The sequence below is a fragment of the Panicum virgatum genome, chromosome 2K, assembly GCF_016808335.1.
Source record: "Panicum virgatum strain AP13 chromosome 2K, P.virgatum_v5, whole genome shotgun sequence".
Lineage (NCBI taxonomy): Eukaryota > Viridiplantae > Streptophyta > Magnoliopsida > Poales > Poaceae > Panicum > Panicum virgatum.
The window spans coordinates 37,789,182-37,925,996 of NC_053137.1; the positions used below are offsets into that span (position 1 = coordinate 37,789,182).

General features: G+C 45.4%; 8 protein-coding genes, 1 long non-coding RNA gene, 1 other non-coding gene and 1 pseudogene across 13 annotated transcripts; 6 read left to right on the forward strand and 5 right to left on the reverse strand.

Annotated features, from left to right (window-relative positions):
- Window positions 1-15,438: 15,438 nt before the first annotated feature.
- On the forward strand, window positions 15,439-15,545 carry LOC120696305. The gene has a single exon (XR_005684083.1). It is a non-coding gene; the product is annotated as a small nucleolar RNA R71 (small nucleolar RNA).
- Window positions 15,546-18,148: 2,603 nt separating this feature from the next.
- Window positions 18,149-21,842, forward strand: LOC120695263 (formin-like protein 5). The gene is made up of 3 exons (XM_039978554.1): window positions 18,149-18,227; window positions 18,509-18,661; window positions 21,262-21,842. The coding sequence occupies exons 1-3, from the start codon at window positions 18,149-18,151 to the stop codon at window positions 21,840-21,842; spliced, it is 813 nt and encodes a 270-aa protein (XP_039834488.1).
- A 25,429-nt stretch (window positions 21,843-47,271) lies between these two features.
- On the forward strand, window positions 47,272-49,227 carry LOC120674828 (cytochrome P450 99A2-like). Its single transcript, XM_039955941.1, has 2 exons — window positions 47,272-48,224; window positions 48,306-49,227. The coding sequence occupies exons 1-2, from the start codon at window positions 47,337-47,339 to the stop codon at window positions 48,933-48,935; spliced, it is 1,518 nt and encodes a 505-aa protein (XP_039811875.1). The 5' UTR covers window positions 47,272-47,336; the 3' UTR covers window positions 48,936-49,227.
- Window positions 49,228-51,338: 2,111 nt separating this feature from the next.
- Window positions 51,339-63,465, reverse strand: LOC120695264 (annotated as a pseudogene).
- Window positions 63,466-64,380: 915 nt separating this feature from the next.
- On the forward strand, window positions 64,381-64,919 carry LOC120696019. Its single transcript, XR_005683989.1, has 2 exons — window positions 64,381-64,468; window positions 64,551-64,919. It is a non-coding gene; the product is annotated as an uncharacterized LOC120696019 (long non-coding RNA).
- A 4,287-nt stretch (window positions 64,920-69,206) lies between these two features.
- On the forward strand, window positions 69,207-74,921 carry LOC120674839 (pyrophosphate--fructose 6-phosphate 1-phosphotransferase subunit alpha-like). Its single transcript, XM_039955951.1, has 19 exons — window positions 69,207-69,542; window positions 70,416-70,588; window positions 70,702-70,814; window positions 71,165-71,239; window positions 71,329-71,442; window positions 71,890-71,957; window positions 72,036-72,119; window positions 72,218-72,271; window positions 72,398-72,478; window positions 72,556-72,649; window positions 72,770-72,843; window positions 72,929-73,039; window positions 73,136-73,180; window positions 73,250-73,306; window positions 73,403-73,507; window positions 73,606-73,722; window positions 73,819-73,922; window positions 74,234-74,399; window positions 74,501-74,921. The coding sequence occupies exons 1-19, from the start codon at window positions 69,453-69,455 to the stop codon at window positions 74,636-74,638; spliced, it is 1,863 nt and encodes a 620-aa protein (XP_039811885.1). The 5' UTR covers window positions 69,207-69,452; the 3' UTR covers window positions 74,639-74,921.
- Window positions 74,922-77,946: 3,025 nt separating this feature from the next.
- LOC120674848 (glucose-1-phosphate adenylyltransferase small subunit 1, chloroplastic/amyloplastic) lies at window positions 77,947-82,786 on the reverse strand. The gene is made up of 10 exons (XM_039955958.1): window positions 82,401-82,786; window positions 81,491-81,787; window positions 80,627-80,896; window positions 80,331-80,510; window positions 79,887-79,990; window positions 79,680-79,791; window positions 79,415-79,513; window positions 79,214-79,333; window positions 78,752-78,893; window positions 77,947-78,306 (listed from the first exon to the last, which is right to left on the reverse strand). Exons 1-9 carry the CDS (start codon window positions 82,632-82,634, stop codon window positions 78,777-78,779), a joined length of 1,533 nt encoding a protein of 510 aa, XP_039811892.1. The 5' UTR covers window positions 82,635-82,786; the 3' UTR covers window positions 77,947-78,306; window positions 78,752-78,776.
- An 8,996-nt stretch (window positions 82,787-91,782) lies between these two features.
- Window positions 91,783-98,648, forward strand: LOC120674869 (THO complex subunit 3-like). The gene is made up of 11 exons (XM_039955975.1): window positions 91,783-91,941; window positions 92,750-92,845; window positions 93,290-93,419; window positions 95,071-95,159; window positions 95,730-95,798; window positions 95,976-96,033; window positions 96,188-96,287; window positions 97,388-97,474; window positions 97,887-97,965; window positions 98,064-98,193; window positions 98,387-98,648. The coding sequence occupies exons 1-11, from the start codon at window positions 91,822-91,824 to the stop codon at window positions 98,422-98,424; spliced, it is 996 nt and encodes a 331-aa protein (XP_039811909.1). The 5' UTR covers window positions 91,783-91,821; the 3' UTR covers window positions 98,425-98,648.
- A 336-nt stretch (window positions 98,649-98,984) lies between these two features.
- On the reverse strand, window positions 98,985-103,859 carry LOC120674858 (E3 ubiquitin-protein ligase WAV3-like). Its single transcript, XM_039955965.1, has 3 exons — window positions 103,597-103,859; window positions 102,139-102,231; window positions 98,985-100,749 (listed from the first exon to the last, which is right to left on the reverse strand). Exons 1-3 carry the CDS (start codon window positions 103,738-103,740, stop codon window positions 99,397-99,399), a joined length of 1,590 nt encoding a protein of 529 aa, XP_039811899.1. The 5' UTR covers window positions 103,741-103,859; the 3' UTR covers window positions 98,985-99,396.
- A 2,420-nt stretch (window positions 103,860-106,279) lies between these two features.
- Window positions 106,280-120,458, reverse strand: LOC120674879 (flowering time control protein FPA-like). 4 transcript variants are annotated; one of them, XR_005675205.1, is made up of 6 exons: window positions 120,340-120,458; window positions 119,862-120,236; window positions 115,239-116,452; window positions 113,564-115,002; window positions 113,241-113,477; window positions 107,420-107,789 (listed from the first exon to the last, which is right to left on the reverse strand). XR_005675205.1 is itself a non-coding variant. In XM_039955991.1 (5 exons), the coding sequence occupies exons 1-4, from the start codon at window positions 120,340-120,342 to the stop codon at window positions 113,571-113,573; spliced, it is 3,024 nt and encodes a 1,007-aa protein (XP_039811925.1). In that variant the 5' UTR covers window positions 120,343-120,458; the 3' UTR covers window positions 106,280-107,253; window positions 113,564-113,570. The 4 variants fall into 4 exon arrangements, 3 of the variants coding, with proteins under 3 accessions (XP_039811925.1, XP_039811919.1, XP_039811931.1); XM_039955991.1 differs by lacking the exons at window positions 107,420-107,789; window positions 113,241-113,477 and adding an exon at window positions 106,280-107,253; XM_039955985.1 differs by lacking the exon at window positions 113,241-113,477.
- A 5,248-nt stretch (window positions 120,459-125,706) lies between these two features.
- Window positions 125,707-126,702, reverse strand: LOC120695265 (putative disease resistance protein At3g14460). The gene has a single exon (XM_039978555.1). The coding sequence runs from the start codon at window positions 126,700-126,702 to the stop codon at window positions 125,707-125,709; it is 996 nt and encodes a 331-aa protein (XP_039834489.1).
- Between the last annotated feature and the right edge of the window lie 10,113 nt (window positions 126,703-136,815).

A 136,815-nucleotide genomic window follows, 5' to 3' on the forward strand; every position in this document is an offset into this window, starting at 1 on the left:
AGAATTGTTACCGCTTGAATCAGTAGCTATTTAGAATCGAGTGCATGTAATCGGATTCATGAAACTTGGGATATTAGACCTATTTATGAAACTTGGAATATTTTGTTGATCTCATATTCATTGTTCTATGGGTCTCAAAAATATTTTTCCATTAATATATGGGTCTCGAAAATATTTTGGATATGATTTGCTATTTTTTCTGGACAGAACTCATTTTCTGGTGAATTTTTTAAAATATTAAAATACATTAATAGAGGCGGGTGACATCACCACCCGTCCCTACAAACCATTTTCAGGGGTGGTTGGTCCTGTAACCCGCCCCTACAAACTATTTCCAGGGGCGGGTGACTTCACCACCCGCCCCTACAAACCATTTTCAGGGGCGGGTCGTGATGTCACCCGCCCCTAAAAATGCTCCTACTATATAAACCTGTGGGCTTTCGACTTGGTCATTTTTCACGGACCACGAAAGACGACGCCGCTAGGCTGCCGAAACGCGCCGCCATCCTCCTCCGCCCGCGCAGCCGCCCTGCCCCTCCGCCCGCGCCGCCATCCTCCTCCGCCCGCACCACCTCCGTCTTCCTCGCCTGTGGCACCCGCGCAGATCTATGGCGCCGTCCTCCTCCAGTACTCTGGCACCGACGTCCTCCTCCACTCCGGCGCCCACCTCTACGGCCGGAGTTAGCTTCCTCACGCCACCCTGAAGCTCCTAGGCCCGGCCACGCCCCGAACCCAACACCAGAGTGCCGCCGCAGCCAAGAACTATCGCTGCCGCCCACTCTTCCTCGCCGGCGAGCCGCCTCCGGCCATCTCCACCCCAACCGAAGCCTCTCTGAGGTAACTTGCGACTTCCGCTTGCTCTCCCACCCCGATTCCCCCGCCGCCGGCGACTACACCCGCCGGATTTCGGCTGGCGCGCCTCCCCTGCTCCAAGTTTGGCCAGGGACTGCATTGCAAGACCCCAAATCTTTCCAGGGGCCTCTGTGCAATGTTTTGTTTCTTTTTTTCAAAACAGTGAACTTCAAAAATCCATAACAAATGGTAGAAAATTCAGAAAATACAAACTCAATTGTTCTGAGTTCATTGTAACTAGATCCACACATTTTGTTACATAAACTTTTCATTTGACAAGTAGTTTTTGCTCTAGTATAAGCTGTTTTGGTTCATGATATTTAAGGAGGAATTTAGTTAATTTATGATTTAGTTGATATTGTAATATAAAAAATTAGGCATAAGATAATTTTTTTACTATTAGGCATGATATTTACTATATAACAAATTTATTGATCAACAAGTATTTGTTGATTTACATGTAGATTGACCACCGCCGTGCCGCCGTCCCAAGGTGACCAACCGATGGGGGATTTCTATCGTGAACACTTAACACTCATTGACGAACTAGAGGTCGGGTACAATATCTGGTGTTTTTTCGGCCGCGCGGTACTTGTCACCCCGGCTCCATCTCCAGAAGCTCCTCTACCTACCCCCGGCCAGATCCATCGCAGTGCGCTACGTGATGTAGTGTGACAGAACACTAGGGTAGAGCTTCCGCTAGAGAGTGTCTCATGTTACATGACAGGTTACTTGCTGCTATGCCCTTCACCCGAGGAGGCCAATCGCATCTTGCCGGCTGTTGGCATTTCTTAGCGCAATCACTAGGAATGGTTAGTTCCCAGCAACAGCGCCAAGAAACGCTGGGATGTCCGCCCCATAGCATTGACGCCATGGATGGTGTGTGCTATGTCTTAACGATTACAGAAGGATCCGCAAGCGCACGGATATACCGTTGTAGCATTTCACCCAAAAGTATTCAGGGTATCGTTATTTATATTTTCCCAAGGGATGGCTATGGTGTGTAAATATGTTTACTAGATACATAACCATAACAATTATAAGATAAGGTGTAAATTGCTGATCATACAGGGGTAAGTGGTAATAAAGATAATTGAGGGTAATGTGACACGCATAAGATCAGCCAACTCTCATGAATAAAGAATAAACAAATACACCTAAGGTTAGTGGGAGCATAAGCAAACAAGATCCTAGTATACTATTCATGTCAGCAGAGAAGCTATGTTAGTCACATGCTTAGACTGCAGGTGCCGGGAAATTAGGGACATCGGGGAGAATGACCCGTTCTGGAGAACGTCTAGACCGTTTCATCTTTACATGAACTCCTATACGAATACCCGAACGTCGGGAGTACGCTAACTGAGAAGCAGCTTCCCGGCGGACCGACAGGGCTGTCACCACCTGCGATCTACCACAGTCACACCGTGGAGCACCATCATATCCGAAGGATCCCGCGTACCCGAGCCCCATGCCCACATACGAGATCACTACCCTAGCGCCCCCGGGTCCCCCACCCTTTGGATGGACAGGTAAGACGCTAAGCCAAGCCCGAAAGCACAATGAACAGATATCCTTACCCAGATAATCTGGTCTAAGCAGGCAACTAATACAACTTGAATAATAACAGAACTTGGCTACACAGGCTAAGAACATAGCAAGTAAACCAAGACCGAACTCTTTATGAATAGCATAACGATAGTCGGAATACAAAGCCATACCAGAGGCCGAGGATTGCTCGCCGACCCTAAGACGACTGGATTCGCTAAGGAAATGAAGTACTAGCCAAGCTCCACTACCCTAAAGAGTACAAGTCACAATGAGAGAGAGAGAAAGAGGCTTCTCCAAGTGGTGTGTGTGGAGAGAGTGGTGGGAGGCCCCTCTTATAGTGTTTGAGGTCGGTTCCCGCCATCCCTTTACATGGAAACATCTATAACCGACTTCTAGAAGATAAGATCCAATCTCCCGCTAAAATGCATCTGGACGGGATGCCGAGGTGGTTGGGCCCCTTTGCCGCCTCTGGCCACCGTCTTTCTCTGGGTCACTGCTTGGTGGGTCCTCTTGTCAAGTAGCCGTTGCCGGGGCTTGGTTGGTCGGTTTGGTCTGTCTGGTGGGCCTCTTTTGCATGTGTTACGTAGGACATGATATTCTGTGACTTCATCTGCGTTTTCTTTGTGTTTTCTTCTTATTCCAAACTTGTGCTCCTGAAATCAATAATTCTCCAAAACAACTATGGAGCTAGGTTAGGGATACAAATATGTTAGTAAGAGGCATAGTTTTTCTTCTCTTGTGAGTATAGTTGACGGTTATATTTTGCACTTAACGACCGTCAACAACACCCCCAAGCTATCCTTTTGCTTGTCCTGAGCAAAACATGGCTGAAGTTTGTTGATCAGGAGTTGCTGCGATGTTGCATTTCCAACTTATACTTTAGGCACAACTGAATGCTTCTTACCTTGATTTTGAATAAGTTGGCCTTTTGTCCTTACCTCTTACCTTTACTCATGTGGGGCTTTTAGCTTCACCTCATCTTTGGCGGTTGAGAGTCAGAACGACATCATGGAGTGCTTATATTTCTCCCCTTAGTTCAACCGTCAATTTGGAGTTTTTGTTAAGTTTTTCAAAAGAATTTTATAAAGTTCCTCGGATGATCTCTCGGATCGCTTGATGTGTATAATTCCTTTCCAAGGCTTTTTATTGAGCCTTTCTTCCTCACTCTATCTCTAATGGTTGTTTTTGCTGGAGCTGTAGGTATGCAGGATTTGAAGGCATACTTGCTTCTCTTATTTTGCTAAGTCAAAGGTCGGATCCAAAGGAGAAACAAGTCATAAACCTTGATCAAGATGTGCAAGTGTGTGTATATTTTTGGTGGATGGTGTATGAACTCCTTAGTATGAACCATCTCTCTTTCTTTCTTTTGGATAGGGGCTATCTCTTTTCTTTCTTTTTTTTGTGACATGCCGAAGCATGTGGCATACCTTCTTTGGGTATGCTTCTTTCATTCTCTCTTCCTTTTTTTTGACATGCCGAGGCATGTGGCATACCTTCTTTGGGTATGCATCTTTTATTTCTTTTTTTCTTTTTGTATAGCCCCATATCCTTGATGCAATTTTCAGAGATAGGTGTCATACATAAGCATGGAGTTTTTATTTTGTGGATGCATGGGTGGAGTGCTTGCTCCTAGTGTAGTAGCATAGCATATGGTGTGAACATGTACGTAATCTTGATCATGGGAGTATGAAATGAATCCCACTAAGGGTCACAACAATTTGACAAAGCTCAATGAGATAGCAAGTTGCATATGTGGATGGTTTGCAATGAGATCAACATATGGCTTTGGATAGGAATTTCAAATCATAAAGGAACTTTATTATATTTTTGTGTTTTCGAAATGAAATACTCCAGATATCAAGCATCACATAGGAAAGATCATAGCAACTCTATTTAACCATATCATAGTTTACAACAACTTAGATTTGGATCATGCTTTTGCTACCCACAAGTTTCAAGATTTAAGGTTTGAACTTAAAGCCAACGAACCCAAAACTAGGCAGAGCACAAAGTTGTAACTAAGCATATAAAGGAAATTAACAGAGCAACTATTCATCATTTTAACAAGGAAAACTCACACCATGCTTACTACACATATTAAAGCAAGGAAAATATTTTTGGTTTTTCTAAGTTTTGCAGATTTTTTTTGTTTGATTTTAGTTATGCAAATTTTTATTTGGTTTCATGCAAGATTTTGAAAGCGGTAAAGTATAGAGTTTGATACAAGTTACCTCTCGTGGGGGTCCTCCCCCAGCTTCAGGCTCACTGTTGTTGGTTGGGGTTGAATCCCGCCCAACGGTAGTAGACCCTCCACTCCTCTTGGGTCTGCTGCTATTGTCGCTCCAAGTTGTGGATCCTCTCTCCTGTGTATCACTACCAGTTCTGAGTTAACTCAATGTGCTGGCCCAGCGACTCATTGATGTTGGTGGTGCGCACGTTCAGCTCGCCCATCTGTCGAGTCCGAGTGGCGAAACCTCTGGACGAGGCTGAACGTCCAGCGGAGATTGGGGGTCCACTGGAGCTAGAACTAGTGGGTCGGCGCCCTTGGGCCTGCCGTGCCCACTCTTATGAACTTGCGCTCCGCCATGATGAACCACCCGCCTCATGGTGGTATGAGGTTTGAGTATGCTGAGGCGGTGTTGGTATTTCTTCCCTTCTGATCCTGCTCCTTGTCATCCTGCCAGGTAAACCAAAAACACTATGCCTACGGCCCCCTTCTCGTTGAACGAGAGGGATGGTTAGCGAACAGCGATTATACAAATGGAAGTCGGCATTGGGCAGCGAAATCTCATTTGTATAGCCCGTGAAGAGGAAAATCAAAGAGTCATTCGGGCCTTTCTTGAGTGTGTGACCTTGAATCAAATAAGACTCGCCGATATACGCGTGGTCACCCTCAATGAAGGGAATGGAATTCCCCTCTAAGGCACCGACATGTGTAGCGATATGAGTAATCAAAGAAGAACACTCAATAGGACCCGTCATCTTGAAATTCGAAAGCCATTGCTTAACCAAAGCTTGTGCAGGGGAGATTTTGATCTTATTGACCATGGCATATAGAATGAGCAACTCATCATTGCGCACGGGTCGGACATCATCTCTTGGAAAGAGAGTGATGGCTAACCACTTGTGCATCAAGAGAAGAGTTGGATAATGAATGTTATTGCACCGGGGTGCAAATTTACCATGGACAACTTGACCCGAAATCTGTCCCCAAAACTCATGGCGATTAAAACTACAGCAAGCTTGCTCAAGAGAAATCGGCCAGCGTTTGTTGAAATCGAGGTGGCTTGCAAAAGATTTCCAAGAAAGCAAATAATCCTTCTCGAAAAGTCGAAAATAAACCCCATTTTCCACCTCCCGAAGAGTGCAAAGAAATTGGATGGTGAGGAGCCGAGAACCATACTCAACGGGAGCGAAGTTGCTCCATCCAATTGCGTGCCAAACATTAGCGAAGTCTTCGTACATACCAGTTTTGATGAGGAGTTCCGGATCGAAGGCTCGGGTGTGGATGAAGCTTCGGTCCTTGATGATAGCGTAGGCTTGTCACTCACGAGCGATGCTGTTGACTGTCACTAACGACCCATTTTGTCCGTCAACTATCATGCAAAAGTCGAGCATCAGAAGGAATAAGTGTTAGCATAGGATGATTATTTGATGAATTCCACAGATGCTGGTCTGAGAATGTGTGCAGGTGAATTTGGGCCAAAACTGCATGTAACACGCATATTATCCAAGGCATAAATTCTTGGGCCAAGCACAAACAAGCCCAAATGCCAAAAGGGCCCACTTGGCAGCTGCACATGAGAGGAAGACGCAGCCCACAAGCAAGGTGACACGTCATCGATCCGAGGCAACACCTTCTCGATGAATCAAATGCGTTCACGAGGATCCACAGGCCCACCAGAGCTATCAAACCGCCTTAAGACAGGCCCTTACCCACATACATGAAATGGGGGCCCACCTAGCAGCCTCCCAGTGAAGTTTGAGGCGGTTTGGCCGGGTTTTCCGGTCGGCCGACCAACCAGGTCGGCCGAGCTAAGGTTGGTTCACCTGGTGCCCATCCTCCACATGTCATGCCCTCGTTTGATGCCCAGGTCAGTTCCAGGAGGCTCCGGGCTGAACTCACAGCAGAAGAACCCATGGCTCCCTCCTATATATATGCGGGCAGGAGGTGAGAATTGAACACACACACTCACTCACCACCAAGTGAAGAGCCTCTTAGCTTGTGTTAGTGTAGGAAAAGAGGATAGAGGTACTCAGGAGGGGCGCCGGCAATGGCGCTCTTTTCCAAATTGTACCTCTACAAGAGAGTGAGGAGGATTCGGGGGATGTGCCGGGCTTGTCGGCGCTTCTCTCCGCTTGTACCACGACAGATTCTTATTCGGTTGTAAGTGTTCGAGACTTTCTTATTTAGAATTAGAGTTTAGATCGCAAGTTATCATCTCTGCCTTATATTAGTTGATGTGTATGCTTAGCGAGTAGCATTTGACTCTAGAGTTGGGTTCCGGATAGAAAAGGATAACCTTGATCGCCCCTAGAGTTAGTAGGGAAAGGCGTAGACGTGGTGTCTAGGCTGGACTATACCACTCAGTTGTCTGATAGTCCCATGGTTTGTAGAGGTAGCCGGCAGGTGGTGACAGCCCTATTCGAGCCCTAGTAATCCACCATGTTCGGATATCGGATAGAGCACTATTATTGGAGTTATCGGCTTATTTGAGCCGGTCGATACCTTTAGCTCAAAGTATGACGGTGACGTGATCTCTTCTTCTAAACATAGATTCTAAATCTTAGTCCTCTCTATCATATCCTTCCTACACCAGTGTGTGTGTCCTTGGACTGTCTGAACCTGTAGATAGTGTACTCACATTCGCCAGTGGATACGATACCCTGGAATACTCTTGGGTGAAAGCTACAGCGGTATCCGTGCACTTGCGGATTTTATTCGTGACATTACAAAGTACCAACAAGCTTTCTGGCACCGTTGCTGGGGAACGGCAGCTACATTATCTTCAGACTCAGTCGTCCTCGTATCTTTTTCATTTTCTTTCCTTCTACCTCCACCCCCACTACCCATGGAGCAGCCATCCTTTCCACAGCTCTCCACCCTGAGGGGTGAGTTCTCTGAGCCATTATCATCTTCCTCATCTAACCATGAACTCGACCCAGGCTTCATAGCCATGGTTCAGAAGAGACCCTTCTCGGGAGAAATTCATGAAGATCCCTATGAGCATTTGCAAGAATTCGAGGAACTGTGTTGGGTCTAGTAATCCTAGGCATGACACAGGAAGTCTTGTGGTGGAAATTGTTCCCCTTCTCTCTTATAGAGACGGCGGAGCAATGGTACACCCACACGATAGGAAATATGAGCGGTGATTGGGAGGAGCTTCGAGACGACTTTTGTTGCTCGTTCTCCCTCACCGAACGCATAGACTCCCTACCGACCGACATCCTCGATTTTGAGCAATTAGAGGAGTCCATATGAGCCGCATGGCCTAGATTCTCACGCCTTTTAGCATCTATCCTAGACATGTCTATACCCGATGAAGTATCATTGAATGTTTTCTACTTGGGTTTAGACATGGAAACTGCCCTAGAGCTTGACGTCGCCAGCGGAGGATGGTTCGCACACACAACTCTGGAAAAAGGAAGAGACATCCTAGATAGTTTCCTACAATTCTCCTTCTTCGCTACCAACCATAGTGAACCACGTCGGGTGGAATCCGCATCGAGCCATGAGAGTCTCTCAATACCTAAATCTGAGCCTTCATCCTCCACATCCCAATATTCGTTTGTTGAGCCCTCTCCTGAACCACGAACACCGAAAGAAGAAGAAATTCAACCTTTGGAGTTCTCTTCCCGATTCAAGGATGATCCGTCAGAAAACATCCGAAACACCTCGAATCTTAGGCACGAGAAGTCTACGGAATCGTTGTGTCCTTATGAGACACTCGATAAAATTTTCCGCCATACACCCACAATGGATTGGTCAAAGGAGGCAAAGCATGCTTCCGAAGCAATTCGGATTAGCCCAACCTCTACAACCATCCCTTATTCTATGAAAGGAAATATCGTAGAAGCTCTTCATGACCCTTTTGCTAAGATTTGCATCATACCCGAGTGCCTTTTGGACACTCTCGTGGGTAACAAGCCTCTAACCCCAACAGACAAGTACTTTAAAAGTCCATCCGGACTATACTTTGAATGTCGGGGGATTGCAAGGGACGTGCCTATCATCATAGATAAAATCGAGGTGCATTTAGATTTTTACATCTATGATATCCTCGAGTTTGATCTTCTCCTAGGCCTCCCGCTAGAAAAACTTTTGGCATCTCATGGGAGCCTAGATGAAAAGCTTAGGGAGACCGGCTCTGCCACTGCTACTCCTTGTTTAGAAAATTTTCTTGCAAAGCCTCTTCCCGAGCAAAACACGCTCGAGGAGATGATGCATACATCTCCGTTCATATCATCCGAGCCCGTTCTCTTGGAAGACGTAGAATCTTTTGAAGAGTACGACTCGAAAGATAGCCTTCACTTTTGTGAAGATGAATATTCATCGTCCCCCTCGATTGAGTGTGAGCCTTTTCCCGCTGGCCCTGAATACATTGTTCTCGATCTTTATCGAGTTACAACTATGAGCTTCCACGATAAATCTCTTGAGATGGAGAAATCATGGGCCAAGGAATTTTGTGAGGCGCTGACTCTAGAGTCCAATGAAAAGGATTCCTCACATGAGCATGGGAACTTCACTCTGGATATACCGCATAAACCATGCTCATTCAATACAACTCCAGAGTCAGGCATGCTTAGTGCCCCGTGCACACACGAGGACTACAACCACCTTATAGTCCTCTTCTGCAAAATCTTCAGAAGGTTGGTTGTAGATGTATATGTTTATCGTAAACATTACAGATTTCGTGGGTGCACCGTGGCACTAACCTTGTAGCTAGCTGCAACAATTGGTGGGGAAACAATGTCCCATCACCAATGATGGTTGCAAGAGTTATCATGGTCGAGCTTATGACCAGAAACAAAGCACTACTGGGAGATAGCCCGGACTATCATTTATTTATATATCTACTTATTCATTTCCCTTTCAATAAAAAGCAAGAGCATGTTCTAGGACAAAGTTTTTCTTCGGATATTTTTGGTGACTAACCATTCCAGGGGAAGATCAAAGAGAACGGCGGACAGACAACGCCTACGAACATGTGAGCTACACCGACTACAAATCCTCGATATGACTTGGTGGAGGAACAACTACTGAAGTAGACTTGAACTCCATACACTTGAAGTTCTGCAAACTCCAAGTGTGGGGGAGGTATGTGAGTACCCCGAAGTAAGTTATCTTCTCAATTCATATCTTGTTTTTGAATTGGTGCTAGTCCTTGCATCTGCTCTATAAAAAAATGAAATGAAAAAAAATGAGAGGAGTTGCCATGGCAACATTATTGTCTCCATCAACAAAAACGCAGTGGTAAGTACTCTCAAATGTCCTGCTTTTGACATTAAACAAAGCCCTGCCGGGAGGTCGCCCAGGTACAAACTCATACCTATCTCTCTTCGAATAATGCTCAATCTTGCTTCGTGCTTCCTTTATCAGACCTTGTATGCTTTGGTTTGAATGTGTGTGGTGCACAACACATTCATAGGCATTTTAAATCAAGCATGGTGTTTGGGTTAAAATGTCCTCTTCAGTCAAACTAGACCTTGTGTCAAGTTTGACTGATGTTCTAAAGTTAATACTTGTATAGATATTGGTTGCATATATAGACTAACCCCTGCAGGAAAATCAGATCCAATTGGGCGAGTCACTGAGCTGAATTCAAATAGGAAGGTAAGCCAAGGTTTTGGATTAATGTTGCACAACATGCTCATGTTGATGCAATCATAATTCAGCCTTGCTTGAGTAAGTGCTTTGGTGAGATTAAATTTTATTTTCAATAAATTTTAGGAGCTCCCTGGTTCTTAAAACCAGTAGGGCCATTAGTTTGTTTCTGTATTTTTGTTTTTGAATAAGCACCAGGTACAAGAACAAGTGTGGGGGAGATCTCTCGGAACTCTCATGCATCTACACTCGAGATCTCCCACAACACGTGCACAACACCGAACGAACCAGCATGCAAAAGGCAAAGACGAACAAGTGCTAGCAAGGTTTGTCCAACCGATACTAACACCATTCGTTCTACATCGCGACGGTTTGTGCACTCTACCCTTCACTCTCCCCAACCTATGAGTTTAAATGAAATCTTCGCTTAATCATCAAAATCAAACTCAAGGTGTCCTCTGGTTCTGTGCTTCTCAATGATTGGCTTGCATACCTTTTATTCTTTGCTAAGCCTGAGTTTGTGAATCATATCTTAGGGAACCCATAATTGTTAAGTTGTTGACTAGTGAGATATGGTTTGATGGAAGAATCCTTGCTTTATTTGCTTATGTGTCTAGGAAATTTTATCAAAAATAAAACCACCATAGCTTTACAACTCCACATGTTTGTCCTACCAAAGCCATATGTCGATCTTCATGATACAAATCTTACACATATGTGCCTTGTTGTTGCATTGAGCTTCTTCAAACTTTGTGACCCTAGTGAGATGCCTTTCATACTTGTTTGATCAAGATCATGTGCACTCCACCAGCTAAACTTCTACACTGGAAGCTAGCTATGACATTCCATTCATCCACAAAATAAAACTCCATGTTTAATGATCTCTCTCTCTAGTATCCTTCAAATGAGGCATGGGCTATCAAAAAAATGGCATGCCCAAGATGAATGAGCCAAAAAAATGGACACATCAATGTCCATGAAAAAAAAGGAAGAAGAGAAAGAGAGAATATATATATATATATAGCCATGTCCTCATGTTATCCAAATAAAGGAGAGTGAGAGAATCATAAGGGGAGTATTCCATTTCCACCCTCCACCTTCCACACATGTGCACAATCTTGATCAACTTGTGTGATTTGTCATCTCCATGGATCCGTTGTTTGATTTTGCAATATATGTGACACAAGTGCATGCTTCCATTTCTCCTACCTTGAGCCACATATAAGCCATCTTTAGAAATAGGGTGAAAAGAAGCAAAGCCTTGGTGAGAATATATACACAGTGAGCGACATGAGAGATCCTATGGAGAAGTAAAGCTATGGTTGGTCTTTGCAAAAATATTTTCAAAACCCCAGTCATATGGCAGGAAAGTGGAGGAGACCGAAGTCAGCACCGTTCCACTCTTCAACTTCCCAAACAATTCATGGTAGTCACATCAAAATTCATAGGCAAAGGTAAAGCCTAGAATAATTTGTATGTAGGTGTCATATCATATGAAGTCAGGGTCCACCTTAGTTCTTGCCTTTACTCGAGGACGAGCAAAGAACTAAGTGTGGGGGACCTTGTGGACGGTCACTAACGACCCATTTTGACCGTCAACTATAGTGCAAAAGTCGAGCATCAGAAGGAATAAGTGTTAGTATAGGACGATTATTTGACGAATTCCACAGATGTTGGTCTGAGAATGTGTGCAGGTGAATTTGGGCCAAAACTGCATGTAACGCGCATATTATCCAAGGCATAAATTCCTGGGCCAAGCACAAGCAAGCCCAAATGCCAAAAGGGGCCACTTGGTAGCTGCACATGAGAGAAAGACGCAACCCACAAGCAAGGTGACACATCATCGATCCGAGGCAACACCTTCTCGATGAATCAGACGCGTTCATGAGGATCCACGGGCCCACCAGAGCTGTGAAACCACCGTAAGATAGGCCCTTACCCACATACATGAAATGGGGGCCCACCTAGCAGCCTCCCAGTGAAGTTTGAGGCGGTTTGGCCGGGTTTTCCGGTCGGCCGACCAACCAGGCCGAGCTATGGTCGGTTCGCCTGGTGCCCATCCTCCACGTGTCACACTCTCATTTGATGCCAAGGTCGGTTCCAGGAGGCTCCGGGCTGAACACACGGCAGAAGAACCCATGGCTCCCTCCTATATATATGAGGGGAGGGGTGAGAATTGAACACACACACTCACTCACCACCAAGTGAAGAGCCTCTTAGCTTGTGTTATTGTAGGAAGAGAGGGTAGAGGTACTTAGGAGGGGCGCCGGCAATGTCGCTCTTCTCCAAATTGTACCTCTATAAGAGAGTGAGGAGGAGTCGGGGGATGTGCCGGGCTTGTCGGCGCTCTTCTCCGCTTGTACATCGACGGATGCTTATTCGGTTGTAAGTGTTCGAGACTTTCTTATTTAGAATTAGAGTTTAGATCACAAGTTATCATCTCTGCCTTATATTAGTTGATGTGTATGCCTAGCGAGTAGCATTTGACTCTAGAGTTGGGTTCCGGATTGAAAAGGATAACCTTGATCACCTCTAGAGTTAGTAGGGAAAGGCATAGACGTGGTGTCTAGGCTAGACTATACCACTCAGTTGTCCGATAGTCCCACAGTTTGGAGAGGTAGCCATCAGGTGGTAACAGCCCTGTTTGAGCCCTAGTAATCCTCCATGTTCAGATATCGGATAGAGCACTATTATTGGAGCTATCGGCTTATTTAAGCCGGTCGATACCTTTAGCTCGAAGTATAACGGCGACGTGATCTCTTCTTCTAAACATAGATTCTATATCTTAGTCCTCTCTATCCTATCCTTCCTACAACAGTGTGTGTGTCCTTGGACTGTCTGAACTCATAGATAGTCGAGGTAGGGAGCATCATCTTCATCAATTTCCATGGCCTCGGCTTGTGGTTCGGCTTGCACCTCTTTGTAATGTTCTTCTTGTTCGTCTTGTTCGTAGTCCATCATGGTCGGTGTTGGGGTAGGTTCGGGGGAATGACAAAAGCTTGACTCACCCCGCAAACGGGACGAGCCTAACCTCTTCATCCTCTTGATAGCTCCAGATATCTTCTGACCTGCACCCTTCATGCTTGCAACAAGAGCGAACAAGAACGAATGAGAACAACTCTATTTGGGTTACGTTAGTGAAATGAAAATGAAACTCTTACCCGAATGTTGTTCCTCCAAGTGTATAGACAATCTTGCAGCAAAGAAATGAGAGAGAGAGAGAGAGAGTTTTCATGCGATCAAACTTGAGCCAAAATCCAATGGAAACCCGAGATCAAAGTGTGAGAGCTCAACACCCACCCCTCGGCCTCTATTTAAAGAGAGAATGGCCGGGCACCGTTGGGAGGAGCTGGGCACAACGGCTAGTAGCCGTTGGAGAAAGCTGACAGCGAGCCATTGGAAGGTGGCGTCGGCCGACCCAGGGGTTCAGCCAGCCCCCCTGTGGGCTCTCTGGCTGACAGCCAGGGCCCAGGTGCTCCCCAACGGTAATAAACTTTGAACACTTGGGTGCCGGGCCAAACTTCGCCTCGAAAGATTTTCAAATAAATATTTTTCAAAGGATTTCAATGCTCAGAAAATATTTTTGGATTTTTGTAAAAATAGAAAAGGTGCTAGAAAAGATTCTAGCATGCAATGGTGTTTTGAAAATTCAAATATCCAGTGGGAAAGTTTTCAAAAGTTAAGAAAAACAAATTTGGTGGAGAATATGAGATATGTACCGATTTATCTTCGGTAAGGGCTCGTCGTTTTGAGTCTGACGAGCGGGACCTTTCTCCTGCATTGACTTACCATTGTTCAGCTCGTCTAGAGAAGTGGACAAGGACGAACTCTCAACCTTACGCCACACTTTCCTTGGTCGTCTTCTTTTGGATTGGGTGGTCGTAGGTACTTCAGGCTGGGGTTCGGGTGAACCCCAGAGCGCTTGCCCTTCACTGTCTTGTTGTATCATGAAGCGTTGCTCTTCCCTATGCTTGAACTTAATAAATATGTCCTCCTTTTCGACACGGAAACGGATTTCTCCCCTTTCGACGTCGATCCTTGCCTTGGCGGACCTTAGGAAAGGTCGACCAAGTACGAGGTCGACCCCAAGCTCGCCTTCCATATCCATTACCACAAAATTGGCAATGATGAAGGAGTCTCGTATTCGTACGAAGACGTGTTCAGCTATCCCTTCGGGATATCGAACTGTCGAATCTGCAAGCTGTACGAGCATAGTTGTGGGGGAAAGAGCAGGATAATCGAGGTTTCGTATATTACCTTGGGCATTATATTCATGCTTGCCCCCAGATCGCATAGACATTGCTCGAAGTGTTTGACGTAGATTGAGCAGCTGATCATGGAGATCCCTGGATCTCCACTTAGCTTCGCTGTCAATCCTCCCCACGCATTCATCCTTGGTGGGGTGTACCTACCTGCATGGTTAGTACGTGGGGCCCGCCGGGGAAGGTTGCCCCACCCGGTAGACACCATATTTGCAGTTTCAATGGGAGATTCAGGTTGCCCCGAGATCTTCCCAGACTCAGCAGGAGGAACGGCATCAGCAATTTGAGCCAACTGTGTTTCTATCATTTTGTTGAAACTTAACTGATTTTTCAAGGAAGAAGAAAGAGTTTCAACTTTTGTATTTATATTTTCTAAAACTTTATCATTGGCAGCAAGCTTTTTATTTAAAGATTCATTAATTTTAGCTTGGCCAAAGACAAGATCTCTCAAGGAGGGTTGGTTCAAATTAACGTTGGAGTTGAAATTGTTACCTCCTCCTTGGAATGGTGGGTGTGCTTGTCCCCACCCTTAGCTTCCTTGTGGACGGAACCCATTGTTGTTGTTGTTGATGTAAGTCGCATCTTCACGGGTCTTGGGGCAGTCATTCCCCGAGTGTCCACCATTATCACAAACCTCACACGTTAAGTATGAGTTCATGGCTTGGGCGTAGTTGTTCCTGTGCTCTTTGAATTCCGTCCTTTCTTGTAGATGTTTGAGTAGGAGGTCCATCTTGGCGACAAGCATATCCGTCTCCTTGACAGTATGCATTCCTCCCTTGGTTCAGGGCTGGGAACGCTCCTCGTTCCAGCCCTAGTTGGCGACCATTTTCTCGATCAAGGCTTTGGCATTGGCAATAGTGAGATCGAGATAGGCCCCTCCAACAGCAGCGTCCAAGTGGGCTCTTGATGTTGTCGTTAGCCTGTTGTACAAGCTTTGGATCCACTCGTCCATTCCATGATGAGGACAGGCGAGTATGTACTCTTGGAGTGTCTCCCAAGCTTCCGAGATGGATTCCATCCCTGTCTGCTGGAAACTTGAAATTCTTCCTCGCAAGGCATTTGTTTTGCCCAGCGGGAAGAACTTGGTGAGGAACGCCGCGGAACATTTGTCCCACGTGTTGACAGCTTCTATATTCTGATAAAACCATTGTTTCGCTTTCCCCAGGAGGGAGAAAGGAAACAAGCGAAGCCTGATGATGTCCGCCGTAACGCCTCGTATGGTTACAGTCTTGCAAAGCTCCAGAAAGTTCTGGAGGTGGACGTTGGCGTCCTCATTTGGCTTGCCACAGAATGGGCTAGCGTGCACCATATTTATGAGGCTGGACTTCAGCTCGAAGATTACGTCCCCAACATCAGTGTTGGGTCCAGTCACCACATTGGCGGCTGAGGGGACGGAAAAGTCACGGACAGTCTTCTCAGCCATGGGTTCGGTTGTTGTTGCTGGTGCCTGAAAAGCTGGCTCGTTTGTCGACAACAAGAGCTGAGGAGGGATGACGCGAGATCGGGCCCTTCTCATGAGCTTCTCGGGATTTTCAACAAAGTTTGTCGGCAAGGAGAAACCAGTCATACACTACCCTGTTTTCATCCAATCAGGAGAAAACAAAAGATGATGTTAGCCTGTATAAGCAGTAGCTACCTCTTATTCACAATGCCATGTTTATGCATTAGTAAAAATCTTTTTTACACCTAGTGCCATCCTCGGTAACAGCACTAGAAATGCTTGTGGGCATTTCTTAGCGCAACCACTAGGAATGGTTAGTTCCCAGCAACGGCGCCAAGAAACGCCGGGACGTCCGCCCCATAGCCTTGACGCCATGGGACGGCGTGCGGTATGTTTTAACGATTACAGAAGGATCCGCAAGCACACGGATATACCGTTGTAGCATTTCACCCAGAAGTATTCAGGGTATCGTTATTTATATTTTCCCAAGGGATGGCTATGGTGTATAAAGATGTTTACTAGATATATAACAATAACAATTATGAGATAAGGTGTAAACTGCTGATCATACAGGGGTAAGTGATAATAAAGATATTTGAGGGTAATGTGACACACACAAGATCAGCCAACTCTCATGAATAAAGAATAAACAAATACACCTAAGGTTAGTGGGAGCATAGGCAAACAAGATCCTAGCATACTATTCATGTCAGCAGAGAAGCTATGTTAGTTACATGCTTAGAGCTGCAGGTGCCGGGAAATTAGGGACATCGGGGAGAATGACCCATTCTGGAGAATGTCCAAACCGTTTCATCTTTGCATGAACTCCTATACGAATACCCAAACATCGGGGAGTACGCTAACCGAGAAGCAGCTTCCTGGCAGACCGACAGGGCTGTCACCACCTGCGGTCTACCCCAGTCACACCGTGGAGCACCGTCATATCCGAAGGATCCCACGTACCCAAGCCCCATGCCTGCATACGAGGTCACTACCCTAGCGCCCCCGAGTCCCCCACCGTTCGGATGGACAGGTAAGACGCTAAGGCAAGGCCGAAAGCACAACAAACTGATATCCTTACCCAGATCATCGGGTCTAAGCAGGCAACTAATACAACTTGAATAAGAATAGAACTTGGCTACACAGGCTAAGAACATAGCAAGATAACCAAGAACGAACTCTTTATGAATAGCGTAACGATAGTCGGAATACAAAGCCATACCAGAGGCCGAGGATTGCTCGCCGACCCCGAGACGACTGGATTCGCTAAGGAAATGAAGTACTAGCCTAGCTCCACTACCCTAAAGAGTACAAGTCACAATGAGAGAGAGAGAGAGGCTTCTCCAAGTGGTGTGTGTGGAGAGAGTGGTGGGAGGCCCCTCTTATAGTGTTTGAGGTCGGTTCCCACCATCCCTTTACATGGAAACATCTATAACCGACTTCTATAAGATAAGATCCAATCTCCCGCCAAAATGCATTTGGACGGGATGCCGGGGTGGTTCGGCCGAACCCCTATTTCAGCCGACCCCCCTTTGCCGCCTCTGGCCACCGTCTTTCTCTGGGTCACTACTTGGTGGGTCCTCTTGTCAGGTAGTCGGTGCCGGGGCTTGGTTGGTCGGTTTGGTCTGTCTGGTGGGCCTCTTTTGCTTGTGTTACGCAGGACGCGATATTCTGTGACTTCATCTGCGTTTTCTTCGTGTTTTCTTCTTATTCCGGACTTGTGCTCCTGAAATCAATAATTCTCCAAAATAGCTATGGAGCTAGGTTAGGGATACAAATATGTTAGTAAGAGGCATGGTTTTCCTTCTCTTGTGAGTATAGTTGTCGGTTATATTTTGCACTTAACGACCGTCAACATCGGGACTATTCATCCGTATTGGGGAACATGTCCTTGCCCTCGCACCCTGGACGCCCGGTTTTGGTGCCACTGAAATACCCTGTGATGAGCAACTACCACAACAACCCCTAACACCAGCTAGACGCCCACGATCACCACAAAATCGCATATGACTGCACCTAGTCATATCTGGATTGCCACTGCATCTATTTGCGCAGTTGCAATTGGTATTACCTAGAATCTTAGTAAACATATGCCAGCTCATCGACGTTGAGAGGGATACAAGTGATTACTCACTCAGGGCGAACACATTTGCAGAATTGGAATCTATACCTAGACTCGTATATGTAGGCATCCGGAAAGTTGGACAAAGTGGTCCCTACATGCAGCTGTGGGCAGTTTGTATTCAACCATTTCATCTGCCACCGACGGACCCACAGGCAGTCGAGCAACACGAGAATGGTAACTGCAGTAATAACAGAACCTTGCTTAGTTTATGTTACACTATTCCTTCTAACAATTGTCGCCCTTATTGCAGATATGAGAGAAGTTCAAATCCGATTATGTCTTTACCCTAAACCCACCCCTTGCCAGGGTGCGGGGGCTTCTGGACAAGGAGGTGCACAAGGACAACAATGTGTGCAATTGTGTATGGTTCAACTAGTCAATACATCGTCCTAATTACATACTTGAGCACCCAAACAATCCATAAACTGCCCTACCTCATGTGGATTCTCATGCAGGTCTGATTGAGAAATATGAAGGCAGCCCCTCTCCATGTGAACATGGAAGTGGATCCACCATTGTGGAGGAGACACCACCGGACTCACCATTGGAGGGCACCGAACTAGATCTCAAAGCATATGGCGACGTCGAAGATACCGGCAACTACGAAGGTCCCACCCAAATGGTCTCCACACAAGGGTACATTTAGTTGAGCTTCAATCCTTATGTATACAACTATCCAACTAAAACAGAAGACCTTGTCTAGTCGTCTATTTGCTAACACAACTCCTTTACAGTGACAAAGAATAATAATTTGAAAGATGAGGAGACACTGGAAGCGGCAATCACTCAAGAAAACTGCGCTAGATTCCAAGAGCACGTGTCCTCAGGTTTGCCCACGGAGTACCAGTCTGTTCAGCCCACCGGAGCAATGTCGTCGTCGTGAAATACTCGTTGCGCTATGTGTGCTTGTATCATTTCCCTTAGTTTCTCTATGGACCTGTGGTAATATGGACTACTAGCTAGTTTATGGATTGCGTCTAATATTTAATGTAATGTATGAACTCGTATCATTTCCTTTGCGTTGTATTTCCCTTGCGTTCTGTTTGGCATTGCATTTTGAATGATGGAATGATTGTAACGTTTATTGCGATGAATATTTGATGGAGTTTCATATCGTTCTTTCTTGTCACAGCCACGCCACCTCCTAATTTTCCCTTGTTCTATGGGTCTCCATAATGGTAGGGTTAAATTTTCAAATTTTTGGGATATGATTTGCCATTTTTTAGGATATAACTCATTTTAAGGAGACTTTTAAGAATATTAATTTTAAAAAATAGGAAACCTAAAATATATTCCAGTTTGCACACTATAAAATAGAAAACACACTAAAATATAGTTCTCCTAATTTTCCCTTGTTCTATGGGTCTCCATAAAGGTAGGATTAAATTTTCAAATTTTTTGGATAAGATTTGCCATTTTTTTATATAACTCATTTTCAAAAGACTTTTAAAAATATTAATTCTAAAAAATAGAGAACCTAAAATATATTCCGGTTTGCACACTATAAAATAGAAAACACAATGAAATATAGTTCTCCTAATTTTTCCTTGTTCTATGGGTCTCCACAATGGTAGGGTTAAATTTTCAAATTTTTTGGATAAGATTTGCCATTTTTTTAGGATATAACTTATTTTCAAAAGACTTTTAAATATATTAATTCTAAAAAATAGGGACGGGCAGTGATGTCACCCGCCCTCTACTAACGTTTTTCAATTAACTTCAGAAATTCAATTAATTGATAAAAAATAGGAAAGGACCCCAAAAAAGCCAAAATTTAACCCTGAACCTATTTTGACCCATATAATAAAGCTATAATTTGAAAATTAGATTTCTTTGTATATTTTCCTTGATGTTGTGGAAATCTACAAGTACAGGGTAATGAGATAGTAGTGAGAGACTATATAATGGAGTTTGCACACTATCAAATATAAAACACACTAAAATATAGTTCTCCTGTTTTTTCAATTTTTTTAATATGATTTGCTTTTTTTACATAATAAAATTTTTAGAATATTTTGAAAAATATTACTAGGGCCGAGTCATAATATAAACCACCCCTACAAAAGCATTTTTAGGGGCGGGTTAAAACATAAATCGCCCCTACAAAAGCATTTTTAGGGGCGGCTGGTACTCCACCCGCCCCTGTTAATAATTTCCAATTACCTTCTGAAATTCAATTAAGTAGAAGAACTTAAAAAAAGGTAAAACTTTACACCTGCCATTATTGTGACACATATAACAAGGAAAAATATGAAAACCAAAAATCGTTGTATATTTGCCTTGAGGATGTGAAAATCTAAAATCATATATTTATGTGATATAGTAGTGATAGGTTTATAATGTGATTTACACACAATGAAATGTAATACATCCTGAAAACTTAATTCTATTATTTTTTTCCTTGTTTAATGGCTCTCAACAATACTAGGGTCAAATTTTGAGTTTTTTATATGATTTGCTATTTTTTTAGATATAAAACAAGTTTTAGGATATTTTGAAATATTTATAGGGGCGGGTGACATCACCACCGCCCTTGCAAAATCAATACTAGGGGCGGGATACATCACCACCCACCCCTGAAAATGTATTAATAGGGACGGGTGACATCACGACCCGCCCCTGCAAACTATTTTTCAACTAACTTCAGATACTCAATTAATTGATAAAAAGCCAAAATTTAACCCTGAACCTATTTTGACCAATATAGTAAAGCTAAAATTTGAAAACTACATTTCTTTATATATTTGCCTTGAGGGTGAGGAAATGTACAAGTTTAGGGTAATGTTATAGTAGTGAGAGACTATATATTGTGGTTTACACACTATAAAATACAAAACACACTAAAATATACTTCTCATATTTTTCCGCTGTTGCATGAGTCCCAACAATAGTAGGCTAAAATTTTCAATTTTTTTGGATATGATTTGCTATTTTTTATATAACTCATTTTAGGTGAGTTTTAAAAATATTAATAGGGGCGGGTGACATCACCACCCGCCCCTGAAAACACATTAATAGGGGCGGGTGACATGATGACCAGCCCCTAAAAATGGTTTGTAGGGGCGGGTCGTGATGTCACCCGCCCCTACAAATTATTTTCAGGGGCGGGTCGTGATGTCACCCGCCCCTGAAAATCCCTCTCCTATAAATATCTAGGCGAGTTCGGGATTTAGCCATTTCTCGCACTTTGCTGCATCGACGCCGCCAGGCTGCCGGATCTCGCCGCCGCCGCCGTCCTCCTGTGCCTCTTTCGTCCTCTCCTCCGCCCACACTCGCGCCACCGCGTCCTCCGCCGTCCGCTCAAACGCGCCAGCGCTAGCGCCGCCGCACTCCTCTCCTCCGCCCTCGCCTACGCCGCCGCATCCTCCTCCGCCCGCCCAAGCGCCGCCGCAGTCCACGCCGGCCGTGCTCCGGTACATCCTCGGCGTCCTCTCCGCCGCCCGCGAAGGATCCGCTGCCCTCCTCTCCTCCGCCCTCGCCTACGCCGCCGCGTCCTCCTCCACCCGTCCAGGCGCCGCCGCAGTCCACACCGGCCGTGCTCCAGTACATCCTCGCCATCCTCTCCACCGCACGCGCAGGATCCGCGTCATCCTCTCTGCTGCCACGCCCCGGCTGATCCGCGCCGTCGGTGCCCTAGCGCAGCCGCCCCCAGTCGATCCGCGCCACCGGGACCGAGGCCAGCGCCGAGCTCCTCCGACCCGCCCCTCCTCTGGGCAAGAGCGGCTCCCGCGGGCCGTCACCTCCTCCCCGCCCGCCCACCTCCTCCGGCCGGCCGCCACGAAGACATAGGTTTTTTTCTTTTTTCTGGTGGGCCAACTGACCAGTGGGCTCCGCTGGTCAGCCCCTGTAAATTTGTTATTTTTTTAAGCAGTTAACTTGTAAATTTGTTTAAATAATTAAAAATTGCAGAAAAATTCAAACCAAAATGGCTAGATGAAAAAGCAATGAACTTGGTTTGAATGTGATTGAAACAATGGAAACTAGATGAAAAATTCATACCAAATTTGTAATTTCCTAGGTTAAATAAATTTCATAAATGTTTTTCATTTATGGAGTAGTTTTATTGAATGTGTGGAACTAGTTTTATTTAGAACAATGAAAAATATTAAAAAATGTATTATTATTGTTATATGAATTATTAGGCAGAAGATATTTTTTTTGTTAGATGTAGATGTCAAAATTGATTACATGTGTCTTGTTTTATTAAAGATAAAATATGATGTGTCCTCGATTTGATTATAAGTAGGAATCAGCAATGTCTCCATTATTTCTCTCTCTCATTCCCGAGAGACAAATACAGAGACACATTTATAGGGAGAAACATAGAGAGAGTCATAATATAGAGAGAAACAAAGTTCAAGGATATGGAAGTAACTGTAAATCTGTAAACAAACTTAACAGAGTGAAAAATAATAAAGGAAATGTCGCATCTACATTTATGCTTATGTTTTCAGAAGTCGTAAATGTCTCATCCATCGTCTCCATCCCCACAAGGGGAAAATGCGATGACGCAAGATGAGGAAATCGAGCAAATTGCATCCCAGATGGACTGGAATGATCATGGCGATGCTCAAGATGAATCTGGGGATGATGAAGGTCCGCAGATAGGATGAGGGGCTTACGTAGGCGGAGTGTGGCAGGATCCTCTTGATCCACATCCATTCCCTGAAAGAGAAAGACATTCAAGGTCCGAGTTTGATCCGGATTACGTTCCGAGTCCAATTCGGGTAAAGACTTACTAGTGAGCATTTATTATACATTTTCAACGACTGCGCGTACTAAGTCGCCGAATTGTATGGTCCATGTAGGAGCCTCCAACAGGAAGAGGTGATCGCCAACGCCAACCTGCAAACGCAATAGAGGAAGAACTTGAAGGTAATGAAAGCTCTGGTCCAGAACCTCAATCGACCTCCTCTAGCAGCCAAAATAAATGGAAACGTGGTTAGCGTGGAAGAAACAAATACCACAAAGGCAATGGACGGTCAATGTAGTTAGTCTAGCAGGCGAGCCTATAGAGCCTCTTGATGTAAGTGCAAAGTTTCAGAACGCAATCGGTTCTATAATAAGAACAAAGATGGTTTTGGATCCAACGATCCCCGATTGGCCAACAGTTCCTGAGGGTAGGAAGGAGGCGATGTGGCAACTATTGACCCGAACCTTTATTTTGCCAAGAGGAACTCAAGATAAAGTGAAGCATTATGCTAACAAGATGTTGGGTGAAACTTTCTGCCGGTGGAAGAGTGAACTAAATACCAAGTATGTGCAGAAGGCCCTAACACCTTTTGCAGATTATGGGGACATCACACCACAACAATGGGAAGAGTTTGTTCGGCAAAAGAACTCTGAGGAATCTCTAGCTCTGGGCAAGAGAAATAGAGATCTAGCATTGAGCAACTTACATAAAGTCCATCTTGGCCCGGGGGGTACCAAAGGAAGGCTGATCAGTGGCGGCGTGAAAGAGAAGCTATAATAGCCGCAGGGCTACCTGACCCTTTTCAAGGCCTTACTGATCGTGGCTGGTTCTGGCTTGAAGCAAGGAAGTTTAAGATAGTGGATGGCAAGCCACATTTTGACGAACCACAGACCAAAGCCGTCGCACAAAAATGTATGAACTTACTGACCTTCAAAGTCAAGGAAAGTTCAAAACCAAGAGGAACAAGGATGTGCTTAGTACAGCCCTTGGGTCCAAAGAGCATGGAGGTCGCGTCAGAGGCGTGTCCTCTAAGTTGTCATTTAAGGATGGGTTCCAAGAGGACCGGTCAACCTACAAGAGGCATGACCGCTACAAGGAAGAGATGATACAAGCAGCAGAGCAAGCAGCAGAATCAAAATTTAGGGAAATGTTTGCACAAATTGTAGAGCAGCAGTCCGGCCAGCTTGTGACAATGTCCACTCTGGTATTAGCCCAATCGAATTCGACATGTGCTCGTGCAGTGTTGCATCAACGATAGCACAACCATACCTGGTGGATTCTGTAACAAGTACTACTCCATGCATGCTGCTCTATCCGATCGGTAGGGTTGGGAAGACGAAAGAAGTTGCCAAGGCCCACATGGATCCTGCTGGGGCTTTATTTGAGGGAAAACCAATCCGCCCCTATATGCACGTGTGCGAGTGCAGGAGCTCCTGAAATAATGCTATGAAGACAATGAGATAGACATCCCCACTGCAGATGGGAAGACCATGCTTGGACAATGCATTGGCATCACCATACTGTGGCACAAGCGAGATATTATACTGCTTGTTTCACTAGATCTTACCTCGCCATCACCACAACAGTCTATACCAGCTCTACCATATGTACCGGCCCCGCCAACATCACCGCAAGCTCCAGCATCTCCACCAGCTCCACCATCACCACCAACTCCGCTCCACCTTCGCCACCAGCTCCTCAAGCTCCATCTTCGCCACCAGCTCCTCCAGCTCCACCTTCGCCACCAGCTCCTCAAGCTCCATCTTTGCCACCAGCTCCACCTTCGCCACCAGCTCCTGCTTCCGGACCAGCTCGTCTACCAGTTCAAGCATCATCAGCACCTAGGCAAGAATCACCACGAGCACACACAGGCTCGACTCCACCACCACAACTTGGCCAGTATGTACCACGAGTGATACGGTCTTATGAGAAGGAAGACTCAGAGATTGTAAATGGATGGCATGCAGCAAACACCAAGCAGAGCTCAAAGGATAAGTCCAAGGATAAATCAAAGGATGTTTCGGATTCTAGTGTCACCAGACGATCGGGCTTTTCCTTGCCCCGCACTGACTACGACTTCCATCATTATGTTGGGGTCGATGACATTGTAGATTTACCAGAATGTCTGCCAAAATTTGAATATGGTAAGCCATTTCTACCTGACTCTTTGATGGAAGGGGTTCCTCCTTTTAGGAACAGGATGCATACTTGGTACATGAGAGCATGTAGACTTGGACTCAAAACCATTTGGGCTCGGTATGATCCTGATATTTTTGGAGCCAAAACTGAGGGTATCAATGATATCATGTTCGATTTTGAAGATATCCATGACATGTTCCGCCTCAAACAACTCAACATAGAAATGGTCAGACTCTGGTGCATGTAAGTGTTGCATCCAAACTGATACCTTATATGAAATGACCTATAATTATATATGCATACATATCTAATTAGTTGGGACATTTCATTCTACAAGATACAAGAACGACAAGCGGATGCTATAAATCATAAGGTTGTGTTCCTTGACCCGTTCGCTATTTGTGAGGCAAGGCATTACGGGCCAATGTTGTGGAAGGACGACCACGATGAGCTGAACAAGTGTTCAACGCGCAAATCAAAAGCTGAAAAGTGAAAGAGTTACACAAAGATATCGTAAGGAAAGTTGGTGCATACATATCGCTTCAGATGCAACAGTGGCAGGACAGGGATGTCATATGGGTACCATACCACTTCCGGTATGTGTAATTTCAATCATTTGATATAATATGCACTTGCTTCGACTAAATGCATATATTATATTTTTGCAGAAACCACTGGATTGCAATTATGTTACAGCCGAAGCTCGGAAAAATGCTTGTATATGACTCTGCTGATTTTGAGAAAAAAACATATGCATAATTCCTATCCATCCTAAAAATGTTAGCAAAATTGTTATCCTCTACATTTATTTTTACATATATCGTATTGGCATCATACAAAATCTTCCATATATAAACAACTTCTTATTTATTTTTTCCATAAAATAACAGGGCTTACAAGCACTACATTTTCAAAGGAGGAATTCATCCCCCAGATAGGGAAGAAGAAATGGTGATACGCACACACTTTTCATGCCACAAGCAACCTGCAGGTTTGTGTACTGTGGATACTACATGTGCGAGCACATGAGGGAGCTCGATAGATACACAACAGATCCCCAACGTGTAAGGGTCTACATTTTGCTAGGAATAGAAACATAATTGCATATTATTCTGCTTGCATCTAATGGATGTTTTATTTGCAGGCTTCACGGGAAAAACACAAAGGTCCACTCCATGAGCGACAACTTCTCAATGTAGTTGATGATTTATGACGTTTCATATTGCATGAAGTGGTCCATATAGATGGATATTTTGTTCACCCAGAGCATGAACTACCAACTAACTCAAAATATAGAAGCCTCCGTTAATGGGACAATCAGCAACTCCGAGCCGGCTATAGTAGCATTAGTCAGAAGAAATAGGACAAAACTATGCAATTAATTCTATGTGCAATTTCATGATGAATATATGTACTCTAATGATACACTGTACTGATACTTTCTTTATAATTTTGTTTCGAATTTGTAATTAGTTATATTTAAGCATCATCGATCAGAAAATCCTCAATTGCGCGCTAGCTTGATATGTGAAAATTCACGCGAACTAGAAGTGAGAAACAGATTTGGTAAAAATTGGCGGGAAACAAATTTATAAAAATTGGCCGGAAACAAATTTGAAAATCGGGTGGGGCGGGAACAAATTTCCAGGGGTGGGTTGCGCCACAAGCCGCCCCTGGAAAAGGATTTTCAGGGGCGGCTAAAGGTACAAGCCGCCCCTGCAAAACTCATTTTCAGGGGCGGGTCAGGGCATTACCCGCCCTTGAAAATCCTTTTGCAGGGGCGGCTGATGCCTTGACTCGCCCTTGAAAACTCGTTTACAGGGGTGGGCCCTTTACCCGGCCCTAGAAATCTCGATTTGTAGCAGCGAGAGACAGGGGCGGGTATCACGCCCGCCCCTAAAAATGATATTCTACTTGCCCCTACAAACCATTTCTGTAGTAGTGACTAGACCGGCCTGGCCGGCCGACCACAATGGTCCAACCGGTTTGCACCAAGGTGTTGACGACTGAATTTGGTAGGGACCGGTCTGACCGGTACCTCTAAACGGTCTAACCGGTCGAGGTTCCTGTAACCAATCTGGCACGACCGATCGGTCTGACCGGTGGATCTGACCGGTCTAACCGATACAAGCAGAGTCTGAGTACAACTAGGAATTTTATAGATTTAGATCTGTAAACAGGATTTCTTGCAGGATAAGTCCACCCCACCCTATAATATAAAGGGTCACGGCCGATTGAGGACATCCAATCGATCAAAAACACATCAATACATTACTTTTCTTTATGTTTATTGCTTTTACTTTTATCTCCAAACCCTAGCTCCTTCCAACCCTTTTTTGCTGTTCTTCCTTCATCTCCGTGACTTCTGAAGGCGTTCTAGGTGGCCTGCCGATCCTAGAACAACCCTACGTGCGCCTACCCTGACAGGGTCCCTCCCGGGCGAGCGTTCGTTGGACTTCGCCGTTCTTCGCCGGCGAACCAGTCTGACCAGTCCCCCTGACCGGTCTGACCGCCCTGAGCATCGGAGCCGCATCTGTGCCGTCACTCGCTGTGCAATCATGCGCATTCATGTGTGTTGGCCCTAAATTTGCGCCAATACAATTTTGGCGACTCCGCTGGGGAAGAAAGATCTTGGTTGTAAAGCCGATCTAATCTACTCCATCTACTACCATGGTGAAGTTGTCGAATCCTGGTGAGATCGATCCCGATAACATCAGCAGACCATCTGTTGATGAGTTGGCGCCCGAAGATTGTCAAGCTTATGAAGCCTTCATAAAGGAGTGTGAAGAGGAGAGCAAACGGCGTAAGGAAAAAGAACTTGAAGAAAAGTGTCAGTGGTTCTTGTCTCACTTCTCCAAGAATCGGAAGGGTGACATCTCCAAGGACAAGGAGGTGGTCATTCTTTCAGATGAAGAGGAGCAAGCCAAATCAAGTGCTACTGTAAGTGCTACAACATCGCCTACTTTGGAGCAAATTACTCAATTGGTGGTTAGTGGTCAGAAAAAGATACTTGCTACTATTCAAAATATGATTGATAAATCATTAGGAAAGCAACCTTTGATTGATGATGGTAGTGCTCCTAATTTTAATGTTGATAGTACTTTTCAGTATAATACCATGCCTCCTGAATCATCGGCAGCATTTATGCCTCATTATGGTATGCCAATGAATTTTTATAATGGTCAGAAAAGTCCATATCAGTACTGAGCGCATGGAGCGGTCGGACCGGTCACTCCGACCGGTCATGGAGGACCGGTGCCAACCGGTCCAACCGGTTCTGGAGCTTTAGTTGCATATTCTTCTTCTCCAGAACCAATTACTAGTTTACCTCGTGTTTCGGCTGGCTTTAGCCGAATGAATAATTCATATACTATGCCTCCTCAGGGTTCAGGTTATTCATATAGTACAATGCCAAATAATGGACATTTGCAGCAAATACCATATACACAACCGAACCATGCACCGCATGCGCTGAATAATTCTAGTATTAATATGCAAAAGCCAAATGATTCTTATTTTAATCAAATACTTGAGAAACATAAGAAAATTTTGGTTATTATGTTTAAAGAAACTTTCGGCGTAGAATTTAAGGACAAAACTCTTGTTTGTCAAAAGCCTTATCCTGAGAGTTTTGATTCTATTCCATATCCTCAGAATTTTAGAGTGCCAGAATTTATTAAATTCACTGGGAAGGATAGTAGAACTACATGGGAGCATGTTAGTCAGTTTAATGCACAAATGGGAATTTATGGGAGTCTTGAACATTTGAAAATTAAAATGTTCCCTTTGTCACTATCTGGTACTGCTTTCTCATGTTTTTCGGCATTAGCTCCTAATTTTGTGCAAACATGGTCCCAATTAGAGCGTAAATTTCATGATTATTTTTATAATGGTGAAAATGAGTTGAGACTATGTCATTTAACATCGGTTAAGCAAAAGCATGATGAATCTGTTGCTAAATTTATTAGAAGATTTAGAGATACAAAAAACCGATGTTATAGCTTGGTTATTTCTGAAAAGGATCTTGCCGAATTAGCTCTTAATGGTTTGAGGTCTCATATTAAAGAAAAATTAGAAGGATATGAGTTCTTAACCATTAATCAAGTGTTACAAAGGGCTTTGGCTCAAGAAAGCCGAAGTAAAGAGTCCAAGTTTAAATCTGATCGTCTTGGTATGCATATGCTACATGGTGATTCTTTGGATGATGAGAATAGTGAGGTTTATGCTGCTGAATTTGTATGGTCATCTAGTGATAAACCTAGCACTTGTGCGTCTTTAAAGCTGATTCCCAAAAATCGGCATGAGGAAATTAAATATGCTTTCAATGTGCTAAGTGTGATAGGATTTTTGGTGAGTTAGCAAAGCTTGAAAAGATTAAGTTCTCTCACACTATTCCATCGGTAGATGAGTTGAAGATTCGTGCTTATTGTAAATTGCATAATACCTTCTCTCATGCCACAAATGATTGCAATGTTCTTCGTAGACAAATACAATCGGCCATAAATGAAGGACAATTGGTTATTTATGGAATGCAAGTTGATCAAAATCCTTTTCCAATGCATACGCATGTGCTTGAGTTGAAAAATCCTAAGGTTTTAATTCGGCCGAATCAAGCCGAATCAACAAAAGGAAAAAATGTGATCATTGGAGAAGAGAGGCCTGATAAGAAGATGCTGCAGAACAAAATTTCTCGAGATGCTTCAATGCTCGGGGGCAAGACAAAAGGAAGGCCGGCAGCAAGTCGACCGGTTTGACCGGTTCCAGAGGCGGTCCGACCGGTCTGATTGGTACGAAGACCGGTCTGACCGGTGCGTTCAGAGAATCTGGGAGTTCCTCAAGAAGCAAGACAAAGCCGAGTTTTAAGGAACTCTTGGCTAAATATGAGGAGCAAGGAGTTATTCAGAAGAAGGAGAAGCGATCAGGTGAAGCCAAGGATGTGAGTTCATCATCAAAACTTCAAGAGCAATCGGTTTGTTGTTCACATCAAAGTAATTGTTATGGGCCGTTTACTCCCTGGTTTCATCCTTATTTTTATACGTCTATGGATTATAGTAGGATGCATATGCAATCATATTACATTCATTATCCTCCTATGTATCCAAATTATGCTTCACCACAAAGACCGATGGTTGTTAGCAATGATCTGGTCAAAAAAGACTTTGGTTGCAGCAAAGAGGGCATGAAGCAAGATTCAAGGTATTTACAGCCGAGGTGGTGTCCCCCAGGCTTGTCTCATCCCCCAAAAACGAAGACCGCAACGTTTGCGCATGCAAGAATCGATGGAGCAACAAGTGGAGGTCAAGCCAATAAAGTCAGTAATCACAAAGATGGTGTGGAGGCCGAAGCGAGTTGTTTCAACTTGAAGAAAAACAAGTCATGGCCGATAATTTTTATCGCCCTTGGTAAAAAAATAGCCGATGTATTATTGATCATCGTCCTTAGACAAATTTAGTCCAGATGAATGTTCTTTGACATGCAAGCTTTGCCAAAAAAAACAGGAGGACATATGTTGACGACTGAATTTGGTAGGGACCGGTCTGACCGGTACCTCTAAACGGTCTGACCGGTCGAGGTTCCTGTAACCAATCTGGCACGACCGATCGGTCTAACCGGTGGATCTGACCGGTCTAACCGGTCCAAGCAGAGTCCGAGTACAACTAGGAATTTTATAGATTTAGATCTGTAAATAGGATTTCTTGCAGGATAAGTCCACCCCACCTTATAAATATAAAGGGTCACGGCCGATTGAGGACATCCAGTCGATCAAAAACACATCAATACATTAATTTTCTTTATGTTTATTGCCTTTACTTTTATCTCCAAACCCTAGCTCCTTCCAACCCTTTTCTGCTGTTCTTCCTTTATCTCCGTGACGTCTGAAGTCATTCTAGGTTGCCTACCGATCCTAGAACAACCCTACATGCGCCTGCCCTGACGGGGTCCCTCCCGAGTGAGCGTTCGTCGGACTTTGCCGTTCTTCGCCGGCAAACCGGTCTGACCGGTCTCCCTATCCGGTCTGACCGCCTTGAGCATCGGAGCCGCATCTGTGCCGTCGCTCGCTGCGCAATCGTGTGTGTTGGCCCTAAATTTGCGCCAACACAAGGCTCTGCAAAGGTGCACTGCTACGTGCTGCATGTTCGGTGCTCGGTATTCGGCGCGTGCGTGTTACATTTTCACATCAACGCTCTGCATACAATTATACTTGTCTATTGCAAGTATACTTGCAAATGGTCCAGCGTGTTCCATCAAACGGTCAGTGACACGAATCGTGTTCAGCCAGTTCTGCATTCCTCCGATCTAGCCATGTTTTTTTGACTGTTTGTCTGCTCTGATCTTGTAATGTGGAAGTTTGAAGGTTCTGTAGTTTTTCTAATCTGGACCATAATCTATCTCGTATTCTCGTGTGCAAGTCCGGCTTGCGAATTGATATCGGAAGAGCAGTTAATAAAAAGCTGCTTGCCGTTCAGAAGACTAATTCAGAGTAGTATGAGCTTCTCCAATCAATTTACAGTCTAGAGCATAGTCACAGGATTCGGGGTCGATGCCTCGTCCCTCGACCCGGGAACGTCGTTCCGATTCGAGGGTCGGGGTCGAAGAGGGTCAGTGTCCCATTCAAGATTGGATCGTGTCCCGGTTTGAAAGGGGTCGCAGCCCTATTGCTAGCAGATTTAATTGGGATAAGGAGGTTAAGGACAGTGGATTGGTGTGGTTTTTGTTAGACAATGAGCTGAGTACGTATAGCATGGTCTAAATGTACTCTTTTATATGTTTCTTATATGCTTGTGCAGATTAGTTTCTTCATTAGTAGCATATATATAGTTTTTGTCTTTATCGACCCGAAGATATCGACCCCGATGAATCAGGGTCGCGTCCCACATAATAATTTATTGTTCCATAGATGTATACCTCCTTCGTACCATAATTTTATAAAGTGACGACTCTCGACCCTCGACCCTGTTCCTCGACCCGGTCAACCCAGCAATTTTGTGACTATGGTCTAGAGCGTGATATGGACTATCTAGAACTTCGTGACTTCTACTCTCTGAAAGTCTTTCCTGCCTTAAATTTCTTCAGGATGCCGCATGTCATCATTAGAGCTAGCACTGTCAGTTTGATTAGTTATGCATGGTGCGCATTGAAAAGTCTCTTATACCTGTGTGTTCTCGGTCCATTGCACTGTAGGACCGAGAAATGCGACCAGAGGGGGGGTGAATGGGAGCCTTCGAAAATTATCGCGATCAAAAACTTCGGCTCACAATTCAAGAGTGCACTCCAACCCCAGAGTTCTAGGCGATGTGCAGAGTAGCTACAAGGGAGCTACATAAACACAAAACAAGCCTAGGAACCTAAGCGATCAAGCGCGGAAGCAATTGCACGAAAGCAGTGCAAGAACCAAGCAAGGTATATATCATCGGTTGATCTGACGCACACGTTTGAACGCCGTCGGTTAAACCGGTGATACAGAGCCTGCAGCAAACAACCAGTGAGCACCGGTTGAACCGACGCTGGGTTTTGAACCTCGTCGGTTAAACCGGTGATCGAACGTCGGTTAAACCGACAAAATCGCAAACTCACGTCGGTGCAGTTGTCCAGAGGATCAACAAAAAGCACCAAACCAAGCAATGAACACCGGTTAAACCGATGCTCCCAAAAACTCCATCACCGGTGCAGTTGTCCCGAGGGTTCACAGATCGAAGCAAATGAACGCCGGATGAACCGACGTTGACAAAACCCTATACACCGGTCGAACGCCCTCAACAGCAAAACCAAATTAGTAACGCCGGTTAAACCGACGTTGGGGAAATCAAAGCACCGGTGCAATCACACAAAACCCCAAAAACCCTAACCCGTGACAAAAGCACTCACCGGTTGATCCGATGCATGCGAAGGCTAGCGTCGGTTCAACCGGCGTTAAGGAAAAATCTGCCCGAGCAGAGCAGAGTTTTTCCAGCCCGCGACCTGAGAGAGATTTGACGTTTGAAAGCCCAAATCAAGTCGAAATCTAACCAAATTTCACAGGCACGCTCACAAAGACCTTGTGAACCTACCCACCAAAGGAATCGACGATCCACTCCATGGATTGTGAGGAATCGACGAAGAATGAGGCAAGAATGGGGTTTTCAGAATTTTCCTAAAACTGAGTTCTTGAAGGCTCGCGATCTAGATGAATTCTAGCACTTGGTTAGGATGATTCTAGTCGCCAAGAAAAACCTTAAGAACCACAGCAACAAGTAGTAGAAACACCAGAACAAGGAAATCAAGAACTAGAATGATTCATGCATGTAGAGCTCAGATGAACATGAAACGAACCTTGATTTCAAAGCCCCGAGGGCACAAGGAGGGATGGGCCTCCTTTCCCACAAGATCTCCTTACAAGTTCTTCAAAAATCCATTGCTAGAATCCTAGAGATGGAAGGGGAGAAGAAGAACAGGGAGGAGGTGGCGCCTGGCTTGCAGCTCTTTTTCTTTCTCTATCCAGCGCGCACTCAACCCAGGGAGGGGCGCCTTCCTTTTCACTAGCCAGGCCAGCTGCCCTCCCACTTTTCCTTTCTCTCCAAGCCATCCTCTAATGACTAGACTACCCCTAAGTGCTGAAATTAAACTACAAGGCCCTTAGGGGCAAAACTGGAAAAGATACATTGAAGATCATCCGACGGCTGCGACGACTTGGAGTAGTTTGCTTCGACTCGACGCAATCTTCCCGATGTCGCCACGCGTCCTTCTGGAATCTTCGCGGGGGCAGTTTTGGGAAAACTGCCGAAACCGAGTTCGGGTGCGGTTTTGGAGGAACCGCGAAACCTTCCCGCGCGATGTTTCCGGGCACACCCGCCAAGCCCGATGACGCCACGTGTTCGACCTCCCGCCGAAACCTCTTCGACTTGGCCGACGTCGACGCATCCCGCCGTTGGTTTTTCCCAAGGTACCAACAAACTCCACGCCGTCCCGCCTTGGCGCCAGGAGTGGATCGCCTCGCGGCCCAGCAGTGGCCCAAGCATCTGGGCCGCCCTTCTCCACCGCACGGTCGTCCGGTTGGGCCTCCAACGCTACCGCAAGGTCTCCCGCCTCCGCATGGTCGTCGAGCTCCCACCACCGCAACGCCGCCGCATGGTACATCGGCACGCGCCACGCTCTTGTCAAAACCGACTCGCTGCAACTGCGCCATCCGTGTACCTGCACACCACAGACCAAGAACTGGCGCAATCTCCACAGAGTCGCGACTACACACAGTTAGTCCACTCCATGTGTTGGCAATCACTCATCACACCAAGGAGCAGGCCTCCACTGCCTCTCAATCTCCCCCTTGATGAGTGCATTGTCAACACCATACCCCTCACGGGCACTGATGAAAGAAAAGGGTAACCAAAAAGAAATAGAAAACAAAGAGAGTTAACTCAAGTGATCAAAAGCGAATGAAAGCCAGAAAAGATCACTTGAAGATAGCAAAGCCAAAAGAGTCAGCCCCTAAGACAAGGGCAACGGCTCGACGCACTGACTCCAAAACATGCTTGACCCCTCAAGAAAGAGGCAAGGCTCAACGCAAATCTGGTTCCTCCAGAAAGAGGCTAAGCTCAACGCAACCAGCAAAGAGCGTGAAAAAGCTCAAAAACTCCCCCTGAAATGCAGCTCCCCCTCACTATGCAACTCTCCCCCGATGTGTGCACACTCAAAGTCTGAATCTCTCCCTGAGATCAAACAAACAAACTCTCCCCCTTTGGACAAGGATCAAGAAATTTCACCCTAACCCCTAAGGTGAGACAAAAAAACAACATTCTCTCCCCCTTGTTGACAAGGCACACGTCAAGGAAACTCCCTCTGCCTAGATGCTCCCCCTGGAAATATGCCATGAAGTGCATGCGTGCCTAAAAGCTTCCAGGTACAGAACAAGAGCATTTGCAAGGGTCAAATCAGCACAGCATATGAGGGTGCATATACAAAGACAATGCATGAAGAAGCTCATAAGAATATATCTATACAGATCATGAGCAAGCATTTGTCATTTGTAAAGGAAAAGCATCACCATAAAGGACCTAGCATACTAGAAGGCAAGCAAGCATGCTAGAGCTAGCAAGAACATACAGGTGAGCTACCCAACCCATATCACAGCAACTGCCACTCAAGCAGCCTTGATACCAATTGAAAACTTTCAAATTTCGGCGCCAGGGGTTGAAAGCTTGCAGGCGCTTAACTTAACGAATGTGCCAAGCCTAGGTCAAGGACCATCAGAAGCTTAAGACACCACTCTCAGTCATCCACAGCCTTGTCCAAGTTCTCCAGAGGAGCAGTCTCGATACAAGAACAGTGGTGCAAGCAATCCCACCTGGATCTTTTCACTCAAAGCAACCCAAGAAAAACCAAATTGTTGGACTTTTTGAAATTAGATACCAATTAAACTATTCCAACAGAAAAGAGGGCATCTTGTTGCATGTGAGAGCAGGGGACCTAGCCACTAAGCATGATCAAGATAGCATAAGCATACAAACCTACACATGCTAGTAGCAGATCCAGAAGGTGACCATGTTTTATGATTTTCAAAGAATAAAATAGCTAAGCTCAGAGCCAAAATACAACATATTCAAAGGAGCTAGCTACTCATGGTCAAAGCATATATACAACTCATAGCATAGCACAAGGCACAAGCAAATGCAGATATCATACATGAGAAGCTTAGTGCAAGTGTAATGCATATGAGCAAATGCAATGCAAGATGGTATGTACACAAATGCAAGAAAAAGCAAAAAGAAGGAAAAACAAAACCTAAACTACAAAAACAACTACCCAACTCAAAATGGGTAGCACACGCCAAGCTCTCCCCGCAAGCGAGCATAGGTGGCTTGTTCTAGGGGCTTGGTCAAGATGTCGGCTACTTGATTTTCAGTGGACACATGGGTCAGCTCGACATCACCCTTCTCATAGTGATCTCTCAGAAAGTGGAACCTCACGTCTATATGCTTGGAGCGAGAGTGTAGGACAGGGTTCTTGGCTAAGCTAATGGCTGAGGTGCTGTCAATGAAAATGGGAACTCTGCCATAGGTTAGGCCATAATCACTGAGAGTGTGTCTCATCCAAAGGATCTGGGAGCAACAACTAGCAGCAGCTATGTATTCGGCTTCTGTGGTGGAAAGGGCTACACTAGTTTGCTTGCGGGCAGACCAAGACACAAGAGAAGTTCCAAGAAACTGGCAAGTGCCTGAAGTCGACTTGCGATCAATCCGACACCCACCATGATCAGCATCAGAGAAGCCAACCAACGCAAGAGAAGAGGAAGAAGAGTACCATAAGCCAAACTCAGGAGTGTATCGAAGGTACCTAAAAATCCTCTTCACAGCGTTCCTGTGAGAAGTGCGCGGAGAAGCCTGGAACCTAGCGCAGAGACAGACCGCGAACTGGATGTCGGGTCTGGTGGCCGTCAAGTACAGGAGCGAGCCGATCATGCTCCTATACTCCTTCTGGTCCACAGCAACACCTTCAGTGTCCTCATCCAGCGCCGTAGAAGTGCTCATGGGAGTCGGCATGGGACTGAGTTCCCCGAAGTCGAACTTCTTGAGCATGTCCTTGGTGTACTTGGCCTGGTGGACGAAGGTGCCATCCCGGGTTTGCTTGATGTGCAACCCGAGGAAGAACTGAAGCTCACCCATCATAGACATCTCAAACTCCCTGCTCATGTCATCAGAAAAACTAGAAACAAGAGAGTGAGAGGAGCCACCAAAGATAATGTCATCCACGTAAATCCGAACCAACAGAAAATCAGCACCACGCCTGAGGAGAAACAAAGTCTTATCTACTGATCCCATGACAAACCCCTGTTTAAGCAAAAAGGCTCTCAATCTCGCATACCAGGCTCTAGGGGCTTGCTTCAGACCATACAAAGCCTTTTGAAGCTTGAAGACTCGGTCTGGAAACTTGGGACACTCAAAGCCAGGAGGTTGCTTCACATAGACCTCCTCCTCTATAAACCCGTTCAAAAAGGCACTCTTAACATCCATCTGATACAGCTTGAACCCCTTCGAAGCTGCAAAGGCTAAAAAGATCCTGATGGCCTCTAAACGAGCTACAGGTGCAAAGGTCTCCTCATAATCTATCCCCTCCTGCTGGCTGTAACCCTGAGCTACTAACCTAGCCTTGTTCCTCACAACCATCCCATCCTCACCCTGTTTGTTCTTGAAAACCCATTTGGTACCTATAGGGTGGCAATCTGGTGGAGGCTCTACAAGGACCCAGACTTGGTTTCGCTCAAAGTTTTCTAGCTCCTCATGCATGGCATTGACCCAGTTAGAATCAGATAAAGCATGTCCAATATCTTTGGGCTCAAAGGAGGCAACAAACGCTGAATGAGCAAAGCCAGCGATACTTGTTACCTTGGACCTCGTGGTTCGTTCATTGAGGTCACCTAACATTTGTTGAGGTGGATGACGACGCTGAATGTGTCGTGGTGCTTCTCTTGACGAAGTCGCTTCGCCACCGCCCTCAACATGGGTCCCGGAAGAAGAACCTTGAGCTGGACGTGGATCGGCCGTAGTCGAAGCTGTGGGGAGCGGGCCGCCATCGTCGTCAGAACTCGAATCTCCACGAAGTGGGCCTGCAGCCGGCGCAGGGACACCACCATCACCCTCAAAGGCCTCAGGCTCATCCTCATCCTCGAAGATGTCCTGGCCAAACTCATCATCACCTGCACACTCCAAAGAAGCAGACAAAGAAGGAGTGGACTCGTCGAAGGTTACATTACAAGTTTCGACGATCCGGTTAGTCTCAAGAATAAGAACACGATAGCCTCTGGATTGAAGAGCATAGCCAAGAAGAATGCCATCAGAGCTCCTAGACTCGAACTTATCAAGATTTCCCTCCTTCAGAACAAAGCATCTGCAACCAAATGCACGCAGGTGGGACACTCTGGGCTGTCGACCAAACCGCAACTCATACGAAGTCTTTTTCATGAATGAGCGAAGGAAGATGCGGTTGGCAACATAGCATGCGGTGTTGATCGCTTCGGCCCAAAAACGCCTAGGAGTCCTATGCTCATCGAGCATCGTCCTGGCCATTTCCACTAAGGTCCGATTTTTGCATTCAACCACGCCATTCTGTGGAGGAACATAAGGAGAGGAGTATTGGTGATCAAGACCAAAGTCACGACAGAAGTCATCAAAACGAGCGTTCTTAAATTCAGTTCCATTATCACTGCGGATAGCCCTCATGGCATGTGGAACATCCTCGCCATCCTCTCCACCGCACGCGCAGGATCCACGTCATCCTCTCTGCTGCCACGCCCCGGCTGATCCGCGCCGTCGGTGCCCTAGCGCAGCCGCCCCCAGTCGATCCGCGCCACCGGGACCGAGGCCAGCGCCGAGCTCCTCCGACCCGCCCCTCCTCTGGGCAAGAGCAGCTCCCGCGGGCCGTCACCTCCTCCCCGCCCGCCCACCTCCTCCGGCCGGCCGCCACGAAGACATAGGTTTTTTTCTTTTTTCTGGTGGGCCAACTGACCAGTGGGCTCCGCTGGTCAGCCCCTGTAAATTTGTTATTTTTTTAAGCAGTTAACTTGTAAATTTGTTTAAATAATTAAAAATTGCAGAAAAAATTCAAACCAAAATGGCTAGATGAAAAAGCAATGAACTTGGTTTGAATGTGATTGAAACAATGGAAACTAGATGAAAAATTCATACCAAATTTGTAATTTCCTAGGTTAAATAAATTTCATAAATGTTTTTCATTTATGGAGTAGTTTTATTGAATGTGTGGAACTAGTTTTATTTAGAACAATGAAAAATATTGAAAAATGTATTATTATTGTTATATGAATTATTAGGCAGAAGATATTTTTTTTTGTTAGATGTAGATGTCAAAATTGATTACATGTGTCTTGTTTTATTAAAGATAAAATATGATGTGTCCTCGATTTGATTATAAGTAGGAATCAGCAATGTCTCCATTATTTCTCTCTCTCATTCCCAAGAGACAAATACAGAGACACATTTATAGGGAGAAACATAGAGAGAGTCATAATATAGAGAGAAACAAAGTTCAAGGATATGGAAGTAACTGTAAATCTGTAAACAAACTTAACAGAGTGAAAAATAATAAAGGAAATGTCGCATCTACATTTATGCTTATGTTTTCAGAAGTCGTAAATGTCTCATCCATCGTCTCCATCCCCACAAGGGGAAAATGCGATGACGCAAGATGAGGAAATCGAGCAAATTGCATCCCAGATGGACTGGAATGATCATGGCGATGCTCAAGATGAATCTGGGGATGATGAAGGTCCGCAGATAGGATGAGGGGCTTACGTAGGCGGAGTGTGGCAGGATCCTCTTGATCCACATCCGTTCCCTGAAAGAGAAAGACATTCAAGGTCCGAGTTTGATCCGGATTACGTTCCGAGTCCAATTCGGGTAAAGACTTACTAGTGAGCATTTATTATACATTTTCAATGACTGCGCGTACTAAGTCGCCGAATTGTATGGTCCATGTAGGAGCCTCCAACAGGAAGAGGTGATCGCCAACGCCAACCTGCAAACGCAATAGAGGAAGAACTTGAAGGTAATGAAAGCTCTGGTCCAGAACCTCAATCGACCTCCGCCTCAAACAACTCAACATAGAAATGGTCAGACTCTGGTGCATGTAAGTGTTGCATCCAAACTGATACCTTATATGAAATGACCTATAATTATATATGCATACATATCTAATTAGTTGGGACATTTCATTCTACAAGATACAAGAACGACAAGCGGATGCTATAAATCATAAGGTTGTGTTCCTTGACCCGTTCGCTATTTGTGAGGCAAGGCATTACGGGCCAATGTTGTGGAAGGACGACCACGATGAGCTGAACAAGTGTTCAACGCGCAAATCAAAAGCTGAAAAGTGAAAGAGTTACACAAAGATATCGTAAGGAAAGTTGGTGCATACATATCGCTTCAGATGCAACAGTGGCAGGACAGGGATGTCATATGGGTACCATACCACTTCCGGTATGTGTAATTTCAATCATTTGATATAATATGCACTTGCTTCGACTAAATGCATATATTATATTTTTGCAGAAACCACTGGATTGCAATTATGTTACAGCCGAAGCTCGGAAAAATGCTTGTATATGACTCTGCTGATTTTGAGAAAAAAACATATGCATAATTCCTATCCATCCTAAAAATGTTAGCAAAATTGTTATCCTCTACATTTATTTTTACATATATCGTATTGGCATCATACAAAATCTTCCATATATAAACAACTTCTTATTTATTTTTTCCATAAAATAACAGGGCTTACAAGCACTACATTTTCAAAGGAGGAATTCATCCCCCAGATAGGGAAGAAGAAATGGTGATACGCACACACTTTTCATGCCACAAGCAACCTGCAGGTTTGTGTACTGTGGATACTACATGTGCGAGCACATGAGGGAGCTCGATAGATACACAACAGATCCCCAACGTGTAAGGGTCTACATTTTGCTAGGAATAGAAACATAATTGCATATTATTCTGCTTGCATCTAATGGATGTTTTATTTGCAGGCTTCACGGGAAAAACACAAAGGTCCACTCCATGAGCGACAACTTCTCAATGTAGTTGATGATTTATGACGTTTCATATTGCATGAAGTGGTCCATATAGATGGATATTTTGTTCACCCAGAGCATGAACTACCAACTAACTCAAAATATAGAAGCCTCCGTTAATGGGACAATCAGCAACTCCGAGCCGGCTATAGTAGCATTAGTCAGAAGAAATAGGACAAAACTATGCAATTAATTCTATGTGCAATTTCATGATGAATATATGTACTCTAATGATACACTGTACTGATACTTTCTTTATAATTTTGTTTCGAATTTGTAATTAGTTATATTTAAGCATCATCGATCAGAAAATCCTCAATTGCGCGCTAGCTTGATATGTGAAAATTCACGCGAACTAGAAGTGAGAAACAGATTTGGTAAAAATTGGCGGGAAACAAATTTATAAAAATTGGCCGGAAACAAATTTGAAAATCGGGTGGGGCGGGAACAAATTTCCAGGGGTGGGTTGCGCCACAAGCCGCCCCTGGAAAAGGATTTTCAGGGGCGGCTAAAGGTACAAGCCGCCCCTGCAAAACTCATTTTCAGGGGCGGGTCAGGGCATTACCCGCCCTTGAAAATCCTTTTGCAGGGGCGGCTGATGCCTTGACTCGCCCTTGAAAACTCGTTTACAGGGGTGGGCCCTTTACCCGGCCCTAGAAATCTCGATTTGTAGCAGCGAGAGACAGGGGCGGGTATCACGCCCGCCCCTAAAAATGATATTCTACTTGCCCCTACAAACCATTTCTGTAGTAGTGACTAGACCGGCCTGGCCGGCCGACCACAATGGTCCAACCGGTTTGCACCAAGGTGTTGACGACTGAATTTGGTAGGGACCGGTCTGACCGGTACCTCTAAACGGTCTAACCGGTCGAGGTTCCTGTAACCAATCTGGCACGACCGATCGGTCTGACCGGTGGATCTGACCGGTCTAACCGATACAAGCAGAGTCTGAGTACAACTAGGAATTTTATAGATTTAGATCTGTAAACAGGATTTCTTGCAGGATAAGTCCACCCCACCCTATAATATAAAGGGTCACGGCCGATTGAGGACATCCAATCGATCAAAAACACATCAATACATTACTTTTCTTTATGTTTATTGCTTTTACTTTTATCTCCAAACCCTAGCTCCTTCCAACCCTTTTTTGCTGTTCTTCCTTCATCTCCGTGACTTCTGAAGGCGTTCTAGGTGGCCTGCCGATCCTAGAACAACCCTACGTGCGCCTACCCTGACAGGGTCCCTCCCGGGCGAGCGTTCGTTGGACTTCGCCGTTCTTCACCGGCGAACCAGTCTGACCGGTCCCCCTGACCGGTCTGACCGCCCTGAGCATCGGAGCCGCATCTGTGCCGTCACTCGCTGTGCAATCATGCGCATTCATGTGTGTTGGCCCTAAATTTGCGCCAATACAATTTTGGCGACTCCGCTGGGGAAGAAAGATCTTGGTTGTAAAGCCGATCTAATCTACTCCATCTACTACCATGGTGAAGTTGTCGAATCCTGGTGAGATCGATCCCGATAACATCAGCAGACCATCTGTTGATGAGTTGGCGCCCGAAGATTGTCAAGCTTATGAAGCCTTCATAAAGGAGTGTGAAGAGGAGAGCAAACGGCGTAAGGAAAAAGAACTTGAAGAAAAGTGTCAGTGGTTCTTGTCTCACTTCTCCAAGAATCGAAAGGGTGACATCTCCAAGGACAAGGAGGTGGTCATTCTTTCAGATGAAGAGGAGCAAGCCAAATCAAGTGCTACTGTAAGTGCTACAACATCGCCTACTTTGGAGCAAATTACTCAATTGGTGGTTAGTGGTCAGAAAAAGATACTTGCTACTATTCAAAATATGATTGATAAATCATTAGGAAAGCAACCTTTGATTGATGATGGTAGTGCTCCTAATTTTAATGTTGATAGTACTTTTCAGTATAATACCATGCCTCCTGAATCATCGGCAGCATTTATGCCTCATTATGGTATGCCAATGAATTTTTATAATGGTCAGAAAAGTCCATATCAGTACTGAGCGCATGGAGCGGTCGGACCGGTCACTCCGACCGGTCATGGAGGACCGGTGCCAACCGGTCCAACCGGTTCTGGAGCTTTAGTTGCATATTCTTCTTCTCCAGAACCAATTACTAGTTTACCTCGTGTTTCGGCTGGCTTTAGCCGAATGAATAATTCATATACTATGCCTCCTCAGGGTTCAGGTTATTCATATAGTACAATGCCAAATAATGGACATTTGCAGCAAATACCATATACACAACCGAACCATGCACCGCATGCGCTGAATAATTCTAGTATTAATATGCAAAAGCCAAATGATTCTTATTTTAATCAAATACTTGAGAAACATAAGAAAATTTTGGTTATTATGTTTAAAGAAACTTTCGGCGTAGAATTTAAGGACAAAACTCTTGTTTGTCAAAAGCCTTATCCTGAGAGTTTTGATTCTATTCCATATCCTCAGAATTTTAGAGTGCCAGAATTTATTAAATTCACTGGGAAGGATAGTAGAACTACATGGGAGCATGTTAGTCAGTTTAATGCACAAATGGGAATTTATGGGAGTCTTGAACATTTGAAAATTAAAATGTTCCCTTTGTCACTATCTGGTACTGCTTTCTCATGTTTTTCGGCATTAGCTCCTAATTTTGTGCAAACATGGTCCCAATTAGAGCGTAAATTTCATGATTATTTTTATAATGGTGAAAATGAGTTGAGACTATGTCATTTAACATCGGTTAAGCAAAAGCATGATGAATCTGTTGCTAAATTTATTAGAAGATTTAGAGATACAAAAAACCGATGTTATAGCTTGGTTATTTCTGAAAAGGATCTTGCCGAATTAGCTCTTAATGGTTTGAGGTCTCATATTAAAGAAAAATTAGAAGGATATGAGTTCTTAACCATTAATCAAGTGTTACAAAGGGCTTTGGCTCAAGAAAGCCGAAGTAAAGAGTCCAAGTTTAAATCTGATCGTCTTGGTATGCATATGCTACATGGTGATTCTTTGGATGATGAGAATAGTGAGGTTTATGCTGCTGAATTTGTATGGTCATCTAGTGATAAACCTAGCACTTGTGCGTCTTTAAAGCTGATTCCCAAAAATCGGCATGAGGAAATTAAATATGCTTTCAATGTGCTAAGTGTGATAGGATTTTTGGTGAGTTAGCAAAGCTTGAAAAGATTAAGTTCTCTCACACTATTCCATCGGTAGATGAGTTGAAGATTCGTGCTTATTGTAAATTGCATAATACCTTCTCTCATGCCACAAATGATTGCAATGTTCTTCGTAGACAAATACAATCGGCCATAAATGAAGGACAATTGGTTATTTATGGAATGCAAGTTGATCAAAATCCTTTTCCAATGCATACGCATGTGCTTGAGTTGAAAAATCCTAAGGTTTTAATTCGGCCGAATCAAGCCGAATCAACAAAAGGAAAAAATGTGATCATTGGAGAAGAGAGGCCTGATAAGAAGATGCTGCAGAACAAAATTTCTCGAGATGCTTCAATGCTCGGGGGCAAGACAAAAGGAAGGCCGGCAGCAAGTCGACCGGTTTGACCGGTTCCAGAGGCGGTCCGACCGGTCTGATTGGTACGAAGACCGGTCTGACCGGTGCGTTCAGAGAATCTGGGAGTTCCTCAAGAAGCAAGACAAAGCCGAGTTTTAAGGAACTCTTGGCTAAATATGAGGAGCAAGGAGTTATTCAGAAGAAGGAGAAGCGATCAGGTGAAGCCAAGGATGTGAGTTCATCATCAAAACTTCAAGAGCAATCGGTTTGTTGTTCACATCAAAGTAATTGTTATGGGCCGTTTACTCCCTGGTTTCATCCTTATTTTTATACGTCTATGGATTATAGTAGGATGCATATGCAATCATATTACATTCATTATCCTCCTATGTATCCAAATTATGCTTCACCACAAAGACCGATGGTTGTTAGCAATGATCTGGTCAAAAAAGACTTTGGTTGCAGCAAAGAGGGCATGAAGCAAGATTCAAGGTATTTACAGCCGAGGTGGTGTCCCCCAGGCTTGTCTCATCCCCCAAAAACGAAGACCGCAACGTTTGCGCATGCAAGAATCGATGGAGCAACAAGTGGAGGTCAAGCCAATAAAGTCAGTAATCACAAAGATGGTGTGGAGGCCGAAGCGAGTTGTTTCAACTTGAAGAAAAACAAGTCATGGCCGATAATTTTTATCGCCCTTGGTAAAAAAATAGCCGATGTATTATTGATCATCGTCCTTAGACAAATTTAGTCCAGATGAATGTTCTTTGACATGCAAGCTTTGCCAAAAAAAACAGGAGGACATATGTTGACGACTGAATTTGGTAGGGACCGGTCTGACCGGTACCTCTAAACGGTCTGACCGGTCGAGGTTCCTGTAACCAATCTGGCACGACCGATCGGTCTAACCGGTGGATCTGACCGGTCTAACCGGTCCAAGCAGAGTCCGAGTACAACTAGGAATTTTATAGATTTAGATCTGTAAATAGGATTTCTTGCAGGATAAGTCCACCCCACCTTATAAATATAAAGGGTCACGGCCGATTGAGGACATCCAGTCGATCAAAAACACATCAATACATTAATTTTCTTTATGTTTATTGCCTTTACTTTTATCTCCAAACCCTAGCTCCTTCCAACTCTTTTCTGCTGTTCTTCCTTTATCTCCGTGACGTCTGAAGTCATTCTAGGTTGCCTACCGATCCTAGAACAACCCTACATGCGCCTGCCCTGACGGGGTCCCTCCCGAGTGAGCGTTCGTCGGACTTTGCCGTTCTTCGCCGGCAAACCGGTCTGACCGGTCTCCCTATCCGGTCTGACCGCCTTGAGCATCGGAGCCGCATCTGTGCCGTCGCTCGCTGCGCAATCGTGTGTGTTGGCCCTAAATTTGCGCCAACACAAGGCTCTGCAAAGGTGCACTGCTACGTGCTGCATGTTCGGTGCTCGGTATTCGGCGCGTGCGTGTTACATTTTCACATCAACGCTCTGCATACAATTATACTTGTCTATTGCAAGTATACTTGCAAATGGTCCAGCGTGTTCCATCAAACGGTCAGTGACACGAATCGTGTTCAGCCAGTTCTGCATTCCTCCGATCTAGCCATGTTTTTTTGACTGTTTGTCTGCTCTGATCTTGTAATGTGGAAGTTTGAAGGTTCTGTAGTTTTTCTAATCTGGACCATAATCTATCTCGTATTCTCGTGTGCAAGTCCGGCTTGCGAATTGATATCGGAAGAGCAGTTAATAAAAAGCTGCTTGCCGTTCAGAAGACTAATTCAGAGTAGTATGAGCTTCTCCAATCAATTTACAGTCTAGAGCATAGTCACAGGATTCGGGGTCGATGCCTCGTCCCTCGACCCGGGAACGTCGTTCCGATTCGAGGGTCGGGGTCGAAGAGGGTCAGTGTCCCATTCAAGATTGGATCGTGTCCCGATTTGAAAGGGGTCGCAGCCCTATTGCTAGCAGATTTAATTGGGATAAGGAGGTTAAGGACAGTGGATTGGTGTGGTTTTTGTTAGACAATGAGCTGAGTACGTATAGCATGGTCTAAATGTACTCTTTTATATGTTTCTTATATGCTTGTGCAGATTAGTTTCTTCATTAGTAGCATATATATAGTTTTTGTCTTTATCGACCCGAAGATATCGACCCCGATGAATCAGGGTCGCGTCCCACATAATAATTTATTGTTCCATAGATGTATACCTCCTTCGTACCATAATTTTATAAAGTGACGACTCTCGACCCTCGACCCTGTTCCTCGATCCGGTCAACCCAGCAATTTTGTGACTATGGTCTAGAGCGTGATATGGACTATCTAGAACTTCGTGACTTCTACTCTCTGAAAGTCTTTCCTGCCTTAAATTTCTTCAGGATGCCGCATGTCATCATTAGAGCTAGCACTGTCAGTTTGATTAGTTATGCATGGTGCGCATTGAAAAGTCTCTTATACCTGTGTGTTCTCGGTCCATTGCACGCCATTATACCGTTGTCAGTTGTGAGTCTGCTTGCGAATTGTGCAGTCTTGTTCCATCAAACGGGCGGAGGACACGAAAAGTATTCAGCCAGTTCTGCATTCTTCCAGTCATGTGTTTTTGACTTTCTGTCTTGTAATCTGAAAGCTTAATGTCTTTGAATTTTTCTCAACCGGAACATCTGCCTCGTAAACAAAATGCAGCTTGCGAACTGATATCGCAAGAGCAGTTAAAAAACTGCTTGGCATTGAGAAAAGTAATTCAGAGTATGAGCTAGTTCAAAATTGGTAACACTGGGAAACAAATAAAGCTCACAGGATAGAGCGAGATATGGATTGAAAATTAGAATTTTTGACTTCTAATGGAAGTTCTTCCTAGTTCCTACTTACAAATATCAGGATATGTCGCTCAGGACCCCCAAAAAATAGAGGCCCTCAAAAAATAGAGGAAACCCATGGCTCATAGCAGTTTCAGATTTAGATTTTGAGTATCTAGCCAAGATGTCCCGCACTTAGCAGTTTAGATTTTGAGTATCTAGCCTAGATGTCCCGCACTCATGAGTGGTACAAGAAAACAGGGAATGGTCGGATCACATGTCTTCAAAGTTGTGGACGGACCCGTTGCGTCATTGTCAAATTTACATGAACTTCTTGTCGAGTTTATTTCCTGGCACGTTTCTTTGACTTTTGGTTTCCCATTTTCGCCGCCACTGCACCCGCCAGATATGACTATTGTAACGAGGAAGTTGCTGAATAAAATAACGAGCTCAGTTCGCAGCCGTCTGAGTCCGACACATGCTACATGGCATGGCCCGGTGAAGTCTTATAAAAGGCCCTTGATCCTCTCGGTTCATTCCCAAGCAAAACTGCAAAGTAAAAAGATTCGACAAGCTAAGCCACCCCCATAATGGACATGGAGCTAAGTCCAGCAACGCTCCTCTTCGTCTTCCTCCTTTCCCTGCCAATTCTTGTGACCTTGCTGCGCCGCAAATCAACTCCGACCTCCAACAAGAGGCGGCCTCCAGGCCCGTGGAACTTCCCCTTGATTGGAAGCCTCTACCACTTCATCAAGTCGCATCCGCCGGTCGTCCTCCGGGAGCTGGCCAAGAAGTATGGCCCTGTGATGTTCCTCCGGATGGGCCAGATCGACACTGTCGTGATATCCTCGCCGGCGGCGGCGCAGGAGGTTCTCCGCGAGAAGGATGTCATCTTCGCTTCGAGGCCGAGCATCGTGGCTTCGGAGGTCTTCACCTACGGAAACCTCGATGTCGGCTTCTCGCCATATGGCGCCTATTGGCGGACGCTGCGCAAGCTCTGCACGGTGGAGCTCCTCAGCGCAAAGATGGTGCGGCAGTTCGCACCCATCAGGGATAACGAGACGTTGTCCCTCATCAGAAATATCCAAGCTGCTGGCCGAGGTGGTGAGCCGGTGACCAATCTCGCGAGTCTGCTGCTAGCCTGCTCGAACTCGATCACGGCAAAGGCGGCCTTCGGCCAGGTTTGCAGCAAGGAGCTCCGGGACAAGTTCTTGAGGTCAATTGCTGTCGCAATGAGCTTCAGCGGAGGCTTCACCGTCGGGGATGTCTTTCCATCCCTGCGCTTCATTGATGTCGTCACTGGGCTGAGGCGAAGCATGTGGCGAGCACGCCATCAGCTGGACGACGTCTTTGACAAGATCATTGCTGGATGTGAGGCGCAGCGAGGTGATGACCTGTTGAGCGTCCTCCTCCGGATCAGGGACAAGGGGGAGCTGGAATTCCCCATCGGCACAACAAACGTCAAGGCAATTTTATTGGTAATTTACTCGTGAAGAATCGCACTAATTGCAGTTTTTTAGCTAATTTCGTTATTGCTCACGTAGTCTTGAATCTTTTAGGATATGTTCATTGGAGGGACGGAGACGACGTCGTCAGCTGCAGAGTGGATCATGACAGAACTCATGAGAAACCCAGATGTGATGGCCAAGGCACAGGCCGAGGTGCGACGAGTATTCGATAAAGTGAGCCCACAAGACCATGAAGCCAAGATGGACGAGCTGCACTACATTAAAATGGTGATCAAGGAGAGCATGAGGCTGAACCCAGTGGTGCCATTGCTGGTTCCCCATTTCTGTCAGGAGACTTGCGAGGTAGGTGGGTTCCAAGTCACGAAGGGCACTAGGGTCATGGTCAACGCGTGGGCTATGGCAAGGAGCCCTGAGTATTGGCATGACGCAGAGAAGTTTAGGCCGGAGAGGTTTGAGGATGGCATGCTTGACTTCAAAGGCTCTCGCTTTGAGTACTTGCCATTTGGGGCAGGGAGGAGAAGGTGCCCTGGTGATACTTTCGGGTTGGCTGTGTTAGAGCTCATTGTTGCACGCCTTCTCTACTACATCGACTGGAGCCTCCCAGCAGGAATGCAGCCCGATGACATTGACATGGAAATGATCGTTGCTGCAACAACTAGGAGAAAGAATCCGCTGCAAATGGTGGTATCACCATATAAGGTGGTTCCCATGAAATCCTGATTCATGGGATAATTAGTATATGCATGCTGGCCAACATCTACAGTTGTGCCTCCGGACCTCATAAGGTCCCTATCTTGTTTTTTTTTATTAAGGTCCCTATCTTGTTTGTCTACTGGGAATGTACGAATAAATATAAAAAAACTATGTACTGTGGCCAATGGCCTGAGTACTACGTTGAAGGTACAAGCTAGTAGTACGTTATAGGAAGTCAGCATAATATCGCACGTCGATCATATTGTACTAAAAATTTCTCCAAAGATGATTATGCATATGTTATGAAGGTAAGTTCCAAGAGAGAGTCTAGACATTACTCAGTTGATATTTGTGGTATCCATCAATCACTGATTTTAACGTTTGGATGGCTGACAAAAGCGTGTTGTGCTGGACAAAAGCGTGTTGGTGCGGGGTACGTACCCAATCCTTGCTGACGCGAGGCCCGCCATGGTCCAACCGTCGCTGCCGGTCACACTCCAGCTCCAGGCTCCAGTCGTCCTCGGGAAGCTTGCCGAGCCTCACGAGCGCCACCCGCCTCCGTATCCATAGTCTCCCGTGCCTCGCGCGCAGCTTGAGCCTTCTCTGCCCCCGCTGCGGCCTGGAGCTACGCCTCAGCCACGCACGCCGCGGCTCCCTCCGTGGCTGCCGCGCGCACTGCCTAAGCCAGAGTCTCCTCCAAGACCGGCCTCAACATCATGTCGAGCCGAGCACGCCGTACACGCGTTCCCTATGCCACTGTGCTGCTACTCCCGCGGCCTCTTCTGTCGTGTCCTCACGTCGCCGGGCTGTTGCAGCCTCCGCAGCCGCCCGCTCGGTCTCCTACTAGGCCTCCCATACGCGCGTTGCTTCCACAACAACCACCGAGGCCTCTACCTGCACGACCCCAGCAGCCGCACGCAACGCCTGCACAGCAGGAGACCAAGGTGAAGAGTGCCCTGAACAAACCGAAGAATGCGCTTCAGCGTGGCCAGATGGGGCTCCCGAGGGTCGTGTATATGCAAGCAGACCTGCAGAATAGTGTAGGCAACATCCAGCCTGATGAAGGTCAGGTACTGCAAGGTGCCAGCCAGACTGCGGAAGTCGGTAGCATGGCATCAGCACAGGAGCACCATCAGCGGCGGTCTTGGGGTTGCTATCAACCGGAGTGGAGCACACAACTTGCATTCCGCCATACCAGCGCGATCTAGGATATCCATCATATATTGTCGGTGCGAGAGGAGCAAACCATCACCCATAGCGTTGAAAATGCACACCGAGGAAGTGATGCAGTTCGCCCAGGTCCTTCATGGCGAATTCTTGATGGTGAGCCTAAATGATCCGTCGGAGGAGGGGCGGAGAGAGGATGAGGTGAGAATGATGTCATCCACATAGAGCAGCAAATAAGCAGCAACTGTACCATGCTGGTAGACAAACAGCGACATGTTGGTCTTGGCTTCAACAAACCCCACCGAGAGCAGAAAGGTGGCGAACCGGCTGTACCAAGCACAAGGAGCCTGCTTGAGATCATATAGGGACTTGTTCAGGCGACAAACAAAGTCTGGACGGGCAGGATCCTCAAAGCCAGTCAGCTGGGCACAGTAGACGGTCTCAGACAAGATGCCATGCAGGAAGGCATTCTTCACGTCTAGCTGGTGGATGGGTCAGTGTAGGGAGAGTGCCAGCAAGAGAACAGCCCGTACAGTGGCAGGCTTGACGAATGGACTGAAAGTCTCGGCGAAGTCCACTCTGAGGCGTTGGGTGCATCCTCGAAGGACCCAGCGTGCCTTGTAGCGCTCTAGAGTCCCGTTGGCCAGGAACTTATGCTTGAAGATCCACTTCCGGGAGACAACGTTGACGTGCGGAGGGCGCGACACAAAGTCCCAGGTGTGATTCTTCAGTAGAGCGTCATGTTCCTCCACCATAGTGGCTCACCAATTGGGGTCGGCCAGAGCGCTACGGTAGGTCCTCGAGATAGCAGAGAGCGGCGCGGCATGGTAGAGAGCGGGCATGTGAAAGCCACTCTTGGCTCCCATGCCCATCGCGTGATGGTTGGACACCGGCGGAACCGCGGCACCCTAGGGCAGCGGCAGGTCCTCGGTTGGGGCGGCTGGAATGGCTAGGGCAGTCAGTGGTGGTCGTGGCAAGGGTCCCCTTTGAGCAATCACCCTCCAATGTTACACCTGTCTTCAGTAACATGTATATATAAATTCAGTAACATGTAAGCATCTGTTAAATCAAATATACCAAAATGTGTGATAGCCGAAGATTATCCAACATGAATTAGTTGGATACGATTATAAATAAGTAGAATAAACACCTTATGCTAGCAGAGATACATAGGGCAATGTAATACACACAATAAGATGCAAAGACATTCAATTTGGAAACCAAATCAACATGAGAAAATCTTCACATATGTTACATGCCGTCTAAGTTGCAATACCATTTAAAATTCAACCTCATACTCCAAATAAGTTCCAAGAAACACAAACACGGTAGGCCATTTGTGCATAGTAACAATTATCTTTTTCTTACTTGCCAAGCTTTTCCTTTTCGTTTCATATTTATCAGTACAGAGTAAGCGATATAGAATTGCTCCTATATATTTTAAATGTTAATTCGGTGTAACCAAATTTGTTTGTTCTTCTCCACCTAGTTCTACATTTGAATCAGATATCTCCCCAACATACTACTAATAGTCAGTTTACTTTCAACAGTTTAGCAGTGTTAAAAAGATCCCACCCTTCAAGTATCTCCTTTGAATGAGCAGGATAATTCAGTACCTACGAAGGGGAATACCCCTTGGCATCACCATGATGATATACCAACCCAGTTTGATTAGCCTTTCCAAATGCCAGAACAACAGAAATGATAACAATTGAATGAAGATGTGCAAGCTAGACTAGTGAAGGAGCACTACATGACCATAATTTAGTTTGCAAATACATATTTATGGTCAGTTTCCAAGAAGCATAAAGATTTAGGACATCATTCCACATGTTCAGCATACCTTGCGAGTTCAGCAATTGAAAAATTGATACCAACAGTATCAGGAGAGAGATGTCACCTTCACGAAACTCAGACCATTCATGCTTGCGCATATGGTGTGGCGCATCGAGTGAAGGAAGCAATCCCTGCCAGAAATAGCACACAGTGTAATTAGCACCAGCAGAAATCATCATTCATCAAATGCCAATAGAACAACATTGCCTGACATCTCACCACAAACTTCAGGTTCTTGTGCATTGGGAAAAGGCGCCGGCGTCGGTACTGTGGAGTCGCCGGATACTCCAATATCCGAACAAGGAAATGTGCGCTGCTCTCTTTACCGTCACCCATGCTGCCATTCTCTGAAACGGGAGTGCTGTCAAAGCCGACGATCTCATCTATGCGGAAGACGGTTGCCGCACGCGATCTGACCGGCTAGCTGAAATAGGAGAGATGCCCTTTTAAGCTTTCGTGCTGCAAGAATCGTAATCACTGGTCCACCATAATAGGTAAGGGGTACATACCATGGTCGCGAGCTCAAGGGACTGGGCGTTGTCGATGATGGAGCCGACAAGAGCGATGCTCACAGTCGGCTTCAGCCTCTTTGTCTTCTCCCCCTCACCTCCATTCTTCCTCTGCTTCTGCTTCTCATGTGGTGCGCCTTCCTCACTTGTTGCAGCGCTGCAGTTGTCCTCAGTAGCATCCTTGCACTTCTTCCTTTTCTGCTTCTTGTCCTTGTGCCATGCCTTCTCGGCAACGGCTGCCTTAATATCGGCAGGGTTCACGGCAGTGGATAGGGAGGAATATGGATAGGCCTGTTTGGAATAGCTTTTTTGGACTCGCTTTTCTAAAAGGAAAAGTCTAACCGCCGACCCGTCGCGGTATAATACGACTGCACGACCCGCATGGCCTGTTAAAAGCATTACGGCCTCGGTATAATACGACTGTGCGACTCGCATGACCTGTTAAAAGCATTACGGCCTGATTACAGCCTACATCCATCCTCCTAATAGGACCACTATCTGCATGTTCTCCATTGTAATACAGTAGGCTCCAGAGCCTATTAAACATAAAAGATTCTAGGCTAAAAAATATTTTATCTCCTCCATACAATCTCTGTTTCAATAACCGATTGCACCGTTGTGTTCTAGACGACAAGACAAACAAAACTAGACCACACTTGTATATATTATGATGATGTTTTGTACTAATAGCAACTTATGTGTAAATTTAAACTTAAAGATTATTGAAGAAGTTGCTACAATATACATATATAAGTTGCTAGGATGTGTACAGTGACAACTTATGTGCATCACCACGCCCAGTGCCTCCATACAACCTCACATGGCCCTCAACCTCCCTCCAATGACCCTTCATTCCTTATGGCCTTCCACTTTGAGATCAATCTCATATCTACAAGTGATCTTGATTTGACCCGAACTCACTCTTGTGGCCCGTACTTATATATGCATCGACTTGCTGTGCTGATAACTTTATGTGTAGAACAACTTTTATTTTGTGTCAACTTTATGTGTATGAGTGTATGCTAGATTTTACTTATAGTAACTTAAAACTTATATGTGTAGCAACTCATGTATATAACAGATTATCCTTTGTGATAATTTTCTTCTATAATAATTTATAAATATTTCTTACGGCAATTTATATGTGATACCATTTGTTTTTGTGGCAACTTATGTGTGTAACAAATAGCAACTTGCTACCAGTGCAAAACGTCTTTATAATATATGTAAGTGGGATCTAGTTTTGTTCGTCTCATCACGTAGAACACAACGGTGCAATCGATATTTAAAACAAATATCTTATGAAAGAGATAAAATCTTTTTTGAATAAGCTGCATATTAAAAAATGGAATCTGGATGGTTCCCTCTCATACAAGTATTGTTGCTTGAAAGCGACATTTATTAGTACAAGTAGAAGACATGCGCTAAATCTAAAAGGGAGGGGAGGGGTCGCGCACTGCCCTATCGCGCGATACGTCGCGCGTTATCCCTGTCCTTTCTAAAAAGTAACTGTCTGGAGATCCTGAATGTAAATTGACCTGTATGCCCTGAACCTAAAAGAAAGACATCATCCATTAGGTGCAAACTGATGAACCATTGTTATGAGCAAATCACTATAAAATCAAAAGATCAAAGCTACTACAATCTTATTCATCCAAATTACATAAGGCAGGGCAAGGACACTAAATTTTTTTCTCGAACACGCAGGAGAGCTGTGTAACATTGTATTGATAGAAGAAGAAAGGAGTCATACATAGACCCAAACACACCCAACACACCCCCTTAGCCCTTCGCTACTAATCACCTGTTAAAGATAGACACTACGACCGACCCATACTTCTAGACCTCACCCCGGATATCAAGCAAGGTAAGGCCCCTAGCTCCTGCCAAGCTCCACAAGTGCGCTTCCTCAGAGGCCAAAGAAATGGCAGTGGCGACACTTGGGCTGGCCCCATTAAAAATACAATTGTTTCAGGGTCTCCAAAGGCACCAGGCACCAAGGATGACTAGAGAATTCAGACCCTTCCTTAGATCCCCCACGACCGAAGCTTCCGCTTTTTCCCACCAATCATCAAAGATATTTGTCAAAATATTTTTGTCAGCATGTGTTCCATTGGCGGAGCTAATGAATCCACAAGACTAGGGCCATATCTAAGAACCCAAATCACCCGCACCAAGTCACATACAACCACATAAATGCATAATTCATATGATATTTTAAGTCCACGCTTAATCATATGATAAATTTGGTGAGAACATAAAACTGATAAAAAAACTAATGGCATTGCCTTGTCTTCCTGACTGTGTAACATCCATTTACCCTCCCTCTATCCCTCCCTCCCACCATCGCCAGTGGCGGACCCAGGATTTAAACCTAGGGTATGCCTAGCCAAAAGTTCCAATAAGCAATATGGTATAGCGTGTGCACAATCTGGTAACAGAAATGCAAAGTTTCACCAACAATTTGGTACATACAAGTACAAAATAACTAAATGTACAATAATATATTTAAAAGGTCGTGTAATACCTTAAAAAAATAAATAAGTTCGAAACTTGCGTACTTTATACAATATAAAAAGTTTGAACATAGATAAGGTCATACATAAATAGAAGAATGCCATCTAGAACTCTCGGTTTACAGCAAGGCCCTGATTTCAATTTCTAGGACAGGCTAAGCAACCCCTAACCTAACAACTGAAACACATGACAATGGCCTATGGACACACCAATTAATTACTGAATCAGTGAATCTACACTCAGTGGCGGATCTAGGATTGGAACTTAGGGTATGCCATGGCAAAATTTCAACAAACAATTCCGCATTTGGTACAATCTAAAAAAAATCGGTATACAACAAAAAACAAGTCCACGACAATCCAGCATGTAAGCAATTAGGTTCAATACTTGCATAAATTACAGTTGGACAATAGTTAGGTTCCCTACTTGCATGTAAGCACAATAAATCTTAGAAATGCATAAAATAAGCTTACACACCTACAATAGTTCATAGAGATTACGGCCCGTTTGTTTCCGATTATAATCGGCTTATCGGTGGAAATAAGCGATAATCCCACCAAACGCCACGCTTATTTTCGCTTCTGTGGTAATCCACTTTAGAGATTTGAACTACAAGAAGCGAGAATCCAGAAGCGAGAAAATCTTCGCTTCTCTCGGCTATGCTTAGATTAAAAGCTAAGCAAAAACAAACAGGGGCCTACCTCTCCTTCAAAATGCAGAACACAATACATAGGCATTGGTTCAATCATAGAACATTACTGTCTTAGTTTAATCATAGAACACTACTGCCTTGAATAGAGCAAGTCAGTTTCCGATTGGAACTGGAATACAATACCAATGTATCAATGGTTTTGGTGTCATACAGGAAACCTAGACGACCGAAAGGATTCACAAGCGAGGCCATTCATGCACAAACATTCATACGGAGAACTTCATCTGCATCCTTATATCAAAAAAGAAGTCTATGCTAAAACTAAAGAGTACAATTAAATCACTAATTTGTGCTTCTGCTAGTTAACATAGGAATAAAAAAGCAAACCCTCGAGACAAAGCACTAACAGCATCGAACACATTGTGCGGCGGCCAGCAATTGTTGGAGGCGCATACCTCGAAGGCAAAGCTGGTGGCGGCTGGTGGCGAGCCACGAGCGGTACAGCCGAGGAGAGGGAGTCGGGGGCGGACCGGCGAAGGCGGCGTCCGTGTGAGGAGCCGAGCTCCGGAGGTCGGGCTGTCGAGGGCGCTCGCGTGACGGTGCGAGGAGCCGAGGTGCCATGTCGGGGTCGGGGGCGCCGTCGCGTGAGGAGTGGCTAGGAGGAGACGGGGTGGGGGCGGCGGAGGCGCAGGCCGATTTCGGATTGGGCTAGGGTGGGCCGGATCCGAGGGTATGCTGCCACGGACCACCAGGTGTGGCGTCGAAGCCGCAGCTTATCAGACGACAGCTCTTCTTCCTCTCGTTCTTTCTAGGCGCTACAGTAAAGCCAGGCGACGCGAGTGGCGATTCTCGTTTTCCTCCGCTGATTCGTCGCCTCCCTAGTCTCTGCCACCCTTGCTGGTGTCGGAGAAGGAGGGGGTTCGATTGAATCGGCGGCGGATCTGTTTTTCTCTTGTGTATATTAGCCATACAGTAGGGTAGTTTTCTGGTGGCACTGTGAGGATGGCTGCCGGTTCTTTGTCCGATGGAATGGAGCTGATGGAGGTGGTGTCGGTGGATCCGGTGACATCGGTGAATCTGATGCTTCCTTCTTGGGTGCTGCTCCATGGAAAATAAGTTCCCTCCACGATGGTACTGGCAAGGTTAGCGTCTTCATCGATCTTTGCTTCAATCTGCCCTGGAGGTGGGTGTGTCTCTCCCTGTGTTGCTGCGGCTCCCGCGTGCGATGCCGGAGGTGTGCAGAGGTCGACGCCAGATCGTTCGTTGGCGTGGGTGTCTTCTGCATCTTTGGTGGTTTCCCGTCACAGTGAGCAGCAGCAACATCAGGTTCGGCTCCTTCCTTGCCTTCGTCGTCGTCGTCGATAGCTCTGGAAGGTATGTTTACCAGCTCGATGAGATGTCGGGTTCATCTTCGGTTACCACCTTTTCTGGTGGTTGGTGGTTTTGGTCCCCTCGGGGTTCGTCGTCCTCCGGTGGGCTGGGGACTCTGGTACTTGCGGCGTCAGATTCCTCGGTATCCGATGATGTTATCCAGCCGGCTCGTTCAGCGTCAAAAAAACAAGTCGAGTTCGATTTGCTGCACAAGATGGCAACAAAAAATTGTGTGGCTTCGCCGGAGAGGTGGTCGGCTTCAGGCAGCATCATCCGGCCGCCGGTGGCGAGAAAGACCGGGAGTTTACAAGAACTGGGCTGTAATTTTCTTTTCTTTCAAGGGTGTTCTTGTAAGTTTTGGGATGTAACCACCAAAAACTTTATATGAAATATAAACCTGGTTTTCTCAAAAAAAAAACTAGGTGTGGCGTCGAGTTCAGGCGGCGCCACCTTGACCGGAGATGGGGAACGGCCGAGAGCACAGTAGAGTGGCGGAACGCAGAGGCGCGGACGGCGGACGGAGGGCATGTTTGGATGGTGCCCTGGGAAACATGCATGTGCCAGGCATCGCATCCAGGCGGCGTTGGCCTGGGGCTAGGATTGGTGCCTGGGAGCACCTGCTTGGCCCAGGGTGGCATCCAAACAAGCCCAGGCGCGAGGAGGAGGGAGTGCTAGGGTTGATGGGCCGAAACCCAGACGCCTTCTTGTATTTACGAACGTATTTTCGCGAAAGAAAATTTGTATAGTACCACATCACATCGAATTTTTATACACATTTATGAAGCATTAAATGCAATTAATATATTCATGCCGACATCATCTCTAGTACCATCATCATCTGTGCTATCATAAGTTGGACGAGGACGGTCATCTTGGACGTCTGATGCAAAATCCGGATCTTCTGAGTCATCTTCCCATTTTTGCCACAACCTTTCCTGATTTTTCCATCTAAAAAACAAGGTCGACTATTCCAAAAAAAAAGTGCTCTACCAACTTATTCCTATGCACAGACCACTACTCCCTCCGTCCTGAAATATAAGGCATTCCAACATTCTTGGAGAGTCAAAGTTTTTTAAGCTTGACCAAATTTATACAATAAAGTAATAATATTTATGATATCAAATATGTATCATTAGATTCTTTATTAAATATATTTTTATAATATATCGGTTGATGTCATAATTTTTTATGATTCTTTCTAAAAATTTGGTCAAACTTAAAAACTTTGACTCTCCAAGAATGTTGGAATGCTTTATATTTCAGGACAGAGGGAGTATTTTACAGCAATCCATCCATGTATTAACTACACATTCATCCAGTTAACAGCATATCCTACACTAGACATTCATGCAATAAGCAAAAGAGATATCCATAACAATATGCTGGACTCAAATGCTGGCCTTGCGGATGAATGTGTGTTTTGTAACTGCAGAGAGATGATAGAATTGTGACCAGTAATAAACCCTTCCGTTTAATTCAATTTATATCGATCATTTTGTTTTTTTAGTAGATAGTTTTTTATATGTATCTAGTCATACTTCCTCCATTTTCTTTTCATAGTTCTATTTCATCTTAGTGTTAGAAATCAGCTTCTTGTACACAGCAATCACACATATCACAGAGGCACGCAAAGATGGAGAGAGGAAGAGTTCTTTCTCTATTTCACTTCTTGTTCTTCACTTGTTACAGCTCATGAAAGTGACCTCCTATTTATAGGAGAATTGAGATGAATGCAAACAAAGCTACAGCATTTGAACTTCTTGACTTTCTTCATCCTCTCATTAATTTGGCCACCATTCAAAGTCTCTTGTTCATATATTGTTTTTTAGACTTTGAATTACAACACTCCCCCTTGGCCAAATTTATATGCTATGTGTATGCCTCGTCAAAAACTCCCCCCAAAAACCCAGTGGGAAAAAAGGGTAGGAGAAAAGAGTACATCACAAGCTTTACTTATGTTGCACATGTTGCCTCGTTAAAAACCTTGCATGAGAAAACCCAATGGGAAAAAACTCATCAAAGGAAAAAGAGTACAACAGTCGATATTGGGTCGGTACTTCGGATCCGCCACGTGATCTTTTGGATCACGATTATGGGCTGTGGGTTCCAAGGTTGATCTCCCCCTGAACTCTGCAACTCTCTAAGTCGTCTGATGCCTATTCCACGAACAAACCTGTGGAGGCTGGAAGCCGGTAGAGACTTTGTGAATAAATCTGCTAGATTTTCACATGACTTAGCCTGCAGGATTTTTATCTCCCCGCTCTTCTGGAGCTCGTGGAGGTAAAAGAATTTAGGAGCAATATGCTTGGTGAGATTGCTCTTAACATAGCCCATATGCATTGGTGCAACACAAGCTACATTATCCTCATAGATAATGGTGGGGGCATTAACAGTATTCATACCACATGACTTCTGGATGTGGCCAATCATTCGGCGAAGCCAAACGCATTCTCGCGCCGCCTCATATAGTGCGATTATCTTTGAGTGGTTGGTCAATGTGGCAACTAGGATCTGCTTCACAGATCGCCAGGATATGGCTGTACTACCACAGAGAAACACAAAACCAGTATGTGATCTGGCATTATGTGGGTCAGACATATAGCCAGCATCAACATAACCCACCATAGAGAAAAACCCTTTTCTTGAATACCATAATCCAAGGTCCTGAGTACCTTGTAGGTACCCGAGGATGGTTTTCACAGCAACCCAATGTCTTCTGGTGGGGGCAGAACTGTACCTAGCCAAAGGTTCACTGCAAATGCAATGTCTGGCCTTGTGCAATTTGCAAGGTACATTAGTGCGCCGATAGCACTTAGGTATGGGACTTCAGGTCCCAAAACCTCCTCATCCTCTTCCTTGGGTCGGAATGGATATTTATCTGCTTCCAAGGACCGAACGACCATGGGGATTTTGAGAGGGTGGCACTTGTCCATATTAAACTTTTCAAGTACCCTCTTTGTGTAGGTGGACTGGTGTACAAACACTCCTTAATGGAGGTGTTTGAGCTGCAGGCCCAAACAGAACTTGGTTTTACCCAAGTCTTTCATCTCAAACTCTGTCTTGAGGTAAGCCGACGCTTCCTCAATGTCCTATGTGGTCCCGATGATATTCAAATCATCGACATAAACTGAGATGATGCAAAATCTATCAGTGAATTTCTTTATGAACACACAGGGACAATTATTATTGTTTGTGTAACCTCTCTTCAGGAGAAAGTTACTCAATCGATTGAACCACATCCTTCCGGATTGTTTCAACCCATATAACGACCGCTGCAGGCGAACGCTGAACATGTTGCGGTTCTGATTCGGTCCAAGGATCTTGAGTCCTTCAAGGACTTTCATATATATTTTCGAATCAAGTGACCCATATAAATATGCAGTCACAGCACCCATCAACTGCATTTTTAAATTCATGTTAGCTGCCATAGAGTAAGATATCGGAACGTTATGCCACTCATGACAGGAGAGTAAGTTTCATCATAGTCGATGTCAGGTCTCTGCGTGAACCCTTGTGCCACCAGACTCGCTTTGTATCTTACCACCTGACCATGTTCATTCCTCTTCCGGAGGAAGACCCATTTGCATCCTACAAGGATGACTTTTGGAGGTGTTGGGACTGCAGGTCCAAAAACTTCTCTTTGGCAAAGCGAGCGCAATTCTGCCTCAATTGCTGCTTTTCATTTGTCCCAATCTGAGCGCTTCCGGCACTCTATCAAGGACTTTGGTTCTGGATCCCGATCCATTGAGTCAGCAATTTTTGAGGCAAAATATATGTCGACAACTGTGGTCTTTCGATTATATGACTCTCCTGATTCCACATAATTAGTGGCGATCTCCTCATGATCATCCTCCCGCTCATCGAGATTTCCCGTAACGATTGAACTAGGGTGTTCCGATCTACCCATGCGATATTGAGCGCACGATGCATTGGGGTTTCCATCTTCAGGATGGAGTCCTTCAGGGGCATTCTCATCTTCAGGATGAGTCGCCACTCCAGGGGTGTTCCCAACTTCTGGTTGAGCTTCTTCAACTAATTCCTTAAGTGATGCAAGTGGCTCAGGTACTCGCCTCTACGGATGTCTCCGCGGGACCTTGTCCTGAGCACCCGGAGGTCTCCCCCACTTCCTAGGATTAAGGGCTGAGACTGTAGAGTTGGTAGCCTTCAGGGGTACCTGAACTCTCTCCGGCGCATTTATTGCAGGTATATGCGACCTTGTCACTCTCTTATGATCAGTGAAGGCATCTGGTAGCTCATTTGCAAGATTTTGCAAATGTATTATTCTCTGAACTTCCAGTTCAGATTCACTGGTGCGTGGATCTAAGTATTGCACCCTGTTGCATTCCATTCAATTTCCCGGCATTCTTCTGGATGCTTATCTCCCCCTAATGCTGGAAAATGGTCTTCATCGAAGACACAATCAGCGTATCGAGTCATATGAAGATCCCTAGTTATAGGCTCTAAATATTTGATTATGGACGGAGTCTCATAACCAACATAGATCCCCAGCTTCCGGTGGGGTCCCATTGATGTACGCTGAGGTGGTGGTATTGGCATGTACACCGCGCTGCCAAATATACGCAGATTATGGCAGCTGAATTCCTTGCCACATTTAAGGAGAGTTGTAAACCCTTATAAAAAATTTCCTTCAAATTGTCAGTCCTTGCGATATTCAACTACATGCATGGAGTATAGAAAAAATAAATTATTACTACATGCATGGAGATGCTAAAATGTTCTTAGTGCTGAATCTGTGGTTGCACCTTGCAGGAAAGAAGTGAAAAGGCACTAAAATTGAAATGAATCTGCATGCCTAACAAACTAAAATGTTACCACCAATTGTTTGTAATTACAATACCAAAATGTTGATGTCAGACTAAATATTCTGGCTCAGCATCATATCTCATTGGGTAAAGCATTTCTTTTCAGAAACAGTTCTAATATCAGGAGGTGTGAGATGTAAGCAAAACAGTGTTGATCTACACTTTGTTAGTCCCCTAGTTACTATCTACAGAGACTGGGCAAGTGGGCATTTACAGGAACCATATGTTGATGCATCTTAGTTTACTCTGAAGGCAACCAAGCAAAAGCCACTAATCAAATATACAAAATCAAAGGAACTGACAATGATACGCATGAATGATAAATAGTTTTTTTGTCACTCTTAAAACAACAGTCTAGTGGTAGTCTTGGCATCCTATAGTTAGAAACTGAATCAATTTTGAACTCAAGTGCATAAAGTTATCTGCTTAACCTGAATGATATGCAGGCTGGGGTTTCAAACAGTACATCCTATTAGCTCTATGATAAATGATAGACATTTGATAGCAAGTTGGTTCTGATTCGAACTGAATGCTATATATGTTTTTGAAATGTATCGAGCTACTCTATGAAATTACAATTTACTAAATTTTTGCCATATTGAGAGTAGGAATGTAAAACTTTTGTTCAAACTAAAGTGCACTCTTGGCCCATATTTCAAGATCATATCGAGAGTATCCAAAAAGTTTGAGGAGTCAAGGATATGCACATGTACTTAGGAATTAGGATAGTTATACGAGTAAATCATGGGGGATATTGGCAATCCACTAAATAATTCTGGGCAAGAGTTGGACACTGCTAGTGGTTGTGCGGGTACAAATAAAATCCCGGCGGGGCCTCGAACATAGGACTGGAAGATCCTCCCGGCGGGGCGAATCCGGAGCGCGTGCCCATCGATAATGGAGGCCCGGTGGGATGACCATCGCTGTAGAACCCGGAGCCCTGGTTCATCTTCGCGACGGGACGAGAGGAAGAAAGTACAGGGGAGAAAGGGGGTGGCAACTGCCGGCGGAAAAGTACAGCGGCAAAAGAACAGGGCCAGGAAAAGGGGAGAAAGGGGTGGACAACCGCCGGCGCAAGAACAGGACCAACCTGCGGCGCAAGAACTAGGGCAGCACTGCCGGCAAAGAGGTGCGGCTGGAGCCTGCGCAAGAAGGAGGGCAGCCACCGACGGCAAAAGTACAGCGGCAGCAAGGCCGGCAAGAAGAACGGTAGCAGCCGGCTGAAGAAATTGAACAGGCCCGGGAAGAAGGAGATGTAATAGCACTTTGGCAAAATTGGCTATAGGACACCGTTAAAATAGGGCTTTTGCTCCTGGCCACTAAAAAAAGTATCTTTGCTACATCACACTCTAAATCCATGGTAATTTGGTATTGGACACTAAACCTCTTATTATACTCCTTTTTAATGGGAACCCAGGCGAAAAGACTATTATACCCCTGACTCACCCATCAAACTCCACCAGATCATCCCTCTCCCCAACACCAGCGACTCGCGTGGCACCAGGGGGCCGCGCCACCCATTCGACGCACGGCGGGACGCGCCGCCCGTACGCCACACCCGCGGGACGCGCCGCCCGTCCGCCGCACCCGCGGGAGGCCCACGCTGCCCGTCCTCTGCACCCGCGGGGGGCCGGGTCGGGTCGCTGCGCCGCCGGGGGAAGCGTCGCCGGGGGCCGCGCCATCGGAAGCTGCGCCGTTGGGGCCCCGAGAAGCAAGTGCAAATGGAGGTTCCACGATTTCTGAGCGGGATTTTCCCCGAAAAGCAAGCTGATCTTTCATGGATTCCTGATGGGTAAGATTCCTACCATTTGTTATAGGGTTAGGGCTAACTATGCTCAATCTACTCCCTTTTGTAGTCCTGTTATTTTTTTCATTGGAAAATTTTACTGCTTTGTATGTAGGATGGATCCCAATTCGTCCTACAGGCAAGCTGCTCGAGTAGGTGCTTATGTGAAATTTACTGATGATGATGGTCGCGAATATTGCGAGGCATGCAACATTCCTAAGCTTCTAGACAGAGATAGCACAAATTGGAATGATTTGCTGCTTGATATTAGTGCAGAAATTAAGCTTGGCACTAAACACAAATTGCGTGTCACATATTGGAATAATATGAGTCGCACTTATGAAGAGATCGATTCTGACCAGAAATTGCTTCATGCTATTGATATGTATTGGGAGTCTAGAAGGCTATCTGTACAAGTTTGTGTTCTGAGGAAGGATGAATCAGATGTCGTGCATGATGTTGGATGGCTGGAGAGCATGCCTTGTTTGTTGCAAGGAGGCACTAATGGCCCAACCAACCAAATTATTGCACAACCTCCACTTGAAATTGACTCATCCCTTGTACAACCTTCTATCCAAAACAGCACTAAGTGCCATGGGTGGGTGATGAGGTAGAATATGTTGGTCTAGATGATGAAGATCCAGTTTCTGAGTCATCCGATTCAGAACTAGGTGATGATGTAGAGTATGTTGGCTTGGAGGATGAATTAGTTGTGGATGATACATGTGGTTGTGAGAATATTGTCCACGCAACTGACTTAGAGAACCCAACAATAGAAATCGGTATAACTTTTGGGGATGGCGAAAAGGTTGCAGCATGTCAAAAAGGTTGCAGCTGGAGCCATCCACGCCAAATACAACCATTTCTCCTATCCAAACACCTAGCCCGATGATAAGGGGGTATAACTCCTTACATCTTTATGTCTTTTTGCTTGTCATCTTTATTTCATTTAGTTGACATGTCTTTGTATCTATTTTACAGCCGCAAGAGGATGCTGGAATATGAAGGCTCCATACAGCCTATTACCTGCTTAGCTCTATCTCCGGTGCGTGTCGATGAGAAGGGAAAGGCAAAGAAGCTGAAGGTAGTTAGGTCCAAGAAAATGAAAATGTAGGTTATGTACTATGTTGTTGTTCGGTTGTGGCATTTTAATGTGGGCACTTGCTACTATCAGGATTGCCAAATGTGGCTCAAACATCTATTTTGGTTTGCTGCACTTCTAAGTCCTTTTTCTTTCACCATGCTGTGTTGTAAGGGTGAATTCCATAGCTAAATGTGGCTGAAACCTGCTATTTTGTATTTGTGACCTGCATGCTGAAATGTCTAATGAAAAACCTGTTATATTGGCCCTTTTATATTGCTCAAATGTGGATATGAAGGGGTAAGGGTATAATTGTCTTTTATAAGAATGTTCATACCTCTTTGAGCTGGATATATTATTATATGAGCTATAATGTCCAGCGCCTAATTGCTACTAAATTATAATGGACTGTGGCAAAGACACTATTTTTAGTGGCCCGGAGCAAAAGCCACATTTTTTTAGTGTCCCCTAGCCAATTTTGCCTAGCACTTTTTGCCTCGGGCTATTTGCCTCAGAGGAGATGTTGTGCCTGGGCGTCATTTGAAAATAAAGCGTGGGAAAAAACAACCAGTCATAAATTTTAGGAACCCGCCCAGGCACATTTCACCGCTCGGCCTTGGTTCAGTTGACCGGATGCGGGGCCCAGCAAAAAAAATACAAAGTACTCCCTCTATCCAAGTATGATAGATATATTTGCACATGGCACAATGACCAAGGGCACCAAGTGTGCTTATTAATCTCATAAATGCAACAAAGAATTTTTGTTGGTTCTCCAATATTTTAAGGAACTCCTCGTTTTAGTGTTATTTATTGCCACAATCCATAACAATAACAAATATAACTATCATTTTTGAATATTTGAAGTTTTAAAATATAGCTATCAAAAGTGGATGGAGAAAGTATAAGCATGCAGGGGGCGCGGGGATCTGACATGCATGAAAAAGCAAGGCGTTTAGGTAAGCTCCGCGGCCGCTTGTACATCTTTCTGCTCCTCGTGTCCACACGCAGGGAACAAGGGAGGAGAGGTGCCGGCTCTCACACCAGGCCACATGGGGCACGTCTGCGCCCCTCCGTGGCGCTCGCCGGCGGCCGGGTCGGCCGCTAGTTGGGGGCCGCGCCAGGCTGGGGGTCAGGCCGCACCGCGCCGGCAGCAAGAGCCGCTCCGGGCTGCGCCGGCGGCCGGCGGCCGGAGGCTGCGCTTGGCTGGGGAGCTGCCTGCGCCAGCGGCCGGAGGCCAAGCCGTGCTGCGGCCTGGGGGGTAGGCCGCGCCAGCAAGACTGTGTGAATATTTCACAACTGATTTCTCACTTTTTACCTTTAGCTCTTGTACAACTCGTGCCGATAACGTGTTAGAAATCAGCTTCTTTCTTGTCCACAGCAATCACACAGATCACAGAGGCACGCAAAGATGGAGAGAGGAAGAGTTCTTTCTCTATTTCACTTCTTGTTCTTCACTTGTTACAGCTCATGAAAGTGACCTCCTATTTATAGGAGAGTTGAGATGAATGCAAACAAAGCTACAGCATTTGAACTTCTTGACTTTCTTCGTCCTCTCATTAATTTGGCCACCATTCAAAGTCTCTTGTTCATATACTGTTTTTTAGACTTTGAATTACAACACTCAGTACAACGACCAACAAGAAATACCTTGCTATCATTTCATTAGTGACAACTCCTCGGGTTTTGATGTTTTTATAGACATACACCAATCTCTTTTTCTAGAAAATAATTTAATTTTGAAAATATGTCTATCAAAATAGAATAGAGAGAGTAGTTTTTGCTATGTATCTGGTCATAGTTCTTGCTATGTATTAGAAATGGTAAAATGATCTACAATAATTTGAACCTATAATTAGGAAGGAAGGGATTAAGTTCAAATGTCCCATACCAAGCATTCATCTCTTGTCTAATGGAGCAATCATGCATGATCGAACCTTCATTCTCTGTATATAAGCCCTATTGATGCAATATTGTGCATACGTAATTTAGTCTTCACTCTGTTGTGTTCTCTATTAAGGATGATATGCTCATGTAGGTAATTGATATATGCTTTCCCCGCCACATCATGTGGAAAGTCTGGTTGTTACAGAATTAGATTTCACATTTAAATTGTCTTCATAATAAAAGACCAGATTTTGGCAACAATATATAAACAATACAAATAATGAATATTTACTAGATATCTTGATATCTACATTCTTATATATATTCCCAAAAATTTCAAAAGATATACTAAAAATAAGATGATATCAAACTGCTAATAAGTGCATGCACATGTTGAAGTAACTTTTTTTTACATGTATAGAGCTCCGGAAATCTTCAAAACTTGAACACCATAATTCATATCATCACTTACGCATAGGGCGATTTGGGACCAGAGTTAGGAGGACTTGGTGCAAATGTATGAGCATTTGACATAGCATAATGTGATCCTTATTATTGTTATGGCACCAAACAAGATCGATTGGAGAGATGCTATATGTCACCAGATGCGACAATTCCACCAATAATCATCTGTATATACTTATATTACAGAAACTATTTTTGATAGACCTGGCCCAATAGATCGTTGCAGGGACTGTTTGCGTGCGCAGTCCCTCTACGGTTAAAGCATAAAAGTTTCTCCACTATACTGTAATCCCTATAGCGACATGTTATCAAAGTAAGAATATAAAATTAGATGAAGATACGGCACATGCAAGAGAGTATCAACATTAAAGAAATTATAAATCACAAACAGAGTATCTAAATTAAAGTTCGATTCCACTGTAATTTTTCTTACAGAGAGATCTTCAAACAAGGTCACACTTGACTATATTTAAAATATTTTTTTAATACATGACTATTAACATTTACTATTGCGAACAAATAGCTTTACGACAAATAGGAAATATCCAGTACATTTAACACTATTTGTATCCAAATCCTAATAAATATATGTATTTGTATTTGTATATATTTGTGCGCATCCAATCTGTTTTCATCCCTAGCTGTCTTGCTCACCCGCTGCCATCCTTGCTTCACATATGTTTGCATAAGTTTGGTACCAGCATGCTGCACTTTTTTAAAACAACCAGCATAATACAGTCACATTAACCTTGACCACCAGAAGAAAATATCTAATTATTATATATGATAATCTAGCAGCATGCATGCCTTTCAAAAACCATGGCCCGTTGTTCAGCTGGGACCTGGGGGAGTCTAAATCCATGTGTTTTGGGACGGCTAGCCTTCGGTACGTCCACCACTAGCACGTGCATTGCATGACTGAAGGAGGAAACAGAAGGTTGAAAAAACATGGTCTGTTGTTACGACTTACAATCCGGTAGGAAAATTGACCAGCTATATCTCATTTTCTTGTAAATTCATCACTCGTCTTGCTAACAAGAAAGACGGCCCTGAATCCAAATGAAAAATCCGAAAATGTTGGGTTTGCTGTACATGTGGTCCCTTTCTCTGTAAAAAGATACCCGGCACGTAAAGTTCGCTGTAATATAAGTTTTTGAAGTCCTTAGGGTGTGTTTAGATCCTATAAAATTTTGGATGAAATTCAATGTAGCAGTTTTCAACCGAAGATTAGAAGGACTAAACTAATTACACGGATGGACGGGAAATCGCGAGACGAATTTATTAAGCCTAATTAATCCATCATTAAATATTGTTTACTGTAGCACGATATTGTCTAATCATGGTCAAATTAGGCTTAAAAGATTCTTCTCGCAATTACACCTAAAGGTTATGGAATAGGTTTTGTCAGTTATCCCCATATAATACTCCTAATTAGTGGTAAAACGTTCGAAGTTACTGTAGTGCTGTAATCTAAACACACCCTTAGCTTGTTTTCGACTGTCATTTTGGCTAGGGTCTGCCGAAGTTTGAAAGGGCATCCAAATCCATAGGAAACTACGAATGTCTAGGAAACTGGGAGCTGATGAAACCTAGGACTGCAAACAAAGAATCTGAATTATTGGTCCTTGGCGAACTGCATCTCCATCTGTTTTATGTGCGCGTAGCTTCGATCTCAAGGCCGGCGACAAACAAGGGCGAATCGAATGAAACATCATTCCACATCACAGTAAACAAAAACAGAGGTTGCTTTCTCCTTGGGTCTGACCCCACCACGAAGAGTATTGATTCGGTTGATGCTGACAGACACACCAACGATCGAACGGATGATAGCTCAGGAGCATTTTAATTATTGCAGAACAACACTTTCGCTTGGATCTTTACTTCATTCTTTTCAATCACTTTTGCTTGGCTCCATCTGTGATCCAATGGGAAGGGTCCCTTCAATTGTTAGGAGCTGTAGCAGTCTACTAACCCTATCATCAGGTTTCAGGTACTATAAAAAAGTGCATGAAAAACTCGATGGTATGACAAGATTTCTTGTTCACCTAAAAAAAATTATTGGTAAAGAATTATTTTACATGGAGGAATTTATTGAAAGCAAAAGACAGAATAATACTTCCAGTTTTGGTCCAAACACGTGGCGGGCCATGGGGAGAGGCTGCAGCCTGTCACCTAGAAGGTCATTCTGCCTGACCTATCACAGTCACACCTTTGAATTCCAACACACAGAAAACAGGTTAACAAGGGAAATGGGGTCAAATTGCTGTTGGTAGCATTAGGGGCCGGGCCAACAAACAGCAGCCTCATCAGCTGCAAACTTTTACTCCTCTTCCGTTGATCCGCTCCTGTCTTGCCCTTACAAAAAGGGAGAATCGGAAGAGCACAACAACTGCACCCAGGAAGAATTGTAAACGGTTACTAACTTCTGTTGGAGGACGAGGAGATTGTTAAGGATGAACGCCGACCTGGGCTCGCCGAGGGAGCTCACCGGTCTGCAGCGGAGGAGGGCTCTGTACCAACCGGACCTGCCTCCATGTCTTGAGGTTTGCATGCCACTTTCCTCCCCTGCTGCATGATGCACTCCTAAAAACGACAATCGGCCTGCAGTTCATCTGGGTTGCTTCTGCATCATATCTTACACCTTTGGTGTTTCAGAGTGTTGTGAATCTTTGCAAATTGCAAGTTTATTTGTTGTGTTCTTGATGTGAAGCGCACTTCCTTTCACTGTCACATGGAAAGCTCAAAACAGCTCAATTTTGGATGAACCGAGGAACTTTTTTGTCGCCTTGCAGCATAGAAAGAACCTCTGCCACGCAGGCTTCATGCCACTTCATCTTGGGTCTAGGTGACACAAATTTCACAAGTAGCACTGATGATACCTGAGTCCTGAGACATGGGTGCCACGGTGATTAGTGATCATTGGGTCATTTATCAGTACAGGTCCTGTAGACTGTAGTTAACAAGTTTCTGAGTCTCTGACCGGTGCATGACAATTTTGCTTCTTCTAGAGGAAGCAGACTTCTTGGTTCAGAAGCTTCTTTTTCCTCCGAGGCCCCTTTCTTTCAACAGAATTCCAGTTCATCCATATTATTTTTCCTTAGAAAAAATAATAATTTATTTTAGACACCAGTCACCGTATAGAAACGTTGGAATCATTGATTCTAGAATTCCAATTATGAAGCTTTTGACCAGATTGATAAATTTACCTTTAACGAGGTGATGCTTCTTTAACTTGAAGTTTCGACTAGTGCTGATAAATCCATAACGAGAAGTTTTAGTTAGCACCAGCCACTAGCCACATGCTTAGAGTTTACTATGTTGTATGGCAATTTTAGATACATGAATGTTACCTTGAAAGTATTATTCTATTGTGTCTCTGAAAACTGTCTGTTACAAATTTCAACAATTATGACCAGGGAACCAGAGTCAGAGTGGAGTTGGGTGACTCAACAACAACCATCGATCCAAAATGCGCGGATATTGTGGCACAGGCATTTCCGCACACCTTTGGTCAGAAGCTGGTGCACTTTCTAGAACCCAACACAATGGTCTCTGATACACAGGTCATAGAAGAACACCCACCAATTAGGTCTGATTTGAATCCGAATTACTGTGATGGCAACTAGAAGTTGCATCTTCATGTCAGGATATTACGCAATAATCTTATTGGCATATCTGAACTTATGTAGTTATTATGTGTAGGGTGGGTGTGTTGTTTTCTGGAAGACAGTCACCTGGAGGGCACAACGTCATATGGGGTACCTATGATGCTATGAAAGCTCAGAATCCACACAATGTTCTGCTTGGGTTTGTAGGTGAGCAAAGTCAACATGATAAAATTTCGAAGTACTAGTCAACAAGCAAGGTTTCTATGCTAAGGAACTCATGGTTCAGTAATAAAAAGGAATCTAGAAATTTCAGATGGACTGTCAAAATCCACTAAATACGCCATAATGCGAAATCTAAAGCCTATCCCCTTGGATGTTCTGTTCTTGCAATCATGTTTATGACCCAGTTGCATGGTACATAGTTCATATTTCCTTATGAGTTCGTCATTAATGTCTGAGATACTTTGATGAAGCAATTAGATCATAGTTTAGTTTCTAGAAGAATCATAAAGATATAAGAGCATGATTTGATTTAATCTTTTTGTATTACTTTATAGGTGGCACAGAAGGCCTATTTGCAAAGAAGACGTTAGAGATCACATATGATGTACTTTCATCGTACAAAAACCAAGGTTATGTATACATTTAACATTTATGAAGCCATTATCCCTTATGTAGTTTTACACTTGTTGATAACTGGGAAATTTTTGCCTTCTTGAAGGTGGTTTTGATTTGCTCGGCAGAACTGTTGATCAAATCCGCACGACAGAGCAAGTGAATGCTGCTATGTCAACATGCTGTGATCTTAACTTGGATGGACTAATCATCATTGGAGGTGTTACAAGCATATAAAACAAAAAAATTCTGTTCTTTTAAATGTAGCCATATGTTGGTTAGTAATGGAATTCAATATTTATAGATGTGACTTCCATGATATCAAAATAAAATGTGTGAGACCACTGCAATTTTTTGGAGGACAGAGGCTAGGTTATCCTCCAGGTTCATTGGAACCTTAAGCAGGGGCCAGGTTCTCTCTCTGATACTCCTGACCGGTAACGCTCTCACTTCCCAGCAAGACGCGTTACCTAGGATTCGTACCCGGCACTCTGGTTTTGGAGCTTGGCATCTAAGCCAACCGGGCTACCCTCCCTCCCCGAGACCACTGCAATTTTAGCCTCTGATATAGATAATTTTGAAAAAAAAACTAATGGCGACATGTATCATGATACTATCCTGGTTTCCGCGATAAATAATGTGATTCTCAAAGGTTTTTAATTTCCAGGCGTGACCTCCAATTCAGATGCTGCTCAGCTTGCAGAGACATTTGCAAAGCATAACTGCAAAACAAAAGTATGTAGTCATTACTCGCAGACATCATCCTTATCTTGCAACCCGAAATAAATTTCAGAGAGCACACAAATTTTACAGGTTATAGGTGTACCTGTAACCCTGAGTGGTGATCTCAAGAATCAGTTTGTGGAAACAACTGTTGGTTTCGATACCGTGTGCAAGGTGAATCCTGTGGCATATTACTTGCAATGCAGAAATCCCAAATTCCAAATTTGTATGCTAAAAAATGAAAAGTTTGTATCATCATAATTTTCTTTCAGGTGAACTCTCAGCTTATAAGCAATGTTTGCCTCGATGCGGTCTCAGCAGGGAAGGTATAGCGCAATATCTCATTTAATGCATTGAAAATTTCTGGTCATTTATTTTTCAGAGTCAGTAGTGCAGAACTGATTGTTTGTTAATGGTACACTTGCTCTGCATACCGATTTCTTCTCTTTCAGTACTACTATTTTGTTCGCTTGATGGGTGGCAAAGCATCTCATGTTGCCTTCGAATGCGCGCTTCAGTCGCACCCTAACATGGTCTGGTTTGATCAATTGTAACTAATCCATTATATGTTAGTGCTGTCTTTGCATCATTGCTAATTGTCTGCATTCAGGTTATCTTAGGAGAGGAGGTGGCATTGTCAAAGCTCACATTGATGGAAATTACAAACAAGATATGTGAGGGAGTAGAAGCACGGGCGGCACAAGGTGTGAACAATTCATTGTCTATTTGATTGATACTTGCTAAAAAAGAACTTTATTTATATTTAAATTAACACAAGCATTTATATCTTACGATAATCTGGTATATGGGATATTTATTTTTAGGGAAGTACCATGGAGTGCTACTTATTCCTGAGGGACTAATCGAAAGCATACCAGAAATGTATGCACTCATTCAGGTACATCTTAATTCCTACACTTAAAGGACAGGACAAACAATGTGGTTCTGTTAAATCTCACCTGTTTTCATTCTAAAAAATTTAGGAAATCAATAATCTTCACAGTAATAATATTCCTGAGGACGAGATTCCATCTCAACTGTCTCCGTGGGCCGCTGCCTTGTTCAAGTTCTTGCCACCGTTCATCAGGAGAGAGGTCTTGCATGACTTGTATAATTGAATTTACTATTACACTCAGTAATAGTTTATTTTCAAAATTCTGTTCTGAAGATCTCAAACATTTTGTGTCCAGTTGGTCCTGCATCAAGAATCTGATAACTCGGCCCAGCTATCCCAGGTCTAAGAAATGCTCAGCTCTTCATCAAAATTTATCTTTCACAGTTATTGAAGACATATCCTTTTACAGATCGATACGGAGCAGCTCTTAGCTCATTTAGTAGAAGCAGAAATTAACAAGAGAACAGTAAGTTCCACTGCACTACGAGATTGTGCATACATATTTACATTTTTTTCTAGATGCGGCTTTTTTGAAATTCTAAAGTTGTTATGTGATTTTCAGAAAGAAGGAAATTACAAGGGAAGAAAATTCAGTTCAGTGTGCCACTTCTTTGGTTCTCAAGCTCGAGGATCACTACCATCAAACTTTGACTGCAACTATGCTTATGTAAGAAGCAAATATAAACGAAGTCATTAATTCGAACAAAGTCGTTTTCTCTTGAACAAAAATAGGTATGGCACGCATCTAAACATTAAAGAATGCAGGTTCTTGGCCATATTTGTGTGCAACTAGTAGCAACTGGATTGAATGGTTACATGGCTACTGTAACAAATTTGAAGGACTCGACAAACAAGTGGCGATGCGCTGCTGTTCCTCTAACAGTATTATCCTTTAGCCTTTTGCTTTGTTTTCATTGTGAAATATGTTCTAGTAACCAGTTTTTAGACAGCAATGTAATGATTTCCCATTCTTAACAGGCAATGATGAGTGTGAGGAGGCACTTGCGTGGTCCTGGAGCTGTTCCCATAGGGAGGCCAGTTATTCATCCTTCACCAATTGACCTGAAAGCGGAATCATATGCGTAAGTCAGGAATTTCATCTTTCTTTATTTGATCACCTGAAGGCTGGACCTTGAAATTTTTTAACCATCTTAAAGGATCAACATAAAATTGTGTAGAATTCATTCCTCCACTAAAATGCATAATTTGTTAACAAAAAATGTTCATGGACAGAAAATAGACCATGGTAGATAAAATGAAAGATTGATTTTTTGCTTAACTTTTAGGACAACAAAAATTATAACTACATTCGTTGGCGTTAACATCGTTGAATTCAAATTAAAAAAAAACAGGAAAAGTATAAACAAACTCTTCTTTCTCTCATACTAATCAGGGTCCTGAGAGAGAAAGCCTCAAGCTTTCTGCTAGATGATTTCTACAGAACTCCAGGAGGCATTCAATTCGAAGGACCTGGCGCAGACACCAAGCCTATCACGTTGACAATCGAAGGCCATGACTACCTGGGCGACATAGAGATACTGCAAGACTACTTGGAAAAGGTTTGTGCGTTAAAGAAAAAGCATGTCTCTGATATGTATCTAGCTTCAGAAGAAGAGAAAGACAGTATCTATTGTTAAACTTGTCAAATCTGATGGCACAGGTGAGGACCATCCTGAAGCCTGGATGCTCCCGGGAGATTCTGAAGGCAGCAATAAGCTCGATGGCGTCAGTAAATGATGTGCTCAAGGTCATGTCGGCGCCCCTCAATGCTGAGCTTCCTCTCTACCACTTCAACTGATTTTTGAATCTTTGTCACATATGCTCGGATTTGATCAGAAAAAATCTGGCTGCCACATGACATCAATCCAGTCGTCAACGGTGAATCTAGAGTACCTTCTATGGCTACTGTTGTTTGGTAGCTTCTTTTTGTTGTGCCATCTTCCTTTTCGGCGAGTGATAGAACCATACCATTCATATCAATAAACATTTTACATAGGATAGCTTCAATGCCTAAGCTACCCGGAACATTTCAGTCACATAATTTGAACTTTTTATAAGGTATTTGCCTGCAGAATCGACCATGTCGGAGCAACATGTTCTCCAGTAAATATGATCTTGGAAAATCGATATGAATGGAACTATGTTTCTACCCGTACAGGTTTTAATTACACATCCAAGCAGTGGCGGCGCCAGGGGTATGCCCCTGTATGCCTAGGCATACCCAAGATTTGGAGAAAAATACTAATACGTATTCATAGATGAATACTACTTCTTGCATCCTACAAAGAGTGTAGTTTTAGAAAATTTCAGGTACATTACTCGTTCGAAGAAATGACTTTGTTACCCCTAATTACTTCTACCAATTGTGATTGAAAACCTTGTTATTTATTTGGTTTTCTGGATCCTCAATGAATGCATACACATTGGAACTAGAAAAGTAATATCTACTGAATATTTTATTGGTTCTATACGTTTCCTATGCAATGCTTTCTTGGTATACTTGGTATTGCTTTAATTAGATGGATCTTATAACAAGCTAAAACTATACTCTTTATGGGACAAAATTTGAAAGCCAAAAACTACACTTATTTTGGGATAGAGAGAGTATCATATACAACTTAAAAGTCTCAATTCAACAAAGCCTAGCAAAAAAAGCCCAACATGCAAAAGAATTGCTCTCTCTGTCTCTTTGCTTGCAGCTCGCCTCGAGCCCCTGTCCCCCGGGCTCTGTGTCTTCTCTAGTGCGCCTCCGGCCCTCGGCCCTCCGCCTGTCCCCCAAACCGGCGTTACAGTTCGGCTCCCTCCTCCCTCCCTCCCCATCTCAGCAACGGCAACTCCGGCATGGCAGACCGCAGGCGCCTCGCCATCCCAGCGCCAGCGCCCCAGCACCAGCTTGAAGGAGGCTGGCACTATTTATTATTATGGATTTGTTATGGCCGTGATAACTTAATTGTCCATTATATTGCGTATTAGCTTCGATTTTTTTTATGTCTGGCATACCCAGCCGCAAATTCCTGGCTCCGCCACTGCATCCAAGTGCCGTTCTTCAGTGTAACCCGCACTTAAGAGATGGTTGTTGTTTACCAGATTTCTCAGCGAAAATGCAAAGCCCATCAGTATTGTGTTATTCTGTATGTTCCAACAAGACTTGGAACAACCAGATGGTTGTTTGAACTTTTCAATGTATTATTGCCAAATTGAAGGAAAGCCACACTATATATACTAACATGCTACATAACCATAGTGTTAGAGTATATTAGGCAACTCCCGATATGGTTAGTTTAGGATTGATTGTAATCCCGGGATAACCTTCCTTCCTTATCTCTAGGAGAAGCTACTTGCCCTCCAAGCCATGTACTCCTATATATACCGCCAAGGGGTTCAATGCAATACATCAACCATATTATACGCATCCTACCTTCCTATATGGTATCACGAGACTAGGTTCTAACCCTAGGCCTCCGGCTTCCACTGCCCTCGCGCCGCCCCCGGGGAGATCAATCAGATCGATCTTCACCGGGGGCTGCGCACTCGTAGGATCAGCGTGCGGATCCCTCTGATCCGCCGCGCCGTCGCGTCGTCAAGCAGAGCAGATGGACCTACCTGCCGTGGTGTTTCGATCTCGTCTGCTGCCTCGTCGCCCCTTCCCCGTCGTCTCCTCCCATGCGCCGCCGCCGCCCCTCCCTCCTCCTGCGCCTCCCCTACCGCTGCCTGGTGCGCGACCACGGCTGCGGAGGAAGCGCGAGGGGCGCCTGGCTGCTGCGTGTTGAAGTCGCCGGGGTTGAGCCGGCTGCTGCGCCGCCGGTTGCCGACGGCGCCCTCCGTCGAGATCCATCACCCTCGCCCCGCCCTGGCCTCCATGCACCTCCACCCGTCGCTTTGCCGCCGTGGGGGTGCCGCCCCATCTCGCTTCCCCCTGCTACTCGCCACCGGTCCCTCCCGATCTGCCAGAGCACCGTCGCTCCCCCTCACCGCCTGCGCCCTGCTGTTGGGTCCTTCCGACCTAAGCGCGGGCCCTGCATCCTCGAGGGCAGGCGAGTGCCCGGCCATGGAGTCCGGGAGGGGCAGCCTCTCCTCTCACCTTTTGATTTTTTTTCCTCTATCCTTGACCAGGGGAAGGAGATAAGGGAGGAGGGAGGGAGCAGTCTAGGGGCACCCGAGAATGTACCCAAGGTTCGTCTGCTGCTGCTATTTTTTCTTTTCCGATCTAAGATCGGTTTGCGTCGCCCTGTCGTTTGTCGCCGCTTCATCGTCGACACCCCCGAAGGACGAAGGTGTTGCTACGCCCTTCCAGGCTGCAGTAACGACGTTCGTGATCAAGCCACCCTACCGGTGTCGTTGCCTTTTCAGGCGGTGGCGCCACTCGCTGCCGGACTTCGTCAAGCAGTCGCTCGATCCGCCTCCGCGCCTCCAGCCGTTTTTGCGCGGACATCACCGCCGATGTTCCTGAAGGAAGACGTCGTCGCCACCCCTGATCTGAGCGCAACACCTACTGCAACATGCGACGTCGCCACCCCTGTCCTGAGCGTGACCTAAATCGCAAACCGCGCCATCTACCATCGTCATCCGCCGCACAGTCCTGCTGCTGTCTTCGGCAAGAAGCTGCTGAGTTTGTATACTCAAGCACCTCGACGACGCTTCGACCCTCGCCCCCTCCATGGCTTCGACCACGTCCACCTCGACGTCGGCTACTATGACACTAAAGGGCTATCATCTGCATGAGTCTCCAGTCAAAGCTTTCGCACCAGTGTTCCGACTGTAGGAGGGATACGTCTACATTGTTCTTCAGTCTGACCGTTCGTGTTGCTACTGCTACGACTGTGGAGGGATGTTAGAGTATATTAGGCAACTCCAGATATAGATAGTTTAGGATTGATTGTGATCCCGGGATAACCTTCCTTCTTTATCTCTAGGAGAGGCTACTTGCCCTCCAAACCATGTACTCCTATATATAACGCTCAAGGGGCTCAATACAATACATCGACCATATTATACACATCCTACCTTCCTACACATGGATTCGCCGTTGTTAGAAGGTAAGAAAAAGACAGGCAAGTCAAACAACCGACCAAGATGATCGTTTTCACTGTAAGCTCTACAGAAATCTCGGACAAAAATCAAATTATATATGGCATATTTAATCCTCATTCCCAGGCAATGCAGGGACCATATTAAGGTAACAAAGAGTTCAAGAACAATGTATTTTGAAGTCTGAAAGCGCAAAAGGATACATTATACATATCAAGATATCCAAATTCCACTCAACAATACATTTTGAACAGAGCCTCATGCTAGTTGTTGGAAAATGGCACCTTTGAATTAACTCCATTCTATTATTTCATTATACCCTCGCAAGTTGATGTGGAACTTGGTGATATGATTTTGCAACATGGAAAGAAACCATGTTCTGGAAGGGATGGAAACAACTTAATGTTCATCGGTGATCAGCATCTGCTGCAAACCAACCTGCATGGCAACGCAACAAGAAAGAGTTAAAATAACGGTTGCAGAGCATATTGTTCCATGCCTAGCAGATTCTTCTGTCCCAATGTGCATGGTCCCTAGTGGACTGGGATGGGCTGCACAAGTGCACATAAAACTTTTATGTACTAGCTAAATGGAATCATTTGGTGCCCACACAAGTCTGTCTAGGAATATCATTAATCACAATGCAGACAGCATGAAGTATTTGCAAAATATATCAGATACAAGAAATAAGTGACAATTGAGTATACTGCAAAAAAAATCAAACGATTAGCCAACTACTAAACTACATGGCGGCACTAAGCAGTGCAGTCAATCCAGTTACAGTATGAAGTTTGGCAAAAGTTGCAAAACTGCTTGTTTTGATTTATAGGGACTTCCATGTAGCACCAACATAAGAATCTTTGGTTTCTGAGGGAGATATAACCTTATGTACATGGTGAAGGTTGACTCTATATGACTGTTCCACTAGGGATCAAGGCATCCTTAATCACCGTGACTATGCCACTTTTGATAAAGTATCCTTCTGCCTCCCTTACTGCTTCTTGGACATTATCAAAATTGGTTATCTGTAAAAGTAACAAACCATTTAAGAATAACCAATACATAATAAAAGCAACAGTGCACATAGTTTTTGCCCATTATCATTTCTGGAGAAGCCAGAAACATTTTTTTACAACAAGGCATAGGAATTCACTGGATATCTCAATTTTATTTCAGTAACAGAGGGCATTGTCACTAGCAACAAGAGTCATTATCTACTAGTAATGGTAAAAAGACCAAGAGAAACCTGTTTACGTAAATCAAGATGTTTGCTTGTTTACTCTTTCTTTCTCCATAATAATGAATAGTAGAAATAGCAAATAGATACAGGATATCACCAGAATACCTTCACATTTTCTCCAATACGAGCATTCTTGTCGATTATTGCTTTTCTGATATGTGCATTCTTCCCAATACCAATGGGAATACCGCCGGTCTCTGAAAGGACTTTCTTATCATCTTCAGTCTGAACAAAAAAAAAAAGTATGACAAAGTCTCACAATAGTTCCATAGCACAGTATTAGAGTTCTGGTTCGCTTTATCTTACCTCGTAATAGTCTGCACCCATTAGCAAAGAGTCCTCTATAACTGCACCTTCAGAAATGCAGGAACGGAGTCCAACCACAGAATGGTTGATTGTGCAATGCTAGGCAAAGGAAGATGAAAGGGGTGCCCAAATAAGATGACAAAGTTAGGAAATCTATTCATTGATATGTGAAAAGCTACAAAGATGCAATGACAAATAGATATATAAATCAACTTAGAAGATGCCAAAATGCATTCCACAAATGAAAATGTAAAAAGCTTCTTACTTTAATAACACAACCTTCACCAATGACACTGTCTGTTACATCAGCATCAAGAACCTTTGAAGGAGGCAAGTACCTAGGTTGCGTATAAATTGGAGCAGAACGGTCATAGAAGCTGCACAAAGAATGTTTGATCAGAAGATGTAGGTAGTGGATCTAGGAAAAAAACACCCTCCTAATTTCTTTACTGTACACATATGCAAACCATACCTAAAATCCGGTACAGGCTTCTTGGTTATTCCCAAGTTGGCATTATAAAATGCCTCGATAGTGCCGATATCTTCCCAGTAACCATCATATAAGTAAGCTTGCACCTATGACACAAAATGCCATCATAAGCAAATATAGTAATTTGCATATATGGATATAAGAGGAAATTCTCAAACAGCAGGAGAGCTGTGTATCAATATATTAAGAAGAAGGGTGTAACACCCCCCCCCCCCCCACACACACACACAGACATACATATATCACCCTTTTAAAGGGTTCAACCTCTGACCAAGGAGACCAAGCAACATGACTACTTAGTATGAAAAGTAAAATGCCTCAAGAAATGATGTAACAACTATCTTTAAATTGACAGAAATACAAACTGCAACAATAAACTTTAAAATGGTTAAGGAAACCAAAAAAGTGTTCAACAGCGTAGCATACCCTCATTCCAATTTCCGTTGCTCCAGGAATAACCTCACTCCCAAAATCATTTGCTGCAGGAAAGTTTTCTCGGAGAAGCCTAAGCATCACATCTTTGCTAAAAACATAGATTCCCATACTAGCAATATAAGGTAGTTCCTTGGCCCTCTCTTGATCAAGACCCAGTATAGTGGTGTCAACCTGCAAGTGCAAAAATTAGAACAAGCAGAAGATTAACTGACAAAAACACAGTCACAAAGTAAATAGCTCCAGCAGTCAGGATGAAGTATTGAGGTGAAAAGGACTTATGTTTGTACCATCATTGATTTCAACTTCTCTCCTTTTGGCTTCTCAGAAAACTCGATTATCCTCCCTTCATCATCAATTTTCATAAGGCCAAATGCAGTTGCACGTTGTTCATCCATTGGCAGTGCAGCAACAGTTATATCAGCATCTGTTTCTCTGTGTGCTTGAATGAACTTTTGATAGTCCATACGGTACAGGTGATCTCCAGCCAGAATAAGGAACTCCATGACATTGTGCTCCTCAAATAGCCACATGTATTGACGTACAGCATCTGCAGTACCCTGAGATTGGAAGCAAAACAAATCATGAACCAGTGTGCGAAGAGGGGTAGAGAAGGAAGAAGACATGCAGCCATGCAGGTGGATAGCAGAGGTGACAAGCATTTGCTGCATATACATGCTATGCATCATTGTTAACATTATTTCCAGCCAGAATGCAACTATCAGAACCTCTATATTCATCAAAATTTCTAAAGACAATTCCACTTATTAAACATCAAGTGCCCATGTGGTAAACTGCAGTAGTTCAAATCAATTGTCAGGAGATGAATTAATTCCAACACATATTTGGTTAGCAAAGTAAGGTATAGACATCACATTGATATATTTTGATTAACTGTAGTATTCTCCAATAATTTTGTATCTTGTTTTATGCACTTGTGCAGCTGCATTTATTGCACTAATAAAAATACAAATCCACAAAAGGGCAAAAAAAAAGAATTAAGGTGAGACATCTAAGAGTGTAATATTGGACAATGTTGGAAAGGGTGCAGATTAGAGATGTCCTTGGTATCAGACAATAGCACTCCAGTTGTCAGCATGAACAATATTCCATGATGATAAACTGATGACTCGTCAACAAATGAACAAAGATACCTGAAACCAGTTAGGATTCTCTGGGCTCTGTTGTGCTGCAAGGACCTCAACAAATCCCTCGTTCTTGTACCCACCAATGTTGTTCCCATAGGCCCTCGAGAGGTGGCGGTTGAGCGAAGCAGAGTTGAACTGCGTCAGTACATAGATCTTTGACACATTGCTGTTCAGACAGTTGCTGACAGGGATATCTATGAGCCTGTAGTTGGCGCCCAGTGGTACTGCCGGCTTTGCCCTCTTCTTCGTCAGTGGATACAGCCTTGTCCCAGCACCACCTCCAAGGATGATCCCAAGAACACTCTGCCAAAGAGCACAAGGATCATACAGGCGACAAAATGTTGCAGAACATTCAGTAACCGAGTACAGATGGACTGATCCGGCAGTGATACCGCAAATTTTTATCAGGAAATCTTATAAATTGAACGGCAAGGTACAGCCTTTAGATCTCGAGCTGATTATTAAATGTCATCCATGGACCACGCATTAGATCCTAGATTAATAAATTAAAAGGCCTCCCAACAACTATCATCGACGATGTGTGTCATCCAACAACAAACATAGGCAAGTGTCCCCATCATCTTTCGAGCATTTCTCGGATCATAAAAAATTCGAGAAAACTATGTTTAGAAAAACGGCATGAACAGGCAGTATAACTGAACATTTTTTTACCCATCTGAAAAAAAATAAAGAGACGTCAACTATCCCATACGATTTCCAAGAACGACCCTTCGATTGCCTAACTATTCTCGCCAAATCACGCAGAAAGATTCAGCCTCTTGCCACGTAAACGCGCAAAGTACACCTCGAAACCGCAGCAAGTACTACCGAAAGATCAGAAGGCGAGAAAAAGAATGGGATAACCGACGCGAAAAGACGAATTCCAAGAGCCAGGATCGCATTTCTGATCGCGTACCGTGCTAGCGTCCGGATCGAGGCATGTCTGCGAGCTCCGCGAGTCCGACACGCCCCTCGGCGAGAACACGAACGGCCTCCGGGCGGACGGCGACGCGCGCAGGCGCCTCCCGCCGGCGCGCCACCCTGGCGCGGCCGCCCGGCGGCGTCCGAGGCCAAGATCACCCGGGAATGCGGCGGCAGCAGGGATCGGGGCCCGGGAGGTGGCGGCCATCGCGCCCGTCGCCGTCGCCATCGGCGGTGGGTCCGAGCTCGCTCGCGGCAACGGCCGAGAAGGGAGGGTGGCGTGATGGGGGGCAAGTGACTGACACTGCAGAGTGCAGAGGGCGCCCTGTCCTCTACCCGGGTCAGTTTGGCGTTTTGCTTCCTCTCCTCTCGCGTCACTGGTGCTGCGATCGGCGGAGAATGATTTCCCCGCATTTATAGTGCACCGATCGTGCTGCAATGTCCCGGAGATGCTGAGATGACCAAAACGCCCTTGCGAATTTCTCCCCGAATTCCCTCACTCTGCTTTCTTTAGCAAGGGTGTACATGTAATAACATGAACTCCCCTTTTATGCAACAACTGGAAATTTGCTAACGACGTTTTCTCACATCGTTCTAGAGGCATACTTGTACTAATTGAAAATAAAAAAAGGCAGACACAATTAATTTTGCAGACGCCCCTCTTGTAATCATAGGGCTGAGACTTGAGAGTAGCAATATATAAGTGATGGATTTAATTTTCTTTTTCAAAAAACTAAGGTTTTAAAAAATTGTTCGTCACCGAAGAAACTATTTCTACTAGAGCTCGTTGAGTGGTATTTCTGTGTGTATTTGCTGCGTAGCATGATAATACGTGTGAGTGTGAGTAAAAGACGGGAGGCACGTGTCCTAACTGACTTCGTCTGTATATAAGAGGTTGCGTTTAGTTTATGTCCATCATCATGTGTGGCGTGCAAGCCTAGTGACACCTCATATTTGTCTATATGTGGTGTTTGTTGCAACTTTAATTTTCTGTATAAAGAACCTTTTCTGTTATTGTTAGTTGGCAACAATTGGCCCACGGCAAAGCAAACAACATTTTGGACCGCAAATTGAACACATATTTTGGTCCTGAGTACTAGCAAGGTTTGCAATCATGTTGATAGAATTCAAGATCATAATGCTCATTACTGTCTGTGGTGGGGCAAAACGAGCTCACAACAAAATATGATTTACAGAATGATGTAACATGAGGGTATTATTTAACTTTTACATACTTTTTTGTTGGATGACAAATATAAATGAATGTTTGAGCCGACACTAATGGAGACGACTATAGATCGACTAAATTTGTTCAATAAAATGTTTTCCTTAGTTTATCATGACATGTTTGTGCATGGTTTTAGTTTTTTTTGCATAGTTGCTGCTACAACAGCCATATATGATGTTTGTTGGCAAAATGAAATCTTTCCTCAACAAAGAAGCGAAAATCTGCTCGACAGGCTTTACTTGCTAGACTGGGTTGGAGACTACTTCTGTACCCAGATAGTCTCTGTGCAAAGGTGTTGAAGGCCATATTGTTATAATGTGATCCAAATTTATTGCACAAGAAAAGGCCGACTTCCGACGGAGCGGAGCCGAGGCCCGGTAAAGCCAAAGGCTAGGCCGGAGAGTAGTGGTACGGTATACATACCCTTTAGGGTTTGCTCCTCGCTGTGTGTTATTCCTCTTGTAAGCCGCCGCTGGCGTTGTAAACACTCACCCCCGATATAGTGAAGATTTGCTGGCTGGCGCCCGTGGTTTTTACCCTTCGCATTGGAGGGGTTTTCCATGTTAAATCCCCGTGTCTCCTGTGGTTTGATTTCGTTGTTCTTCGTCGTTTTCTCGCCGTCGCATCTAACACATATATTACCTAAGGGGAAATCTGCTAGATACAGTGACTAACTGCAATATTTCTGCAACATGGCGATCCATTATGTGAGGGCTAGAACTCCCAAAAAAAGGAATCATCCAAAAAATTGGAGATGAGCATTATACTTAGACTTGGCAGGATAATTGGATTCCTAGATAAATTTCTTTGAAAGTGGTAACAAGATGCAGAAGGCCAAGAATCAGATGGGTCTCTAACCTACTTGTTAATGAGCATAGAGAGTGGAACCGCAGTCTTGTTAGGGCCACATTCGTGCCAATTTGATGTTGATGCCATCTTAAAGCTATAAAGTGTTTCGACTACGGAAACACCTAATCAGAGTGCTTGGCACTGTGAAAAAACAGGCCTTTTCTCTTTTTTTGACACTAAACAAGCCTTTTCTTGGTGAGGTCTGCATATAAATTTGCTTGGAAGCTGTAATGTTAGGATCATGTAGCATCAAGTAAAGAACTAAGGAAGAGGGAGGAGTATGGACTAATATCCGGAAGGCTGATGTACCACCAAAAGTGCTTATGTTTACCTGGATCGTTGATGCAAGGGAGTATATGTCGAAGTTAGAGGGGTTCAAGTTAAAAACGTATAAAGAGATGCCAAATATAGTAGCTTACGAGTTGAGTCATCATGATCAGCATGATAAGTCATCTGCGGTGTGGTTAGCAGGTGTTCCTAAATATATCAAGCACCTTGTGCTTAGAGATTGTAATGCTGCCACGATTGATAATCAATAAATGATCTATTTACTCGCAAGAAAAATGGAAGTTTAGTGTCCATGTGTTGGACTGAAGGAATAAACCCTGACATGAAGTATTCTTCTTCTTTTGTTATGATATTGTGTAGAAAATTTCTTAGGCAGTGGCGGAGGACGGAATTAAATCAAGCTATGAAGAAATCGTCGTATCAAATTTTGTGTGTGGTCAAAGTTTCAAAGGTCCTCAAATCTATAAGCCACCAGCATGGATTCATCGAAACAACTAAGAAACAAAGGGCATATGATTTTGTACCAAGTTGACAATGTAAAAGAGAGTGAAACAACACGTAGCCTAGTGGTTACAAAAGTCTCGGTAGCACTTTAGGTCATGCGTTCTAACTCCCCATGAGAGCGAATATTATAAGATTTAACAGTATTGTGCATTCAGTAGTAGGCGACGTTCCTGTCGACAGCAAGGCGCCTGTCGTGATTTCGTCAATCTCAAAAACTTGCTGCCTGGCTCAGTCTTTAAAGATGCTCATGAGATGGGGTTTGCGGACGTGCGTTCATAATGGTGAGTGTATGTGCATTGTGAGTGTCTAAGTTGTACTATATAATCTTAAAAAGAAAACAATATAAAAAAACTGCAGATTGCTATTTGTACCTCTTAATTTGGTATTGTCCATTTTACCTTCTATTTTCTGATTCCATTTTTACCTATGCCAAAAGAAGCAGCAACAACAATCAATAAATGAGAGGCCCACAAAACTGGACAGCCTAATGACGATTCAAGTCTTTTTTTTCTTCCTACGTCTCCTTCCACTGGCACATGACTCGAATTGAAGTATCCATGGCAGCCCGTATGGAGGCAGAACCAGGAAGGTGATTACGAGGGGAACTTGCTGCAAAATCGAGGTATGGCAAGGGCCATACCTCGCCATACTGGATCCTCCGCTCCTGTTCTTAGGTAGATATTATTTTATCTTATTGTGGATTATTCAATGGAGGATTGCCTACTTGGAGGGATTGCAGGCTTGCAAAGACAAAGCCTTATAATCATCTATCCATTGTGCATTTTTGTTGTTGTCATGAGGGTTGTTATGACAATTGTGCTAATGTAGAAATAAGGTAAACACTAGGTAACTTTTGGATGTTATAAGATATATCTCACGGCTTCAAAGGCACATGACTCCACTGGATGATTTAGAGAAAGCCACAAGTTTAGAAGTATGTATGATTCACACGCGGCCCTAACATTCAAACTTCAAACTTATAATTGGTATTTGTGTTTTCGGAACATTAGGTTTCCTTGTGTGATAAATTTCCTGATTTCTTGGCCTTGTTTGAAGTTTTTATTTAGATCAGGAGGGGGACCATTCTCGTAAAATTCAAAACGTGGGCAAAGACAATATGAACTTAACACTAATATTTGTTCATTTCCTTGGTCACGATATTCTCTTAAACTTTTCTTATTTTCTAATCTTACTTTAAACTCTCCCTTCCCATCTACTAATACATTTTTATAGTTATACCTACTTCTATACTTGTCATTTTAATGTTAAGATTTTTGAGATGATGCTCCCTCCGTTCTAGAATATTGCTAGGTAGATATTTTTCCTAAGTCAAATATTTTCAACTTTGACTATGAATATTAAAAAAATATAAAGTTTGATAACATAAAAATGAGGTCAATAGATTCATCATGAAATCAACTATCATAACATGTAATTTTTTTATTTGAAATAAATTACTGATCAAAATTAAAAAGGTTTGACTTAGGATAAATCTAAATGCAGCTATATATTGTTGGAAATATGCGTTTAAAGATACCATATTTCAATTTGAGGCAAAATATAAATAGCAACACTATTGCTATCTCAAGCATAATTGAAAACTGACAGAGCAAAACGAACCAAAACATACTCATGTTAAATTCGATTACTCTTACCGATCAGCGCTCCGTCCTCGTGAAGAGACGATGCAGTGCAGATTGTAGCAGCGCAGAACGTAGTCCGGCTCGAGTGGTCGCGCAGTTGCGCTGCCCAGAAACCTTATTGTTGTCCCTCGTGCAGGCTTCACGACGGCAAGGGTTCAGAGATACCACTCACCCTTCTCCTCAGTGCACACCAAGGGAAGGGCCGGCGAGATCTAGCAGCTCGACGACACAGCACAGCAAGAATTGGAAGAATGACTGGGAATCGAGAGAGATCTTCCTGAATATTTCCAGTCCATTAATATAGGCGCGGCTGCCCTCAAGGAGCCGTTATCACTTTGATGACGCCCATAAAAGACATTAAAACTCATTCAGGATGATTATAACATTTTACTGTGAATTATGGCATTAACCGGGTACTGATTAGCACCTAATCAATGCACAACGGTTCAAATGTGAGAGACACAAGTGACAAAATATTGGCTGAATTACAACCACACAACCACACCAATGTTATCCTAAATGCTAAATGGTAAACAATCGGTCACCCTTTGTTTCGCGTTTAGTCCGTTCAAACGGAGTTAAACGGCCTAAACGGTTTAGCATAGTAACACTAAAATATACATATTTATGTATGTAAATGTCAAATATGCTAGAAAATCTATATATTTGCACAGGTATAAAGCAAGTATTCTACTAAATAATCTTTTTGGAAGAAATCTAAATCCCACAACACTTCAGGTACTTATGATGCTAACTAGTTCAGTATCGATTGTGGTAGTTGTAATCCTCCTGTTGACTAAATTATGAATTAAATGGTCATTTAGCTCATCTAATCAAGTTTAACATGACTTTAATGAGATGGTTTTTAACGGTTTAAACGGTTCAACTGTTTAATTTACTGTTTAGGGCTTAAACAACACGGGTGACATCTGTTTACTGTTTAAACACTATTTAAACGGACTAAACAGCCATTTAGGCGAACAGAGACCGCACGTCACGCGGATATACACGTGAAAAGACGCGGATACGCTCGCGTGCATTGGTGTGTGTTTAGCAAAGCCTTACACACCCATCTCTTGACTGCTCCATTCAACGCATGGAAATTGCTCCAATATTTAAATTGGTGTCCACTTGCTTGTACTAGCAGTATGGGACAATACCAATCAGCCACATGTTGCTTTGGAATTTTCTTGAATGGGCCATAAATGGACCAAATTCCAACATATATTGCATAAACTCTATGTCTTCATTCATTTTCATATTGTTTTCATTATCACTGCCCAGCAAGCATATATGTATATAGATCTATATCGCCGGAAGAAAGGGAGAGCATCCAGTGCCTCTGCGCTGCAGGTCCTTCCTTGCTCGCCATGTGGCTTTCGCGCCGTCGTGGCGAGTAGATCTATATCGCTGGAAGAAAGAGAGAGCATCCGGCGCCTCTGCATTGCAGGCCCTTTCTTGCTCGCCGCGTGGCTTTCGCGCCATCGTGGCCGCATATCTGACCATTGCCGAAGCCGTCCGCCAGAACACTATTGTGCCAGATTAGTGTCGCGTCAGCTCCTCACAAGGTAAGCGCTCAGGCGGAGGTGTCTCAAACGTCATCCTTGCCTCGTGAATATTTTTCATGCCCTACGTTGCTCCTAGCCTTCAGCGGTTCGGCGCAGCCACATAGATCTATATCGCTGGAAGAAAGAGAGAGCATCCGGCGCCTCTGCATTGCAGGCCCTTCTTTGCTCGCCGCGTGGCTTTCGCGCCATCGTGGCTGCATATCTGACCACCGAAGCCGTCCGCCAGAACACTATTGTGTCAGATTATTTCATGCCCTACGTTGCTCCTAGCCTTCAGCGGTTCGGCGCAGCCACAATCATATAGTCTCTGCATTCGAGGAAAATAATAATCATATAGTCTCTGCCAAAACTGCTGCTCAGTCCTCAACAACATTCACCATCGCCTCTCCCTTCCGTGCCGCCTTCAGGTCCGGCAATGGCTTCTCCGTCGTCAGGCTTCTTCATCCCTGTATCGAGTCTTCCTTTGTCGTTCCTGATGCTTGGGCCCGGAAATCATCTGTCTCCATCAAAGAAATCGACTCCTCTACTTCCTCCCGTCCACGGCATCAAAGCTTGTCAGAGCCTACTCCATTGCTTGGCGGTGGTGCCTCGTCCCACGCATCTGCGGTCATGCCCAATAGTGACGACTGGCGCCATGCTCCCTACGCCCTTGCCCGAGGTCAAGATCGCAGGTGGATCCATAACATGTGTGCCCCATCAGGAACACCACTATGATGCCTCGCCATGCTGGTGCCGCCACTCTCCTCGCCGTGTGTTCCTGGGGTAAACCACTAACGCGAGAATAATACTGCAAATCTGTGTGTGCTCTGCCGTCTCCATACTTTCCTCTCTTTTTTTAATACCATGATGACTCATTTGGAGCTTTTCAGTTCACCACAATAATTATACCTTTGATTCTGAACCTCACAGATTGCTTCCCTCATATTATTAAATGGATTGTTCCCCAACTTGACATTGAAGGCCTGATGCAATATTTCCTCTTAGCACTTCCCCTTCTTTCATCAGATTCCTAAATTAATTGACATCTTTTTCTCTGCTGCTTCACTTCAAGTGAGCATTTAATTTATTTATCTTCTTTGATCACCATGATGGCAGCTGATGTTCTTCTTAAATAGGATTGCCTTTCTTCAAATCTCAAGATCTGTTTGCAGTAGTCTAAAGTATTTTTAAAGGTTATTATCATCATTTAATGAAAAATCCATTCCAAAAATTGCCATGATATAAAAAGGTAGCTTGGAATTTAGAATTACACAATCTTCTAATTATTCAATATCAGTAATCAGTAGCTTAGTCCTCCAGTTATATCCAACAATAGGGCAAGCTATTTTGGTAAAAGCTGCAGTTCAATTAGTCTTCTTGGTTTCCATTTTGCAGATTTGCTCATGGGTTGACAAACTGAGCTATAGGTATATGATCTATATATAATGTTGCATTCCTTTGGATTTCTTTGCCAAGTAGTGATACTAAATCTGAACACCTATTCAGAATTTCAAACTGACCATGGACTCTGTAATAGCTTTGGGTTTTGTTATTATGCCAGTAACAAGGCCATTTGAAAATACAAAAATTCAGTTTGCAACTCTAAGCCCTGAAAATGTCAAGCTGTATTTATTTTTTTATCTAGACTAAAACCTCTAGCCATGAACTTGGTTAGATGGGGCTCAACACAAATGAAGTGTGACCTTTGGTGCCATGTGGCGAAGGAAGGATCCAACATCCAATGCCATCATTTAAATTTTCTCCCTTCTAACATGCTACTTCCTTGGGTTTCACTGAATAATCACCTACACCTGGATCTGTTGTCTGGTAAGATTCTTTTGCTAATTCGGGATTTTAGCTAGATTGTAAAAAGTAGAGAAGAGTGATTTTTGTTTGAAATATTGTTCTCACCCTTCAATAAACAAGATCCATAGTAAAAATTGCGCTGATCTAAAGAGGTAGCTTTGAATTTGCACAACCTATTAGATTATTCAATCAATGTCAATAATTAGCTTAGACATTCATTTCTATTCAGTAATAGACCAGGCTATTTTGGTAAAAGCTGCAATTCAATTAGCATTCTTGGTCGTCTTCAAATTTTACTCAAAGTCTGAGTTCTATTTTGCAGATTTCCTCATACATTGGCCAATTGAGTTAGAGGCACATGATTTATATTCTTTCATTCATGATCTAAAATTATTTGCCAAGAAGTGACACTAAATCTGAATGCCTGTGCAGAATTTCAAATTCCCTATGGACTCTGCGATAACTTCATTGTTTCTTATCGTGTCCCGTTAGCAATCATTTGAAAAATGTACGGATTGATCAGTTTGCAATTTTATATTACTCCCAGAAAATCTTAAGCTGTATTTTGTTTTTCCTTTTGGCTAGATTTCTGTCCATAAACCTGGTTAGCTGGGGCTCCACACAAGATAAGTATGACCTTTGGTGCCAAATTAGGGGTGATGGAAGGAGAGATTGTGCCACAGATTTCTATCTTTTAGCATAGTACTTCCTTCGGTTTTCACTTAATAGTGACCTATGCCTGAATCTTTTGTCTTGATAATTTTTTTGTCCAATCGGGATTCCAAGTTATAAAAAGTATAGAAACCTCGACTCCTAAGTAATATGTGTAAGAAACCTATGCTTGAATCACTCACATTATCAACACCATACTACATGTACAATCTTCAATTGCCCTTTCTTATGGACACTCAGCTACATAGGGTCATTGTAATAGATAACAATTTGTGTTCTTTGCTAAGATATACAAGTATCGTGTTGTATGATGATGATGTTGCTCCTCCATGTCTCCAATCAATGTTGTCGTTGGAATCTTTAAAAATGATTGTGCAGATATGAAACTATGTAAATGCATGATTAGTGCAACAAAATCCATACAATGGCATACACGACTGCTCTACGAGCGCGGCGTTAGCGCGCCTGCCATCCTAGTTTGCATATCTTGAGGAATCGTCACAAGTGTCCTTGACATACATAAAAATATTTTGTCGTGTGTACCTCAATCCTACCAACCAGAGTAGGAACTACTACTACTACGAAGCAGTGCAACCAGAACGGTAAGTATATATATATATATATATATATATATATATATATATATATATATATATATATATATATATATATATATATATATATATTTAAGGGGAGAACGGCAACTCGGCAAAGTATAGTTGAACGCTAATGTACGGAGCCCAATGTCACATTGCATGGCCCAATGTCCTAATACAGCCCAGCCCAGCCCAGAAAGCCCAAATCAAGTCCATCATGGATTTGCTGTTACTTTGGATTCTCTTTCTACTCCCCAATCAAGGTGAACAGCAGAGAGAGAGGATGGAGGGCAGGGAAGAGGAGCGGAAGGGCAGCGGTGGCGCCGCCGCCGCCGCCGTCTCGGCCCCGGGGGCGAACCTGAAGGACCTAGTGTCGAGGGAATACTACGGCCACAAGAAGAAGGTAAGGCCTCTCACTCCCCCGCAATATCCCCCCAAAAGAGAAGCCATCGCAGTTTCTTCGGGAGCCCCTAAAACCCAAAGTCTCGCTAGACGAAAAAGAATCCAAGTTCCAACCTTTTGCATCTTCCGATTCCAGTTCGTTGGGAGAGGCCCTAAAGCCCAATATCACAGGCAGAATGAGGAACAAAGATACGAAAATTGCAATCCTTGTCCAGTTTGGTTTCTAGTTTTTTTTTTTCTAATAAGGATCTAAGCGGGATCATGGTGGCTCCATTCTGTTTTTTTTTCGATTTTTGCGGCGTATGGTTTCTCTTGTCATGGGACCGAAGGAAGAAGTTGTGACGAAATTTGAGCGGAAATTGGTCTCGCTCTTCTCCTTAAAAACTTGAAAGGAGTAATAATGTTGAGGCATGCTGAAAAAAAAAGGATCTTAGCTGCAGCCACAAATGCTTGTCAAGGAGTTTGGATGTAATAGGCAGCGTAGTATTGCCTGTCTTTTGGTTGAACTCTGTTGCAGCAAAGGAGCAGTTGCTCAAATATTGACTTCCCAGTGCTTATCTAGCTTTGCAAAGTTGCAATGAGGAGAAATATAGTGTGGCGGGATTTCTTGGTTTCTTCTAGCACTTTGTTGATTGTGTTGCTAAACTGTCCTCATGATGATCTTCAAAGAAAAACTCCTCTACCCTAGTACCTTACACTAGAAAGTTTAGCTGTGTACGTGGTGGTTTCTCTTTTCTTACTCTTTTTTCTGCATTTATTTGGTAATCTTATCGGTGTGGATCTTAATATTCTGGTAACTTTGTTGTTAGGTGCACTCTGTAGCATGGAACTGCCTAGGCACAAAGCTTGCTTCAGGATCGATTGATCATACTGCACGTGTTTGGAGCATTGATCCTCATGGCCATGTAACTTTCTCTCCTTTCATCACTACAAAGTTTCTTTTTACAGAATGGGATACACCTTTTTGTTGTTATACTCCAATGTCCCTCTTTTTGTTACAAGTCATATTGATAAATTTAAAAGATCTACGTTATTTGTATATTTCCCATCTTATCAAACTGACAGCAATTTGTGACCTTAACCTTAAGAAAGCATAGCATTGGTAGAATGACAGTTTTCTATTCATGTAGTCATGTTGGTTTTTGGTGTGATATGCCCAAGAAGGGTGAATGCTACTACTTTTACAATCCTTTCTTTACAACTTGAGTATTGCAGAAATTTTATCATCATCCGTAAGAACGACATTACTTTTCTTTATTTGTGCATCAGAGTGGAATTTATCTCACGTTTTATACCATCAAATTTTCTTCACTGCAACCTGTGCTAAATCATTGAATTTTATTGCACAGTCGAAGGTTAAAGATATTGAACTGAAAGGCCACACAGATAGTGTAGATCAGCTGTGCTGGGATCCAAATCATCCTGATACAGTTGCTACTGCAGCTGCTGACAAGTCTATTCGTCTTTGGGATGCTCGAAGTAAGTAGCACACTTCATCCCTGATGGTGCTAGAATGCAGTCTTAAGTCAATGAAATCTATTTTTGAATCTGTTCTCTCCTATCGTCCACAATAGATATTATGGGGAAAAATCTCTTATGTAATAAATTTATGCGGAAGCTACGTGGTAAATACAATGAACTTGATATCTGTGGTATGATGATAATTTTTTTTCTTGAACACGCAGGAGAAGCTGTGTATCTTTGTATTAAGAAGAGAGAATTGGTCCAATAACAATAACCAAACCTCCACCTTGGACCAGAATGGAGGATGGTGCAAAAACAAAACTGTAAAGGACAACAAAAAAAAGTTGAAGAAAGGACCTGACCAGTGACCACTAACCGGCGCCCTACAGGTGCCTAAACCACTTGACCTATGCCGAGGACCCTAAGCCCCTTAGCACCTGCAGCTTTCCAGAGATGTAGTTCATCTGAAAAAGATTGCAGGGCAAGCTGGAGGTTAGGAGCCGATCCTTCAAAGACACAAGCATTCCGATGTTTCCAGAGGATCCAGGCTCCAAGGATAACCAGCGAGTTAAATCCCTTTTTGCACTGCTTAGATATTTTCCTCCAAGACTTCTTCCACCAATCCATTAAAGAGGTGGTCCTTCGGTTAGGGACCAGCGCGACCAGGTTCAGGGACTGCAGGATTGCAAACCAGAATTGTCTAGCAAACACAAAAGCAGGGAGGATGTGTTGAACTGTTTCTTGTTCTTGATCACAAAGGAGGCAGTGGTCCGGGTGGGGGAGTCCTCTTTTTTGTAACCGGTCAGCTGTCCAACAGCGATCTCGGATGGCTAACCATAGAAAGGTTTTGCACTTTCCAGGAGCCCATGACTTCCATAGTCGCTTCCATGGCTCGAAGGTGGTGGACACAAAGAAATAAGTTCGGTAGGCAGATCTGGTTGAGAAGATGTCTGAGGATTAGAGCTTCCAGTGATGAACATCCTCCAAAACATTAAGAGTTATGTTCGAAATTGATTCCTAGAGTTGCAAATACTCAGCCAGCCCGTGCCACCCTAACACCCCCTTAATGTCAGCCACCCAGGTTAGTTCATGAAGGGCCTCGGCCACTGTTCTAGTTCTTCGCACTTTCGGCCTCGGCCACTGTTCTAGTTCTTCGCACTTTCAGAGGCACACATTTGTGGACATTGGGTGCCAAATCTTCCAAGCACTGTCCATGTAACCAGCGATCAGACCAGAACAATGTGTTTGTTCCGTTGCCAACTGCGGTGGTGATCGAGATATCAAACATAGCAGCAGTATTCAGGTGGACACGAATGTCTAAACCAGCCTAAGGGCGATCTGGTCTTGTTTTTTTCTATCCAAAGCCATCTCAGTTGCAGAGCCCATCCCATGACCTCGAGGCTATGAATGCCCAGCCCTCCTTGCTAAAGTGGTCGCATTACCTTTTCCCAAGCCACTAAGCAGCATCCACCATTAGCCTCTTTTCTCCCCTTCCATAAAAAATTTATTATTTTGTCAATTGCCCGGATGAACCACTTAGGATGATCTGTTCTCTTGTTATGATGATCTGTTCTCTTGTTACGATGATTTGTTGTGGTGGATGTTTACCTGCCAATCATATTATATTGTTTTTATCCTGCTTTCCTCATACTTAGTGTTTCTTCAGGTGGAAAATGTCAAGTTATTGAACTAAGTGGAGAAAACATCAACATCACATATAAACATGATGGTTCTCAGATAGCTGTTGGAAACAAGGTTTGTATATTTTTGGTAACACCAGGATTGGCGCACATTTATAAGAAAACTGAACTGCATTATTCTGCTTATGCAATAACAAAAGATGGATTATTCTATTGCCACATTCTTTGGGTTTATGACCTGTGTAAGTTCAGTAAATACCATACCATGACCAATTCTGCAACACATATAATAAAACAGTTTTTTTTTTCATTTTTTGTACATATTAATAGCTTGCATTTTTTTTCATTTCTGTAAGGGCCGCAGTTTTTACATTGCTGAATCATGCACCAGTGCCATTGCAGTATAAAGTGCAATTATGTGCCTGAAGATATGCATGTATACATATTAATCTATCATAGATGGAATCATGACGAGTTTTTCATTTTTTTGGTTATTCATAGATGATAAGTATCCTGAAATTGTGAATGATTTAAGATACTTGTGGAAATCGGACATTGTTTTGGGGGGAAAAGGCTTGTGATGTAATAAGCTGAATGCATTATCCATTAAATTATCCACTCCATTTTGAAAATTTCTAATTTTATCAAATTATACATCTACAGTAACAGTTGTTTTAATGTGTAGGAGGATGAACTGACGATATTGGATGTTCGAACGTTAAAAGTTGTTAAAAAACACAAGGCTAATTATGAGGTAAATTTGACATGATTTTTTAATTTAGACGTTACTGATTTATGTACCTTTCTGAGCTTTGCTTTTTTCAATTTCTTGCGGTTCACATTTTTGTTTACTTTTTGTAATGTGTTTCCATGAATCAATTGTTTCTTTTGTCATTTTACATTTCTGAATTTCAATATTTCTTTCCTCAAGATGAATGAGATTGCATGGAATAAAGCTGGAGATCTATTCTTCATCACTACTGGGCTAGGTAGGATACTAAGACACTTTTTCCTTTACTCTGCATAAATAAGATCACAATAATACCAAATAAACAGTGTATTTACATTTGGCAGGTTTCATGTGCTGCTAAATCAGACCAGTGAATAATATCGATGTTTCCACATGGTTTGTTGTTCATGCAGGACACATTGAGGTGGTTAAAGATCTTGAGTTTTTGAAGCCCTGCAAATTGAATGCTCATACAGCAGGGTGTTATTGCATTGCAATGGATCCCCTTGATAGGTATTTGTTTTTTTCATGGTTCTTTATTCATTTCTTACTATCTATGTGATATGCCTACCCGCTATATCTGGATCACCCCTTGGGTACTTGTAATTTACACTAGATTAGTTGGGTTGTCTAGTCTGCTGTTTGAATTAACATTGTAAAATGAGCACTATAAATGCTTTATGCAGATGGTTTCATTGTTAGTGACTTTAATTCCGATTATGACAAGCCCCAGTTAACCTATTCAGCTTGTAATCTGGCTATTATAATATAATATAATTTTTGAAATCATATATCTTGCTTCATCTTTGGATAAAAGATGAGATTATGTCCTAGCAACCTTGGACTCTTGCAGTGATTGATTTACTAGGATATACTTACCTGTAAGTGAGTTTTAAAGGATAGAATTGCCAAGCCCATGTACAATAATTAATTCAGAATTTGCATAATGAAGGTGCAAATTAGCATGCCAGTGGACCTAGATTCTTTGTCTATGCTCTATGTACAGTGACCTTACTGTGAGGTTCAACAAACTATCACATAGATTGATTTGTAGAAACAGCCTAATGTAGCTGGTATACCAGGTCTTGTGTGGCAGCCTTATATTTGATGCCATCTCTGTGATGGTACTGAACTACTTCTCTATCTCTTCTCTATCTCTATCTCTACTTATTTATTACTAAAGCGAGCAATGATTCCTTGGTCCCTCAATCGGAGTTCTAATTGGAATCCAGGTGACCTTATGTTAACGGTCCGAGACCGTTTAGAAATAGCGATTGGCGAGTAAAATAGAAAAAGTCTGAAGTCCTCAACCGACACGTACTATATTATTAAAAAATACGTATGGTATATAATATATACATTTTTATATGCTAATCAATATATTTATATGGCTTCCCGTAGCAACGCACGGGTATATTTGCTGGTAATTTATAAAGCGACTATCTCTTGTTATTTTTTATCCACAAGGATATGGAAATAATTCTCAAGCATTTCTATAGCTGCCAGAGTTTTGTACCCAGTTCTGCCAGTTGTCTGGTTTACTTTTGCTCTGATATTTAAAGATATTATTATAAGTGTTTTGCTGATGACAGTTACAAATTGTTTTGTTGTAGGTACTTCGCTGTTGGAAGTGCAGATTCACTTGTCAGTCTTTGGAATGTCAAGGAGTTGCTATGCATTAGAACGTTCACAAAACTTGAGTATGTTTTCCTTCAGCTTACCTTGCAATATTGCATGACATCATAGCAATATTTTCGAATATTGTGTACTCCTGTACATGAATTCTCACTAGTATTGTATTTTTTAGTAAGATATGAGTTAGGATTTGAGAATTTTTGTGGGAAAGCAGCGGCTCTGGCTATCCAGGATAATAAAATGGTAGTAAAGTGCGTGCGGGGGTAGTATTTTAGTGTTGTATTCATTGGTTGTTAATGATTTTTCTTTTCCTGGGCGTTAGGGTAGGGTGTTGTGGGAAGAAATTTGTGGGTGTTTATGGCTTGTGGTCTTGCATCAACTTCAGTAGTTTTCTTACTGCAAACTACACAAAATTTCTGTTTTGAGTTTTAATGAGCTCACAAATATTTGTATATGTTTTTAATTTTTCTCTCTCAGGTGGCCAGTAAGAACAGTTAGCTTCAATCATACTGGAGAATTCATTGCATATGCCAGTGAAGACCCTTTCATTGATATTGTGAGTGGTTACACTCAGCGAAATTTCCTTTTAATTTGAGAAAACAAATACTTTTTTACTCAAAAGGAAGTTCTTTTAACACTTTCTCCTTCCATCAGTCCAATGTTGAGACTGGACGATCGATTCATCAGATTCCATGTAAAGCAGCTATGAATAGTGTTGAATGGAATCCCAAGTACAACCTCCTGGCCTATGCAGGGGACGACAAGAAATACCAAGCTGATGAAGGTATGGTTGCTGCAGTTCAATCCTTTAGTTTGGCCTGTATAAAGAAATGGCAGAAACGCGTTAAAACTACACCTGTTAACAGCTGGGCCATCTTATTGTAGAAAATTGATGTGCACATGTTCCCGCTGATAAGGCTTTGGTGGTGACGATGTAAAGTTTTTAATAGGTATTTACATTTGATTTTTTTTTGCAGGTGTTTTCCGGATATTCGGCTTTGAAACACATAACTGATGCTGACTAGACTCCCATCATGTAGTTCTCGTAGATTTACTTGTCATCTATTTGCGTTGATATTTTTTTGGGTGTTCAATGCAACCTTGATGTTAATTAATATTATGCTAGCTTAAACTGATCTTTTTTTAGATCAGCTTAAACTGATCAGTATTGCTTCATTGTACCATAGAAATACCATGCGACTTTTATCATTTTTCTTGTGTTCATAGGATTCATACTGCTCACTCCTTTTTCTTTACTTAGGAAACATTAGATTTCGTATTCTACGAAAATTAATGGTTAAAGTTGTGAATGCGGTGCGCCGGGAGGGCGGGGTGCACCACCTGAACCGAAGGCGGCGTTCTATGGGGGCGGGAGACAGGAGTGTCAGTGAGTCCAATCACCGACGCAACCTGGCTCGGGCGGATGGTTTTGTTGCGGAGGGAGCAAGACGCGGCAGACAAAAAATATTTGACGGCAATGAGGGAAGTTTGAAAAATTTAGTGGCATACAAGGAAGTGCTATAATTTTTAGTGGCGTTGAAGGAATTACCTCGCGGGTAAAACATTGTGGCAAAATAATTCAAAGAGATTTTACTACGCAACCTGACTTTGTGGTAGTTTCATGTAATGTTTGCTGGAAATTTACTTTGCCAGCAAGCAGAAGAAATGAAGAGAGAACACATTCTAATTCAATAATGCAGATACAAAGGCGGCGCCTCCGAAGAATAACACTTCAACTTCCTGACGCTCACTCAAACTGTACCATTTGCCTTCCAGTACCGTCTCTTTCACATTCTGATTCACTCAAACAGAATATGTCAACAGAAAAACCTCTGCACACATTTCACGGACACAGGCATCTTACAGGGATTCAGATTCACAACAAAAGAATCCAAAAGCAGACACCACCTTCAGATGCTTGCAGGAATTCAAAAAAGGAAACCAACAAGAATCATATCATGCAGCTGAGATCGCCAAGCTCTTTTACTCATGCCCTGTACACATTGAAATGCTTCGCCCATCGCCGCGCCATGAATGGGTCATGGTAGTCCCGCCTCTCCGCACAGCAGCTTCTCCTCTCGCCACCAATGCTCAGCCCCATCTCCCTCGCTCCGCAGTACCGGTTGTCACCTTTCTCTTCAAATCCGACTGCAGTTTCACCCGTCCTCAGCTGGTCCTCTCTTCCACCCTCCAGGTAACTGTAGCCAACCAGTATGAAGCCACAGTCTGCCACAAGGTCAAGCGGGATCCTTCGCTCTTCACCACCTCTCAGCTCGCCTAGCCTCACCATTCCCCCATGCTCCCCTATCCTCAGCTGGGTGTCACCTATCACGCCACCAAGCAAACGCGCCAGGAGTTCCTCAAACTCATGCATGATGAAGCCACTCTGCACCCCAAAACCGAGCCCGACATGGAACTGGTGAACCGGGATGTTGGAATGGTTCATGTCCACCCCAACACAGCTGCGGACTGGATGGTCAGACAAGTGAAGGGTGCAGTTGCTTGGGTTCTGATGTGCCCGGTCCTCCAATATCTTCAGGCCTTTATGTATAGCTCCTACAGGATCAGTTCCGCCAACACAACAGAGGTGTTCAATGACCTGCAATGCCATTCTTTTTCCATGGGATGTCATCCGACGCAAGGGGAATGCACGGGTTGCGGTGGTAGCATTTGTGACAATGGATAACCGGTCGATTGCCCTCATGGAGAAGACAACAAGTGCCATTGCCTGCTTCAAGAGCCTTAGATGTGGTCCATTAGGACTGGCAACCAGAACCAAGTCCATGGCTGGCTGCGGAGCAAGACTGACCGAGAGGTAAGCACGCCTTTGCCCGCTTGGTGAAGCTATCTGTGGTGGTGAAAGCATGGAGGAACTGCTGTATTGGCAGTGCTGTTGTAGTGGCAACATATGTCCACAGGGATAATGCCCGAGGAGATGATGATGTGCTGCCACCGGAGCTGGGATAAGGGCAAAGCGAAGACATGGGTCCACATGCTCAGTCAAAGTGTAAGGCTCAACCGGGTCATCATCGTTGTAGCGGGCAGCACGTATGGAGGACCTTCTGTTAACACGGGATGATGCAATGTTGTCATCAAGGATTCGAAGGATTGGATCCGACTGGTTGTGCAGCAATGGTGGAACCTTCAGATCACGTGGCAGCTCAGACCATTGTGCACGGCAGATAGGGCAGGTGATATTGCCATGCCGGATGTTGGAGGCAATGCATAGGAAGTGGAAAGAGTGGGAGCATTGTGCTGTGAAGATTCCTTGACTCTCAACATTGTCAACATCACTGCTGCTGGTGCTGCTGAGGAGCTCCAAACATATTGCACAAAGATTCTGAAATTAAAATCACAACATATTGCAACTGAATGCGATCAGAATACACATGAGAATTATTAGAAAGTAAACTGCATGTCTATGAAAGGCCACAAATAAATAAGTGCCAAAACTTAGGAGTAATCTAAAATAATAAAAATTCTCATTCTAGAATCCTTTTTTTTGTGCGCGCTTCCTTCAATGCATCATTTAGCTCTAAGGTCTACTTCCATAACCGCCAAAACAAACCAGCCTTCAACACTAATTACTTTGATGGAGATGCTTGCAGGGCAATATATGGCAATTATCATAAACATTGCAAGCTGGCCTATGTTGAATAAATAGGACTGCTCATCAGGAAAAACAAAAAGACTTCACCAGAATCCAAATTACTTGTTAACTCACACATCTTGTCCTAGGAACATTTTGTGATTCAAAATTTATCTTCAACATAAATTGTGTAATGCCATTGCAACCAAGCTGGCGAAGAGGTGTACATTGCAAGAACATAGATCAGTAAATGTCCTTTCTGATCTTAAATTATAGAATTCTTTCACCAAAATATTAGTATTAAATCGCAAAAGACCTGCCTAATTGAAATAATATGCTTTTCAAATAATTTAAAAAGACACTAGTTTTTTTTTGTCAAGAAACCCCCTGTTGGTCACTGTCGACTATGACAAGGTGCTCATAAGTGACTGCTCTTACTTTTATGCAGCAGTAAGACCACATAAGTGTCCATGAACAGTAGCTGAAAAGTACCACAGCATCATAATAGCAAATTTTTGAAACTTACGAAAGGCAAACACAATTCTAGGAGCCAATATTTGATGTCAATGTAGACTTAATATGTGCACTAAAGGAATGTATGCAGCCTTTTTATACACCTGGGAATTGCAACTGTCATCCATTCAAACCATTGAAAATGAAGATAGAAACTACAGATGTCTTGATCATCAATATTTGAAACATTATTACCACATTTGTTCTGTCTGAAGAGCCTTAATCCTCAACGTAGTGACCTCCTAAATTATTTTCTTTCAGAAAACAGCTTGCCTTGGAGAGGACAACCTTCACCCTTGACCATTCTAGAGGGGGTCTAGAGTGAAGAACACAACATCGAGATATTCTAATTGCTAATTACCAGCAATTTGCCTTGTAGCTTGTCACCGCTACCATAACTAATCAGTTTGTCTCTTGTTATCATTAGCTTGTCTCTTGCCATCGTAATCATTCTTAGGAAAACATGATCATGATCTCTTCACTAGTTCATTAGTTAGAGAAAAGTTTATTTTAAATGATTTCCATTATTGAGATTGTCCAAATTAAAAATAGTACATTTGAGTAAAAAAAATAGAAAAAAAGTGTGAATAGAAAAAAGGGGAATGTAAATGGACATATAGCTGGTACCTTGTCAGCCATTCTGGTGCTTGTGGGTTCCTCCATCTTTTGCTGCCCTCCATCACTGTTGTCTACAGGCGCATTCAGTGCCGAGCATGAGATCTGCATATATCACAACCCACAATGAGTTATGGAGTAGGATATACATGTGCGCTGCAATACAGCTGCATTCAAGAAACTGTTCAGATTGCTTGGACAATAAATACGAAAAACAGTGAAAAAAAGACAGGCAAGGTTGTCAATGGTATCAAGGACACATGTGAGTTCAAAAAATTCTAGAAACACATACCCATCATATGGTCATTGCTTACACTGCTGAAACATTTGCACTGTAACCGCTAACAGCCAAGTTACTGGATACCATGTTGGTCTATAGTCCTAAGGAAGGTGAATGTTGCGAATGAAAGGAAGAAAAGAATGCCCTTTTTAAAGAAAGAAGGGAAATTTCTAGGGAACAGTTACTGCTCTAATAAAAATATGTGGCCTATGCACGCAACTTGCAACAATCGCCACCGATCCTCAAATAAGGGAAAAGGTACCAACAGTACCCAAGACAATGCGTGGCCCCTCACATGAACGATAACGGATCCAGAATGCTACATGTCCAGATATTTCAACCTTGTTTAGATGGCTGGATCAAGAGTCGAAATTTGAAGAAAACAAGGTGACCGTAACTTGGTATGGTTGGCCGTTGTGGAGGGTGCGTTTCAAATTTACTCCTAATATTTCTCCCAGGGTACCAGTACAAGATAAGATGGTGAGAAAGCCAGAGCAATAATTCCCTTTAATGGATGGATAGTACCGAGAACGACAAACCAGCTAGGTTGAGAAACGACTACTAGTACTCGGGACACCTATGAATAAAACGAAGGCAAAAGGATTGTGATTCTTGTTGAAATCCATATCTAGCCAGTATTTGCATTTTTTTCAGTAAAGAAAATGCCAAAACCAACCAACAAGTAAAGCATTTGGGGCACCCTCTCTGTTGGATGAGATGAATCTAAATGAGACAAGAGGCAGAAACTTCTGCTTTCGATGGAAGCACGCAACAACCACACCTAAAACTGAAGGGGGTGCAAAAAACCAAAATGCAGTTAAGAAAAGTCTGAAAGGGACAGAGGAAAAAGAGCAAGAAACTAGAAGCCAGAACAGGACAGGAGACAGATGCATTGATGTTGTGGGTGGAAAATCAAAATTTACTCAATCCAATGAAGTGGATGCCTGAATCTTTTTTTTTGTACAATACAGCTGCAGTTAACTAGGAACTTGCACAAATTGACATAAAATCTTGTTTTCTTGAAAATAAAACGACGGGAACCAAGAAAACAGAGCAAGTCTGATGGGATTGTGAACAATGCAGCAAAGATGAGCCATTTCTTGGACCCTTTTCACCAAGAACAGCTGCCGACTGCCGTTAAATCCTTGGAAGCAAGAGGATAGGACATGGAGCGAGAGATGGGCGCATACAGTCTTGGAGGAAGGCGGGGAGGGAGTGGCGGCGTAGGAGAAGAAGGCGGCGCAGGAGAGGCCGATCCGCTTGGCCGCCGCCCTTCGCCACCTCGCGAGCGTCCCCTCGGCGGCGCCGTCACCGCCGGCGCATCCCCCCACCATTGCTCCCTCTCTCGCTCCTCCCCTACCCACTCAGCTGCCTACACCACCATAATCTCTTCCTCACTCCAGTCTGCTTCTCTCCTTTGGTCTTGCTTTGCTGATGTCTCAGAGGTGTAAACGCTACCCTCTGGCTGCCTTGTGGGCTTTGTACAAAGAGCAGGCTGTGCAAGAAAGATGACGCCTCTCTCTCTCTCTCTCTCTCTGCTCCTGGTGAGGTGAGCAGAGTTAGAGTTGGGGACCGAGCTGGGGCTCGGATGGCTTGCCCAGCCCAAGCCCACGCGCGTTCGACACCGGTTGGGGCAGGTGCTCCACCTCCTTTCTTACAAGATGCGCCAGAGCTCTTGGCTGATTTCCAAAAAAAAAAAAAAAGTGAGCAGAGTTGGCAATTGCAAATGTAGCCTTGTCATTTTCTCATTTGGATTTTGGACCTACTCTTCGAATGAAAACAAGTGGTGAACTGGGATTCATTACTGTGCCAGCCATTGCTTGGAGCCTGGAGGAGGATACTGGGTCAGCCCATCTTTTTAAAATAGAGGGGTTGGCGCTAACGGACATCCATCGGTTTTCCAATCAAATCACTAAATCCATTGAATGAGACTAATCTCAGTTCCCGGGGCCTCAACAATTATTTTTTTATTAACACTTGTGGCCATCACTTTGAATATTATTTTCAGAACAAATACTTGGGAGTACTGTGTACCTAACTAATGTTCTATCCATTTGCAATTGCAAGTATATAAAATGCTATGCCGATCTAATTCTGAACATTTCTTGGATCTGTATGCAAAGAGACCTTGCTTATTATTCACCGTGGTCCATCTCCTCTGCCAACCTTTTTCCCTTTGAGCACGGGAACGCCAATTAAAAACCTTTTGGTGCATGCCTTGACTGCCTTGGACTCGCACTCACACCAGGCCACACCGGACGTCTCATCTCAGCCGTCGGCTGAGCGGCTGCCCAGGCAGGCAAAGCCAATCATAGCCGCTCATCTCTCCACAAGTAAGGCTGAGCCAACGGCCTGTATGGGACTGTGAGAGAGTGACTGGCCTGTGACTGTGAGAGAGTGACTGGCCAGCAGTCAGTCAGCCGGCGGTCAGTCATCAGTCAGTCAGAGTACAGCGGCGCAATGCCCAAAATGTTCAGTTGAGACCTTTTCTTTTGTTTTGCTTTATCTTTTGTTTCTTTGCCTTTTTTTTCTTTGTTTCATTTCAAGAGCTCAGCTTCCATTGAACCCAGGGGTGAGAAAAAAAAAGGAAGAAGACAACAGAGCAGATGCAGAGGATGGCATGGCAGTATATGTGAATGGCCATTGATGTGTGTGTATCAGCAGCAGTTGTTGGATTAGTTGCAACCGGTTACAAAAAGTGTGGATTAGCACCACTAACCCAAAAGGTGATAGGACTACTTGGTTAGTATTTAGTAGGTGGTTTCAGTTTAGAAATAAATGGCTTCAGCGGGGAGACGTGTATGTTGTGTTTGATCTTTCTCTGAAGCCGCTGGTTGATCTTTTTCCAGAGTGGGTGAAGCAGCCTGCGTGAAGAAAGTGTTGTTGCCATCCCTGCTAATGCAAGGTCGTTTGTTAAAATTGCTGCGAAGTGTTTGCAATGCTTGAACCGTGTATGTTACGTGAATGAGGCTTAGAGATTAATGCACGCTTGGTGAAGTTGTGCAACAAAGAAAGCAACAGGTCTTCTGTTATGTTTTTTAAAAAAAAATAAACACTTTTCATACACATTCAATAGTTGTAGAACTCTGGCAATTTTGTGACAATGCCCCAAGAGGTCACGCTAAATTTGGGTTGGAGAGTTAATTTGGTGAGACTGAGGGAACCCACCAAACAATACTCCCTAGCTAGTAGCTAGTCCCTACAAAGTCTCTCTCTCTCTCTCTCTCTCTGAGACCCTGACTATTCACTATTATATTTTAATTAATAATGACACAATTAAAGACTAAAAGTAGAGTCACTTTGCATGGAAGATCCGATGTCGCTGTCCATGCTGCTGCCCAATCTGTCCTTGAGCAGGGACTGGAGAGGTAAGCTGAGTGTGCGAAAAATCGCTTGCAAGAAAACCAGCAATAACCGATGGTGTCGTACTAGTAATATCACGGTTAACAACACCCATTGGAGCATAGGTCTTCTGTTTCTGGAGGTTCCGTGCATCCAATGACTCAGTACCAGTAAAAAAACCAGGGCCACATTTGTAATAAAACCTCATACATGCATTACAGTATTATTAGTTGCTGTATTAAGCTAGATTTTGGCTTGTCCAAGAAAAGAACACATTACTTGGCGCGCTAGGATACAAAACAAAAGGGCCCACAAGCAGAAAAAGAAACTCCGGGCAGGGTTGACAAAGAGCAGGCCTCAAAGTGAAAGTCAGAAGAAAGATGGTATGGAGCCGTTAGCGCGAGCTTGACAGTCAAGGCATCCCAAGGAAACAGATGACACCATATGCTGGATCTGCAAGATCCTAATTCAAACCTCACAGGTTCGAACACTTGCCGGATCTCAATAAAAAAGAAGAGGAGCAGGCAAACATCATGGTACAGAACCTGAATCATCCGTACATCAGTCTCGCCCGACAAAACAAAGCATGATTTAGAAATGGATACAATGTGCTCCCTCCATCCCACAATATAAGCCTTCCTAGCTATGTTTCTAGATGTCCAGGTTCATAGCATCTCTAATGTATCAAGTACTTGTCCAGGTACATAGAAGATGCAATGAACCTGGTACATAGCTAGAATGCTTATATTCTGAGACAGAGGTAGTATAAATAAAGAACAGAAAGAAAAAAAACAAGAAGAAAACACCAGCTAACACGTAGCAGAAAGAAAGGCCATCATTCTTCGTCTGTGTGATACGAGGCCAAGGGAATGAATTGCTGCAAATGCATAGTCATCATGCCCACTCAGCTCATGAAACCGAACTTTTAGCAGGCCATCACTGATGATAACAACCGCCTATGTTGCCTTCTTTAGCAGACAAGACCATCGATGGCAGGGGCGGCATAAAGCTACTGCGGCACTGAAACAAGTGCCGCCATCATATGCACAGCACACAGCACACAGCACACACCCAGTGACCCCCAAAGGTGAAAGCTGAGTGGGGATTAAAATAAAAAACCAAAAGAACTGCCTGCTCTGAATCTCGAACATAGCTTAGGCATCCCAGTACAGCCAGGATTCAAAGATCATGCATGTCCCATAGGTGCAAACAGCTCCAATAATCAGCAGGAATTGCAAAGCTGTATCCACCCTTGCTGGCATACTAAAGCAGCGTCAATGGAACAAGGGCCTTTGTTACCTTCTGACAGACAGGCATACATAAAATAAAAAGGACCTGAGATTGTACGAGAGTTTGAAACAAACACCGAAGATGGATTGGTATGTAAACAATATATCTACAGCACAATGGCCATTGATCCCAGCATGATACCAAGGCTTTCCAAAACCACAACCAAAGGCTTAGTCGCAATTCCAAATGGGCCTGACGAAACAAGTCATGCAAGCCTGCACCAACATAAGACTTATTAGCAGGCGAACAAGCTTTAGAGAAAATATAATGCATTAGCTCAGCAACTCAGGGATGAATGTAGCAACAAACGGCATCATAAATCTCTCTAGGAGTAAGAGGCAAAAGCAAACAACAAACAATGCCTGATGATAAGGCAGCAGATATCCCTCTGTAGGAACAAGCATCGATGTGAAGCTGCATTACTATGTTACTCATGGAAGCCATTCCATCACAACCTCTGGAACCAAAACACCAATTAGTGAGCCTTGTAAACCAGTCTCGGCTACAGAAAGACACGATCAAGAAATGAAACAACAAAATCCTAACATTAGTCTCGGCCATTTGTACCAGGCAAGGAGCAGTTCAGACAAGACAACAGCTAATGCTTAATAGCTTACAAGGGATACACATTCACACCACAGGAGGCGATGGTATAGAACTGCAGGAAAGCATGTCATCATCAGTTTCAGGCTTCTTAGAACAAAAAGGATTGCCACCATAAGATTCCTTCCAGGTTCACATAACAAATAACCTGCCATAACATGTAATTCAACTGGTGATGATTGCTAATTCCTGAAAAGTGCAAGCAGTTGCCCTGTGGATGAAAATAATGAAATTAAGGGCAAGGGCCCCTTAGCTTACAATTAGGTAACTCTCCACGCCCTCCCTATCGTGTATTCCTAGAGATCAACACTCCTAGCTGCACCACTGCTCCTAGCTGACTACCCATCGCACATTCCTCTCTCTTTCACTCACAAACCCTAGATCTTAACATGAGAATGGAAGTCATATCTATTTCCATCAGGATATACAGTGTAAGGTATTTTGCTTTAAAACTAACTGTCAGTATTAAGCTAGCACTTGTATCATACTTTATGCACTTTTTGCTTTATCAGTAGGGGTGCCTTGGCTCTCAAGTTGATCATGAGATGCCTTGGTTCCCAAGTAGTCTAAGCATCTTGCTTTATGCAAAGAACATGCTGGTAGTGGCCCGCTCTATATAAGCAGCTGCCATCCTTTTGTAACTGAATTATGTATCCTTACCATTTCAATCAAGCGGCTTAATGCCAAGATGCCCCTCCTGGGGTTCAGCTGAAAAGTTGAAATGGTTCCTAGCTATCAATTGGCATCTAGAGCCTAGGTTAGACACCCTTTTCCCCCCTCCGCCGCCGCCACAGCCATGCCCAACTCCAGCAAGCGCGCCACCGCCACAGCGAAGGGCAAGGACGTCTCCGGGTCGGGCTCCGGTGGTGTCACCGTGGAAGACCAGACACGGGAGGCCCGTCTTGCCGCCGCAGAAGCAGCGGTCGCGCAGGCAGCGGCCCAGGCGGCTCAAACTGCCGTAGCCGCGGCCGCCGCCTTGTGCCAGGAGATCGAGGATGGGAGGCAGGCGGGCGAAGGGTCGGAGCGCTTCCACACTCCGGAGCGCCGTCGTCACCACTCCCGTCCCCAGATAGGCGCCACAGGCGACGTGGTCGGTCACCGGTGGTGCAAGTCTACCGCGACATCGGCGGCGGATGGCCCATGCTCACCCGCGCCAACTACCATGAGTGGAACCTTCCCATGAAGGTGAAGCTCCAGGCGCGCGGTCTCTGGGAGGCCGTCGCCTACGGCGACGTTATCTACGAGGATGATCGCTGGGCCTTGGAAGCTCTGCGCTGCGGTACCGGCAGATCTCGGCGCCGCCCTCGCCAACAAGCCGACGGCCAAGCTCGCCTGGGAGGCGTCTCGGCAGTGAGCGCGTCCGTCGCGCCACGCTGCAGCAGCTCCGTGGCGAGTGGGAAGGCCTCGTTTTTCAGCCCGGTGAGCAAATTGAGGACTTTGCTCTTCGCCTGACAAACCTGATGGAGCAGATGGCCCTCAACGGCGATACCGACCTCGACGAAGAGTGCGCCGTGGAGAAATTTCTCTAGTGTGTGCCCAAAAAGTACGAGCAGCTGGTTCTCTCCATCGAGACGCTACTCGACTTCGGGCAGCTCACAATTGAAGACGTGACCGGCCGGCTCAAGGCAGCTCAGGACCGCGAGCGCGCGCCGGAGTCGGAGGCTGCCGCCGGCAAGCTCCTCTACACCGCCGAGCAGTGGCTGGCCTTCGAGAAGGAGGGAGCTGGACCGTCCAAGGATCGCCGTCGACGTCCCCGTGGAGGCAAGAAGAACAAGCCCAAGGGCGGTGACCGCGACGGAGACCGTGGCGGCGCGGATCGTGGTGGAGGGGACAAGGCAGGCACCGCCGGCGGTGAACGCAGGGCTAACCGCGACGACACCTGCCTCAACTGCAACGGTGCCGGCCACTGGGCACGCGATTGCCCCCATCCCCGGCGTGATCGTGGTCGAGATCGTGGTGGCGCGGCGAACGTGGCGGAAGCAGAGGTTGACCATGCTCTATTCCTCGCGCATGGGTTCCTGGAGATGGACGCGGAGGCGTACAGCAGCAAGGTTCCTGCTTCGTCCTTCTACGCCAAGAACGCCGACCTCGACCTCCACGAGCCGAAAGCCAGCACCTTCCTCGACATCGGCACCGGCGTCGACGACAAACTCAACGGCCGGTACCTGGACAGTGGCGCCACCCACCATATGACTGGACGCCGCGAGCTCTTCACCGATCTGGACACGACGGCCAGAGGCACAGTGAGATTCGGCGACGAGTCAAAGGTGGAGATTCACGGCGTCGGCTCCATCATCTTCGAGGCGAAGAACGGCAAGCACCGGGTGCTTCATGGTGTGTACTACATCCCTGCTCTTCGCAACTCGATCATGAGTCTCGGCCAGCTAGATGAGGGAGGATCCAAGGTGGTGATTGATCACGAAGTCCTGTGGATTTGGGATCAGCACAAGCGGCTGCTCGTCAAGGTTCGCCGCTGCGCCAACAAGCTCTACATCCTCCACATCAAGACAGCCTCGCCGCTCTACCTCGCCGCGCGCAAGGATGATGAAGCTTGGCGTTGGCACGAGCGGTATGGCCACCTCCACTTCGACGCACTTCATCAGCTGTCCAAGGACGACATGGCGCGCGGGCTGCCGGTGATCAGCCATGTCGGCCAGTGTCGGCCAGTTCTGCGACACGTGCGCCATCACCAAGCACCGCGGAGCTCCGTTCCCGTGTGAAGCCCAGTACCGCGCGCAGGATCCGCTGGAACTCGTCCACGGCAATCCCTGCGAGCCGATCACGCCGGCAACTCCCGGTGGAAGACGCTACTTCCTGTTGCTGGTGGACGACGCCACGCAGTACATGTGGGTGGCTCTGCTGACGACCAAGGATGCTGAAGCGGATGCAATCAAGCATCTTCAGGCCGCAGCAGAGAAGAAGAGCGGGAAGAAGCTGCGGGCGCTGCGCACGGACAACGGGCGCGAGTTCACCGTCGCCAAGTTCGCGGCGTACTGCGCCGAGGAGGGGATCCAGCGCCACTACAGTGCCCCGTACACGCCGCAACAGAATGGAGTTGTGGAGCGGCGAAATCAGACGGTGGTCGCGATGGCGCGGGCTCTGCTGAAGCAGCGCGGGTTGCCGGCACGCTTTTGGGGCGAGGCCGTGGTTACCGCGGTTCACCTGCTGAACAGAGCACCCACCAAGGCGCTAAAGGGCGTGATGCCGTATGAAGCATGGCACGGGAAGGCGCCGGAAGTCGGGTACCTGCGCACATTTGGATGTGTGGCCTTCACCAAGGATCTGTCGCAGCTTAAGAAGCTTGACGAACGCAGCATCCCCGGCATCCTCATCAGCTACGCCGACGGCGCCAAGGCGTACCGCATCTTCGACCCGGCAACACAGCGTGTGCGCGTCTCGCGCGACGTCGTCTTCGACGAGAGTCGCGGGTGGGACTGGATCAAGGAAGGAGGTGGACAGACTCCGGCGGACGAGAAGTTCGCCGTCGAGCATGTCTGGGAGGAAGGAACAGAGGGAGCGCGGACATCGACATCTGCTTCCCCTGTCTCAAGCCCCTTCTCTTCTCCATCTGCGCCGCACTCGCCATCTCCAGCTCCGGGGGAGCAGGGGAGCCCTTAAGCAGAGGATTCGACTCCTCTGTTTCAAGAAGAGTCCACGCCGGCGGTGCCAACTCCGCCCCCAGCGCCAGATGTTGAGCACGCCACGCCTCTGGAGGATGACGAGGACAAGCTCGATGCATCCTACGATGATGAGCCCCTCCGCTACCGCACGATGGCGAACATCCTCGGCGACGACTCCCTCCAGGTCAGGCGCCGTGACTCTTCGCCCAGCTCCACCTCACTCATGCTGGTGAGCCGACTGGATACGCGGAAGCCAACGGCGATCCAGCGTGGGAGGCTGCCATGAAGCAGGAGCTCCAAGCCGTGGAGAAGAACAAGACGTGGGAGCTGGTGCACCTGCCCGCCGGCCACCGCCCAATTTCTCTCAAGTGGGTGTACAAGCTCAAGAAGGACGAGAAGGGGATGGTGACCAGGCTCAAGGCCAGGCTGGTGGCGCGCGGATTCGTGCAGCAGGAAGGCATTGACTTCAAAGATGCCTTCGCACCGGTGGCGAGGATGGAATCCGTGCGGGTTCTCGACTGGCGGCGCAGGAAGGTTGGAAGGTGCACCATATGGACGTGAAGTCCGCCTTCCTCAACGGCGACCTCAAGGAGGAGGTGTACGTGCGACAGCCGCCAGGTTTCGCCGTCGCCGGAGAAGGAAAGGTGTCCAGGCTGCGCAAGGCTCTCTACTGGCTGAGGCAAGCACCGCGCGCCTGGAACGCGAAGTTGGACACCACACTGAAGAAGATGGGGTTCACGCAGAGCGCGCATGAAGCGGCGGTGTACAGGCGGGGCAGTGGGCGCACTGTCCTGCTCGTCGGCATCTACATCGACGACCTCATCATCACCGGTGCCGATTAGGGAGAGGTGGAGAACTTCAAGGCCGCGATGAAGGAGCACTTCGACATGAGTGACCTTGGCCTCCTCTGCTTCTACCTCGGCGTCGAGGTGCGCCAAGAAGCCGAGGGCATCGTCCTTCGTCAAGCCAGCTATGCCGAGCGCATCCTCGAGTTGGGAGGAATGGCGGGGTGCAATCCAGCCGCCACACCAATGGAGAAGTTGCGGCTCAACCGGGAGAGCAAGGCGGAGGAAGTGGATCCCACGCACTACCGGCGGCTTGTCAGCAGTCTGCGGTACCTCGTCCACACTCGGCCGGACCACGCGTTCGCCGTCGGGTACCTGAGCCGGTTCATGCAACGGCCTACGGCGGAGCATCTGCAGGCGGTCAAGCGTGTGCTACGCTATGTGGCCGGGACCCTGGACTTTGGTCTACACTACAAGAGGGCTCCGGGCACCGCGCGCTTCATCAGCTACTGCGACAGTGATCTCGCCGGCGACGTGGATACAAGCAAGAGCACCAGCGGGACTCTGTTCTTCCTGGGAGATTGCTTGGTCAGCTGGCAGTCCGTGAAGCAAAGGGTGGTGGCACTGTCCAGCTGCGAGGCTGAGTACATTGCAACCACCACCGCAGCAACCCAAGCGCTGTGGTTGTCTAGGCTGCTCGGGGAGCTCCTGGACAGGAAGATGGAGGCAGTGGAGCTTAAGGTAGACAGCAAGTCTGCTCTAGCTCTGGCGAAGAACCCTGTTTTCCACGACAGGAGCAAGCACATCCGTACTAAGTTCCATTTCATCAGGAATTGTCTGGAAGAAGGGAGCATCAAGGCCAACTACATCGCCACCGCTGACCAGCTCGCCGACATCCTTACCAAGTCACTGGGCAAGACCAAGTTCCAGGAGATGAGGAGGAAGCTCGGCTTGAAGCAGGTCACTTAGTGCTAGGCTTAAGGGGGAGATTGTCAGTATTAAGCTGGCACTTGTATCTTACTTTATGCACTTTTTGCTTTATCAGTAGGGGTGCCTTGGCTCTCAAGTTGATCATGAGATGCCTTGGTTCCCAAGTAGTCTAAGCATCTTGCTTTATGCAAAGAATATGCTGGTAGTGGCCCTGCTCTATATAAGCAGCTGCCATCCTTTTGTAACTGAATTATGTATCCTTACCATTTCAATCAAGCGGCTTAATGCCAAGCTGCCCTCCTGGGGTTCAGCTGAAAAGTTGAAATGGTTCCTGGCTATCACTAACATTAGGTCTTTGTACATGTTGCATATCTTGATTGAGACTCGGATCACTAACATCAGTATCAGGTTCCAAAGGATTTTCTTTTTTCTAGCAGGCAGGCAAGATATAATTCACACCGAAAAGACCCAAGAAATAAATTTGACCGAGGAACACAGATCCTGCAGCAATAACACTGCTCAAATATACATCGTTTAAAATACGAATCAATACAAATTAAAAGCAAGATTTACTGAGAGACAATTACCTTGCATCTATTTCTGGGGACCAGGGTTTGATTGATTTTGAATCTGCTTAAGCAAGGTTGCTGCCAACTGCAATGTTGCTTGAAGGCGCTTTTGAGGATCTCCATCAATGTCTTCCTGAGTAGACTGTTGTTGGCTAGGCTGCTGACCAGGAGGAGCTAAAGGTTGTACTGTGGGAGCACTGGATGTGTTCTGCTGAAAGGGCGGAGGACCTTCAGGAAGTGGAGGAACGAAGGGTCTCATTGGCATCGAAGAATGAGCCGGGTTCACCATGGCATGCATGGGTGGTATCGACAAAGTGGTGTTAGAGAGTATAGGAGCACTGGCTGGATGTTGTATTGGTGGCACATGAGCAGGTAGCTGTGACATAGATGGTGGAAAAGGTGGCAGTGAGTTCTGGATAGGGATGGGGCCAGAGTTGACTGGCATCATCATAGCATGTCCATGAGGATTGGAATTCTGTATGAATCCAGATTGATTGTTTGAGCTGTCCATAGGTAAGCCAGCATTTCCAGGTTGGTTTTGTTGTGCAAGAAGGGCAGCCAGCTGCGCAAGTTGATCTGGTGGCAGTGATACTGGAATAGTAGGTTGATCAGGTATAGTTACCTGCTGTGAGTTTGGTTGCATCGAAGGCCAGGACATGCTGTTGGATGCTTCACCTGGTGTATACCCTGATGCTGACCCTTTTGGTACACCTTGAGTAGCAAATGTGTATGGCTCCTGTGTCCTATTATTTGGAGCATGTGAGATTGCACTTTGGGCCAAAGAACTGAAGTTACCAGAACCTGGATTTGGATCATTTATGATATTGGGCCATCCGGAGGGCAATCTGTTTGGGAGTTGCTGATGTTGGTCTTCTGCTATACCCACGCGGTGGTCAGCTGGTGGCCGTTCATGTGGTAATTGAGGGACAAAATATGGGGCACTCTCTGGCTTGTAAGGCGAAATAATATCTGCATTTGCTGGGGTATAACTTCCACCTGATGAGAAGACATAATCTGGACCCTGTGGGAATGTCCTGATATCTGGTGCATTGAGTCTTCTCAGTACATTCAGATCTTCGCGACTGCTTACATCAGTGTTCAGATTACTTGCAGAAGGTGGGTGAATTTGCTCCAACGATCTGCGATTTAGCGAGTTATAATCAGGATTTGACTGCTGAAACTTCAGAATGACTCCAGATATGCTGACTTTTCCAGGCACTCTCAGTACTTGCTCAGAGAAATCTGAAGGTGGAACAAGAAACAAGGTGCTCCTCTCTCCAAGCTTACAAACTGCTGCACGCTGCTTATCACCAAGGTAACTCATGAAATCATTATAAGCTGCCATGTCCGCATCATTTTCTGGAACAAAAAATACCACCCAGCTGCCAGCAGCTTGATAGTAGTGCTTCGAAAGCATATCAAGACTTGTCCTAGCAGTGCAATCCAGAAACTCAGGCCTGAAATTACAAAAATAACATTAACATGATGCCAATATGAACAATAGATACCCCAGTTATCACACTGTGGGAAACATAATAAAGCATGCAGTAATGCAGTCTAAATACTAATGGTTCTACTATAAAAATTAAAGAATCACTCATGGGGAAGTCTTAGGTGCTCGAATTCTCTGCTGTAGATGTTGTTGTAAACTGCAGCTAATAGAAAATGTAGGAACGTAAGAATGCAAACTTACAGCATGAAGTCAAGGACCTTCCCAACAGGGAAGCATCGAGCTCGGCAGATTGGTGTGCCTCCCTTTGCTATTGTACCATTCCATTTCCATTCGTCCTTAAGAACAGGTTCATGATATTCAGGAGTCAACCTATCCATTTCTCCTAAATGCCTAGCAAAACCCTCTTGAGCATGCCATGGTTCATGTTTATCTACAGGTGTAGTTAAATTCTTTAAAGGATCAATGTGATGTCTACTACGCATAGAAGTAAATGGATAGATTTTAGAGCGTAAATCATCTTCTGGCAGATCATAATGAGGCCTCCTTGGGTAGTCAGGGAGAACCTTTCCTTGATCAAATTCAGAGAAATGATATTCAGGAAGTTCAGTATCATGCACTTCAGCACACCTCAGCTTTTTTGAAATAAGGTATGAATTGTCTTTAACATCCCTAGAATCTTCCAACAGTAAGGGTCTCCGATGTCTCTCAAAAGGAATGTTGTGCCATTGCGCATCACTCCTAGCAGTAGTGCTTCCGGTATTGGGATCATACAATTCCTCATGCACCCTTCTTTCTGGACCGAGCTCTCGTATTCTAAAAGGCTTCATATTAGAAACACAGCCAAGCTCTACTCCAGTTTCTTGTTGAAAATAATTATCACTGCAGAATCCCACATCATCTGAATCTCTTGATAACCTGTTTGGGCCAAAATGTGGTGATGACATGCGTAGATCTCTCGGAGGGCTATCAAAAGGCCTAGCTCTAGGGAAGGCTTCAAAGTCTTGGTCTCTGAAGACAGGCCGAGCACTAGGTTGGGGTGAATATGGGGCAACAAATGATTGTTTCCCAACTTCTGGTGCAGCACCTTCATTTCTAGAAAAGCATATGCTTACTCTAGGATTATTGAAAAGCCTCCCCTGAAGTGCCTCTTTTGCTCTGCAGGCTGCTGCAATACTAGTGTACTGAACAAATGCGTATGTACGGCCTGGGAATGTTGTTACCCTGACAACGTCCCCAAAAGGTGAAAAGGCTTCCCATAGAAGTGCCTCATCTGCCTTTAATCCAGGAGGAAAATCTATCCATAACACCTCACTAGGTTCTGAAGACCTACTTCTTTTAGATTTATCTATTGTGTTTTCAGGACTAGGTTGCCGTTTTCTTCCACGTTCAATAGAATATCGCTCATCAACATACTGTGTATATCTTTCATCCATTGAGCTACCTGAAGCCTTATCCTGTAAATTCAAATACTTCAGGTAACCTGGTACAACTTGATGTGGGCACAGTGTTAAAGCAAGATAATAAAAGATCCTGAGATACATGGTTAAAGCAGCAACGACAATGACTTTTAGTCTGAAGCAAGTTGGTGTAGGATAAGATACAAGATTAAAGCATAGTAGGCAAGTTAAATTATATATTTGTTTAGTCCTGAACTCCTTACCAGAGAAAATAAGCCTATACTGACATAACAACTAACAAGCAATCAGGTACACCATGATGTCAGTGAAAACATCTCCATTAGCTACAAAGGTAATTTTTAACTCCATAGTACTGCTAGAAAATGACGTTCACCCAGAGAACAACAAAAATTCCTCAGGGTGATGAGGAACAAGGCTCCAACCCAATAACCCCACATGTATTCTGGCCTAAACCATGTAATTATTTCCTGCATTAGGGAACAAAGTAACACAAGGAGTATCTTGGCATCTTGGATCAATAGAGTCGTGTTCTTTGCTCACAGGACTTTTGTGATAGTATAGGCAACCGAGTCAAGGTTCAATACAAAATGATCCAGTCATAGAAGCCACTGTTGACACACTATAGATTCAAACCCATAAGCTGCACATCGTTAACGGTGAGAAAGTGTAAATCCAGCTGTGTAAGCTTGAGTTTCAAGATAAAATCTAAATGGTTAGGTTGATTTGAAAAAACAAAGAACCATCTGAGAGAAATAATAAAATTTACAGTTTCAGAGCGTTCTATAACCCGCCAAAGAAGCACAAAGCAAAAACATGAACTATATTGCAAGTGCACCATGATGGAAACCAAAGGCCAAACAACTTTCTGTGGTAATACTTGATGCCCAACCATTTGCAGGCCCTTACTTGCCACTGTCAAAGTTTTTGGGGTACCACAATTAGAACTAGCCTTCTGCATATACCAGCATCTATGGAAGGTGCCATGTCATTTATAATTTTAGATGCTGATATGCAAGGGATTTGTCAGGTAAAATAATGAGTCGTTTAAAAGAAAGGAAGGCACACAATGTAATGGTATGGATGCAGGCCCTGGAAACCAGTTAAAGTTATTGATTTTACTTAATTTTCTTGACACAGGGAGGCTCAAAATAGGTTGTAAAAAATTGTACAAGTTGTGCTGGCCTAAATATTATTGATCAACTATCCTTTCCTTTTTAAGATTCCTTCAATATGTAGCCTTACAACCATATCAGTAACTTAGGGAATTCTCTAACTGCCATAACAGTTTCATTAATGTATAATAAGTGCTGCATACTAAAGGAAATGTTATAAGCTCAGATGCTTCTTTACTCCATGTTTCCTACTATACCTACTCTGCTGTTCATAAGTAAAGTTCTACCAAAGGTCCTCTGCTTAGGAGAAACTACGGCTCCTAACCCTATTTTTCTAATTCTTTGCTGTGTTTTGACGTCCCTTAGTTGTCCCCATTAATATGAAGGAATTAAAATGGCAAGGAGTCATCGCAAATGTTGGTGCTCCGTAGTTCCAAGGTAACAAATTAGTCATCTATTCCTGGTTCCTTCGAGTCAATGGATCAAATAAGCAGGATTTGAGTATTTTCAGAAAGTATTCTTGCATGAATTTGCAGAAGGCTCAATTTATTCGACCGGCTTACCATTTCATCAAGTAAAAAGTTCAGTAACACCACTACACCAGTCCATCAGCAATCAACAGGCTACCGTGTGGATTTGGTAATTTTCTTCTAATAAAAATTCAAAATATTATCCAGACCATTGTACATTGTACGTCAATCAGTCACCCAACTTCTGAAATTATACTTCCAAACTGACTTGAGAATAAGTCATACTATCTAGTTGCAATAAAACCATGGGGCAGACAGGTAACTATTCTATGCTTATGCAGCTAATTTGTAGAGCAGAACTGGATCCATTACCAGTTTATGATGTAAATGTATTTTCACACATGATGATTAAGGTCAATCATCTTTCCTCTGAACCCATTGTTTTTCAATACTTTAGAACACATGTAATCCAAGGCAACTTCTTGTTTATGTGTGAGAGAGAGCTGGTATGGGGAGCGGTAGCAAACAAGCCGAAAATTACATATAAGGCTTTATAAGCAAAAGAGAAAACAAATGTTAACATATGAATATATGCTGCTTCAGCCTTTTGGACATTATTTCAAAATGTTATATTACCATTCAACATACAGGTGGTTGCCCGTTTGTAAAAAAGCAACAATATGGTCATACGGTAAGTTATAAGTAATAGGTTCATATAAAGCAACAATTTTTAATGTGTGCCTGTTAGCTAAGCCAGGCCTGCATGGATTAAGTGTAACAGAGGTCACATCAATATAGTTTAAATTCGCTCCATATTTAACCTAGTAAAAACAGGAAATGATTTCCCACTAACAAGATTTCAGCCCAATGGAACTTACTTCCAAGCTGCACATTACCTATGTGTCTGGCATGGTTCATTTGCAGTGCTTCATAGTACCAAGTGTTGCGAGAGGGTACAGAGTACCAGGAAATTTAGCATGCCAGTCAATGATATTGGCACATTGCACTTGCAGCAAGCTTTCTCTGATGCATGATAATTTATATACAACAGCATATTTTCTCACTTTTGCTGAAAGACAACATCTTGTAGTTTTCATATGCATACAGTTTTCCCTGATTGCTCAGCATCAGGATATGCACTTTATTAAGCATCTCCATATGTTATCATTAAAGGAAAATAAGATTTTATATGCGTTGCGAAGATGCATTGCATCTGATTCTATAATAAGGATACCCTGCATTTCATCTTATAATAAGTATGTACTGTATTGGATCTTCTAAAAATAAGGGTGCACCACATCTGCTCGTCTACAAACTGTTTATTCAAGCTCTGTTCAATACTCAATGCCTCATCATATTGCTGAACTAGTGACATGAGACGCATATTCATCACTTTCAAAACAGGTATAATTAGCAGTGTTGTTGAGTCGAAGTGGGATGACAAGGGGAGCCACGTGATAATAATAATCCTAATTCCGTTCATTTGAGATGTCACCTTTTGCCCTTTGTATGAAACTGAGAGACAGCTAAGGTTTGCTAATTCGAAGATACTCTGGGTGTGAATTATTTCGCTTAAGTGAAACCTGTGTGCAATGGCTCTGTCTAAATAAATTCTAGATCGATAGGACTTTACACGGATGAACAGTGGAGAGATCGTCCAATAGCCCAGTAGTTACTGAGCTTCCACTCCGCTGTTCCTGCATATTTTGCGGACAGGCTCGCTTTCAACTATTTAACCCTGTGGCAAGCTGTTCCGAGCTTTTTTGTTGCACGCATGATGAGAAAAGAACACTGCACTGGTGATATTTTGGAGGCAAAAAAGCAAACGTATATGATTACGAACAGAGAATGCTCAACACTAACCCCCTTGGAAAACTCGATCCTAACGGGCGCCCCGGCGAGGCGGGCCCCCTGCAGCTCCCGCAGTGCAGCCACGGCGTCCCCTTCCCGCCGGAAGCTCACGAACGCGAAGTTCCGCCCGGGCTCGCGGACGACGCCGTCCACGTCGCCGCACCGAAGGAACAGCTCCGACAGGTCGGACGCCGTGACGACGGGCGCCAGGCCGCCCACCCAAAGATGCCTCGACGGAGGCGCCACGCCCCAGCCCGACGCCCGCCGCGGGGGCGGAGTGTATGGGTCCTCATCTACGCGAGTGCCGTGACGGGGCAGCCGCTCGTCGCCCCGAGGCCCGCCGGCGAACCTCCCGCGCCCGCCCGGGCCGCGGCGGCCCCTCGCCATCTGCAAGAAGCCAAGAACCGGTCGTGGATCGGTCAGGGCAGCCGCATTTCCAACAGCCACCGCATCTGCATCGCAAGCGTGGGAGAAGAGCGGCGGGGTGTACCATTCGATCTCCGCCGGCGGGTGGCGGCGATTGGGAGGTTAGGGTTTGCGGTTCGATAGGAGGGAGGAGCGAGCCAGCTGGTGAACTGGTTTTCTTTTCTTCTTTTTTACGTTGGAAGTGATTATTTACAGCGTTTTTTTTTTGTCTAAATTTCAAATACTCTTATTACTATCCGCCTGGGGAGTTATATATATAGTTCCTAGAAATATTTGTGGGGTTTGTTGTACTAACTTGTTAATATAAACTATATCTTAAACCATATATGCGTACTTTTTTAAAATAGACAAATTTAGTATATAGTAAAACCTAATGTTATTATTTTAAAATAGATAACTTTACGATTTAAAAATCAAATTTTGATCCAAGGTTTGAAGGATTTATTGCAGGCTATCAACGATGACATTCTTTTACGAAGAAAGAACTTTGTATACAAGCTGTTCATCTATTGCCATTATATCTAACCAAGTTAACCTTTGAATCATCTCAATCATCCTTGTTTATGAAACTAGCGCTAAACAATGCTACATATTTAATTAGAAACTATCGAAACACTCCATAAAGTAAAGGTGATAGAAGTGGTTTTGATATTATGTGTGTGTGTGGTTGATAAAGGGTGGGTGTGTGATTGATAAAGGGTGTGTGATTGATAAAGAAGATCTTATATTATCCTAAAAAATTAGAAACTAGAACATATTTAATATGGATGCTAGAAAGTTCAATGTATTTAAATTGGATGTGCCTTTATTTAGTTTTTTAAACAAGTATATTCCAAAGGATGGAACACATGCCAGCATAAAGAATCAAAGAGAATCGCTGTGACATTCCGAAAAATCTATTAAAATAAAACACGCGATAAAAATAATTTTCAAAACTTTTCATCGTTGAGCTCAGACCTTCCCCGCCCGATCTCCCGAAAAACCGGTCCCGACATCCGAATCCATCATTGTCCCGTCTCCCTGTTCGCCCTCGTCCCGCGCGTCACGCCCGACCGGCACGCGTGCCCGACACTGTCGTGATCGTCGTCGAAATTTCCGCCATCTCTCTCTTTCTCTCTCCTTTTCTTTCTTTTTTTTCCATATTCTTTCTTTTTCTTTTTTCCTCCTCATCCTCCCTCCCTTCCCTCTCTCCTCTCCCGCGCGCTGCAGAGCAGCTCGCTCGCCGCGCCACCCCGGCCACGCACGCGCACGCCTGCCCAGCTCGGTGCCGCCCACGCACGCGCGCACCCCTGCTTCCGGCCGACCCCACGCACGGCACGCGCACGCGCGCGCCCCTGCCCACGCGTGCCCCACGCGGCCGCGCCACCCGCCGCGCCGCTCGCCGCCTGCCCACGTGCCGCGCCCGAGCTGTGCGCAACGCGCGTTCTGCGCGACCCCGACACCGCCGTGCCGCTTGCCTGCCTCGACGCCCGAGCTCCGCGTCCGCCAGCGAGCAGAGCCGCGTGCGGCGCCCCGCCTTCGCCGCCGGGCCGCTCTTGTGCTCGCACAGCACCCACGCGCCCCACGTGCCTGCAGTGCCCGGCGCACCGTTCGGCCTCTGCCCGAGCTATCCCATCGCTCTGTGCCGCCTCGCCGCTCGCGCCGCCGCTCCGCGACGGCGAACGCCATTAATGGCCGCGAGCTACCTCGCCGGCCGCCCGACACGCCCCGCCCGCTCCACCGCCTTGCCACGCCTATAAGTAGGCCCTTCACCTCACCTCCGACATCCACGACCAGCCCACTACCCCCAGCTTTCCACCTCAGCCCTCTAGCGCCGCCGCCCGAGCAAGCTCTGCCCGCCGCCGCCAGCCCCCGTGGCTAGCACGCTCCGCTGCACCCCAGTCCATGGTGAGTGAGGGAAAAGGATCCCACCGTCGCCCTCTTCCTTTTCCCCTAGCCCCGGCCGCCGCCTGGCCCTGCAGCGCCGCCACCGCACCGGCCATGGCCGACCTCCGCCCGCCGCCATGGCTCCCCTCCCTGCGGGGCCCCTCCTTCGAAATGGGGGGATCCATTCCCCGGGCACCCCTCCTCCTTTCCCCCTCCTAACCGGCCGCTGCCAAGCCCCCAGGGCCGCTGGCAAGGGCCGCCGCCGTCCCTCACGCGCCCTCCCCTGTTTCCCGGTCGGGAGCAAGAAGAGAAGGGAGAATATGCCCATACCCCCATGCCCTTTCTGTTATTCCATTAAGGGCCCTCCCACCTCTCTAGTTCATTTACAAAAGAGCCCTTTTATATTTTCCCTATTCGCAAATAAACCCTTCCACCATAAACTTAATTTCAAATATGCCCCTACACTTTTCCAGAGTGACCCCGATGTTTTCTAAAATTCCAACCAAGCCCCTGTTATCTCAAAAATAGTTACAAAGTAGCCCTTGGATCCATAATTAACCTTAAACCCCTCTTCGGCCTATCATTTCATGCACCAAACAATCTTCGATCGACCTGAAACTTTACCACGCCATTCCTAACATAGTTTTAGCCATGCCATTAGGAAATCGCCCAAAAATATTACTTCTATCCCCATATCTCAATTGTTTCTGATTCGAGCTCAACGATAAAACTTTGATTTCTTTTTCTTGATTGTGTGTTTGTTTGTATACGTCGTTGATCACGGTGTGAACAAGGGAGAGCCCGCCGACGAGCAGCGAGTGAACAAGGACCAGTTCTACGACCCCGAACCCAAAGGACAGTACCTCGATCAGGACTTCCCGGAAGGCTTTGAAGACGACAAGTTCAATCCCATCCTTTGATGCATGTTTTGTCACAGTTTTTATAAACACAACCGATTAGCCTATTTTATGAAATTGCATATATTTTGCCTGCTGAAAATATGGTTGGATAGCCACCCCTTAATTTGTTATACATATTCCTTGACCACCTAGATTAATGTCTGAATGTGATTTGTTTGGACGTTAATCGCTGCTAGAACGTTTAGGACCTTAAACACGATACAACTTATTTTATAAAAGGAAAAATTTGTGAGTGTGTGGGAAGGGAAAAATGTGGAATTTCGAAAGATGAGATGGATGGCACTTCTGTGTGAATTGCCGAATGGTGTGCTCGTGCCTGTGTGGCAGAGCAAGGAAGGGAGATATCCATCTTGTCACCACTAAGGACCGAGTTGGTGTGTCATCTCACCTAACTCCACTATCGTGCAAACCACTCGACCGTTGTATGGGCAACGGCTTAGCATAAACCCCACTAGTTAGTCTGATAGCCATCAGGAGAGCTGAGAGCAACGGGTGATCAAGGAGAGGGGATTAGCTCTGTGTGACTTATGCCCCGGTTAAAACCTCTGTGATAGGTCAATGACCCATTGGTGGATCCCGTGATGGCTAGTCAGGTCTAGCTAAGGTGGGTAATGGCTTTGTTGGGATCTGCACCGACACTACGGTGATCGAGCTGTGGTACCCTGCTTGTGGGTAAAGTTGCACACCTCTGCAGAGTTAAGAATCTATTCTAATAGCCATGCCCACGGTACTGGGCGAGTTACGGTGTGGTCACATAACTGGTGTTTCTTCTGGAAATGGACAGATTGGCGTGAGTTGTTTTGAAAATGTGTCCGGCAGTTCTGCCGTGTGCTACGGCGGATGAGGAGTCTGGTAGCAACTTAAAACTTGGATCCTGTGTGGATCAACACTGCATGTTACTCGGTACAAGAAAAACTTGCTTTGAAAATCCTTTCTTTCAAATGAACCCCTGCATAAAAATTAGTTTTCCGCAAGTTTAAATCATAGCCTTATCCTTGATTTACCCTGTGCATTATATTCTATTTATACCCCTCCGTGGGTGTGGTTGGACTTGCTGAGTACGTTTGTACTCATCCCACTCTTAATTTTTACAGAGGAAGATCCAGACTTCGTTACCAAAGACGTTGAGTAGAGGTCCCGTCTTACATCCAACTTTGCCTGTGGATAGGGTCACCCGCAGGAGGTTCCGTATGGCGCAAGACTCTGATGACCCCCTCTTCGTAGTTAATATCGTTGTGTGGGTGTTAGTTATTATTCTCGCGATAGTGGCGCTTCACTGCCCATTACCGCATAGAGTTGTACGGTAATGTACCATCTGATGTAATAAATGTGTTATTAGCCTTCTGAGACTGATATTTGTATCACATTTAAGTTTTCTCTTACGAGGAGACGTTTCAATCGCGCTCTCCAACCTTTCCGTACCGCGGAAAGGCTGCGACAGTGCCTATACCACACATCTTTCTGACGCGGTTGCCATCTCTCGAGACACGTACCTCCTGGCGACACATTCAAGACCTCCAAACGAGAGTTTTTTCCAATGCTCCGGCGCGTCGCCGTCCATGTGCCGCAGCTCCATCCACGCCCTCGGGTGATGGCCTCATCTCGCGCTCCTGGTTCCGCGACGTCGTCGACAATGGCACTCATGGTGGCAAGGCGGCACCAATCAAGGTTGGAGAATCTCTCTGCCGATGTGGTCGTTCAGATCGCAGGTCACCTCCCTGGGTGCGGCCAATGGTAAGGTAGGACACGAAGGCCTCGTAGCTGAGGGATCTCCCTGCCGATGTCGTGTTCACATCTGCCCGTGCCCTTGCGCGGCGCTCGCGGCGGCCTCGAGCGGTAGCTGCGGGGTTGACTGTGCCGGGCCCTCGCGCAGCAGCCGCGGCGGCTCGGGCGCCCCCAGCGCGGGAGAACTGCTTGCCCGACCGGGCGGGTGCGTAGCTCGAGCCTTCTCATTTGCACAATGTTGGGAAAAGAGAAACTAAAATAATTGATAAGATATCCCTCGTCGTTTATTTTTTTTGTATGAATAGGAGTTATCAAGAAATTAGCTACAACATTTTTTTGGCAACAGAGCTTCCATAGCAAAAAGACGCCATGGAAGGCGAAATCTGGTCAGACGGTGCGAAGCATGGACGGTGACAAAACAGAGGACTTCATTTTTTTTTGGGGGAGGGGGGACCCCTTACTTGGCTGCTTGACTCACATTCATTGGAAATCCGGATGCCAGATGGAATCCCAGAAGGCCAAATATTATCTATCGTTGGAAATGTTGCAACTCATTAATTAGGAAGGTCGTCAACAAGCTTGCTAGCTGCAAGTTTTAGATGTTAATATTTTCTATCTTGAGAACCAAGTCCAGATTGATCTTCAAATTTGGTGAAGATTACGGATCAGAGTATGCCTACTGGAGTTTTTATCAAGTTGTTTGTTCACAAATGTAATGGCGCACTTTGTTGAAATATATTAATTTGTTATCAGATATCTTGTATAGTTCTTCCTTATGACGATTATGTACATGCATATATAGCATAAGTAAAATACAGACAGCAATTAAATCTGAAAGCTATAAAACTGACTGAACATTAGCAAATAGTCTCATGGTGCCATGCATACACTAAATGCAGTCCATGCTGTTCATTACATATCTACTCCGACCCTCGGCGCTTCTTGTTCGATGGGGCAGTATTTTGAGCTTTATCTTCAACACATATCTGTAAAATCTTTGAATAAGGAGGCAGCCGTGATTCCCATGCCATAAGCTCGAACATCTCCTTTGGAGGAGAAGCTGAGCCTACTATTAAGTCCTCAAATGTGACCCTAGGAAGTTGGGTTGCAGAAACATCCCCTCCTATATGAGGAGGCAAAGTACGAAACGGAGCTGGATAATAGATCAATTTTGTGATGTCAATTGGACGATCTTTCCAACAATTATTTCTTGGATGGTCGCCAAACAACAACATATTGTTCTCTAAGGTCCCTTTGTACCTTTTTAAGACATGGAACCAGAACTGGGTGTTGAGATGCTTTCTCAGTACATCAGCCAAAATGTTTCCAATGATCCACGACCTATCCATCAGTGCTGCTAACTCATTTCCTATCGACAATAACTGTGGGCAGTCCTCTGGTTTTGTGCTTCCAAATGCCAAAACCTTGAACACATAGCTGAACTCCTCTACTGACAACAGTTTCAGATGAACTGGCTTTACGGTACCAAGTCTCGCAAGCTTTTCAAGCCTACTTATGATTATCACTTTGGTCCCTTCACCCATGCGGGATACACAAGAATAGAACTTCATCCAATCGTCATCATTTACATCTGACATAAATTCAATCACGACTAAAGTCCTCACACGTGGGAATTTCTCATGTTCTATTCTGCTTATGACATGCTCAGAAATATGCAGTATCGAAGAGAAATGGCTGCGAATCTTCTCGTTGTTGCAGACATGAGAAACAAGAGTTCTTTTGCCAACCTTATGACCACCAATGATTGGAAGAATGGCTGGGTCACCCTGATCATTGAAATTTCCCTGCAGCAGTGTGTTGAGAACATGCTGCTTTTCCACATAGCGACTGAACATGAAGTTATCGACATAAAGATACGTGTCGTTCCTGCACACTTTGTCCTCACTTGTACGCATCGGGAAGAACTTTTCAATCGATCACCCATCCCGAAATTGCTCCAAACCTAGCACGTTTAACATCAGAGTTCTTTCGAGGTCGGAAAGTTGGAGCTTGTTGGTATGAGTATGCTATTAAGTCTATTAAGTCCTGGGTCGGGATGCCACACGAACTGGTGAAAGCAAGTGTTCTAACCCCACGGTGGACGCGAAAACTGTTGGTAGAGTGAACCTACTAGGTATATTCGTTAGTATGATTTCTAACTCATGCTCTTGGTATTATCACAACTCACAAGCATGAAGAAAACAACATGCCACCGAGAGTGATGGTGATAGTCACGTACAACAAACTGCCCTAGTCTCCATGCCATATGGTCCACGGTCTCCTTGCCAATTGACCACGGCACATTAATTGATCACGGTCTCCATACCGATTCAAATAGCTAGATAAGCCTTAAAGCAACTTCATGTTACTAAAGCAGTAGCAGCTCACATCAGTTTGCAGCCATAATCTCTATCTCTATCTCTATCTCTACTTATACTATACTACTAAAAAAACGATTGAGAGAAAAAAATTTGGTGCGACCCTAACCCCCCTCCCCGTGGTGGCTCTGCCGTGCGAGGTGTTCTATCGGTCCGATCGGGAAGCCCTCCGTGCGATCGCCCAAACCCATCGCACGCCATCCCCGTGCCGGCGCCGCAATCCTGCCCCCTCCCCCGCGATCCCGCCCCCTCCCCCGTCACACATCGTCCCTGCGCCCGACGCTCGCTCCCCCGCGCCGGCGTCGCCGTTGCCCTGCATCGGCCGCCGCTCCTTCCCCGATGTCGCCGATCTACTCAGCCCTGTCTGCCCCAGGGTTTTACTTACCGACCGGTCCGACCAAACCGGTGTGGTCCGGTACCGGTATACCGGTCCGGTTTGGCCGGAAACCGGTCGGTACCGGTGGAATTCAAATTTGAATTCAAATTTCGCAGTACAACCGGTTTGTACCGGTATACCGGCCGGTTTGACCGGTTTACCGGTCGGTTTGACTGGTAACCGGCCAAATTCAATTTTTTTTCTTTTTTGGTTTAAATTCAAATGCCCATAAAATATACTAAATGAATGTTTGTATAACATGTTTTATTTTTTTTTCTTTTTTTCATGCTTTTCAGTCTGCAGTGAGGATTCATGCCCATCTGAAAGACTGAAAGTGCTACATAACAACAACAAACAACATAGCTTTTTTTCCCAAGCAAGTTGGAGTAGGCTAGAGATGAAACCCGACAGAAATAAGTTCAAGGTTCAGGCGCATTGATAGCTAGTCTCCAAGCGCTCCTATCCAAAGCTATCTCTTTAGAGATATTCCAATCCTTAAGGTCTCTCTTAACCGATTCATCCCACGTCAGTTTAGGTCTACCTCTACCCCTCTTTACATTATCGACCCGCTCAAGAACCCCATTACGTACCGGCGCCTCAGGAGGCCTTCGTTGGACATGTCCAAACCATCTCAGCCGATGCTGGGTAAGTTTCTCCTCAATTGGTGCCACCCCGACCCTATCCCGAATAACTTCATTTTGGACTCTATCCCTCCTTGTGTGCCCACAAAACCACCGCAACATCCGCATCTCTGCTACACTCAGTTGCTGGACATGTCGCCTTTTTGTAAGCCAACATTCAGCATCGTATAACATCGCCGGACAAATTGCTGTCCTATAGAATTTGCATTTTAGCTTTTGTGGCACCCTCTTGTCACAAAGGATGCCAGAAGCTTGCCGCCATTTCAACCAGCCAGCTGAAATTCTATGCTTAACATCTTCATCAATGTCGTCATCTTTTTGTAGCACCAATACTAAATACCGAAAAGTATCCTTCTGGACCACCACTTGCCCATCTAGACTAACGTCTCCCCCCTCATGCCTAGTCGCGCTGAAATCGCACATCATGTACTCGGTCTTGGTCCTAATAAGTCTGAACCCTTTCGACTCTAACGTGCGTCTCCATAGCTCTAACTTCCTATTAACCCCTGCCCTACTCTCATCAACTAGCACCACATCATCAGCAAAGAGCATACACTAAGGGATCTCACCTTGTATATCCATTGTGACCTCATCCATCACTAAAGCAAATAAGTAAGGGCTCAATGCTGACCCCTGGTGTAGACCTATGTTAATAGGAAAGTCAGTGGTGTTGCCATCACATGTCCGGACAAACGTCGTCGCATCCTTGTACATATCCTTAATGAGGGTAATGTACTTAGTTGGGACTTTGTGCTTCTCCAAGGCCCACCACATGACATTTCTCGGTACTTTATCATATGCCTTCTCAAGGTCAATGAAGACCATGTGCAAGTCCTTCTTCTGCTCCCTATATCTCTCCATCAATTGTCGTATTAAGAAAATCGCCTCCATGGTTGACCTTCCAAGCATGAACCCAAATTGGTTTTGGGTCACACTTGTCACTCTTCTTAGGCGATGCTCGATAACCCTCTCCCAAAGCTTCATTGTATGGCTCATCAGCTTAATCCCACAGTAGTTAGTACAACTTTGAACATCGCCATTATTTTTGAAGATAGGTACTAATATACTTCTCCTCCATTCTTCCGGCATCTTGTTTGACCGAAAAATGAGATTAAAAAGCTTAGTTAACCATACTATTGCTCTATCTCCTAGGCATCTCCACACCTCAATGGGGATACCATCAGGGCCCATCGCTTTACCTCCCTTCATCCTCTTCAAAGCCTCCCCGATCTCTACCTCCTGAATTCTCCTCACAAAACATCTGTTGGTATCGTCAAAAGAGTCATCTAACACAAGGGTAGGGTCCTCACTCTCCCCATTAAACAACTTGTCGAAGTACTCTCTCCATCTATCCATGATCTCCTCATCCTTCACTAGCAGTCGATCTGTCCCATCCTTAATGCATTTGATTTGGTTGATGTCCCTTGTCTTCCGCTCGCGGATCCTAGCCATCCTATAAATGTCCTTCTCCCCTTCTTTCGTGCCTAGCCGCTGATACAGGTCATCATACGCCTTACCCTTTGCTACACTCACAGCTCGCTTTGCAACCCTCTTCGCTAGTTTATAGTACTCGATGTTGGCTGCACTCTTGTCAAGGTGGAGGCGCTTGAAACACTCCTTCTCCTTAATAGCCCTTTGCACCTCGTCGTTCCACCACCAGGTGTCTTTCCCCTCCTGTTTGCCTCCCCTACTCACGCCAAACACCTCTGAGGCCACCTTCCGAACACATGTTGCCATCTTTAGCCACATGTCACTGCGTCTTCTCCTTCTTCCCAAGGCCCCTCACCTAGCATCCTTTCCTTAAACGCTTGTGCCGCTTCCCCTCTAAGCTTCCACCACTTTATTCTCGCAATCTTGGCACGTTTGTCCCGGTGGACGCGTACCCGAAGACGAAAGTCCGCCACCACAAGCATGTGTTGAGGGACAACACACTCCCCTGGTATCACCTTACAATCTAAGCAATCACGTCTATCCTCCCTCCTAGCAAGGATAAAGTCGATCTGGCTCCAGTGTTGTCCACTACGAAACGTCACAAGATGGGATTCCCTCTTCTTAAACACGGTATTCACTATCAACAAGTCGTAGGCTAACGCGAAATTCAACACATCCTCCCCCTCTTGACTCCTGCTACCATACCCAAAACCCCCGTGCACTCGCTCGAACCCTACATTAGTCGCACCCACATGGCCGTTGAGATCTCCTATGAAGAGTTTCTCGCTGGTAGGCACGGTACTAACCATGCTATCTAGATCTTCCCAGAACTGCATCTTGCTGCTCTCACTAAGGCCTACCTGAGGGGCATAGGCACTGATCACATTCAAAACCGAATCTCCAACTACCAACCGGATTAAGATAATATGGTCGCCTTGCCTTCTAACCTCTACGACTCCATCCTTAAGGCTCCTATCAATCAAGATGCCTACACCATTCCTACCCGGAGTTGCTCCCGTGTACTAAAGCTTGAAGCCAGTATCCTCAACCTCCTTCGCCTTCTGGCCCTTCCATTTAGTCTCCTGAACGCATAGAATATTTACACGCCTCCTAATTATTGCATCAACTAGCTCTCGCAACTTACCCGTTAGGGACCCTACGTTCCAGCTACCTATACGAATCCTAGTTGGCTCGGCTATCTTCCTTACCCTTCGCACCCGTCGAGGGAAGTGCGAAGACTCTTGCTCATTTTTCACTACACCCGGGCATAGATGTAGCGCGCCATTCAGGTGACGACCCGACCCTTTCTCACTTATCATCGTACCCAGGTCACGATACGACGCGCCCTTGGGGGGATGGCGACCCGGCCCTTGCCCATTTATCACCACACCCGGGTTCCGATGTAGCGCGTCGCTAAGAGAGTTACGCCCCCAACGAGTTTCTTGTGGGTTTCAAATCCATTAGAGTGGCTATTTTTTATGCTAGTTTGCCAAAACCTAACGCAACCCTCCTCCTTTACCCGGGCTTGGGACCGGCTATGCTGAGATGACTCAGGAGAGAGAGTCTTCCATACATGCTACATGAAAATTACTTCTGAACCAAATAGGGAGAATCGATGTTAAATTCAGTTGTAACCAGTGCAGTCTAGATGAGCGAAGGATATATGCAAGATAATGAGCTGTGTATACAAAGTGAAGTTAACTTGGAGCCAAACTGACAATCAGCAGTTACAAACTAGATTAATACTCTATTCAACTTGATTTAGTCTTCAGCAGGAAGGCAATAGTTGTGACTGAAGCTTCTATATGATCAAGGCTTGGTTTCTCACTATAATTGATCAGATAGCATGGCCATCAAACCAATGGCCTGGCCATCTGTGGACCCACCTCCTCATTGTCTTCCCCATCCTGCATGGCCATTGGACTCAAACTGATCCAAAAATAAGTCTTCAATTTCTTTTTCTGTGCGTGCAGGATATTCTATTCTAGATTTGAGTTAATTCCCTGAATGCCATCAAAATTTTAGTCAATCCCTTTAATGCCATTAAAATTTAGGCCATCCCTTGAATGCCACTAAAATTTTACTCCAATCCCTTCGGTGTCATTCCGTGAGTGTGTTGTTAGAATTGACCGTTAAATGAGGGAGAAAAGAGTGTGTTGTTAGAATTGACCGTTAAATGAGGGAGAAAAGGCGTCGAGCAACCGCAATAGCTTCAGCTTGATGGGGTCCTTCCTGGTATCAGCAAGTGCACGGCCATTCTTGAGGAAATCAAGGATGCCAGCACGGGCCGCAATCTCCGGAAAGCACGATGGCATGGCCTCCGGTCGCCGCTCAAACACCGCTGCACAGAGCTCCCTCTCAACTTCCACGATATCCCCACGCTCATCGGCTAATCAACGGAGCAGGCGAGCAGCGGTCAAGCCACCCGTTCGCGTCGAGGCAGTCGAGGATTAGGCCCAGCTTGTGCACAACGGAGGCAGGGATCTGAGGAGGCACGACGGACGCCGGGCTGGAGCTGTCTGCGTCCTTCATGGCAAGCGGCGCCGAGTGCTCCGCAAGGTGCCGGCCGAACTCGGCCTCGAGCATGCCGAGGGCGGATTCCAGGAGCCCTGCGTCGAGGCTGGCGAGGTCGGCGACGAAGCGGGGGTCGGCGAGGTCGCGCTCCCTGAGGTAGGCGACGATGTCGGCGAGCCTCTGCGCTGCGAGACCGCAGTTGTCGGCGAACAGGCGGAGCGCGGCCTCGAGCTGCGCGAGCACGGCGAGGTACCCCGGGAGGTCCCCGGCGAGCGAGCCGCGCGCGAGGAGTGCGACCTCGAGCCCGTGCACAGCGTCGAAGACCTTGAGCACGGCGGCGGCGGACCGAGCGCGCGTTCGATGTCGCGGCCGGCCACCGCGAGCGCCTCGTGAGACGCATGGATTGGGCGCGCCGAGGCCTCCATCGCGGGGAGGCGTGCCCGGATCCCCTCCACCCGCGCCGCGTCATGCGCCAGCGCCCGGCCCAGCGTGCGCGACAGGTCCACCCTGGCGCGCAGCGCCTAGCGCGCCGCCAGCAGCCGCTCCTCCGCCGCCTCGTCGCTGTCGCGCGGGTGTGCTTGTCCGCCCTCGTGCGGCGCCCCTCCTGGCGGCGCGCGCGACGGGGGACGGGGGGTGCGGGCGGGCCTGGAGGTGAGGTGTGGACGTGTGGTTGGGAGTTCGAGATAGGTTCCAGGGTAGAAACGAAAAAATGCATACATCCGAGTTTAATGGTGCTTTCACGGTTTCCGCTTGGAATATAACGGAAATAGCACTGAGGGGATTGAAGTAAAATTCCAGTGGCAATGAAAGGATGACCTAAATTTTGATGGCATCGAAGGAATTGGCTAAAATTTTGATGGCATTCAGAGAATTAACTCTCTAGATTTCGGGAGCAGCGTTCTGAGGTAACCGCAATCTCCATCTAATTTTACTGTGAGTTCGTTGGTCTGTAGTTTTGCAGCTGCTCATTATCTATATGCAAGATGTAGTTTGCTACATCACTTTTATTTTGCTGTAGAGATTCAACTCAACTTTTTACATCAATAGCAACTAAATGGCTAAAATTAGATTTTATTTGGCCTCCTGTTTCTATCAAAATGTTCAGCTGCCCCTTAATGCAAATAATTTCCAATTTGCTTCAAATTCATAGTACATTTATCATAGGTGGGTTACCTGCATTGTTTCTCAGCACGTAAACAACTACACCAAGCCTTTCTGATACATGACCATGTTTCTAGCATAATGATGCATACAGAACAGCTGCTATAGCTTTTGCTAATTCAGTGTTATGTGTTAGAGTATAATAGTCAAGGGTAGTTTAGTCTTTTCCTATTCTAGGGTTTGGGTGCTCCCATGTACTATATATATCCCCATTTGGGGCTGGTTAATCCATCCAACATTTCAGCCTCCAGTCTTATTTGTAACATGGTATCAGCTACGGTTGAACTCCAAGATCCGGTAGTCACCCGCCGTCGTCTCCGCTGCGCCGTCCCCGGGAGGATCGATCTTCCCTCGCGGGGGCGGCATCTCCAGTAGCCCCAAACCCATTTCTTTTCCGTAGATTGAGTCGCAGCAAAGTAGCAGCAGCGAGTATCCATTTTTTTTCATCCGGCGCATCCGTCCACTCTAACATTATGCACTTCGCTCCCCTGTTTGATTGTGACCTTTTTAGACATGCAAGTCTCCCACCAAGAAAACTAAAATGATAACTGAATATTGGAGTAGTAGTATGCCTAAATGGGATTTTGTCTAGCCTCAAGCTGGCTCCGTGAGAATGTTCAGCTGGTCCTGAATGTGTTTTATCGCCCATTTTCTTCAAAGTTAAAACTAATCATAAACCAGCTGAAACACGACTGAATTGTAAAAAAAAAAGCCATGAACCAGCCAAGATTAAGCAACTGTAGGGCATGGTGAACTGTGTGATGTCTCCAGCCTCTGTATGCATGTGTGTTTACTTGGATGTGTTGGTGTATATGTGAGCCCATGTATAGAGGCACATCTAGAGGCCCATGTATAGGATCTATATATCCCACCCTTCTAGGGTTTGGAGGAATACATCTCATTATTCTCTCCTACATGGTATCATTAGCCTAGGGTTAGAGTTTCCTCTCTCCTCCCTCCCCTCGCAGCCGCCGCCGGCGGCGCCGCCCCTTCCCTCCGCTTCCTCCTTCCTTCCCCTTCCTCTCTCCCCTGTTGCTGGCCCTGCTCACGCCCCCGCGTGGACGCCGGCCGCCGCCTCCACCCCTGCTCTGGGCGCGTGGCCGCCGACCGCCGCGGTCCTGTCTGGCCCTGCCGCCGCCGCCCAGGGGGCGCGACCTCCTCTGTTCTGGGCGCCACCCAGCCGTCGCCGCCGAACGCCGAGACCCCCTCTTCCTTTGCTCCAACCGCGCCGCCCTCCTGGCCCCTGCTTCGGCCCGCCCAGCCCCCGGCCGCCACCGCCCCTGCTGGCATGCGCGGGGGGGGGGGGGGGCCTTCCTGGCACCGGCCGCTGCTGCTAGCACCGCGAGCGCGCCGGTCCTCACGGCCGCCTTCCTGGCGCCGGCCGTTGCTGCTGCTGCGAGCGCGTGTGCGCCTGACCATGAGCGCCTTGCTGCTCTGCCGCCGGCTGCTAAGCCTGGCCTTGGCGCGTGGCCACCCTCCGCGCGTGGCCATGCGCGGCCACCAACCCCGCGCCTGGACGGCCGCCGCTCTGCGCCGCAGGCTGCTCCACGCCGTGGCCATGCGCGACCTCCCCTGCTCCCGCCATGGGCGTGGGTGTGGGTGCGGCCCCTGCCGCCGCCGCCCAGGCTGCCGCTGCGGCCTGGCGTGCCCTGCGACGCGAGCTCGACGCGCTTACTCCTATCGAGCAGACCGCTGCGGTTCGCTGCACGAGCCCAGAGTTTACGGATGTCGCGGCTGCCACGCCCGCGACCTCCCCTGCTCTATGGTCCCCGCGTCCGGTGGCGTTCGAGCGCCCGCCCGCGACCTCCCCTGCTCTGGGAACCGGCGTCCCTGGCGGCGCCGTCGCGCCCGCCGCGCAGGCCGCGCGGGCCGCCGCCTCCCTCGCCGCTGTGCAGGCCACGCAGGCCGCCGCGCCCGCCGCGCACGCCCCTACTGCCAGACTTCCCGTGCACGCGCCCGCGCTCGTGACGACCGCGGTGCTCGCGCCCCTGCACGTGCCCTACCCTCTCCTTGGTGCTCTTCTCACTGGCCAGACCGAAGGTGGGGGAAGCCGAGGGCGTCGTCGGCGGAGCGGACGTGGTGGTGGTGCTCGGGGCACTCCAGACCCGACTCCAGCTCCCACTCCTGCTACTGGTCCTGGAGGTACGCCCTGGCCATCCTTCAGCGCCCCATGGCCAGGTTGCATCCCGATGTGGCCGGTTCAGGGTCAAGGGGGGCCCTCGTCCTCAGCCGGCGGCCATGCTCGCCGCCGCTGCTCCCCTGTTCACGCCGTTCTGGACCCCGCTCGCTCCACCAATCCAGCAGCCGACCTGGCCTGGGGGGTGGGACCAGGCCGCACTAGCGCAGTCCTTCAGTGCCACGGGTCAGATGCCGCCGGTCAGCACCGAGTGGATCGCCGACTCGGGTGCCTCCTTCCACACCACCCCACATGCCGGTATCCTCTCTTCTGTCTGACCCCCACACCCCTCTTGTCCTTCTTACATCATGGTTGGTGACGGGTCTTGCCTTCCTGTCACCGCCGTGGGTTCTGCTCCTGGCTCTTTTCGTCTTCCCAATGTCCTTGTTGCTCCTCAGATGGTTCATAACCTTCTTTCCATTCGTCAGTTTAGACAATTCTTGTTCCATCGAGTTTGACTCTTTTGGCCTCATTGTAAAGGATTCGGCCTCCCGGCGTCCGCTACTCCGGTGTGACAGCACGGGGCCCCTTTACACCCTTCGCCTTCTTTCTTCCGCTGCACCACTCTCGCCTTCTTCTTCGCCCTGGCCGTCTTGGTCTGCCGCTTTTGCCGCGACGCCGTCTTCCACCACCTGGCACCGCTGTCTTGGTCACTCTGGCCGCGATGTTCTGGCTCAGCTCAATCGTAGTACCGATGTTCCTGGTACTAGGGCTCCTGCTGAGCACTTCTGCCATGCGTGCCAGCTCGGTCGTCATGTTTGGCTTCCTTTTTCCTCTTCTTCTTCGTATGCGACGCATGCCTTCGATCTTATTCACTGCGACCTGTGGATTTCTCCTGTTCTTAGCCTCTCTGGTTATAAGTACTATCTGGTGGTGGTCAATGATTTCTCGCACTACTCTTGGACCTTTCCGTTGCGGGCCAAGTCTGAGACCTTCCCCACCCTTCTCCACTTCTTTGTCTGGGTGTCCACTCAGTTCGGCCTCACCGTTAAGGCCGTCCAGTGTGACAACGGGCGTGAGTTCGACAACTCCATTTCTCGTTCTTTCTTCCTCTCTCGGGGTGTTCAGCTGCGTATGTCTTGTCCGTATATCTCTCCTCAGAACGGCAAGGCTGAGCGGATGATTCGCACGACGAACGACGTCGTGTGCACCCTTCTGATCCAGGCCTCTCTGCCCCCGCGCTTCTGGGCCGAGAGCCTCCACACCGCCACCTACGCGCTTCTCCTGCTCCCACTCCACACCACGCCCTCTTCGGTACCCCTCCTCGCTATGACCACCTTCGGGTCTTCGGGTGTGCGTGTTACCCTAACACCTCCGCCACCGCTTCTCACAAGCTGGCACCCCGCTCGACT

What these genes read in the sequence shown, in the direction of transcription:
- LOC120674839 (XM_039955951.1), top strand. Translation starts at nt 69,453, where the DNA reads ATGAACGCCGACCTGGGCTCGCCGAGGGAGCTCACCGGTCTGCAGCGG. An exon ending in AAATGTATGCACTCATTCAG is followed by an intron (nt 72,844 to 72,928) that starts GTACATCTTAAT and finishes TAAAAAATTTAG; the next exon opens with GAAATCAATAATCTTCACAG. An exon ending in CAGAAATTAACAAGAGAACA is followed by an intron (nt 73,307 to 73,402) that starts GTAAGTTCCACT and finishes TGTGATTTTCAG; the next exon opens with AAAGAAGGAAATTACAAGGG.
- LOC120674848 (XM_039955958.1), bottom strand. Translation starts at nt 82,634, where the DNA reads ATGGCGACGGCGACGGGCGCGATGGCCGCCACCTCCCGGGCCCCGATC. An exon ending in AGAAGTTGAAATCAATGATG is followed by an intron (nt 80,511 to 80,626) that starts GTACAAACATAA and finishes TTGCACTTGCAG; the next exon opens with GTTGACACCACTATACTGGG. An exon ending in AAGCCTGTACCGGATTTTAG is followed by an intron (nt 79,792 to 79,886) that starts GTATGGTTTGCA and finishes TTCTTTGTGCAG; the next exon opens with CTTCTATGACCGTTCTGCTC.
- LOC120674869 (XM_039955975.1), top strand. Translation starts at nt 91,822, where the DNA reads ATGGAGGGCAGGGAAGAGGAGCGGAAGGGCAGCGGTGGCGCCGCCGCC. An exon ending in TCGTCTTTGGGATGCTCGAA is followed by an intron (nt 93,420 to 95,070) that starts GTAAGTAGCACA and finishes GTGTTTCTTCAG; the next exon opens with GTGGAAAATGTCAAGTTATT. An exon ending in AGAACGTTCACAAAACTTGA is followed by an intron (nt 97,475 to 97,886) that starts GTATGTTTTCCT and finishes TTTCTCTCTCAG; the next exon opens with GTGGCCAGTAAGAACAGTTA.
- LOC120695265 (XM_039978555.1), bottom strand. Translation starts at nt 126,702, where the DNA reads ATGCGTACAAGTGAGGACAAAGTGTGCAGGAACGACACGTATCTTTAT.
- LOC120674879 (XM_039955991.1), bottom strand. An exon ending in GGATCGAGTTTTCCAAGGGG is followed by an intron (nt 116,453 to 119,861) that starts GTTAGTGTTGAG and finishes TTGAATTTACAG; the next exon opens with GATAAGGCTTCAGGTAGCTC. An exon ending in AAGGTCCTTGACTTCATGCT is followed by an intron (nt 115,003 to 115,238) that starts GTAAGTTTGCAT and finishes TTGTAATTTCAG; the next exon opens with GCCTGAGTTTCTGGATTGCA.
- LOC120674858 (XM_039955965.1), bottom strand. Translation starts at nt 103,740, where the DNA reads ATGGTGGGGGGATGCGCCGGCGGTGACGGCGCCGCCGAGGGGACGCTC. An exon ending in CCCCGCCTTCCTCCAAGACT is followed by an intron (nt 102,232 to 103,596) that starts GTATGCGCCCAT and finishes TGATATATGCAG; the next exon opens with ATCTCATGCTCGGCACTGAA. An exon ending in GCACCAGAATGGCTGACAAG is followed by an intron (nt 100,750 to 102,138) that starts GTACCAGCTATA and finishes TTTTAATTTCAG; the next exon opens with AATCTTTGTGCAATATGTTT.
- LOC120695263 (XM_039978554.1), top strand. Translation starts at nt 18,149, where the DNA reads ATGCAGCTGTGGGCAGTTTGTATTCAACCATTTCATCTGCCACCGACG. An exon ending in AGTCGAGCAACACGAGAATG is followed by an intron (nt 18,228 to 18,508) that starts GTAACTGCAGTA and finishes ATTCTCATGCAG; the next exon opens with GTCTGATTGAGAAATATGAA. An exon ending in AGATACCGGCAACTACGAAG is followed by an intron (nt 18,662 to 21,261) that starts GTCCCACCCAAA and finishes CGACGCCGCCAG; the next exon opens with GCTGCCGGATCTCGCCGCCG.
- LOC120674828 (XM_039955941.1), top strand. Translation starts at nt 47,337, where the DNA reads ATGGACATGGAGCTAAGTCCAGCAACGCTCCTCTTCGTCTTCCTCCTT. An exon ending in ACGTCAAGGCAATTTTATTG is followed by an intron (nt 48,225 to 48,305) that starts GTAATTTACTCG and finishes TGAATCTTTTAG; the next exon opens with GATATGTTCATTGGAGGGAC.